Consider the following 144179-nt stretch of genomic DNA (forward strand, 5'->3'; position numbering starts at 1 on the left):
TTCCAGCTTGTGCTTCTTCCAGTCCAGCGTTTCTCATGATGTACTCTGCATATAAGTTAAATAAACAGGGTGACAATATACAGCCTTGATGAACTCCTTTTCCTATTTGGAACCAGTGTGTTGTTCCATGTCCAGTTTTAACTGTTGCTTCCTGACCTGCATACAGATTTCTCAGGAGGCAGGTCAGGTGGTCTGGTATTCCCAGCTCTTGAAGAATTTTCCACAGTTTATTGTGATCCACACAGTCAAAGGCTTTGATATAGTCAATAAAGCAGAAATAGATCTTTTTCTGGAACTCTCTTGCTTTTTCTATGATCCAGCAGATGTTGGCAATTTGATCTCTGGTTCCTCTGCCTTTTCTAAAACCAGCTTGAACATCTGGAAGTTCACGGTTCACATATTGCTGAAGCCTGGCTTGGAGAATTTTGAGCGTTACTTTACTAGCGTGTGAGATGAGTGCAATTGTGCGGTAGTTTGAGCATTCTTTGGAATTGCCTTTCTTTGGGATTGGAATGAAAACTGACCTTTTCCAGTCCTGTGGCCACTGCTGCGTTTTCCAAATTTGCTGGCATATTGAGTGCAGCACTTTCATAGCATCATCTTTCAGAATTTGGAATAGCTCAACTGGAATTCCATCACCTCCACTAGCTTTGTTCATAGTGATGCTTTCTAAGGCCTACTTGACTTCACATTCCAGGATGTCTGGCACTATTATAAATACAAGAAAATATAAGGTATACTTGACTGTCATAAGAGAGTCATAGTAAACGCATAATTATAGGTAGAAAATGTTTTCTTTAGAAAGGCAAAAAGTGAGGGAGAGTTAAGACATAGGGAGATCACAGACATATTAGGCAGAAGAAGTAAAGTGAGGAAAGGTGCAAAAGACAAAAAGCATGTATTAGGGGAAAATGGTAGAGAATGGTTTAAATTTTATGATTTAACTTGACTATTAGTAGCTCTGAATATGATGTTAAACAAAATATTTACAGTTAAAATCTGGCCACTGATGGAAACCATTTTCCTTCACTCACAATGCTGGGTGGCATGTTACTTTGTTTTGCATCACTAGAAGGGAAAATCAAGCATAATTTAATTAAATAAGTTTTTTTATGCAGGAGTTATAATGGGCAGGCTTAAATTGGGGTTACAGAACACATAAGCAGAAGGAATAAGATTGACACAGTGACATAACGCTAGCAGGTGAAAGGGAAAGAGGGTGTCGTCAGGAGGAACACCCTGGCTGTGCCTGGCAGAATGCTCACCCTCATCTAGTAAGTGTGAAAGTCAAAGCGTTAGTCTCTCAGTCATGTCTGACTCTTTGTGACCCCATGGCCTGTAGCCCATGAGGCTCTTCTGTCCATGGGATTCTCCAGGCAAGGATACTGGAGTGGATTACCATTCTCTTCTCCAGGATATCTTCTTGGCCCAGGGATCAAGGCCCAGGTCTCCTGTATTGCAGGCAGATTCTTTACCTTCTGAGCCAGGAGGGAAACAACATCTAGTCTAAATCACTGCTAATTAACATCAGACACAAATAGTTGTATCAATATATTATTTTAGTATTATACAAATGTATGTATTTGTTTTCCACTTAGCAAGCACACTTTGTTAAATTTTATCTCAGCTAATAGATATCTTCTTAAAGTTCTAAATGCAAAGAAGCTAATTTTCATTAGGGGCTTCCCTGGTGGCTCAGACAGTAAAGAATTTGGTTGCAATTTGGGAGATCCAGGTTGGATCCCTGGGTTGGGAAGATACACTGGAGAAGGGAATAGCTACCCACTCCATCCAGTATTCTTGCCTGGAGAATTTTATGGACAGAAGAGCCTGGCGGGCTACAGTCCATGGGGTTGCAAAGAGTCGGACACGACTGAGAGACTAACACTTTCAAACTTTCCAATATCATTAAGGAAAAGTAACCTCACCAGATCACTCCATCAGCATTTGCTGCTCATGGTTGGTAAGGTTACCCAGATGACCTGTGCTTATACTCTTGTGTTTCAAGCTTTGCTGTGTAACGGATGCAGGCAAGGGACTTGCTCAAAACACAACGTATTTGTCCCCTACCCTGGATTCTCATTCAGGATACCTTAGTAGAGAAATCTGGAGATTCAGGAGTGCAGCTGATTTTGCTCTAGGTGGTCAGAAGACCATCATTTGTGAAACACAACATTACAAATTGTTTAGGTAGATAATATCCCAAACTGTGTTGCCAGTGAACTAGTCATCCAGGAAATAAAAAGCAAAATTGCCTGTCACATCTTTGAAAATGAAAATGTTAACATGAGTTACCATGACTCTTGAATTTTTATGTATTATTTCCAAAATATAAAATAGGTTTCATCTCATGTATCAGTAATGATGGATGAGGGGTTCCTGGAGTACTGCCTCATGAGAACTCTGTTTCTGAACAAGTTTTTCTGGAGAGAAACATGATAATTACCAATGACTACAAAAATGGTGAAATGGACGAAGCAGAGCCAAATCCCCTGTGTCCTCACTTTCCAAATATTCTTTATGTTCTTTTCTTTGTTTTTGGCCCATTTCTTCTCTTGTCTTCTGAGATCTGGCAATTGTTTCTCCTTCTTTTTCTTCCTTTTAAGAGTTGATCCACCACTCAGCATGACTGTCCAGCTTCTCCCCAATACGGCCATGGCATTGTGTCCTGCCATGTCCCATAGTCCCCATTTCTCACGGTAACTCTCACACTATCCCTGTTCCTTTGTCTTTGAAAATGTTTCCCAAATCATAAAAGTCTTTTTTTCATTTTCCTCTCCACTTTCTATGATACTGCTAGTTCAGTTTAGCTCAGTTCAGTCGCTCAGTCCTGTTCAACTATTTGCAACCCCATAGACTGCAGCACGTCAGGCGTCCCTGTCCATCACCAACTCCTGGAATTTACTTGAACTCTTGTCCATTGAGCAGGTGATGCCATCCAACCAACTCATCCTCTGTTGTCCACTTCTCCTCCCACCTTCAATCTTTCCCAGCATTGGAGTATTTTCAGATAAGTCAGTTCTTCACATCAGGTGGCCAAAGTATTGGAGTTTCAGCTTCAGCATCAGTCCTTCCAATGTAGTTTCAGGACTGATTTCCTTTAGGATAGACTGGTTGGATCTCCTTGCAATCCAAGGGACTCTCAAGAGTCTTTTCCAACACCACAGTTCAAAAGCATCAATTCTTTGGTGCTCAGCTTCCTTTATAGTCCAACTCTCATATCCATACATGACTACTGGAAAAACAATAGCTTTGACTAGATGGACCTTGTTGGCAAAGTAATATCTCTGTTTTTTAATATGCTGTCCAGGTCGGTCATAACTTTTCTCTCGAGGTGCAAGCGTCTTTTAATTTCGCCACTGAAGTCACCATCTGCAGTGATTTTGGAGCCCAAGAAATAAAGTCTGTCACTGTGTCCACTATTTCCCCATCTATTCACCATGAAGTGATGGGACCAGATGCCATGATCTTAGTTTTCTGAATGTTAAGCTTTAAGCCAACTTTTTAACTCTCCTCTTTCACTTTCATCAAGAGGCTCTTTAGTTTTCTTCACTTTCTGCCATAAGGGTGGTGTCATCTGCATATCTGAGGTTATTGATATTTCTCCCAGCAATCTTTATTCCAGCTTGTGCTTCATCCAGCCCAGCATTTCTCATGATGTATTCTGCATATAAGTTAAATAAGCAGAGTGACGATATACAGCCTTGATATACTTCTTTCTCTATTTGGAACCAGTCTGTTGTTCCTTGTCTAGCTTGTGAGATGGGTGCCATTGCCTCAAAATCTAGATCAAGTGCTAGTCACTAACATACTTCCTCCAGATGAACAATAAATTATTTAAGTTCAAAACAGTGTAAAGATGCATCTTTTTTCCTCTACTGTGCCAGTACAGTGGCAAGCAAACAGCAATTTATATAAAATTATGAAACAGTATTGAGTAGCAATCTTTCTGTAGTAACAGATTAATAAAATGTGAAACCCATTACAATTTGGTAAGCATCAAGTTCAGCTTATAAAAATAATATCTTCAATCTGAGGCTACTTTTTGTTTAGTATATATTGCAACATAATATAAAATTATATACTATGTGTATGTGTGTACATATGTAGATATATATTTTTTTACACACGCATACATACATTACAAGAGTCAGACTCTTGGAGGGCATAAACAGAAATTTGTACACGTCAGGACCCAGGAGAAAGGAGCAGTGACCCCACAGGAGACTGACCCAGACTTGCCCATGAGTGTCCAGGAGCCTCTGTCTGAGGCATGGGTTGACGGTGGCCTGCTGCAGGGTCGGGGGCACTGAGTGAAGCAGTGCATGGGAAAACCACTAGACCATTCAGGTATGACCTAAATCAAATCCCTTGCAATTATACAGTGGAAGTGACAAATAGATTAAAGGGATTAGACCTGATACAGTGCCTGAAGAACTATGGACGGAGGTTTGTAACATTGTACAAGATGCAGTGATCAAGACCATCTCTGGGATGGCAGATTAGAAGTATGTGAGCTCATCTTCTCCTGTGAAAACTCCGAAATTACAACTTGCTGCTAAACAACTGTTGACAGGAGAATCTTGGATCCCAGGAGAGGCCCCAGAAAGATGGTAGAAGGGGTGAAACCACTTTTAAATTCAGACATCGTACCTGCCAGAGACACCTGGAGGTCTCAAACAAACCTTGTGCACACCAGGACCCAAAGATCCCAAAGAGACTGAGCAAGAACTGTGTTTGAGTGTCTCCTGTGGATGTACGGGTCAGCAGTGGCCTGCTGCAGGGATGGGGGCTCTGGGTGCAGCAGACCTGGGTATAGCATAAGCCTTCTTGGAGGAGGTCACCATTAAACCCATCATAGACCACCAGAACTTGCACAGGACTGGAAAAACAGACACTTGGAGGGCACAAACAAAACCTTATGCACACCAGGACCCAGACTTCCCCGTGAGTGTCCAGGAGTCTCCGGTAGAGGCAAGGCTCAGTGGCGGCCTGCTGCAGCTTTAGGGGCACTGAGTGCAGCAGTGAATGCGTGGGACCTTTTGAAGGAGGCCGCCATTACCTTCATTACCTCCACCATAGTTTGGCCTCAGGTCAAAAAGCAGGAAGGGAACACAGCCCTGACCATTAACAGAAAATTGAATTAAGATTTATTGAGCATGGACCCACCCATCAGAATAAGACACAGTTTCCCCCTCACTCAGTCTCTCCCATCAAGAAGCTTCCATAAGCCTCTTATCCTTCTCCATCAGAGGGCAGACAGAATGAAAACCACAATCACAGAAAACTAATAAAACTGATCACATGGACCACTGCCTTGTCTAACTCAATGAAACTATGAGCCATGCTGTGTAGGGTCACCCAAGATGGATGGGTCATGGTGGAGAGTTCTGACAAAATGTAGTCCACTGGAGAAGGGGATGGAAAACCACTTCAGTGTTCTTGCCTTGAGAACCCCATGCACAGTGTGAAAAGGCAAAAAGATAGGACATTGAAAGATGAACTCCCCAGGTCAGTAGGTGCCCAATATGCTACTGGAGATCAGTGGAGAAATAACTCCAGAAAGAATGAAGAGTTGGAGCCAAAACATAGGGGGTGGGGGGGGGCGGGAAACAGCTGTGGATGTGACTGCTGATGGAAGTAAACTCCCATGTTGTAAAGAGCAATATTCTACAGGAGACTGGAACGTTAGGTTAGTCCATAAATCAAGGCAAATTGGAAGTGGGCAAACAGGAGATGGCAAGAGTGAACACTGACATTTTAGGAATCAGTGAACTAAAATGGACTGGAATGGGTGAATTTAACTCAGTTCAATTCAGTTAAGTCACTCAGTCATGTCAGAATCTTTTCAACCCCACGGACTGCAGCATGCCAGGCCTCCCTATCCAGCACCAACTCCCGGGGTTTACTCAAACTCATGTTCATCGAATCAGTGATGCCATCCAATCATCTCATCCTCTGTCGTCCCCCTCTCCTCCCATCTTCAATCTTTCCCAGCATCAGGGTCTTTTCAAATGAGTCAGTTCTTCACATCAGGTGGTAAAAGTATTGGAGTTTCAGCTTCAGCATCAGTCCTTCCAATGAATATTCAGGACTGATTTACTTTAGGATGGAATAACTCAGATGACCACTATATCTACTACTGTGGGCAAGAATCCTTTAGAAGAAATGGAGTAGTCATCATAGTCAACAAAAGAGTCTGAAATGCAGTATTTGGGTGTAATCTCAAAAATGACAGAATGATCACTGTACATTTCCAAGCAAACCGTTCAATATCACAGAATTCCAAGTCTGTGCCCTGACCAGTAATGCTGAAGAAGCTGAAGTTGAACGCTTCAATGAATATCTACAAGATCTTCTAGAACTAACACCCAAAAAAGATGTCCTTTTCAATATAGGGGACTGGAATGCAAAAGTAGGAAGTCAAGAGATACCTTGGGTAATAGGCAAATTTGGCCTAGCAGTACAAAAAGAAGCAGGTCAAAGTCTAGCAGAGTTTTGCCAAGAGAACACACTGGTCATAGCAAATACCCTCTTCCAACAACACAAGAGAATACTCTACACATGGACATCACCATATGGTCAATACCAAAATCAGATTGGTTATATTCCTTGCAGCCAAAGATGGAGAAGTTATATAAAGTCAGCAAAAACAAGACTGGGAGCTGACTGTGGCTCAGATCATGAACTCCTAATTGCCAAATTCAGACTTAAATTGAAGAAAGTAGGGAAAACCACTAGACCATTCAGGTATGACCTAAATCAAATCCCTAAGTATTATATAGTGGAAGTGACAAATAGAGTTAAGGGACTAGATCTGATAGAGAGAGTGCCTGAAGAACTATGGATGCAGGTTTGAGACATTGTACAGGATGCAGTAATAGAGACCATCCCCAAGAAAAAGAAATGCAAAAAGGCAAAATGGTTGTCTAAGGAGGCCTTACAAATAGCTGAGAAAAGAAGGGAAGGTAAGGCAAAGGAGAAAAAGAATGATATACCCATTTGAATGCAGAATTCCAAAGAATAGCAAGGGGAGATAAGAAAGCCTTCCTCAGTGACCAGTGCAAGGAAATAGAGGAAAACAATAGAATGGAAAAGACTAGAAATCTCTTCAAGAAAATTAGAGACATCAAGGGAAAATTTCATGCAAAGATGAGCTCAATAAAGGACAGAAATGGTATGGACCTAACAGAAGCAAAGATATAAAGAAGAGGTGTAAGAATACACAGAAGAACTATACAAAAAAGATCTTCAAGACCCACTTAACCATGACGGTGCGATCATTCACCTAGAGCCAGACATCCTGGAATGCGAAGTCGAGTGAGCCTTAGGAAGAATCCCTGCAAACAAAGCTAGTTGGAGGTGATGGAATTCCAGTTGCACTATTTCAAATCTTAAAAGGTGATTCTATGAAAGTGCTGTCTGTACTCAATATGCCAGCAAATTTGGAAAACTCAGCAGTGGCCACAGAAGAGAAAAAGCAGTTTTCATTCCAAACCCAAAGAAGGGTAATGCCAAAGAATGTTCAAACTACCACGCAATTTTACTCATCTCACACACTAACAAAGTAATGCTCAAAATTCTCCAATCCAGGCTTCAACAGTATGTGAACCATGAACTTAAAGATGTTCAAGCTGGAATTAGAAAAGGCAGAAGAACAAGAGATAAAATCCCAACATCATCAAAAAAGTGAGAGAGTTCCAGAAAATCATCTACTTCTGCTTTATTGACAAAGCCTTTGGCTGTGTGGATCACAACAAACTGTGGAAAATTCTTCAAGAGATGGGAATACCAGACCACCTGACCTTCCGCTTGAAAAATCTGTATGCAGATCAAGAAGCAGCGGTTAGAACTAGACATCGAGCAACAGATTGGTTTCAAATAGGGAGAGGAGTGCATCAAGGCTATACATTGTCACCCTGCTTATTTAACTTATACGCAGAGTACATCATGAGAAATACCAGGCTGGCTGAAAAACAAGCTGGAATCAAGATTGCTGAGAGAAATATCAATAACCTCAGATATGCAGATGACACCACCCTTATGGCAGAAAGTGAAGAACTAAAGAGCCTCTTGATGAAAGTGAAAGAGGAGAGTGAAAAAGGTGGTTTAAAACTAAACATTCAGTAAACTAAGATCATAGCGTCCAGTCCCATCACTTCATGGCAAATAGATGGGCAAACAATGGAAAGTGTGAGAGAGTTTATTTTCTTGGTCTCCAAAATCTCTGTAGATGGTGACTGCAGCCATGAAATTAAAAGACGATTGCTCCATGGAAGAAAATCTATGACCAAACTAGATAGCATATTAAAAAGCAGAGACATTACTTTGCCAAAAAAGGTCCATCTAGTCAAAGGTATTATTTTTCCTATAGTTATGTATAGATGTGAGATTTGGAGTATAAAGAAAGCTGAGCACCAAAGAATTGCTGCTTTTGAACTGTGATATTGGAGAAGACTCTTGAGAGTCCCTTGGACTGCAAGGAGATCCAACCAGTCCATCCTAAAGGAAATCAGTCCTGAATATTCATTGGAAGATCTGATGCTGAAGCTGAAATTCCAATAACTTGGCCATCTATGCAAAGAACTGACTCATTGGAAAAGACCCTGATGCTGGGAAAGATTGAAGGCAGAAGGAGAAGTGGACAACATAGAATGGTATGGTTGGATGGCATGACCAACTCGATAGACATGAGCTTGAGTAAGCTCTGGGATGGACAGGGACGCCTTGCGTGCTGCAGTCCATGGAGTCTCCAAGAGTCAGACATGACTGAGCAACTGAAGTGAACATACACTGCAGTAGGGAATATTGGCTAGTACTGTAGATTTGAATAAATGGTAGCAATATCATCCCTAATCTTGCTAAATGCTACTACTTCTTTCAAGGAGGAAAGAGAACAAGAAAGAGAGAGAGATCTGGGGTGGGAGTGGGAGAAGAGAGAGAAAGAGAGAGGAAGGAAAAAAATGAAGGAAGGAAGAAAAGGAAAGAAAGGGAGACAAATGAAAAAAAAAAATCTACCTTGAACATTAGTTTAGCTTGTGCCTAGTCTTTCAATATTAAATTAGTTACATACTCTACTCAGACATTTGATATCTGTAAAATTTTTATTCTTTATTCCTTTGTAGCACTTGTTAACTAATACCACAAAAATGTTTATAAATTATATACTTAAAACATAGGGACAAAAAGTAAGTTCTTTGTATTCTCCCTACCTCCAGCTCAGGGATCCTTTGAGTGAGGATATGTTCTTATGATGTCCCTATTACATCACTTCCCTATTACAATATGAACTCCTTTTCATCCAAGATTCACTTTGGTACCTTTGATTCAATGAGACATTTTTACAGAGTTCTTTAATTGTATATGTTCACTCTTGGGTTTTGGTATTTCTGAACTTATCACTCAAAGACCTTTGTAATAGTCTTTCAAAATTAATGAATCAAATGCTTGTGAGCACATGGATTTCTGAAGCACATTTTTAAAAGGCCAGGCTTTAAAAGTCAAGGATGATAAGAAAGAGGATCAACTAAGCGCTCTAGCCAATAATCTAACTCACTCCTCAATGCTTCTGAATTTAAAATTAGAAGTGTTTCACTACACCTGAATTACTTGAATTACTTTGACTCAGATAAGTCATTCCAATAGATCAACTTTAGAGATAATCTTCTAACTTTAAATTTAGACTCACTGAAATGTCTGCTGTCCTCAAAATATCATTTTACAGGTTGAAGGTGTTGTCTTGCGAAGATCTAGGAGCCTTAAGATGAGAAACGGATGAGGTATGTTGCATCATATGCGTAATGTGAGCTTGACTCACTTTTCAAAATTCCGCATTTTTATTCATCATACAGTTAGAGTATAATTCAAGGGATGCTTTACTATACAGTGTCATCCTTAAGAGAAGTGGTAGAAATAACATTTATTGTGGTGTGCTAGTGGACAGCTAAATAGCTTAGGTCAGAAGGTGAAAAGCAGAATGGTAAGCAGTTACTTATGATTAAAAGAAAAGGGGAGATACATACCACAAAGCACAAGATCAGAGGAAGAAAATTCAGGCTGAAGTAAGTTCATTGCTAACACAATTCCTTGTAATGCAATAAAACAAATGAAAAATCAATTAACTAGAGAGGATTTCACTTTATGTCCAACGTACTCATTTCCACCCTCCAATGACTTGTCACATTTGCATAAGTAAAAGACATCATTAATGTAAAAATAGAGCACATGACCATAGTTTTCCTGCGGGATCATGGGATGTCAAAGACTGTTAGAGATGTTGGTGAACATTGCAAGACACCCTGGTAGTGCCCTAGGGAAAAACACAGTGGTGCTCTGTGTTGTCAGTAAGTGCATGGAAGAGCAAATCAGACAAAAACAGGAGTAAAAGGGTATGCACAGTCCGTCACAATTTACGAAATGCGTTATTAACCTACTTAGAAGGCTAAGTGTATATCTGAGAAATAGAATCCTATTGTCAAAATGGGTAAGGCTAGGAAATTATTACACAACCTCTTATGAGCAGGTTCCCAAATAAATGAGTCTGGTACAATATGAATGATATGCAAGGTTGATCATTTTTGTTTCTACATCAGTGAAGGAAAAGCAGAGAGTTTTTCTTTGATGCTCCACCTGTTTTAACTCCTTCATAGGCCCTTAGACATCCATTGTTCTCCAAGAGATCAGCAGCCATGTCACACCCTGGTACCCACCCCTCACCCCTGCAGCGTCAAAAACAGCTTCAGTTTGCCTTCATTAGGTAGCCTCCATGTGTTACTTTTTAGGACAATATTTTGCTTTCAAAATGGGACTCCTGCATTTGTCCCTTTCCTCAGTTGAAATCCCTCTTCTGAGCTAGTTCAAGTGCATTGGTATGAAAAATTCATTCATACCAATGACCAGTTGTGGGCTAATCGGTCACCTCATTTGAAAACAGACCTCCATTGTAAGATATGATGGATATAGCATTTTCTTAATCTTCAGATTATTGAATTAATTTTAAACACAATACTAGCTCACATATGCTAACATAAGAAGGGGATTAATGTTTTCCATGGACATTTCAAATCAAAGGTAAAATAAAGGGGATTAAAAACAGAATGGATTCAAACATCCTGCCTCAAAGGTCTAAAATATAAAAATATTCATAAGTATATCATTTTGGAATTTTGGGTAAAATATAAGGAACTTTGGATTTCCCAGCTAGTGCTAGTGGTGAAGAATCTGTCTGCCAATACAAGAGATGTAAGGGATGCAGATTTGATCCCTGGGTTGAAAGACCCCATGGACAGAGGAGTCTGGTCGGCTACCATTCACAGAGTTGCACAGAGTCGGACTTGACTGAAGTGATTCAGCACACACAAGGAACTTGGACGTGATAAGAAAATCTGAACAGATGGTTTCAGAAGATCTTAATGTACAGAAGTTAGTTTCCCAAGAAGCCACTTCTATACCCAACCATTCCATCTCTATAACTCACAAATACTTAATGAAAGTAACTTTAACTTTTAAAAGTTGTGTTTGTGTATATGGGATTCCTGAGGGTCACCATCCACTATAAAATGTATTCAGAAACCAGATACTTGAATATAAAGATTGCTACTAAAGAAAAATTATCACCAGAAATAATGTTATTGCCATAATTGATCTTTATTTTTATCTAAGAAATGAGAGAAAACTAAACATCACATTGAGATCTGAGATTCAGAATTTACTGCTACAGAGGGGAATAAAATGTATAAAGGCAAAGAAAAGTAATGATTAGAAAAACAAAGAGAATGCTAATGATGTGATGTATTTCCACTAGTCGCTAAAACCTGAAAAAAAATGAATATGTTATCAACTGGTAAATATTTTACCTAATATATGTTTTAGAATTGATATAATATATTTATAGACTTCTTTTTATTAGATTTTCTAAAACCATATCAAAAAAAGGTATTAGTAAGAAATTTGAAGCAAATGCATATGAAACAATAATTCTTCGAGGAAAACCAAAGAGATAGAAAGAAACATAAAATTACAGAAAGTTTTTATAACTTTAGTGTGAAGGTAAAGGCCATACTTCTATGCCTAAATTAGGCTTTTAAATTTGCTTTTACTGCAAGTTTGTTGTGCAAAGCCCTTTTCTTCACTAAATCTGTACATATTTTGGAAACCCATATTTAAAAGATAATATAATCGAAGTAACGTGAACTATACATTCTTACTTAATAATTGAAAATGTAGGGCATTTTTAAGTTGTACTTTACATGAATAAAAATACTTGTCTTGACTACATTTTTCCATTGTTTTTGTACATGTGTTTGAATAGCATGGGCTTCCCAGGTGGTGCTAGTGGTAAAGAACCCCCTGCCAATGCAGGAGACATAAGAGACAAGGGTTCCATCCCTGGGTCAGAAAGATCCCCTGGCGGAGGCCACAGAAACCCACTCTAGTACTCTTGCTTGGAGAATCCCCATGGACAGAGGAACCTGGCAGGTTACAGTCCATTGTGTCACAAAGGGTCAGAGATGACTGAAGCGACTGAGCACAGCACAGCACATTGAATAGTATATGTTTGCTACTCAATAAAATCTAATCTTTGATTTTTAAAAGAATGAATTAAAACAGATGACTCAACATAACTTTGTTGGCATAACACTTGCTCATGAGAAAATCAGATCAGATCAGATCAGTCACTCAGTCGTGTCCGACTCTTTGCGACCCCATGAATCGCAGCACGCCAGGCCTCCCTGTCCATCACCAACTCCCGGAGTTCACTCAGACTCACGTCCATCGAGTCAGTGATGCCATCCAGCCATTTCATCCTTTGTTGTCCCCTTCTCCTCCTGCCCCCAATCCCTCCCAGCATCAGAGTCTTTTCCAATGAGTCAACTCTTCACATGAGGTGGCCAAAGTACTGGAGTTTCAGCTTTAGCATCATTCCTTCCAAAGAAATCCCAGGGCCGATCTCCTTCAGAATGGAGTGGTTGGATCTCCTTGCAGTCCAAGGGACTCTCAAGAGTCTTCTCCAACACCACAGTTCAAAAGCATCAATTCTTCGGCGCTCAGCCTTCTTCACAGTCCAATTCTCACATCCATACATGACCACAGGAAAAACCATAGCCTTGACTAGATGAACCTTTGTTGGCAAATAGCCAGATCCTTTTAGAACTTCATAATAGCAGTAATCTCCTCCACAATGGTGGTCATTAAACTTATGAAAGTATATACAATAAATACCACTAACTGGGGAAGACTGCATCTTGAAACTCTTCATGATGAAATCAATAGTAGTAATAAAAATGTTTCTATGATTGAAAAATGTAATTGAAATTGTAACTGCTGCATGATTCGTAATGAAACATAAGTATATAGTTCAACCTAGAAGTATCACATAGTGAACATTTTTAAAATATGCCTCAAATTCAAATTAAAATTACAATTACCATTTTCAGAGTCAGGCAGGAAGGATGAGACAATATTAGCCACTGCTTTCTTCACCTATCACTAATAAGCATTATGCTTTTTATAATTTGAAGAGACCCAAGGAAAGTATAATATATTTTATTTCATTTGAAGAGAAAGTAAAACTGTCTCATTAAGAAAATCATGTTCTAATGACTTGAGAGTGACTGTGCCTACATAACTTTATTGGGAGCAAAGGCTATCCTTAACAGACACGAAGTAAGCGCATTACTGAAGTGATAGATTTTTCTGTCTTGTATTTTTAATTAAAGCCAATGTTGTCACTAATAAATATATTCTTCAAATCATTCACTAACAATGAATACCAGAAGTTCTTGGAATAAAGAATTATAGAAACAAATAAGGATGGTAATGATTACATGAGCATCATCATGGAATAATAAGCTTCATTCCAAGGGATATAAGAGCTGTTTTAGCATAATAATTTCACTACTGATCTTTTTTTTCCCCCAGGAAGGGACTCAAGTATTTTCAGATAAATTCCTTAAACAAAATTTAAAATTTCATTTTGAAATCTTTCACTGTAAATTGAAAAAAAATAGACAAAAATCTCTTGTCTTTTAGAAGGCATCTTGATATTTGCTAAAATGTCATTAAGGATAAGATAAGACTCTTAAGAAACCACTCCATTATCCATCTGCAAAATTAATAAAAGAGAATGATCTTCAACCTGATAAAATTTTTCATAAGGCCACAAGGAGAAAAGATGAATCTAATTTACTTTCAGCATTTAATTTTCACCTACTTCTACACAAATATTTTTCCCTCCCAGGTTTATTCAGATATAATTGGCAAACAAAATGATAAAATATTTAAAGTACACTGTGTGATGAATTTATATGGTATAAATTGCAAAAGGACTCCCTCCACTGAGTTAATTAGCACATCCATCATCTCACGTATGTATTTTTTATTTTGTATTTTTTTTGGAGGGGTACAATTTTAAGTTCTACTCTTTAAGAAAATTTCAAAGTATAGTGGTATAACTACAGTTATCATGTTTCACATTAGATCTTCAGATCTTACTCATCTTATGACTGAATTGTATCCTTGTACCAAACCCTCCCTATTCCCCTCAATCCCCCAGCCCTTGACCATCACTTTTCTACTCTTTGTTTTTATGTGTCTGCTTTTTTTTTTTTTTTTTTTTGAGTTTACAGAATAGGTGACATAGTATTTATCTTTCTTTGGAGAAGGAAATGACAATCCACTCCAGTCTTCTTGCCTGGGAAATCTCATGGAGAAAGAAGCCTGGTGAGTTACAGTCCATGATGTTGCAAAAAGTTGGACTCAGTTTAGGGAGTAAACCACCACCACCATCATTTATCTTCTATATCTGGCTTATGGTTTCTAAACTTGTACATTCAGCTTACATTCATCTTCCTTTTTTCTATCAAACTATCTCACATTTCAAGTCACCCACTTTTCTATTATCAAGACCCCTCCACTAGATATACAGACTACATAGAGCTGCAGGCGTGCATACTAAGTTGCTTCAGTTCACTTCAGTCCCTCAGTCATGTCCGACTCTTTGCGACCCCATGGACTGCAGCACACCAGGCCTCCCTGTCCATCCCTAACTCCCGGAGTTTACTCAAACTCATGTCCATTGAGTCGGTGATGCCATCCAACCATCTCACCCTCTGTCGTCCCCCTCTCCTCCCACCTTCAATCTTTCCCAGCATCAGGGTCTTTTCAAATGAGTCAGTTCTTCGCATCAGGTGGCCAAAGTATTGGAGATTCAGCTTCAGCATCAGTCCTTCCAAAGAACACCCAGGACTGATTTCGTTTAGGATGGACTGGTTGGATCTCCTTGCAGTCCAAGGGACTCTCAGGAGTCTTCTCCAACACCACAGTTCAAAAGCATCAATTCTTCGGTGCTCAGCTTTCTTTGTAGTCCAATTCTCACATTCATACATGAGTTGTGTTCTGTCCTTTGTGACTCTACTGACTGTAGCCCTCCAGGCTCCCCTGTCCGTGGGATTCTCCAGGCAAGAATACTGGAGTGGGTTGCCACTCCTTCCAGGATATCTTCTTCACCCAGGCGTCAAATCTTCATTTTACATCTCCTGTATTGGAAGCCAGATTCTTTACCACTAGCACTTCCTGGGAAACCCAAATTTCCTTATATTTTACCAAACATCCCCAAATGGTATACCTATAAACTGTTTCTCTCATGTCTCCTATGTTGGCAGGCAGGTTCTTTACCACTAGCACCACCTGGAGAGTATGTTACATTCATCAATTTTCTACCATCTTCTCACTTTACAGCTTGGTTTTCCCATTTCTGTTAAGGCAGTACCATTCTTTCATTTACTCATGCACATAAATGCAGAATTATTTTTTATATCTCTTCAGTTTAGTTCAGTTCAGTTCAATCACTCAGTCATGTCTGACACTTTGTGACCCCGTGGACTGCAGCACGCCAGGCCTCCCTGTCCATCACCAACTCCCGGAGATTACTCAAACTCATGTCCATTGAGTCAGTGATCCCATCCAACCATCTCATCCTCTGTCGTCCCCTTCTCCTCCTGCCTTCAATCTTTCCCAGCATGAGAGTCTTTTCAAATGAGTCACTTCTTCAAGTGGCCAAGTGTTGGAGTTTCAGCTTCAACATCAGTCCTTCCAGTGAATATTCAGGACTGATTTCCTTTAGGATGGACTGGTAGGATCTCCTTGCAGTCCAAGGGACTCTCAGGAGTCTTCTGCAACACCACAGTTCAAAAGCATCCATTCTTCAGCACTCAGCTTTCTTTATGGTCCAACTCTCACATCCTTACATGACTACAGGAAAAACAATGGCTTTGACTAGATGGACCTTTGTTGGCAAAGTAATGTCTCTGCTTTTTAATATGCTGTCTAGGTTGGTCATAACTTTTCTTCCAAGGAGCAAGTGTCTTTTAATTTCATGGCTACAGTCGCCAAATGCAGTGATTTTGGAGCCCTAAAATATAAAGTTTGTCACTGTTTCCACTGTTTCCCCATCTATTTGCCATGAAGTAATGGGAGCAGATGCCATGGTCTTAGTTTTCTGAATGTTGAGTTTTAAGCCAATTTTTCTCCTCTTTCACATTCATGAAGAGGTGCTTTACTTCTTCTTTACTTTCTGCCATAAGGGTGGTTCCATCTGCATTTCTTAGGTTACTGATATTTCTCCTGGCAATCTTGATTCCAGCTTGTGCTTCATCCAGCCCACGATTTCTCATGACATACTCTGCTAAATAAGCAGGATGACAATATATCTCCTATAAACAATTAATTGTCACAATTTCATTCTTTCATAGAATTTTCTCTCATTCATTTTCCTCTCTTCGTATTTTCATTGCCAACAACACAATTGTAATTGCATCACTGAACAATTATAGTAGTTTTTTAAGTAGGATCCTTGCTGCCATCTCCTGGTGCCTGTCTGACCCTCTCCAGTTCATTTTAGAGAACACTGTCAGACAAGTGGTCACAGCACTTCACTGTCACCCCATTACCTTCTGGCCAAAATGTGTCCATGATTTAGTCCTTTAGCCTACAGAATATCATATTCAATACTTTAAAAAGATTCAAGATTTTATAATATGATCCTTCTTTCTTCTGTTTTTTTTTTTTTGCATACAATTTTATTTTATTTTATTTTTTTTGATTTCAGTTATTTTTATTTTTTTTATTTTTTTTCTTACATGATATTTTATATGTTTCAATGCCATTCTCCAAATCTTCCCACCCTCTCCCTCTCCCACAGACAAAACCTAATGAATCTATTCAAATTCTCCCAACTATTTTTCTTGGTTGTTTGTTTTTACTGTTCTTTTTTAATTGGAGGATACTTGCTTTTCTTTTTTTTTTTTTATGAGATGTATGAGTCAAAACATTTTTTATTATTTGTGGTTACTCAATTCTAGTTCTCTTTTTTTTATTTTAAATGTCTTATTTTATATTGAGATATAGCCGATTAACAATGTCATGATAATTTCAGGTGGACAGAAAAGGGACTCAGGCATAGATATACATGTATTGCTGCTGCTGCTGCTGCTGCTAAGTCGCTTCAGTCGTGTCCAACTCTGTGTGATCCCATAGACAGCAGCCCAACAGGTTCCCCAATCCCTGGGATTCTCCAGGCAAGAATACTGGAGTGGGTTGCCATTTCCTTCTCCAATACTCTCTCTCAACTCCCCTCCCATCCAGGTTTCCACAGAACATTGATTAGAGCTCCCTGTGCTATACAGTAGATTCTTGTTGGTTATTCATTTTAAATATACCGAAGTATACATGTCGATCCGAAACTCCCTATCACTTCCTCCCATCCTCCCTTCCTGGCAACCATAAATTCATTCTCTAAGTCTGTGAGTCTGTTTTTGTTTTGTGAATAAGTTCACCAGCTGTAGTTCTTAACTATGACTGTGGCCTGCCAGGCTCCTCTGTCCATGGAATTTCACATGCAAGAGTTACAGGAGTGGGTTGCCATTTCCTTTCTCAGGGGATCTTCCTGACCCAGGGATAGAACCTACGTCTCTTTTATTTTTTTTTTCCTTCTTTTTTCTTTTTTTAATTTAATTTTATTTATTTTTTAATTTATTTTATATTTTATATTATATTTTATATTTATAATATATATTATATTATATAATATATTGATTATATTATATATTATATTATAGTATATTATATATTTAATATATTATATTATATTTATATTATATTTTATTTATTTTTTTAACTTTACAATATTGTATTGGTTTTGCCATATATCAAAATGAATCCACCACAGGTATACATGTGTTCCCCATCCTGAACCCTCCTCCCTCCTCCCTCCCCATACCATCTCTCTGGGTCGTCCCAGTGCACCAGCCCCAAGCATCCAGTATCGTGCATCGAACCTGGACTGGCGACTTGTTTCATATATGATATTATACATGTTTCAATTGTGTTGGCCTCTGCCACACATCAACATGAATCAGCCCCAGGCATACATATGGCCCCTCCTCCTGAACCCCCTCCTATCCCCTGCCCCATCTCACCCTTCTAGGTTGGGACAGAGCACTAGGTTGAGCTCCCTGTGTCATACAGCAAATTCCATCTGCCATCTCTTTGACATATGGGAATGTATGTGTTTCCATGTGATTCTCAATCCGTCCCACTCTCTCCTTCCCCTACTGTGTCCGCAAGTCTCTTCTACTGTTTTATCTTCATGAATGTAAATTGGTCCTTTCCTTTTCTTTATTCGGAGAAGGCAATGGCACCCCACTCCAGTACTCTTGCCTGGAAAATCCATGGACAGAGGAGCCTGGTAGGCTGCAGTCCATGGGGTCGCTGAGAGTTGGACATGACTGAGCGACTTCACTTTCACTTTCCACTTTCATGCATTGGAGAAGGAAATGGCAACCCACTCCACTGTTCTTGCCTGGAGAATCCCAGGGACTGCGGAGCCTGGTGGGCTGCTGTCTATGGTGTTGCACAGAGTCGGACACGACTGAAGTGACTTAGCATAGCATAGCATAGCATTTTCTTTATTATCAAACCATCCACAGCTTTTAAAACTTCTACAAATCTTTCCATATCCATTATGAATAACATTGATTATTTTCATTCTCAGTTACCATTTTTCTCTCTGTGTAGTGCCTGATTATTTTAGTATCCACATATACTAACTCAGAGTAAAGGGCTTTGAGTTCATATTTGCATGTGTTAACTTTCCGTCTCAATGATTAGCTTAAGATGGGCAGAATATATTATTTTTATTGCATTTTCCATAGCGTCTAGCAGAATGCTTTGGATATTGTAGACTAGTATTATTATTAGTTTAACTTTCTGCTTCTAGGCTTGTTGTAATTATTGATGATGAATATTCAGTTAAGGGATTTTGATATCATGAGAAGCTGTAGTTATTATTAGCTGTGTCTGAAGCTAAAGATAAAAAGTGAGGTTTTCAGTCAGTTCAGTTTAGTCACTCAGTTGTGTCTGACTTTTTGTGACCCCATGGACTGCAGCACACCAGGCTTCCCTGTTCATCACCAGCTCCTGGAGCTTGCTCAAACTCATGCCCATTGAGTTGGTGATGCCATCCCACCACTTAGTGAGGGTTTAGGTACTTTTTAATAATATGAAATCAAGACCCATGGATGTCTGAATCCTGTTTCACCAACCATAGCTTCCTTTCTATGTAATACTTCATGTTAGAATTAACCTACTGATTTGTTAAGAGCTACAGAAGTGTCTCAAATAGAGTCTTCTTATAAAAAGTTGTTAGACTTAAGGTATATGTGAAATTTTCTCTCCTTCCCTATTCCCACCTTTTATTATTTGTACCAGTACTTTTAGGCATTTCTGTAAAGAGAAAGACAAAGTAGAGCAAATTTACCATTCTAACTATATTGCATCAATGAGAGAGAGAGAGCCAATAGAACTCAAGAGTCCTCAACTCAATGTATCTGTCTTATGCTATGATAGGCAAACCATTTGATAAACTCACGCAGAACAGGCATGTGCTCACTAGGATCACAGTGCAGTAACTGTTCTTGCATCAGCCCCTTCTAATTAGCAACATATCCCTGGGTGGGGGTTGGGGACAGAGAGGAGAAAGGATACCCGAATGGCTGAGGCAAAAAGGGTTAGGGGAATAGCAGTGAATTCCCTTCTTCCTAATGCATATCCTAAGCATCTTTTTTTTTTTGTTTAATATATTCAATAAAAAGTTATTTATGGCCTACTACCAGATGGGATAGACTGTGTAAATATTATTTATATTGTCAAATCTAATATGTTCATTTTACTTCAAATTGTTACATTTCTAAGTCAAAGTGTGTCTCATTCTTTATGTTGGTTTTTAACAGGGGAGTGATTCTTATTTTTTTAAAATGCTTGCCTTTTAACTTTATGGTGTACCATAAGACTGTCAAAGTCTTAGAATGAAAAATACAGTGTTATACATAATGGTGTTATATACATATATGCATATATGTGTTTATGTGTGTGTGTGCCTAGTATACTTCTCATGAGAGTGAAGGAGAAAAGTTTCATTTGCTTCCATATATAATCTGTGGGAATCTTCATGAAACTTAACAATCAAAAATTATTCTCAGTATTGGATTTCCTTCTCTCTACTCTCAAAACTATAGAATGCCTTAATTTAAAAATTATGTCACAGCATCAGCTACAAATTATGGGAATTTTTAATTGAAATATATTTGATTTACAATGCTGTATTAGTTTCTTATAAAGCAAAGCAATTCAGTTATACATATATACTCATCGTATTCTTTTCCATTGTAGTTTATTATAGGAAACTGAATATAGTTCCCCATGCTATATATTAGGATCTTGTTGTTTATCTGTTTTATATATAGTAGTTTGTATCTCCTAATCCAAAGCTCCTAATTTATCCTCCCCCTTCTCCTTTGATCACCTTAAATTTGTGATGTGTGAGAGACTCATTCACACCATGTCTGTAAGCATCTTTCTGTTTTGTAAGTTCATTTGTATTATGTTTTAGATTTGGTGTATAAATGGTATCACAATATTTGTCCTTCTCTGTCTGACTTAGTATGATAATCTCTGCTGTTGCTAAGTCGCTTCAGTCGTGTCCAACTCTGTGCGACCCCATAGACGGCAGCCCGCCAGGCTCCCCCATCCCTGGGATTCTCCAGGCAAGAACACTGGAGTGGGTTGCCATTTCCTTCTCCAATGCATGAAAGTGAAGTTGCTCAGTCGTGTCTGACTCTTCGCGACCCCATGGACTGCAGCCTACCAGGCTCCTCCATCCACGGGATTTTCCAGGCAAGAGTACTGGAGTGGGTTGCCATTGCCTTCTCCGTGATAATCTCTAGGTTCATCCATATTGTTGCAAATGGCGTTATTTCATTCTGTTTTTATGACTGAGTAGAATACTATTGCATATATACCATGCTGGGCCATGCTAATTTCCTTCAGTGGTGTCCAACTGTGTGCAACCCAGGAACTGTAGCCCTCCAGGCTCCTCAGTCTCCGGGATTTCCCAGGAAAGAACACTGGAGTGGGTTGCCATTTCTTTCTCCAGGGGATCTTCCCCACCCAGGGACAGAACCTGTATCTCTTAAGTTTCCTGCATTGGCAGAGGGTTCATACCATTTTTTTTGTTTATTCATTCCTCTGTAGATGAACATTTAGAGATCGCTTTCATGTCTCACTTATTGTAAATAGTTCTTGTTTTCAACCAGCAAGGTTGAATGTGTGGATCATGGGAATATTCTTATGGAATCCTGTAAGAAAGAATATGGGTTAAAAAATAATTAACTGAAAATTACAATTCCTCAATTTATGCAATATGAGAGTTAAAAAGTTGCCATTATTTGGGAAGTTAAACACCTAAGTTTGTAAAAATCTGTGACATACAAGTTACTTAGAATAGTTAATAAACTTTAAAGTAGTTTTAAAAAGTAGTTCTTTAAAATAAAAAATAAAATAATGGCAACTAAGTTCAAACAAAAACATGTTTCAAAGCATCAATGACTTCATAGTCTTCAAATAAGGAATGGCCATCAACAACAAATGAGTTTTCAGATATAGCAAATAAAAATACAGGATGTCAGTTAAAGTTGAATTTCACATTTGGGATACACTGGAAAACATTATACTTTGGCTGGATATTCTGTAGTTTTTCTGGCAATACTGTACAAAGATATTTTTTCATTAGAAAACAAAAACAACACATCCCTGACTTTCTCAAACATTGCAAATAATTCTAAAAAACACTATGGACCTTATACATAACCTCTATTGGAGCTCTTTCATTTGCTCTGCATTGCAATTGTTATTAATACATTAGTCATTCCAATTAGATTCCAAGACCTTTAGAGCAGAATTTGCCTTTTAACTTAATCTATCCTTAGTTCAGTGCTCAGAACATTGCTCTCACTAAATAACTGTGTTTGCAAGGACTAGATGAGTTAATAACCTGTGTTCTAATTCTGGGTCAAATAGGAACTGAATATCACCCTGGTGAAAATATTCAACGTATCTGGGTCTTTGCTCCTGAACCATAAAACGAGACATAGAGCTGAGCGTGCTCAGTAAAGTCTTTTCGTCACCTAGAGTCTACATTTAAGTTTGCTACTCCTATATCTTGAAAAACACACTGAGTTTTTCTGAAATATAAATTTAATCGAGCAGAGTATTTATTGTACATTTGCTACCCCCATGGCAGTTCCAAGAGTACAACAGGAAGACATGAGTGACATAGTACTGCTCAGCTCGTATAATGATCAGAGACAAGGGCCATTCATCATGCTTCAACCAGGTCTTAAATTATGATGAAAATGCACTGAGACTCACTTCTGCTGATTTCATTACAATGTAGTTCCAGACGCATGTGGTAAGCATTTCAGCTCAGACTCCCCACTGGCAACTCTATAATATTAAAGGACAACAAAATGAATCTTGAAGGAGGAAAATAGTGTTACAAATAATAGAATATTTGTTGGTGAAATATCTCCATTATTCTGTTTGTTTTTAAGTAAACCAAAACAGTTGCAGAAATTGATTTAATTGATAAATGTTTAATGGGCATCTATATTTATGAAGCATTTACTATAACTTAAGTATCTTATGTCACAGGATAGATGTAGTCACAAAACAAATTATGTGGAGGCAACATGATTAGGGCTTGTATGGCAGCCAGTGCATCCTTGACAAGCAACACTGAACAGAAAAAGTAACTCATGTCTCTCACCCAAATCTTCTACATCTATGGAGGCCCAATTATGTGGCACATATTGTGTAAAATACCAGCTATATGGAAACAAACAGGATTTAATCTCAGACGTCAGCCATTGACAATCCATAGTAATTTACATGACATTGTGAAGGAGTTGTGCAGTGAGTCTCATGAGAGGTAACATTGCCTTTCTTGATATAAGAAAAAAAATTCTAAAATAATTCCTATTGCTTTCAAGACAACATGTGAGTAGAGTCTTTTCAAGTTTTCCAAAATTGGCAAATGCAAAAGGAAAGATTTTCAAGTGCTTTTGAGCCTTTATTGGGTCTTGGTCCCTCTGAGAGTCTGATGCAAGATCACGAACTCTGAAGAAAAATGCAGTTGCATAATTACACACAGCTTTGCAGGCAATTTACACTCTGCATCAGGGTTGTAAATACATCCAATGACATATTTGAACAGACTAAGTATTACTATAATGGGATTGGTTTCTATAGAGTTAAATTTTCCGAATGAAATGGAATAAAATACAATTATGACTGATGCTGCATCCATAGTCAGGAGTCATGAGTGTGTAAATTGACTTTGGGTTAAACTAATTCACAGCAATTAATGAAAGAATATAATAGAGAAGTTGCTTTGAAGGAGATTTTTAAAAAATAAAAATTACATGCATTTTACCAATTTATAGAAGAGGCAATTATTTTCGTGAGCAATATATTGACCACTCTAACTTTTATGTCACTTGATCAAAAGACTAAAATAGAGAAATAGCTTCACCTACAATCCCAATTATAAGGGAGTCACATTCCCATAGCAACTGTCACTACATTCTAGGCATTGACACATTTTACGTAATATTATGGTGTTCCTTAAATACTTAATGTTTGTTAAGGCTGGCTAATAATTCTGAAAAGTCAGTGAAGTTGTCTACCACAGGCCTTGATTCATTCTATGTTTCACTGAGAGTGTCCTGAAGACACACTTTACAAATCAGTTTCAGACTCAAGACCTAGACAACATGCAACTTTCCTTGCGAATTCTTCCAAAGCTTCCAATTCATAACATGTTTCACTTCTCTGTGCTCTTACAGACTCAAGCCACATTATCACAGTACAATTCATTCACTTGAGCTCTATAGTCAATATCTGCTGTTAGATTATAAGTCCTTTAGGGCAGAGACTGAATCTCATTCATCTATGTTACTTCCAGCCACAATGCTTTTCAAGGAGGTATGCACTGATGTTGGTTTGCTGAATCAAAACACATCACTTAAATCAGTGGCTGTCCTCTGCAAATGTAAGCATGTTATCAGTAGCTGTTAAAGATGTGTACCATTTTTATTATTAAATTCTAAAAAGCTTTATCAGCAAAAGAGCCATGTTTGTTTCCTTCACCACTGAAATCTCAACATTGGTCATGGTCCTGGAACATTGCAGATGATCAGTAAGTAACTGTTGAAAGAATATTGAATAAATTAGTTCAAGGCAGAATGAAGGGTACCAAAGGAATATCTACTCCAAGGAAACATTTTTTTAAACACTCTCAATAAGAGGAAAGCATTTCTTTCAAACCACGGGACTCTACCATCATTTATTTATCCTGTAGGCTGTGTCTGGAGACGCAGGAAGTCTGACACATTGTCCTTTACATCACAGCCCTTCCCAAGTTCTTTGGAAGAAAAGAAAATCATTTTAGGGAACTGTGCTGAAGGCGATGAAAGTGAAGGTCAAGGTCTTAAGCAAGGTCACAAACTGAGCAAGTGTCATAGGCTAAAAGCCTAGAAAGACATTCTAGAGGAACTGGTAATCAAAATAAGAACTGAAGTGTTGACAAATTAGGCTGAAAAGATGATGTGGGGTGAAGATGAAGAGTTTTTTGAGAGAGCAGTTTTCCTTAAGGACCAGAAGTGAACAGAGAATTTCCAAAAAGAAGTGTCTGTAAGGATTTACTCAATCCTTTCAAACCCTGCCACTGCCTTATCAATTAAGTTTTTGTAATATTCTAAATCCTTTGCTGTCGTTTTCACGGTCTTCTCAACATCTTCACCATGGGTAGATTTCATCGCAAGAAAACCAGTTTCTTTGCTAATTCATAAGAAGCAGCTCCTCATCTGTGAAAGCTTTATCCTGAAATTGCAGCAATTTATTCACATCGTTAGGCTCCATTTTAAATTCTAGTTGTCTTGCTATTTCTCCTATGTCTGTAGTTCCTTCCTCCAATGAAGTTTTGGATCCCTCAAAGTCATCCATAGTGTTGGAATCCACTTCTTTCAAACTTTTGTTGATGTTGATATTTTGATTTCTTCCTATGAATTACATATATTGTTATTGACATCTAGAATGGTGAATCCTTTCCAGAAGGTTTTTACCATATTTTAGCCAAATCCATTGGAGGAATTACTATCTATAGCAGCCATATCTTATGAAATGTGTCTTTTAAATAAAAAGAATTGAAAGTTGAAATTACAGCTGAACCCGTGGACTGAAGAATGAATGTTGTGTAGGAAGTCGTGAAAACAACATTAGTTTCATTGTCCATGTCCATTGGAGCTGTTGAGGGACCGGAAACATTGTCAGTGAGCAAAACTAGACTAATATTTTGAAAGGAATTTTTTTCTTAGCAGTAGTTCTCAGCAAACAAGCTTGAAATATGCAGAAAACCATGTTATAACCAGGTGCACTGTCATTCAAGCTGGTTGTTCCACTGATAGAGCACAAGCAAAGTAGATTTAGCATAATTTTTAAGGGCCTAGGACTTTTGGAATAACAAGTGAGGCATTAGCTTCAACTGTAAGTCACCAGCTGCATTAGCCTCTAACAAGGGGTTTAACCTGTCCTTTGAAGCTTTGATGGAGAAGGAAATGGCAACCCACTCCAATATTCTTGCCTGGAGAATCACATGGACAGATGAGCCTGGTGGGCTACAGTCCACAGGGTTGCAAAGAGTCGGATACGACTGAGTGACTTCACTTTGAAGCTTTGAAGTCAGGATTCAATTTCTCCTCTTTAGCTATACAATTCCTTCATGGCATCTGTTCCCAATAGAGTCATGTTTCATCCTCACTGAGAAATGTGTGCAGCCACTTCCATTCATTATCTTAATTATATCTTCTAGGTAATTGCTGCAGTTTCTATTATTGGCATTTACTGCTTCTCTTTATACTTTTGGGGCTTCCCTGGTAGCTCAGCTGGTAAAGAATCCACCTGCAATGCAGGAGACCCCAGTTCAATTCCTGGATGGGGAAGATCTGCTGGAGAAGGAATAGGCTATCCAGTCCAGTATTCTTAGGCTTCCCTGCTGACTTAGCTGGTAAAGAATCTGCCTACAATGTGGGAGACTTGAGTTCGATCCCTGGGTTGGGAAGATGCCCTGGAGAAGGGAATACCCACTCCAATATTCTGGCCTGGAAAATTCCATGGACTTTATCCTTTTATGTTGTGGAGACCACTTATTTCCCTAATCATCATGAATCAACCTCTGCTCATTTCAGACTTTTCTGATGCAGCTTCCTTATCTCTCTCAAGCTTCATAGACTTGAAGAGAATTAGTTAGGGCCTTGTTCTGTATTCAGCTTTGGCTTAAGGAAATGCTGTGGCTGTCTTGATCTTCTATCCAGGCCATTATAATTTTATCTACTTTAGCAGTAAGTCTATTTGCTTTTTTATCATTTATGGGTTCACTTGGATAATGCATTTGATTTCCTTCAATAATTTTTCCTTTGCATTACAATTTGCCTATTTGGTGCAAGAGATCTAGCTTTGAGACTATTTCAGCTTTTGGTCTCCTTTCTGACTAAACTTAATTATTTCTAGCTTTTCATTTCAAGTGCGAGATGAGACATGACTTTTCTTATCACTTGAACACTTACAGGCCATTGTAAGGATATTGACTAAGGAAAAAAAAATATATTAACTGTGCTAATTTCAATTTCATCTTTTTAGTGAATAAGAACACCCAAGAAGAGGGAACAATAGGTGGGAGAGAAGTCAGAACACACACAACATTTGTCAGTTAAGTTTGCATCTTATATGGGATCAATTTGTGGGACCAGAAAACAATTACAATAGTAACATCGAAGATAACTAATTGAAAACCATAATAAATAAAATAACAATGAAAATTTCGGACTATTGCCAAAATAGCAAAATGTGACACAGAGGCATAAAGTGAGCAAATGGTGTTGGAAAAATCATACTGGTAGATGGAGTGGAGATAGGATTGCCACAGACTTTCAACTCAAAAAAACGCATATCAGTGAAGAATAGCCAAAGTGAAGCATCATGAAACAAGGTATGCTGGTACTTAATTTTATTTTATTAATTACTATCGCTCAGTCACTCAGTTGTGCCCAATTCTTTGCAACCCCATGAACTGCAGCACGCCAGGCTTCCCTGACTTTCACTATCTCCAGGAGTATGCTCAAACTCATGCCCATTGAGAGAATGATACCATCCAACCATCTCATTCTCTGTTGCCTGCTTCTCCTCCTGCCTTCAATCTTTCCCAGCATCAGAGTTGTTACCAATGAATAGGCTCTTCGCATCAGAGGGCCAAAGGGTTGGAGCTTCAGCTTCAGCATCAGTAATTCCAATGAATATTCAGGGTTGATTTCCTTTAGGATTGACTGGTTTGATCTCGTTGTTGTCCAAGGGAACCTCAAAAGTCTCTTCCACTATCTTATTAATAGTGAAGTCTAATTTATTAATGGTTTTATGCTCTGTAATTTAAAATCCAGTGTCACAAAGATGTCCTGATTTGTTTTCTTCCAGAAGTCTATAATTTTATATTTAACATTTAGGTTAAATCCACTTTGTATTAACTTTCAGTGAAAAGTATGATTTTTTTGCATTCAGTGGTTTAGTCACCATTTGTAAAAAAGATTATTCTTTCTCCACCTTTATAAAAAATAATTTGACTCTATTTGTGTGTCTCTTTTTAGCTTCTTTATTTTGTTTCATTGATATATTTATTTAGAGGAAAATAGCTCACTTTGTAGACCATATTTCAATAAATACAATTGTCTTATATCTTAGTAGTAGAAAAATGCATAGCTCAGTGCACGTATAACATAATCAGAAATGCATGTTACTCTTCATCATTGATAGTTTAATATCCTAATAGTACAACCTAATGTCTACACAAATCTTTTAATTGTTATGAAGAAACTATTGATATCAATATGGCGTCATTTAGCAATTTTAGATAGCAATTTTATTTCCTTATAATATTAAAAAATATATATGAAACAGGTATGAGGAATTAGAATCTTAAAGATATTTTTATTACATTTTCAAAAGATTGGACTCTAAAACCTGTCATTTTACTATGTTTGTTTCAATTCAACTATCATTTACAGAATAATCACTGTGTTACAGTCACTGGATTAAGATTCCAGAGATACACACACACACACACACACACACACATATATATATATATATAAACACTGAATCTATCTTTGAGAAGTTCATAGTAAAGACATCATATACATCTGATAAATATACTATTAAAATAGATTTCTCACATGTTCAAATTTTTATTGTAAAATATGCAAAGTTTCTTAATTTGGCATTCATGTGATTAAAATATGTCAACAATTTTCTTCCCTTATGTTGTTGTAGCTATTTAGTCAGTAAGTATTGTCCAACTCCTTTGCTTCCCCATGGACTGTAGCCCACCAGGCCCCTCTGTACATGGGATTTTCCAGGTAGGAATATTGGAGTGGATTGACATTTCCTTCTCCAGGATATCTTCCCCACCCAGGCATTGAACCCACATCTCTTGCTTGGCAGGCAGATTCTTTACTGCTAAGCCACCAGGGAAGCCCTTCTCTTATAAGGTAATAGTATAGCTCCTTAACTATACTTTTATGCATGTGATTAGTGGCCATGAGAATATTTTCAGATCTGTGTGCCTCTCTGTCATCCTTTCTTTATCCTCTACATCTAGGCATTTTTTATTTTTCTGTTACTCCATATGATTTACTACAATTGAAAGTATTAGGTGGCATAAAATTATGAGCACTATATCTGATTTTAAATAAATCCGATTTTAAATAAACAATCAGATTTTTTTAAATAAACAATCTGATTTTAAATAAAACAGATTTTAAATAAACAATCCAGTATGTCTCAGAGAACTGTAACCATGAACTTAACAGGCTTTGAGCTTTTTAGTTGAGCTGTTTGAGTCAGTTGCTTTTATATAGGTTGTACTATGTGGCGAGATAAACACTATTGAAGACAGAATTAGTTTGAGTATATTGCAAATAATGCTGCATAAAAGAGACACTTGAAATATAAAAGAAAGGTTAAGAGAAATAAAGAATGGAATATTGCTCTGCCATAAAAAGGAATGAAATTGGGTCATTTGAAGAGATGTGAATGGACTTAGAGGCTGTCATACAGGGTGAAGTAATCCAGAAAGAGAAAAACAAACCATATATTAATGCATTTGTGCAGAATCTAGAAAAATGGTACAGATGAACCTATTTCCAGGGCAGGAATAGAGACATAGAGACATGACATAAAGGACATGTGGACATGGTGAGCGGGGAGAGATGTTGGGATGAACTGAGTAGATTTGACATATATACACTTCCATGTGTAAAACAGATAACTAGTGGGGACCTGTTATAAAGCACAGGAAGCTCAGCTAACTGTGATGACCTTGAGGGGTGGGATGTGAGGGATGGGAGGCAGGTCCAAGAGAGAGGGGATATATATATATATTTAGATGATTCATTGAATTGTACATCAGAAACTAACACAATATTGTAATTATACTCTTTTTTAAAACAAATAAAGGAAAAATTGAGGAAAATTATCTTTGATAATATTTGCATAACGAAAGGTGAGAACATGGGGCATATTTCCAGACCTTTATTTTGTTCTATGGATTTATATATCTTGATGGAAATACCATACCTTGTCGACTTTTTAAAAAATAAACAGTGGAGAGAGACAACATCTAAAGGGAAATTGATAGAAAAATTTTCCTGAATTGAAAAAAGATATACATTCTAAATATCAGGACACAAAGTGAACTCTATAAAGGTCAAATAGGCAAGACAATGCACATATTGGTAAATTCCTAAAAGCATAGAAAAGGAAAAGAATTTACCTACAATAATCAACAATCACACTGATACCTAGCTATTCACAAAAACAACAGAATCTGGATGACAGTGTAATACAAGAAAATAGCAACTGGTTAAAACTTGAAAGTTAATAGTGTAGGTTAAATATAGATATTTTTAGACAAGGATTGAATCTTTGTCTTTAACAGACCTTCATGTAGGAGTTAAAATAATATATGCTTTAGAACAAAGAAAATTAAACCTTGAGGGATGGAGTGGAATGTAAGAAGTAGTGATCAAAAGACTTGGGTAAATTTAAATCAGTTATGGCTAGAAATACAGTAACAATTATGATAGCAAATGTTTGGGGTATAAAACAAGTAAAAAATACATTCTAGAATTAAAATAGCATTGGAGAGAGATTGGAGTCTTACATTCTTATTGATTAAATTTTAGCTGCATAAAATTAAGTACAGTCATAGTTTATTTTATTTTGTGTTGCTTTCCTAGGCTCCCCACTGTGTTTAATGAACTGAAGGTGTGTGCTACCCCGCACCAGCTGCACGTTTCTCAAGCAGCGCTTGCTCATTTGTGTCTCTGTGCCACGTGTCGGTGATTTTCTCGCAACACTTTGCACTTTTTCAATATTATGATGTTTGTTATGGTGCTCTGTGATCAATGATCTTTGATTTTTATATCTCACTACTAAGGGAATGAAAAAATAAGTCACAAAGCTGAGATATATTTACCAATCAATATCTGATAAGATTTTTTTTAAAGATACTAATTAGTACTGATTTTATTTTATTTATTTATTTATTTTTGGCATGAGAGCTTCCACTCAGAAGGTGGAACTTCCTATTTTTTTTTTTTTATTTTATTTTTAAACTTTACAATATTGTATTGGTTCTGCCTTATATCAAAATGAATCCACCACAGGCATACACGTGTTTGATGCTTTTGAACTGTGGTGTTGGAGAGGACTCTTGAGAGTCCCCTGGACTGCAAGGAGATCCAACCAGTCCATCCTAAAGGAGATCAGTCCTGGGTGTTCATTGGAAGGACTAATGTTGAAGCTGAAACTCCACTACTTTGGCCACCTGATGCGAACAGCTGACTCATTTGAAGACCCTGATGCTGGAAAGATTAGGGGCAGGAGAAGAAGGGACAACGAGATGGTTAGACAGCATCACTGACCCAAAGGACATGGGTTTGAGCAAGCTCCATGAGATGGTGATGGGCAGGGAGGCCTGCGGAGCTGCAGTCCATGGGGTTTCAAAGAGTCAGACATGACTGAATGACTAAACTGAACTGAACTGATCTGATAAACGGCTTGTATCCAGAATATAAAAAGAATTCACAACACTCAATGAAAAGAAAACTCTTTAAAGAACACTACTTTAAAAATTCAAAAGCTGTATCAAAGAAGTGTTCAGCAGAAAAATAAACACAGGATACTCAACAGCATTAAGAAAACCCCAATTCAGTCGCAGTGAGATAACCCTGTACATGTATCAGAATGCTGAAAACCAAATAATAACAACATGTGAAGTATTGATGAGGAAGTGGATAAGCTGAAACACTCCCCTACTGTTACTAGAAATTAAAAATGACACCACTATCCTTTTTTTTTTTTTCCTTATTTGGCCATGCCACAGTTTGTGGGCTCTTGGTTCCCTGACCAGGGGTCAAACCTGTGCCCCCTGCAGTGAGAGTGTGGAGTCCTAATCACTGGACTGTCAGAGAACTCCCAGTACCAGCACTTTGAAGAATAATTCATTAGTTTCTTAAAAGTTAAACATAGTCCGGTCATATGAAGTAGGCATTCCCATGTTGGATATTAACCCATGAGAAATGTAGAAGACTACACAAATATTTAGAAGAGCTTTCTTTGTAAAAACCAAAACAGGGAAACTGCCCTAATGTCCACGAACAGGTAAATGGAGAAAAAAATTTAATGAGTATATAAATATATTATGTTTTATATATACTTTTATTACATATATTTTACACAAAATTAACAGTATATATAAGGGAATCTACTCAACAATGAAAGGGGATTAATTTATACATACAACACATGGATGAAACTCAAAATAATTATGTCAAGTGAAAGAAGTTATTGAAAAAAAAATACACTAAGCAGTCCAATTTTTAAAAGAAGGTTTAGAAAATTCATCACCATTTCTAGTGACAGGAAGCAGATTGGTATATGTCAATGGATGGGGAAGGAAAAGGGAGGAAAGGGCAAGAGTAGAGGAGAGACAACTTTGGTTTGTTCACTGTCTTGATTGTGGAGATGTTTTCCCAGCTGTATGCATATTTCACAGCTAAGCAAATTATAAATTTTAATTATGGACACTTTATATCAATTATATGCAATATCTCTGTGCTTTAAATGCCCACAGTATATAACATGTGGGGACATCAAATGTTAATTGATGGGGCGTCAACTATACAAAATGTGCCAGAAGCAGCTTGAAGTACTCAAAAAATCCCGCTGTGATGACAGGGTGCCAAAGGAATGCAGGAGCCAACCGAAGGACCATCGTGCCCTCCTCCCAGAGAGTCAAGTGTGGAGGTGGTGGGTGAGGAGAAGCAGCCACAGTGGAGAGACCTGAGGAACACTACCTCAGCCAGGTGAGCGAGAATGACCTCAGGTAACAGATCGTCCTGATTATATGCACTCCTGTTATGTAATGGAAATGGCATGCTAATTCTGTGATCTTTCTCCCGCAAGCCCATAACCCTAGTCTAATCATAAGTAAACCATAAGACACATCGCAATAGGGGGATTTTTACAAAATACCTGACCAGTACTCTCAGAACTGTCAATGTCGTCAAAACAAGGAAAGTCTTGGAAATTTTCACAGCCAAGAGGAGCCTAAACCACATGAGAACTATGTGCCACATGGTGTCCTGGTTGGGATCCTGGTACTGAGAAAGGGTATTAGGAAAGGAAATCTGAATAAGGAATGACCTTTAATTAATTGTGGAGCATTAATAGTGGTTCATTAATTGATTAATTGTGATAAATGCCATAGTTTTATGATTAATAATATTAACGTATTGATCATGTTGTCATTGTTCAGTTACTAAAGTCATGTATGATTCTTTGTGATCCCATGTACTGCAGCTTGCCAAACTCCTCTGTCCTCCACTCTCTCCTGGAGTGTGCTGAAATTCATGTCCACTGAGTCGGTGGTGCCATCCAACAAACTCATTCTCTCTCACCCCATTCTCTTCCTGCTTTCAATCTTTCCCAACATCAGGGGCTTTTTCAATGAATCAGCTCTTTGCATCAGGTGGCCCAAGTACTGGAACTTCAGCATCAGTCCTTCCAATGAATATTCAGGGTTGATTTTTCTTAGGACTGATTGGTTTGATCTCCTTGCAGTTTAAGGGGCTCTCAAGAGTCTTCTTCAGCATAGGGAACATTGAAGGTGAGGGATGTACCCTCTTCACAACTTTTATGTAAATCTAAAGCTATTCTTTTTTTGATGGTTTCAATGCAGTTTCATATCATTGGCATTGCCTTTATTTTCTTTTTTTAATAATTGGGGCCCTGCCTCATGGCATGCAGGATTTTAGTTCCCTGACCGGGGATCAAACCCATGCCCCCTATGCTGGAAGCACAGAGTCTTAATCACTGTATATCCAGGGAAGTCCCTCTAAAGCTATTCTAAAATTCAAATTGTAATTTAAAAAGCAATTAATGGGAGCACACCACAGGAAAGACAGCCTCCAACTCTGTTCTCTATAACTTCTATTCCATCGTCAGGTCTGACATCTGCATTTCATCTCATTTTCGCATTTCCTATGGCCTCCACCCAAAGAAGGATAAGGCAGCGTCACAGGAAGTGCTCATCTGAGTATTTTTTGGTCTTGTTTTTTACAAATATCTTTGCTAGTATCTTTTCATTGTTTTAGAGGACATATGCAGACACCAATCATGAATATTAAAAAATGATCCAGTTGCTAGAATGTGGGTGATGCTTAGCTATGTGTATTACAAGATCTATGTAAAAGGGATATTAAATTCAAACTCTATAGATTTCAATCTGACATGACTTTTACCAATGGCTTGGCTGTCTGTGGGTAAAAGAGTTCCTCATAGAACATGAGCTTTAAAAGGCTTAATGCACACAGAATATTTGCAATTCTATCAGGTGAGCACCTATTACCACTTCCACCTCTCTACACTTCTACGGTGTGGGAAGCTCCTTCTAATGCAGCCACAAGCTCTATATTTTTCGTCTTTAACATTTTTAATGCTAACCTTCTTTCTACAGTTACATCCCAATTATTTTTGCTTGGAAACAGAGTGGGAGGCATCTGGAGACTAAACTCAAGCCTCATGTTAATTATCTGAAATCCAATTGTTGTCTACATCCCTTTAGAAATGTGAGCTATGTAGTATGCAATATTCATATTATGGCTGGATACCTCATATGAGAGTAATTTAATTGTCAGTGCTGCTCAACCATTGTTTAATGAATTTCTAACAATTTGAAAGGGAAGCTGTTGGAAGGCCATTATTAAATTTCATATTTGCTCTGTAGTTTTCTTCACCATTGCTTCATCTATTTAGGATTATGATAACATTAACTTTGAGTTCCTTTAAAAAAAGAACTTTTTTGATTATGCAAAATTTGAACTTCTTAACCACTTGGAAAACAGAGTAAATACATTTTAAGACAGGCTTGCAATTAAATCAAAGGGTGATGATCACATCAGTCTGTACAATAAAATACAAATTTATCAAACAAAAGGAAACATTCACAAATGATCCAGTAGAAACAGTAAAGAATATTATGGTAGACACAGGAGGAAAAGGCAGGTAATTATAGCAAAACTTAATCTTATCTTATAAACAGCTTAATAAAGTATAACCACTAACATTTCAGAGAGCAAATTACATCAAGGCACACTTTATTTATATTATTGATTATGCCACAAAGCATAATAGACTAGTTATTACTGTGTTACTTTGTTGTAATATGTCAAGAGGCACTTGGGGAAAGAACATGGTTTTAGAGTTCATACGAAAACCAAATAACAAGGTCAAATGCTAGGGGGATAAAACTGATTAAATCAGTGACTTTAGGGGTCAAAAACAAAGCAAAACTGCAAAGAAGGAATGAATTGATACTCTCAGACTCTTTAATTTATGGACCTTGGGTCTTATAATCCAATGAATTAAACAGTTTTCTTTTGTGTGCACTTGGATATTTTAAGGATCTCCAAAACAGTTCCAAAGATAATTCGTACTTGTTATTTAATCATGTTCAAAAATGCTGAAAAAGCAGATAATAATGGTTCATCTATGTGTTAATATGTATATATACCCCTACTTATTGATTACACTAAAACCTTTGTGTGGATCACAATAAACTGTGGAAAATTCTTAAAGAGGTCGGAATACCAGACCATCTTATCTGCCTCTTGAGAAATCTGTATGCAGGTCAGGAAGCAACAGTTAGAACCGGACACGGTACAACAGATTTGTTCCAAATCAGGAAAGGAGTACATCAAGGCTGTATATTGTCACCCTGCTTATTTAACTTATATGCAGAGTACATCATGAGAAACGCTGGACTGGATGAAGCACAAGCTGGAATCAAGATTGCCAGGAGAAATATCAATAACCTCAGATGTGCAGATGACACCACCCTAATGGTAGAAAATAAAGAGGAACTATAAATATCTTCTTGATGAGGAAGAAAGAGGAGAGTGAAAAAGCTGGCTTAAAACTCAACATTCAGAAAACGAAGATCATGATATCTGGTCCCATCACTGCATGGCAAATAGATGGGGAAACAATGGAAAGAGTGACAAACTTTATTTTTTCAGGTTCCAAAATCACTGTGGATGGTTTTTGCAGCTGTGAAATTAAAAGACACTAGGAGAATCCCACTCCAGTACTGTTGCCTGGAAAATCCCATGGATGGAGGAGCCTGGTAGGCTGCAGTCCATGGGGTCGCACAGAGTCGGACATGACTGAAGCGACTTAGCAGCAGCAGCAGGAGAATCCCAGGGATGGGGGAGCCTGGTGGGCTGCCACCTATGGGGTCGCACAGAGTCAGACAGGACCGAAGCGACTTAGCAGCAGCAGCAGCAGCTCTTTATAAGAAAAGCCATGACAAACCAAACAGTGTATTAAAAAGCAGAGTCATTACCTTGCTGACAAAGGACTGTATAGTCGAAGCTACAGTTTTTCCAATAGTCATGTTCTGATGTGACAGCTGGACAATAAAGAAGGCTGAGCACCAAAGAACTGATGCCTTCAAACTATGGTGCTGAAGAAGACTCTTGAGAGTCCCTGGGACAGCAAGGATATCAAACCAGTCAGTCTTAGAGGAAATTAATCTTGAATATTCATTGGAAGGACTGAGACTGGGTTCTTCCAATACTTTGCTTAGATGTTGGGACTGAGCTTCCAACACACTGGCCACCTGATGCAAAGAGCTGACCCGCTGGAAAAGTCCCTGATTCTGGGAAAGATCAAAAGTAGCAGTGGAAGGGGACGACAGTGGACAAGATGGTTGAATGGCACCACTGACTCAATGGACATGAGCTTGAGCAAACTCCGGGAGATGGTGAAGGACAAGGAAGCCTGGTGTGCTGCAGTCCATGGGGTCACAAAGAGTCAGACACAACTTAGCAACTGAACAACAATACCCCCTGCTCAGGGGCTCCATGAGATCGTCTGGAAAATGGAATGAAAATGCAAACATTCTCTAGATTTGGGGGAGGCATTACTAATGTCAAAGTCCACTAAGCATGCTGTTGAAAACTGACCAACTGAAAGACAAACAGCAACTGGCTGCATGCTTAGTGAATATCATCTGGGATATTTAGAAAAACATGTCAGTTTTGTGTAAATTTAATGAAGCCTAGTAAAACTTTTTGTAGCATTAAATGAAGGTTTTCAATTATCAAGAGAATTGGGAATACTTAGTGCTTACATTGCTTAACCCAGTATGGATTCCCTAACCTGATATTCAGTGTCTATTTCTTGAATTCATTATATAAATATTACCTGTGGAAATATGAGAGCAGCATAAGACAGTAGACAGACTATATGTTTTGCAGAGAAAGAAACACAACTTTGAATTCCCATTATCACACTCAAGGTTATTATACGCACTCTCTCAGAACCTTAATTTCCCATCTATAAATGGAGAGCTCTGATTACATGCTACAGTGGCTGTCTTCCTTGGTGTCTTACAATCTTGATGCTACAGAGCCCATCCTGGACACAGGATGGTCATGACCATAAACGAGGCTAATCAACCCTCAAGCCTACGTCCAAAATCAACTCCCAACCCTACTTCCAATCTCCAAGAGCAATTATTGCCAAAGGGTGGGAGCGTTACCCAAGCTGAGCCAAGCAGATTTCCTCTGCTCCTGCACTTATACTAGACATGAAGGAGACCAGAGCCCTTTTCCCTGTGGTCAGGGATCTGCAAGGCATTGGACCTGAAGTGACTACAGACACTCCTCTGAGGACAGAACTACCTACGATAGCATAGAAGCTGGACATGGAATCCAGAGATATTCTGAGGTCACTTCCATCCCATGGCTTCAAGCATAAGATGAACAACCTCCCTTTTAAGATGAATCCAGTTACAGATGCCTTAGCCATTTATAACTCACGTTCCTCTAATATTCCTTTCTTGGGCTTTGTTTTGGAGTTAAGAGAGTCCATGTAATATATCAGTAATGGACTAAAGGCAATGTAAGTTGAGGCAATTTTTATTATGATTTGCTCTCCTTCCTCACCTCACATGCAAAGATTCTCATGCAAAAGTTGGCTCAGCCTGAGGTTCAAGAACAAGAGTTAAGTTACAAAATATTTTTGATCATTCAAGACAAGCATGAAAATACCATGGCTATGACTAGTAATCCTACTATTACTACTACTATTATTAACATTGTATTTATTTTTATTATAACTACTATCACTTATCATTTGCTGAATGACTGCTGTTTCTGGCATCATTCTCATGACTTTCTGTTTCTGGCATCATTCTCATGACTTTCTAAGCATCATCTCATTTAATCTTTATAGAAATTATTGTTATTATATGAACTTATTATCATATCAATTTTATTATCTCAGTGCATAAAGGAGAATAGAATATTAATGAATTTAAGTGACATAAATTAAATTCATGTTAAACTCCAAACTTGAGAACCAAATCATTAAGTCATGCTTATGGACATGTAATTCAGATGAAAACTGGGCATTTGCATAAATCATCCTATAAATTCTTTCATTTTCAAAGGTTTCTCTGTGTCTATGTGGCATAAAGCTCAACTTGCAGGATCACTGAAAATTTCAAAATAAAACTGAGAAAAAAATCTCCCAAGCTGTAACACAAATGCCAACCCTGTTTGATCACAAGTTTGTGAGGTGCAAAGGAAATCATACTTCATTTTACTATTCACCTTGAATACAATTTTATACAATATACAGCAAATATGGTAGGTAACATGCACATATTTAGGGTTTATAAAATGAAGCAGGAAAATGGCTCAAACTGGGTTTCAGCGTTGCTATTGTTTTCACTGTCTAAATCTTGAGAGAATTTGTCATAAGCAATATATCTAATAAATGCCTCTGCTAAGAAAAAATGGGAGTTGTCATAAACCCAGATCATGCTGGAAAAAATAAGATTATGGTTAAACTGAATGGAAAGGTAGAATATTGCTAGAGGGAGATAGAGTTTCTATAGGAGCCAGAAAATACCAAGTGAGTGAGTTGTTCCCTTCATCTATTCTGCATCCAGTTTTTAAATGTTCTTTATCTGGATATAGTCCTTTGGTCATATCTGCAACTAAATCTCTTAGTCATTTCTGGGTCAGCTTTGGTGTCCTTTTCTTTATATTATTTTCAAAAAAATGTTTAAACTATCTTTTGGGAAAACTATATCCTTCTTCCTTTTCAGCTGTCAAAATGATTTAAAGTGTGACCTCTCAATCAATGGACAATGGCCACTTGGTCTTTAAATGATTTTTTCTTTCTGCTTCTCTTTTGTCTTTTGTTCTCTAAATGTGCCATCAAAGGCAGTACTTTAAGTTGTTCAAATTGGTCCATTTCTTGAATTGCTTTCCCCTTTCAATGTTTCATTTAATGTTTCTCTAATAGTTAGTTACTGTCAGAAGCCCTGCAAAAAGGTATGTCTTTGAGTTGACGTCCTCCCTAATGTACGTAATCTTGAATATTTAATAATATAATCCTTTGAAAAGGATGCAGCTTTATCTAATTGCAGGTTCATTTTCTTGTCCTTCTTGTAGGATGTGTGCTGTGAAATTTCTGTTGGTATTTTTCTCTTAATTTTGCCTTCATAATATAAAAAAACATTAGAGGAAACACCTTTCCTGAATGTCAAGCATAATTTTAATTTCAATAAATACTGAATATGAATGATTAGGGGAAAGAATAGAAATGAACGTTTTCTGAGGGAAAAATTTTTTGCCAATTTTTTTTGTACTGTGCTAGCTTTTACCTCATTTGGTTCTTGCCACACCTTTTCACAATTTGAGGACTGTTCAACAAAAGTCAATGAAGAGTGGTATTTTTATTTATTGTGTTTTTGCTTCACTTTAAAGCTATAAACAAAGCCTTTGCAAATGTCTACATGGTAAACGAAGTACAGAAAGCACTTCATAAAATGGTAAAGTTAAAAAAGAGACACATAAATTTGATTATTTGTCAAATATATTGCTTAAAGTGAAATCTCCAGGATTGTTTTTTTTTCAGTCTTTTACTTATGTGAGCACTCCTCCACCCCTCGAATAGGCCACACAGGTGATGGGTTTTGAACGGCAAATTATCTTTTTGGTTCACTAGACATAGGGCTGGCCATTCCCTTGTAGCTTAGTTGGTAAAGAATCCACCTGCAATGCAGGAGACCCCTGTTTGATTCCTGGGTTGGGAAGATCCCCTGGAGAAGGGAAAGGCTACCCACTCCAATATCCTGGCCTGGAGAATTCCATGGACTGTATAGTCCATGGGGTCGCAAAGAGTCAGATATGACTGAGTGACTTTCATTTTCACTTTCACTTTAGGCATAGGGCTGATGCAGACCCCAAGCTGAAATGCATATTTGTACTTACTACTGTTTTGTCCAGACCCTCTTCAAATCATCCCTGGCTAATATTTCACTTTTTTTTTGGCAAAGATCCCCATTTCCCAGTCTCATTCTTTCTAGCTCTACTTTCTCTTTCCCATTGTGTGAATCATTTTTTTGCATAGGTCAGAATTTATATGCAAAATATTTTAAAATCTTGTTTTTGTTCAATCACTAAGTCATGTCCAACTCTTTGAACCCCACAGACTGCAGCACTCCAGGCTTCCCTGTCTTTCACCATCTCCTGGAGCTTGCTCAAAATCATGTCTATTGAGTGGTTGATGCCATTCAGCCTTCTCATCCTCTGTCGCTCTCAGTCTTGCCCCTTATCAGGGTATTTTTCAATGAGTCAGCTCTTTTTATCAAGTGGCCCAAGTATTGGAATTTCAGCTTCAGCATCAGTCCTTCCACTGAATATTCAGGGTTGATTTCCTTTAGGATTGACTGCATTGATCTCCTTGCTGTCCAAGGGACTTTTAAGAGTCTTCTCCAGCACCACAACTCAGAAGTATCCATTTTTCTGTGCTCTGCTTTCTTTTTGGTCCAACTCTCACATCTGTACAGAACTACTGGAAAAGTCATAGCTTTGACTATACAAACCTTTGTCGGCAAAGTGATGCCTCTGCCTTAATATGCTGTCTTTTACAATCTAAATCAGCATATTTTTCCAAATATACTCTCAAATCCCACACAAAAAGCCATAAATTCTTCCAATCATTTGCCTCCTGAATGATCAAACATCCCTTTTATAAGAATGCATGACTTTTGAAAATGAAATTAAGAAACACAGTTTCATTTAAAGTCGAACCAAAAAGAATAAAATACTTGAGAACGAATTTATCAAGAAGTTCAAGACCTTTTTCAAAACAACAAAACATTGCTGAAATAAAATTCAGAAGACCTAAAATAAATGAAAAATGTTTCATGTTCATTCATTGGAAAGACCAATGTTGTCAAGTTGGTAATTCTCCACACTTTCAGGTACAGATTCAACACAATCCCTATCAAAACACAGCTGATGTGTTTTTGCAAAAATTGATAAGCTTACCCTAACATTTAAATGGAATGAAAAAGACATCCAAAATAATTGTGAAAAAGAACAGTGAAAAAACTTACTATAAATCTATATGGATCAAGGCACCGTGGTACTGGTAGAAAGACAGATGTATAGATTGATAGATTACTAGAATAGTGTTCAGAAATAAACCTTTGAATTTATGTTCAGTTCATTCTCCAGAAAGGTGCTAAGACGATTCAGTGGATGAAAGGATATTTTCAACAAATAATACTGGGCACACTGGATGTTCTTCTGAAAAAAAAAAAACAACTCAGGTACTTCATATCATGTATAAACAACTCCCATGACTGAATCTGTGAGTTCAGTGTAACCATGGACACAGAGGGCTGATTATAAGTTATATGCAAATTTGTGACTACATGGAGGATCGGAGCTTCCAACTCCCCACATTGTTTAAGGGTTAACTCTTTGTGTACACAACCTTTGTGTTTTGGCATATGATTCATTTAAAATTATTTATCTCTGTTTGATATGTCTATAAAACCTTCATGAGAATATCCAATTTCCCACCACCATTATATCCAGAGAATATTAAAAAATCATCATTTAATAATAAAGAAAACAATCACATTAAAAATGGGCAAATAAACTGAATAGACATTACACCAAGAAAATATGAACGGCTTATAAGCACTTGAAAAGATACTTAGCATTAATGGTCACTGTGAAAGTCGCTCAGTAGTGTCTGACTCTTTAAGACTCCATGGACTATACAGTCCATAGAATTCTCCAGGCAAGAATACTGGAGTGGGTAGCCTTTCCCTTCTCTAGGAATGTTCCAAACCCAGGGATCAAACCCAGGTCTCCCACATTGCAGGCAGATTCTTTATCAGCTGAGCCACAAGGGAAGCCCAATTAATAGTCATTGCTGCTGCTAAGTCACTTCAGTCGTGTCCGACCCTGTGCGACCCCATAGACAGCAGCCCACCAGGCCCCGCCGTCCCTGGGATTCTCCAGGCAAGAACACTGGAGTGGGTTGCCATTTCCTCTTCCAATGCATGAAAGTGAAAAGTGAAAGTGAAGTCGCTCAGTCGTGTCCGACTCTTAGCGACCCCATGGACTGCAGCCTACAAGGCTCCTCCATCCATGGGATTTTCCAGGCAAGACTACTGGAATACAAATTTAAAAAACACGTGAAACATCACTTCACACCCTCTAGAACAGCTATAATTAAAAAGGCAATCATCAGTACAGGCAAAGACAACAAAGAAACCAGAACCTCCCTATATTGCTTATGAGGGTATAAATGCAATCACTTTGAGCTGTTTCTTAAAAAGCTGAATATAAACTTACATATGACCTGGCAATTTTGTTGCCAACCAGGGTTCTTGACCTCCTTAATCAATAGAAATTGATCAGAGGCCAGACAAGAAATTTGGGCGAGGTTTACTAGAGCCCCTGCTGCAGCAGGAGGGAGTGAACAAACAGCAGATTCCTTTGCTCACAAGATCCCCAAGGTGAGGGAAGGGAAACATGTTCCTTACATGGGGGGAGGGTAGGAGTGTGTTCAGGGCTCTGGCTGGAGGGATGGTTTCAGTGTTTTGCCCACTCCTTTGGTGATGTTGAGTGCAGGCGGCATGTGCAGTACCCTGCTTTAGCTCCCAACACCGATTTTGCTCCTGGCTCCTTAGAAGTGGCAGTAGTGGGTTTTGGTCTTTGTGTATCTTTTGTCCAGAATTTGCCCCAACTGTAAAGCCTGAAGTTATTTTCAGTCCCATGTAGTTTCTTTGTATTTTATTGCTAGAAGAGGGGAGTGTCTAGGTGCAAGCATTTTAGCATTGCCACAAAGAGGCCCAAGTCCCAGAACTATCTCAATTTCACTCTTACATACCCACCTGAAATAAAACATTGGTCCACCCTATGACCTGTGATCATAGCAACTTTATTCATAGTCGTAAAAATTCTGACTACATGTCACATGATTTAATTTATATGCAGTATCCAGAAAAACCAAGCATATCAGATAGAAAGCAGATAGTGGCTATCTGGAGCTGGGATGCAGAACTGGAGTTGACGGTAAATAGTCACATGGCATCTTTTCAGGGTGAGGAGAATGTTATAAGACTGGACTGTAGCTACGCAACTCTATAAATGTACTAAATGTAAGAAAAAAAGTGGGTGAATTTTATAATCTGCAGATTAATTTCTCTTGCTGCTGCAGCAAATGGCAAAAAGCCCTTTTGACTTAAAATAATACAAATTCCTTATTTTACAGTTTTGCAAATCTGAAGTCTGAAACTTCGTGCCATGCTTATCCAGTACTGACAGAGTTGAGTTCTGCTGTGAGACCGAGGTCTCTGTGTCCTTGCTGGCTGTGGTTAGGGTCACCTTTAGCTCTGAGAGTGCTGGAGGCCTCTCTCCAGCACTTGCACACAGCCCCCTGTGTCTCCAAACCAACTGGGCATGGAATCCTTCTCATCCTTCCAAGTCTCATACTCTTCCCCCATCAAGGCAATATCTCCTGATCCAGAAGACTCTCAGGTTTTAAAGACCCGTGTGATTAAATTTATCCCATTAATAATCTTATTGTCTCAAAGTCCTTGACTTTAACCACATCTTCAAAGTCTTTTTGCCATGTAAAACCATGTATTCACAGTTCAAGGTATTAATACATCTTAATAAGGGATTCCTTATTCACATACACACACACACACAAAAAGCCTCCTTTTATATGGCGGTTTTTAAAATTTTTTAAAAATCTATATCATGTGATAAAGTTTTGCTATTAGAACTCACCATATGCTATTATATGGAAACTCTCTAAATAGAAAATTGCATCATCTATGTATATTGAGAATTTAGTTGTTTTCTTTTTCTTTAGATTCTTATGTTTTTGTTTCTTTTTTATTTTCTGATGTCATGTAGCGCCATGGCCTTAAACAGCTAACAGCTTTCCTAGATTCTCAGACTGAAAATGTCAAAGCTGTGCATGATTCCACTTTTTTTTGGTCTCAAGCCCAATGAAAAATTTCTCAACAAGTCCTTACAATAATGCCTAGAACCAAATAATGAAAATGACTACTTCACTATCTCTACCTGTACCACTCTATTCCAAATCCCTATAAGATTTTTCTTGGCCTGCTCTGCTATCTGCCTTAATGATCTCTCTGCTTCCATCTTGCCCTTCTTTCCCTCACCCAGTCTAATTTTCATTTAGTAGTCAGATTGCATGAACTCATTATTAACCAAAGTCCCTAATAATAGCTAAACTTACTGAGCCCTTATTATTTGCCAGTACTTATGCACATAATTTAAAGGGATTAACCCATTTACTTTACACAATAACTCTATGAAGATAGGTATTATTATTTCCCCCATATCCACAAATTAGAAACTAAAGCCCTGAAGAATTTAGCTTACACAAGAGTGAATATCTAGTAAATACAGCAACCAGGATTAGAATATGTGTCAGTTACGACCAAACCTTTAATACTTCTACCACTCTGCTGGAGACTCATTGCATCATTTCCCAAGTGTTGTTGAAAGTTAAAATCATCTCTGTCTGTTGATTCTGAGTTTTACCAGCCATCAAATGGCAGAAGCTGTTTCCACTTCCTCAACCCTCCCCAATGGATGTACTTAGAAGGTTAAGGAAGACAAGATGGTCAGTATCGTCGGACTTAAAGATAGAGCCCTCCTGGCTGCGAGAGGCATCCATCTCCTCAAAGAGATGACAGAAAGACTGCAAAATGACCTCTGATGCTGTCGCTGTAAAGGGAGGTTGGCATTCTGTCTCTCAGCTGGGTATCTGCTTAGGCAGTCAGCTTGGTGACTTGCCTCTCTGCCTCTCTCAGCAGGGAAAATGAGCAGTCAGAGCAAGGCAGGCTGGCAGTCTAGGAATCTGCACTCCCATCTCGAGGCAGCTGGGCTACCAGTGTGGATGGAAAGGGACTGAATGTAAGGCAGAACTCTCAGATCAGAGACCTGATCGATGGGATCTCAAAATCCCCAGGTCTATCTCCCACACTCTGTAGTACCCAGCAGGTCAGTGCCCACCACCCAGAGGCTGAGAGCCAGCAGTGGCAACTGGAAACGTACTGAAAATTGGCACGGACGGGCCAAAACCCAAATGTGACTCCAAAGAGCCATTTTTCCTCTTCATGCACCACCTCCCCTACTCTGAACTCTGGGGGACTACACCCAGCCTCAGAAGGAGAAGACAGGTAGAACTTTGAAATGGAGCTTTCAGATATGAAACTGTTTGAATGAGGACTGGACAGATTTTTATAAACTCTAATCAGACAGATGCTTCTCAAGTGCAAAAGGGAATGAATTTTTTAGAACATGATTCAATACAGTGATGGATTTTAATAAGTGTTTATGTTTATTCACTATCCTTTGAGGGTTTTTATTTAACCAGTTATAATAGCCTCAAGGTCTCAAAGACCCAAGAGAGGGCTCTTCATTCCTGTGTTTTCCTTACTATACTCCAAACTTAAAGCCAACTATGAAAAAAAAAAAAAAATGCCAATTATGTGCAGCCTCAGGGCCTTTACACAGGCCATCTACAGGGCTCATCCCTACTCATTTTTCATGATTCACCTGTCACAATTTCAAATATGTTTTTCCAGAGCACTTTCTCTTAAGTTGCTCCTCCCCTGATTCCTCATCCATGCCTTTTATGTTATCCTGCCTTGTTTTATTTTATTCCTTGCACTTCCAGCTATAGAACGTTCAGAATGGAAGACAAAATGCTTATTTGTTAGCAGCTCCATCCAGGCATCCAAATTGACTCTAGTTTGGAAGATTGGTCTAGAAAGTTAAAAAGACAGAGCTGGAATTGGCAACATATTTTTAGAAAGTCTCCTACATGGAGACTACACTGTTGAAAGGATAGTCTCACTGTCAATATTCTTTCAAGGGGGACTAACTCCTTGATTCTCATAATTCAGCATCCCTGTGCCTAAGAGCCATGTAATATCTTTCCCACTTTTCTACCCCGTCCCAGTTCCCATTCCATTCCTCTGCAATTTATGAGACAGGAATAGATAGAAGACTTACTTCCAGACAAAGGACTTACAAATTTTGTTAGCTTTAAAAAAGGATTAAATTGTGATTATGTCTGATCTATTCAGTTACGAAAAATTGTGTCTTCCTGTGAGATTTGGTCTCACCTTTTGAAAATATCTACTTTGCTACCTCCTTTCCAATTGTTCCCAGTCAAAATTAGGAAAGGTAATTGAAAAATATTTTGCACAAACTAACTATAGCATAACAAGGGTCTTTCTTTCCATTAGATGTGTGTGAATGACCTAGGCAATTACTTCTACCGTCCAAGCCCTCTGCTTTCAGAAATGTGCTGTTTTTCTTCTAATCTGAAAACCATATGTGACTTTAAAGCACCTTCATTGCTCTGTTTTATTAAATAGGATGGGTGGTGAATGTGGCAGTAAGTCTCTGTAAAGATTCACTCCTGCACTGCAAGCTCCTGCCAACACTCTAAATGTGAGTTAACATTCTGGAGACCAAACTGTCTTTCACAGATAGTGGATAAGCGGAGTTAAACAGCATGAATCTGCCAGAGGCATAGCCATATTCATTTCAAACAAGAGAGAGAACCATTTTTCTGCTGGCCAAGTGAATACCTGGGAAAGGAGCCCTCGGCCACACACCCGATTCCCGGTAACTGTTCTTCATAAACTGATCACTTAACACATTTCTACCTAAAGACCGACCGTTCTCGTTAAAAACGAAAGAACCATGATTCTTTCCCTACTCTAGTTTAGTTAGAAAATTATATTACTTTCTACCTTAATTCTTTAATTGGCATTAGAGTTTCAAACCAGAAGTAAAAAATAAATAATAATACGGAAATGTGTATCTGCCACAGCATTTTTAATACCTGGTAGAAACAGTAAAGGTGACAATTGGGGCAAATATGTAATGATTGAAAATAATATTCCATATATTCCAAGGCAGGTCCTGCTCATTAAGACTTAACCATGTTTTACCGGGTGATACACAGGGCAGAATATGAACAGAAATGAAATAACCATGATGGTTTATATTTCATCATGTGATTTATAAACCATTTTTGAAATTACCTTTTTCATGTCTGGCACAATTGTGGAGAATACTATTTTTATTCTGGTAATAGATGTGGAAACTAACGTTCAGAGAGACTCTGTGACTTACCTGAAGTACCGTAGTTGATGGTGACAGTAATGACCTTAAATTGTCTTTGTCTAAGATCAGAAACGCCACCACTATAGATGATGTTGTTTGTAACATGAATAAGTCAAAGGTGAGATGCATAGGATATTAGCTATCATGCTAAAGAGGAAAAAAATAAAGCTTTCTTGAACTTCTGGGATGTACTCATAATGATACTCTCACAATACAGTGGGAAATTATCATTCATTTGTCACTCCAAATATGTGATGAGTACCTACTATATACCAGGGAAAAGCAGTGACTCCTGAGACCAGAAAGAATATCTGTGTCTGGGGGCTCATAATCTAATGGAGAGACAAACATTAAGTGATTAGAAATCAATGTGACATATACCAGGATGGTGCTAAACAGGTAGATATGGCTTGTACCTTCTAACCCTCCTAGAAAGGCCAAGGAAAACTCCTTTGAAGAAGGAGATAGAGTGAGTTGAACAGTTCAGTTTTATGTGAAAGTGAGGGAAAGTGCAAGGCTGAAGAGGGCTAATTTGGAAAATATGGATGTAGGCAAAAACATAAAATGGTAAGGTCTTTTAGAAATATTTTGCCTGAATAGCCCAAGCAATATAAGAGTATATACTTTGTATGTGCATTTATTTAAAATGTATTTGGTACTTAAAAAAGAATCATTTGTTCTTTGTTACTTGATTAACAACTTTTGGTAAAAAAGAAAAATTCGATGGTAAATTTCTATAATCCTTATACTGTAATTGCAAAGCCTCAAAGAACTCAAAGAGCAACTTAAATGATTAATGCTTAATTATAGAGCCTATGGAGAGTATTATGGGAAAAGAAAGTATATTCAAATTAGTGACATATTCATAAACTCACCAGTAATATATAGTTACCATGTACTCTCTATAGAGATGGCATTATCCAACTGTAACATTATCAAATTCTTAATGAAATTATCTCTACCCATGGGAATGGTGTGTGATAGTAATCTAGACCTTCTGAAGAAAGTTAATGTGCCTCACTGACATTCTCTTGATCTCTGAGAATTTTTCCTAAGGTTTTATTCTTCCCATCACTGTCCATTTTCAACCACCCTTAAGTACATACACCCTATTCTTCATTATTTTTCTTATTTTCATTCACCATCCAGTACAGAATTTTATGGCTGCCAACCAATATAAAATCCAGTCTTGAGGGATGGTATGGGGAGGGAGGAGGGAGGAGGGTTCAGGATGGGGAACACATGTATACCTGTGGCAGATTCATTTTGATATATGGCAAAACCAACACAATATTTTAAAGTTAAATAAAATAAAATTAAAAAAAATAAAACAGTCAGTCTGTGTTTGTCTGTTAAGTGCTTAAGAGATTTGGAAACCAAGTCTATTCCAGAGACCAAGCTCAAAACCAAAGGAAAAAATAAAGCCTCAGGTAGAAAGAGCTGGGCTAGAAAACATGGAATTAAACTTGATGTGTCTAGCAGAGTTTGGATCCAGATAATTGAATTCACATACTGTCAATTAGAATATATTGGTGGATTCTTTACTGCTGAGCCACCTGGAAAGCTCCAAGAAGATATATGCATGTGTGTGCTGGGTCACTTCAGTCGTGTCTGACTCTCTGCGCCCCCATGGACTGCAGTCTGCCAGGCTCCTCTGTCCATGGAATTCTCCAGGCAAGAAGACTGGAGTGGGTTGACATGCCCTCCTCCAGGGGCTCTTCCTGACCCAGGGATAAAACCCATGTCTCTTATATCTCCTGCATTGGCAGGAGGGTTCTTTACCACTAGCGCCACCTGGGAAGCCCAAGAAGATATACAGTACATTCTAATTATTTTGTTGAAATTCTGCAAATGCGGGTGTACCACTTTTTTTTCCAGTGTTTATTGTCCAGTGAACCTCCTTCCTCTCTGACTTCTCTTCTCCTATCCTTATGCAAATTATTTTCTGAGGCAGGAATTGACAAACTATTTACAACTTGTTGACCAAATCCTGCTCACTACCTGTTTGTGTGACTAAGATTTTACAGGAATAAAATCATATCCATTATATTGTTCGTTGTCTACGGCTCCTTTTGTGCTTTAATGGCAGAGTTGAATAATCATAAAAGAGACCCTTTGGCCCATAAAGCACAAAATATTTACCATCGGGCCCTTTGTAGAAAAAGTTTGTCTGCTCTGAAGAACTCTTTAGGTAATTGTTACACATTGTCTCATCTTATTTTCTTTTCAGGTGGTTCATACTTCTCCAGTGAAATTGTTGACCTTTTATTATGGGGTACATGTATTATGGGCTTCCCTGGTGGCTCAGCAGTAAAGAATCCACCTCTAAATGCAGGGGACATGGGTTCAGTCCCTGGGTCAAGAATATCCCCTGAAGAAGGAAATAGCAACTCAGTCCAGTATTCGTGCCTGGAGAATCTCGTTGACACAGGAGCTTGGCGGGCTACAGTCCATGGGGTTATAAAGAGTCTGATACAACCTGGTGACTAAACAACAGCATCAGGTATTGTATGATGTGGTATCACTGAACAGTAACAAGCAGAGTAAGCTTTAAACAATTAACATGCAAGTTCCAGGAGTTGAAGAATTATATTTTTCTTATCCATCATGTGTTCCTGCTCCCTTGCATTGTGTCAAATACAAGGTAGATGAGCAAATAAATGGATTAGGGCTATGATTGCAGGGTGTGGTGGCTAGTATTTGAAATATCTTGAATAAGGAAACCTCCAAATAAACAAACTGACTTAAATCTGGTCATACATACAAAGAAAGAAAGAAAGTGAAGTCGCTCAGTCGTGCCCGACTCTTTGCGACCCCATGGATAGTAGCCTGCACCAAGCTCCTCCATCCATGGGATTTTCAAGGCAAGAGTACTGGAGTGGGTTGCCATTTCCTTCTCCAGGGAATCTTCCCAACCCAGGGATCGAACCCAGGTCTCTCACATTGTAGACAGATGCTTTACTATCTGAGCCACCAGGGAAGTCCTCATATATACACACTGCACATTAATAAATAAGACAAAATCTTGCAGTCAGCCCTAAACTTGGAGTCAAGGAATGGGTCATGCTCTATGGTATTTGAGATGTGTGTGTGTGTGGGTGTGTGTACTCAATCTCTAAGTCATGTCTGACTCTTTTGCAACCCCATGGACTATAGCCCTCCAGGCTCCCCTTGCATAGGATTTCCCAGGCAAAAATACTGGAGTGGGTTGCCATTCCCTTCTCCAGTATTTGAGTTTATTTTTTCAGTTTATTTTTCTACCAACAAAATGCTTATTCTTTCAGACAACAACTTCAAGCCTTAGCACCAACTTAAGACTAATTTAATCTCCAAAAATACACAAAGCCCTCCAGGAGAGGACTTAATTGTCAGAAAAGTAGTGCAGATTTTTTTTTTTAACTTCTTAATTGTTCCTTCATTTTTATTACCTTGCCTTAGCTCATGCCATACTTTTGCTCATGCTGATTTACAGGATTTGAAAAAGAAGCTAAAAGAGCACATTCTGAAGGCTGAAACTGTGGAACCTGCTGATTTTATCAAAGAAAAATCAAAACATTTAGCTATCTGTCTATTGACTGCTTAAAGGAGTGCATGTCAAAGTAAGAGTCAGTCCAGCATTCTCAGGAAGAACTTCGTCTCTGTGGCTTTGTTTTCCTTTCCTTATTTTATTTTTTTTATTTTTTTATTTTTTTTAATTCTTCTAATTTTATTTTATTTTTAAACTTTACATAATTGTATTAGTTTTGCCAAATATCAAAATGAATCCGCCACAGGTATACATGTGTTCCCCATCCCGAACCCTCCTCCCTCCTCCCTCCCCATACCATCCCTCTGGGCCGTCCCAGTGCACCAGCCCCAAGCATCCAGCATCGTGCATCGTGCACCTCCCCCACTGCCAACCCTTGAAATTTATAGGCCGAGATGGATTCCTTGATGTTATTTGTTATAAGAGTCTACGAGGTGACAGCACCATGGTGCTGTGGTGTGGTTTGAGCAGCCCTTTAGCAAATGTCCTATCAGCCACACGCCTCCTTCCCAGCACAGTTCCATGTGGTCCACTTCAGCTGATCTCCCCCAGCAGCTGTTTCAGCATCCTGCAGCCATCCATCCTCCACGTGTATCCAGCCCAGTGGAGCTACATTAAAGTGAGCAGAGCTTCATGGCAGGGGCTTGGCTGCTCGCCAGGGTTTCACTGTTCCTCATCCTTCCTTGCTGCTTGTGTGTCACAGGCTCTTGGGAGACGCTGAATCAGGTTTGCAGGAAATCCCACAGAAAGCTGTGGTGGGTCCAGACTTCACTGCCTCCACTCAGTAAACCTCACGTGCCACTGGTGACCGGCACCTGCCTGGCACAGAGCAGCACAGGAAGATATCTTGTATTTCAAATCCTATACACTGAAATGACTTGGCAAAGATAACGATGGCAGTACCAACTTTTTTTTTTTTTTGGCCACACTGTGTGGCTTGCAGGATCTTAGTTTCCTGACCAAGGATTGAATCCCAAGCCTGGCAGTGAAATCTCAGAGGCTTAAACACTTGACTACCAGAGAATTCCTTTAGGGTACCTACTTAGAGAAGAAAAATATCTCTTCATAATCTTAAATAGCATTATGTTAAACTATTATAAGCACTGAGGATTACTTTCCCCCCAAAAAGCTAAAAATATTGGGACCTACCCTCTGCTTGTCAACCAAACATGTATTTTCCAATCCTTTATTTTCACAACCAAAAAATCTGCATCTTAGTAGAGCTTCACTTTCTATAAAAATTTAAACTCTTCAATCAAATTAGGGAAAAAAAGCTTGGCAGAATATAAAATTAAGCAGAAATATATTCTGAATTCATTTTCCATACAAATGAAAATGCAGCCCAAATAAGCAGAAAGAGAAGCTTTGAAGTGCCGTATTTCTCTGCATTTTAAAGCTGTAGGGAATAAAAATGCATAAATGGGAGATTATAATCTAGTCTGGTGATTCAGCTTGCCAAGTTGTCTCCTTCTAGGTTGCATTAAGTGATAGAATTCAAATAGTGTTAACTGTAAAAAATACTTTGGCACTATGTACTCTAACATTCTCACTCTTCAAATGAGGAAAATGGTAAGTACTATATTAAGGGCATGTAATTAGTCCCGGACTTGGGGCTACAAGTCTTTTCATTTCACGTTGCTACTGAAGGGACATTTATTATTGAGACACAAAAATTCTCATATCCATCTCTCATCATCCAAACTGCTTCCTCAAACAAACAAACATTCTGTTTTTTACCACAATGCTGCACTCACTGTACCCTGAGAAGCCTGATCTTATGAAAACTAGAGCTAAGGGCTCATGAATTTTACTTCTCCATTGCCCTTAAAGTGAAAGTGAAAGTCACTCAGTTGTGTCCGACTCTTTGTGACCCCATGGACTATACAATCCATGGAATTCTCCATTGCCCTTGGATAGAAACATAAATAGGATTTATCAACTGAGCCCCATTAGACTTAACCTGCCTTGGTACTTTCCTTCAAGAGTCACAGATGACAAATATAGTGAAAAGCACATGGTATAAGAAAAGAAAAAAAGCATAGCTTTAGAGTACATTTTAAAACCTGTATTATTATATATATGTACATATAAATATATAAGTATTGCTATTATTGATACAAACAAAGTAAAATCAAGTATAACTTTTAATGGAGAATTAGAAGCTTTATTTGTAAAGGCAAGAATGGCTTAGAGCAATTCTAATATCAAAAATATGTTTTTGGTTGTTACAAAGTCCCAGTTTGAGTTCTCTGTAACAACCTAGAGGGGTGGGATGAGAAGGGAGGTGGGAGGAAGGTTCAAGAGGGAGAGGATATATGTACACTGTGGCTAATTCATGTTGAGGTTTGGCAGAAACCAAAGCAATTCTGTAAAGCAATTATTCTTCAATTAAAAATAAATTCATTATGTATATGAAAATTAAAGAGGAGAGTGAAAAAGTTGGCTTAAAGCTCAACATTCAGAAAACTAAGATCATGGCATCTGGTCCCATCACTTCATGGGAAATAGATGGGGAAACAGTGTCAGACTTTATTTTGGGGGGCTCCAAAATCACTGAAGATGGTGACTGCAGCCATGAAATTAAAAGACGCTCACTCCTTGGAAGGAGAGTTATGACCAACCTACATAGCATATTGAAAAGCAGAGACATTACTTTGCCAACAAAGGTCCATCTAGTCAAGGCTATGGTTTTTCCAGTGGTTATGTATGGATGTGAGAGTTGGACTGTGAAGAAAGCTGAGCACCGAAGAATTGATGCTTTTGAACTGTGGTGTTGAAGAAGACTCTTGAGAGTCCCTTGGGCTGCAAGGAGATCCAACCAGTCCATTCTAAAGGAGATCAGTCCTGGGTGTTCATTGGAGGGAATGATGCTAAAGCTGAAACTCCAATACTTTGGCCACCTCACGCGAAGAGTTGACTCATTGGAAAAGACCCTGATGTTGGGAGGGATTGGGGGCAGGAGGAGAAGGGGATGACAGAGGATGAGATGGCTGGATGGCATCGCCGACTCGATGGATGTGAGTTTGGGTGAACTTTGGGAGTTGGTGATGGACAGGGAGGCCTGACGTGCTGCGATTCATGGGATTACAAAGAGTCGGACACGACTGAGTGACTGAACTGAACTGATACGTATTTTGGGGAGCAATTATTTGACGCATTTAGACTGGAGAAGAAAATCAACGGTTTAGATACATATTTGAAGTGTTGGAGCTATATCTTGAATAAATATGTGAATAACCTTAAAGACTATTATGGAATATAAAATAATGTTAGTTATAATTTTGCATATATTTATGTATTTCCTATATAAGAACAACCATCTAGAAAACATAATGGAAGAATCCCCCATTTTTAAAAAGTAAGAGTAACACGAACTTACTTTGGAAAGTCTTAACAGGAAAAGTAGATGATAAAAATGAAAAGAGGAACTTATAAGAATACTTGAATAGAAAGAGATGAACTTCCTGTGACCAGTTTTACATAAACGAATCACAAATTTAGTGCAGTATCAATGCAAAGCATCAAAGTGATTTCTCTTTGCAACTGAGCAAGCTAATTATAGGGTATGTTTGGAATCAAAGTCTTGCAAGAATTGCCAGGAAGTTTCTTTTAAAAAAGAATAACGTGTAGAAACAAACTGTAAGATATTTCAATATGTATATAGTTTTATAAAACAAAACATCAGGTACTTATGCATAAAAATACTGACATATCAATGGAATAGAAGAAAGGACTCCAAAATAGATGGAATAGCAGAAAGAACTCAAAAACAGATGCTTAAACAGAAATTTAGTTTTTCATAAAGGTAACCACCAATTCCTGAAGAAACAATTTATCCATGAATAAATAGATTTAGGAAACCTTGCCAAACTCCTGAAAAAACACAATAATAAATTTGAATTATATATCAGTCTTTAATACAAAATAAATAACAGGGCGATAAAATAATTAAATGGAAAATTAATTGATAAAACATTATTAAAAATGAAGCTATTTTCATAATATTAGATTGGCAATCATTTAAATATAATGCAAAATTAAAATGTCTTAAAGAATAGATAAATTTGACTACACACCTTTTTTTTTTTAATTTTATTTTATTTTTAAACTTTACAATATTGTATTGGTTTTGCCAAATATCGAAATGAATCCGCCACAGGTATACATGTGTTCCCCATCCTGAACCCTCCTCCGTCCTCCCTCCCCATACCATCCCTCTGGGTCGTCCCAGTGCACCAGCCCCAAGCATCCATTATCGTGCATCGAACCTGGACTGGCGACTCATTTCATATATGATATTATACGTATTTCAATGCCATTCTCCCAAATAATCCCACCCTCTCCCTCTCCCACAGAGTCCAAAAGACTGTTCTATACATTAGTGTCTCTTTTGCTGTCTCGTATACAGGGTTATTGTTACCATCTTTCTAAATTCCATACATATGCGTTAGTATACTGTATTGGTGTTTTTCCTTCTGGCTTACTTCACTCTGTATAATAGGCTCCAGTTTCATCCACCTCATTAGAACTGATTAAAACGTATTCTTTTTAATGGCTCAGTAATACTCAGTATTATTATCCAAATTAACAATGAGTGACTCATCAAATAAAGATACTTGGCCATCTGGATAGGCAAAAATAAATTCTTAATTTATAATGAGCAATTAAAAACCAATGAAAATCTGTGAAAATTCTATTAAAAAAGGGGAAAGAATACAGAAAGATAGTTCATAAAAAAATACAAAAACCTTTTAAGTATGTGAAAGATACCATGTAAAATTTCCATCATAATAACACTGATTCAAAATTGATGAGACTTGATGTTTCAACTATCACAGTTGCCAAAGTGTGAAAGGATGATTATATACTGATGTTGATACTGAAATAGAGGTAGGTGGACTCACTTATTAGAAACTGTTTGCAAGGAAACTTGTTTTTAAGTGCCAAATAAAAGTGATACATGACATTTGATACAGTCATTTCATTTTAGGAATGCATCCTGCAACTGTGTTTTCACACTTTAGCACCAGCCATTTGCATAAGCATCTTTATCTCAACGTTGTTTGTGGTAGCATAAGATTAAAATCAACAGAAATAATCACAAGATTATTGGTTTAAAATTACACATAAGCATATAATGGATTAATATGTTATTATGGCCACTAAAATGTGCAAAGATCTTTGTAAATTGATATTAGTAACAACCAAGATGTGTAATTCAGGGAAGAAGTAAGTTGCAAGAGAGCACGTGTATTATGATACCGTTTGGATATTCTGAGAGATACCTGAAATGATTCACAGATCATTGCTAACTGGATATTTCTGGAAAAGATTGGAGATACAGAGAGAATTGAAGGAAGACACATGCCCTGTGAACCATTTAAAGTATATGAAAAATTCATATAATATAAGATTCACTATATACACATGGGGTTTCCCTGGTGACTCAGATGGTAAAGAATCTGCCTACAATGCAAGAGACCAGGTTAGATCCCTGGATAGGGAAGATCCCCTGGAGAAGGGAATGAGAAGCCACCCCAGTATTCTTGCCTGGAGAATTCCATGAACAGAGGTGATTTGTGGGCTACAGTCCACAGGGTCACAAAGAGTCAGACACGACTGAATGACTAACACTTCCATTTTTCTTTCTCTCTCTCTATATACATACATATACATATATATTGGAGAAGGAAATGGCAACCCACTCCAGTATTCTTGCCTGGAGAATCCCGTGAACAGAGGAGCCTGGTGGGCTGCTGTCCATGGGGTCACACAGAGTCAGACATGACTGAAGCAACTTAGCATGCACAGCATACATATATATATGTATATGCACATAATGCTTACTAATAAAAATAATATAAGCAAATGTAGGATCTCAATGATGGGAAAAGAGCTTGTAAGGAAATGTGCTGCTTATTCCCTTGAACTTCACTGATTGTTTTTTAAGCCTTGAGGCATGAATGTGATCTGTATATAAATGAACTTTATGAAACAGCTAAGTCTACCAGCATTTGAACCACTGTTTTGGAAAAAGCCATGGACAGTTGACCACATTTTTCCACTTGTAGTCAGATCTTTTCAGTATTTTAGGGGAGAAATTCTTTCATTCATTCAGCAAGTACTTGCTGAAAGGCTAATAACTGTTTTAGGTGCTTGAAATTCCTCAGTGAATAAAACAGACCAAATCCTTGCCCCTTCTGGGAGCTGCAATCACATGCTACAAGTGATCACCATTCCTTGAGGCCAGAAGCCTGACTCAACACTCCAGCCTTGGAGGATGTCATGATAAACTTGGAATCTACACACTGGGAAATGTGGGTGCATAATTTATTGACAAACTCATGATGATAAGAGCAGATTAGCTAAAAGATACTCAGAAGTACATTTTGACTGACCACATTCCATGTATAATATGATGTCAATAACAGAAGTCAAGTCATTTTTCAAAATTCAACTTAATAGATTTCAAACAATTACATTTTATTTCTGCATTGACCTTTACAACTTTAAATGCTTTCATATATTACTTTCATTTGCTTCTAACAATTCAATCCTAGGAAGCAAGTGGGGACAAGTATTTCTTGCCCCAATTTATAGATGGAAATGGGAGCACCACTTCATTTTCTTGGGCTCCAAAATCACTGCAGATGGTGACAGCAGCCATGAAATTAAAAGACATTAGCCTTGGAAGAAAAGTTATGATCAACCTAGACAGCATATTAAAAAGCAGAGATATTAATTTACCGACAAAGGTCCATCTAGTCAAGGCTACAGTTTTTCCAGTCACAGCGTGTGGATGTGAGAGTTGGACTGTGAAGAAAGCTGAGCACCGAAGAACTGATGCTTTTGAACTGTGGTGTTGGAGAAGACTTGAGAGTCCCTTGGACTGCAAGGAGATCCAACCAGTCCATCCTAAAGGAGATCAGTCCTGAATATTCGTTGAAGCTGAAGCTCCAATACTTTGGCCACCTGATGTGAACATCTGATTCATTTGAAAAGACCCTGATGCTGGAAAAGAGTGAGGGCAGGAGGAGAAGTGGACGACAGAGGATGAGATGGTTGGATTCATCACCAACTCAATAGACATGAGTCTGGGTAAACTCTGGGAGGTGGCAATGCACAGGGAGGCCTGGCGTGCTGCAGTCCATGGGGTCGCAAAGAGTCGGACACAACTGAGCAACTGAAGTGACTGAAGTGACTGTGAGCATCATAAAAGTTATAAATGTTCAAGGTTTATTGACCTTTATTGGTAAGTAGCATATCTTAAATGAGGGCCCAGGTTTTTAAAATCTTAGTTCAATTTTCAGAGCATCTTAGGAAATACATAAAAAGTCCTACAGCCATTGAATACAGAGACAAGACATAAGGCCATAAAGTGCACTGACAGTGAAAAGATAGTAGATCTTTTTCTATAAGAATTGGATATCTAATTCTTGCACACACACAAAAGGGCAGTTTTAAAAAAATCTATCTATGTGATGCTATCCAGAATGCCAAAGAGGCAAATATTTTGCATTAACATAATAATAAAAGAGACTAGTCTCCCACATTTTCATGGTTTCAATCACTCTGCTGAGGTTGGAAGAATGTATAATGTTACCTTCCACCTCTTTTAGAGTTTGTTTTTATATGAAACATAACTCCAAGAATCTTAATGAATAGTGTAATCTTCACATAGAATAATATTTTAGGAGCTATACCAAGCATACTAAATTACTTATCAAGTATGCTAAATAACTTATGCACTTCTAGCAGATAGCATCCAAATTAAATTGATAAATAAAACCCTCTGGTCCTACTGAAGTATTTAGAGATGCTTGGCTAGTCAATAAGTATAAAGGCCTTCTAAAACACTCGGAAAAGTACAATGGAATGGGGACTGTGATTCAGAGTCTGTGTGACTATCATCACAAGTCTGTTCACAATCAGACTCATCGTTTACCTAACACTCTCCTAAAAGTGTGACAGTGAAAGCATCATCTCGTAAAAGGCGATAAAATGATGACATATTAGATGTATTCAATGTGAAATCAGAGAGAGTCAGTGTCAATAAATCTGAAAATGCATACACATATTCAAATCATAAACACCCTACTGACTGATGATCAAGGTAGGATCTAGACTGTGCAAAACCTTTATCAAAAGACCTTCTCCGTATGCACTTGTCGTATTCTGTCTTACAATTTCCTATGTGTTATTCCTCTATGTCAAAAACATCACTGAGGGACATGCCTGGGTATTGCCAAGTTAACCTCTGGTTAATCCACATGGTGGGAACCTTACTCCCTGTATGTTACTGCAAAGAGACACCTGACCAAAGCAAGACGTGGAGCCTTAAATCCAACCTGGGTCCAGGTACCAAGTCTTGGCTCCCACCTGACTGGACCTGGAGTTTGTCGACCTAGAAGGAAGAACTATTTTGTTTTTGTGTTTTTTCAACTTATCAGTGAAAGGATAGATTTATTTTTGGGGAATGTATACAGAAGTATACATTTAGTTGCTATTGTGACTGAAAGTGAAATTCTTAGTCATTTCGACTCTTTGCGACTCCATGGATTATATCCTGCCGGGCTCCTCTGTCCGTGGAATTCTCCAGGCAAGAAGACTGGAGTGGGTTGCTATTTCCTTCTCCAGGGGATCTTCCCAGCCCAGGGATCGAACCTGGGTCTTCTGCATTTCAGGGAGATTTTTCGCTGTCTGATGGCTGAGATAAGACTGTTCCTATTGGGAGTTCCCTTATTATGACTAGGATGTTAGTAAAACTGAGAGCCAATAAAATAATAGAGATGTTTTTTTTTTAAATCACAGTAAAAATTTTCAGAAGCAAAACTATCCCACAACACACACACACACACACACACACACACACACACACACACACACACAATTTCCTCTGAATTATGTCAAGAATGAACACACTCTCAGGCTGTTCTTGTAATCAGCCAGGGGCAACAGTGCTAAAAATGGAATTGAAACAATCTAGATTGTGCTAGAAGCATGATCCTACATCACTTTAGCTCTGTGAGGGCTAACTCATACCTGGTGTAAATGGGCACACTGGCCTAATTATAGAGAACAGACGGATCTTGTTTACCAAAATCATCATGGAGAAGCACCTACTAACATAAACAAGTGCTAAAAGGCAGAAGGATATGCTTACACTACTGTTATTTCTTTCATAGGGAAAAGTGCAGTCATCTAACGGACTGGTGACAAGGAAATGGAAGAGCACAGAGAATACATCTTAGGAAGAATGGCAGGAACAGAGGGAAAGGACATGTTCCCAGGAGTCTAGAGAATATATTCAGTCAGTTGCTGGTTCTGCCAACAGAGGTCTGACTGTGAAGTCTCCTTCACTAAGCTTGAGTGCTTTAAACTGCACAGGAAGGGACTTGTTTAGATAACTTGGATAGATAACTTGTTTAGATAATTAGGACCTTCCCAATGCTGAAGATCTGTGATTTGATGAATTTCGCAGTTCTCACAGGAAAGGAGGCATCGCTGGCTGCCTCAGAAGGTCAGGAGTGCAGAGGTAAGCAGCCATCCTCATGGAATTTGTCTTCTGTGGGAGAAGACTGGAAAGAAGGGAAGATGATTTACTGTATATCAAAGCCCTTGGGGACATAGAAGTATTGAAAGAACACAAGTTTGAAAGTCAGAACTGACTTTGAATTTGGTTCTTACACTCAACACTGGTGTATGCTAAGTTATCTAACATTTCCAAGTCCCAATTTTCTCCTAGGTAATTGGAGTATAAAACCCCACCTTGCAGCATCATTAGGCTTGGATGGACAGGGTTGGCTCTAAAAGGAAAAAAAAAAAAAAAAGCTTCTGGATTCCGTGTATATGTGTTAATGTATGATATCTGTTTTTCTCTTTCTGACTTACTTCATTCTGTATGACAAGCAAATATGGGATGAGCTATTTGCAGGACAGGAATAGAGATGCAGACATAGAGAATGGACGTATGGAAATGGGGGACGGAGGCATGAATCGGAAGAGTAGGTTGACACTATGCACTACCATGTGTGAAATAGGCAGCTCGGGGCACACGCGGTGTAGCACAGGGAGCTCAGCTCAGTGCTCCGCGCTGACCTAGATCAGCGGGATGCGCGGGTGGGAGGGAGGCCCCAGAGGGAGGGGATATATGGATACCTACGGCTCATTCACTCCACTGTACAGCAGAAAGTAACACGTATTGTAAGGCAACTATACCCACTCCACAAAAAAAGCAAGCTTGTTGAAGTCAGGGACCGATATTGTATCTCTGAAGCCCTAATACACTGAAAATGTAATGACCTGTTGTAGTTCTTTTGTGCTATATTCATTGTGTGGTCAATTATACAATTAACAGCAAAAGACTCAAAAGTAAATGGTCAAAAGTAAATTTTCAAGGACAATTGATGCAGTCACAATTTCTTTTGGATGGCGTGCAACATCACTAGCATAAGCTTCTACATAGTAATTAGAGCAATGGCCAAACTTTGAGGATGACTGTCATCCCCTTGAAAATAAAGTGATATTTAAATTATGTTCAGATTTCTGCTTCAGAGCTTAGGGAAAAGTCTCATACTTTAAAAATGTATCCTTTTAATGCACAAGGACACCAATAGTGATTAAAATGCTAACTATTTTCTATTTTGAACATTTGACTATCTGAATTTATCTTCAGAAAGTTCTAAATACAGAGGTTTATGCTTCTATAATATACACAATTGAGCACAATCTAATTGACAAGTAACAACCCTTCCCCCTCCAAAAAAAATAATTAAGCAGAGAATAGACATGGCATTCATAAATGTACTAATTATTTTTTTAATGCTTATATTGCCATTAAGTAAAATACTAAGTGGAGAATGCACTTATATAGTTTGATCAACTTATATAAGAATGATGAAATGTAGTAAGCTTAGTTCTTTACAGATATTTTGACCAACTAAAGTGCAAATATAAAATGAGTTTAAATATTAATTTAAAAGCTATATAATACAATGAATTCATTAGAAATTACTTGTGAGGTCTATATATTTTGAAAATAGTAAGATATTAATTTGGGAAAGTATTAAGTTTGTAGGTTTGAATGTTCACGTAGCTTTGACTTTTGTATTTATTCTTCTTATTTCAAAACAAAAATAATTTGAACACAATAATATAAACTTTATTTTTTAGGAAATTGACACCTTATCAATTTTAATTCCTCAAAATCATTCACCCAAGTCATTCAAAATGTGGGAGATTTTCAGTCATTGCTTGTACAAAAAGTAATAATTTTTGTATTTTCCACAATTTTCAAAGATCTTTTATTTATATTATTGATATTAAAGTTTAGTTATTTTCTTTATAGAGTTTTACATATAATATGTCAAGTTTCATTCTGTTTCTTAAATTTGGTGAATAATGTTACTTCATTTCCCTGAAGAGGAATGATCCTGTTTTATATGATTTTGAAATTGGTATGGCCCCTAGAATTTAAAAATTATTAATTCCTTGAGTAGTTGGTCTAAGAAATTTCTTATGAAATCCTTGCAAATTTGCATGTGAGCTAATTGTTCATAATCTAGCTCAATTGTGTCATTCTTTAGAGTGAATGAGGCAAAATATAGAATCGAAGGAAAAAGAGATAAATGTAAATCATATTTGAAGACGTGACAATTTTCATCAGTAATTTAAATTACTGTACCTTAAAGTACACAAAAAATTAGCAAGAATGAACACTATCCACTAACTTGAAACTGATATTTATAAAATACTGCACCCAAAAACTATAGAATTAGCATCATTTTCCTGGGTACATGGAACACTCTCCAAGATAGATTATATATTTATCCACAAAACAATTCTAAAAAATTCTTTAAAAATCAATCATACAAAATGTGTTTTGTAAAACTAGAAGGTTTATAACAGCAATTAAAAGCAGTAAGACATCTTAAAAAAATCCCCAAATATTTGAAAGTTATACAACATGCCTCCAAATAATACATATATCAAATGAATCATAATAGATATTACAAAATAATTTAAATTAAATTTTAGTGAGAACATATAACGTTGAGATCCAATTAAATTCTTAGAGAAAATTTAAAGACTATATTTTAAAATATATAAAATTAATGACCCAAGTTTCCTTTTTAAGAAATTATAAAATAAGAACAAATTGAAGTAAATTAAGCAGAAATTAGAAATAACATCATGAGTGAAAATCAAGGACATAGGAAATAGGTCAAATATAAAAAAATCATATTGTCAAAAATTCATATTTTTAATAAAGTGGATTATTCTTATAAACTTATAGTAAGATGTATAAAGAAAAAAAAAACAGAATGGGAAAACAGAAACTATTAGTCAGGGATGAAATAGAGGACAATAGTATAAATTCTGCAGATAGACAACAATTAGAGAATATTACGGGACATTTTCGGAGAAGACAATGGCACCTCACTCCAGTACTCTTGCCTGGAAAATTCCCACGGATGGAGGAGCCTGGTGGGCTACAGTCCATGGGGTCGATAAGAGTCGGACATGACTGAGGGACTTCACTTTCACTTTTCCCTTTCATGCATTGGAGAAGGAAATGGCAACCCACTCCAGTGTTCTTGCCTGGAGAATCCCACGGACCGGGGAGACTGGTGGGCTGCCGTCTATGGGGTCACACAGGGTCGGACACGACTGAAGTGACTTAACGTAACGTAAGGGAAATTTTATGCCAGTAAGTTAGACAACTAAGTACAATGGGAAAAGTTCTTGAAAAACAACAACAACAACAACAACAAATAAGTAGAAGTAAACACTCAAATATATCTATTTAACAAAACTGAATTCATATTCAAATACTTTTGCATAAAGACTAATCAAGGTCCAGATGTGTAACTGAATTTCATCAATCATATTTAAAAGAAATAATACAAATTATAAATAAAACTTTTACAAAGATAGAAAGGACTAATTTCTAACTCAATTGGTTTGTACAGAATAAATTTGATATTGAAGATATTACACACAAAAAATCAGATAAATTAAACTTTATGAGCATAGGTTCAAAATTCTTAACAAAAAGTCAGTATATTGATTCCAACAATATGTAAAAAGGTAGTATATCATGATCAAGTAGAGTTAATCTGGAAATATAATATTGGCTTAATATCTTCAATCATTATAATTTGTCACATTAAAAGGATAATGATAATTAAAATGCATACAGACAAAAGAATTGAAAAAAATCAATGCCTATTCATATTTATATATAGATAGATGAATAGATGGATAGATAGATATTTAATTCTCAGTAGCTGGAGTTAGAAGAGACTTTCTCAATCTAAAAAAAGGGCTCTACACAAATCTACAGCTAGCATCACAATTAATGGCAAACATCAAATATTTCCCTCTTAAACAAAGGGAATAAAAAAACAAGACTATCTGGTAGGTGCTTATCACTTCTATTCAACATAGTACTGAAAATTCTAACAAATACAATAAGGCAAGAAAACAAATATTTTAGTGTAAAGATTAAACTAAGAAAAAGCTAAAGTTGTATATTTTAAAATCATTTGGAACATGCAAAATAGCTATTAGAAATAAATGATATTGGAAAATTGCAGAATATGATTAATATAAGATGGATTTTATCTTATATACAATCAATAAACAAAGAAAATTAGCATAATAACACATGATAGCAACAAAATACTCAAAAATCTCAAAATAAATATAATGAAAATACATAATATCTCTGCTGAAACGTATAAAACATTTCTAAATCAAAGAAGATAGGAGTAAATGGCTTCCCAGGCGGTGCTAGTGTTAAAGAATCTGCCTGCCAATGCAGGAGACATAAGAAAGCTGGTTCAATTCCTGGGTCAGGAAGATCCCCTGAAGAAAGTCTTGGCAACCCACTCCAGTGTTCTTGCCTGGAAAATCACATGAACAGAGGGGCCTGGCGGGCTACAATCCATGGGGTCACAAAGAGTCAGACACGACTGAAGTGACTGACGATGGTAATGAGCAAATGGTGAGATAAACGATCTTCATGGATTACAATACTTTACATTTTTGAATATACATTCTCTATTAAGCTGACATACAGATTCAATACAATCACAATCAAAATCCCAGTAGACTTTTAAAAGGAAAATCTGTAAGCTCATTCTAATATTGATATATAAATACAAAGAATCTAAAAGAATCTGTTTTGCCATTTAAAAACATAAGCAAAGCTGGATGTTTTCTGCTTCCTGATTTCAAGACATACTATAAAATTATATCAAATAGTATTATATTAGTCTAAGGATAAACACACAGATCAATGGAACAGAATAGAAGTCTCAATCCAGACATATATTACACTTGACTTTTTACATAAAAGTACTAAATCAATTTAAAGAGAAAAGGAAGGACTTCGTGTGTGTGTGTGTTTAACGTTTAACAAATATTAAAACAGCAGGATATTCAAGTTTAAAAAATAGAAAATAGAGAAAAATAACCTTAACTTCTTCTTTGATCCAGTAAAATAAAATTGATTTGAAGTGGTATAGACTGGAACATGAAAACCAGAAAAACACAGGCTAGAAGAAATCTAATCATCTTCATGATTGATGAAGATGATTAGATAAAATATTGATAACTTGATAAAATATTTCTTAGAAAATACACATAGACACACATATACGAACACACATATCAATTGACCTTATCAAAACTGATAAATTCTGCTTGTAAAATACACCATTAAGAAAATAATCTGAAAAGTCACAAATTCAAAGAATGATGAATCCAGTATTTATATAGAACTTCAACAATGAAAAATAAACTCAGTTAAAAAATGGACAAATTAATTGAAAATAACTGAAAAAGAAGATATATAAATGTTCAATACATGTATGAAAGTACAATAGCATTAGTCACTAAAGAAATACAGATTAAACAAATACAAATAAAGCATCATTTTTCCCCTGCTAGAGTGTTTAATATCAAGAAAGATCACAACACTGACAAGATTGATGCAACTGAATCTTATTCATTGCTAAGAGTTTGATTGCATAAATGGTGCAATAGATTTAGAAAACTGGTGTTTTCTTTAAAACTACGCATATTTTTCACACAATGATGAAACAATTCCACTTTGACGTGCTTAACATATACCCACAAAAAAAGATTTATAGGTAACATTAATCACAGTCTCTTGCATAATTGTCTTAATAATCAATAGAAGTACGGGTAAATACACTGAAATATTCATATAGTGGGATACTTATTGAAAATAAATTAGAATAAAATAATGATATTTTGAATAACATGGGTAAATCTCTAAAAATTATATCACACAAAAGAAACCAAGTGCAAAAGAATATAATCTCTATGATTCTATTTATATACAGAACAAGAACAAGGAAAAGAAACATGTTACAGTGAGATGAGAGGTGGAAGGGGACATTTATTGGTGAGATATGAGGGGATTTTGTTTGCTGGTAGAAAAGTTCTGTATTTTAATTGGAGCAGTTGCTAAATGTGTGCTCAGTTGCTCAGTGGTGTTCAACTCTGTGACCCATGGACTGTAGCCCAGTAGGCTCCTCTGTCCATGAGACTTCCCAGGCAAGAATACTGGAGTGGGTTGCCATTTCTCCCTCAGGGGGATCTTCCCCACCCAGGTATCAAACCTGCATCTCTTGCATCTCCTGCATCGGCAGGTGGATCCTTTACCACTAGACCACCTGGGAATCTGCTATGTGAATAGACAGTTGTAAACCACATCAAACTGAGCATTAAAGAAATTACCTATGTAAATTATACATGAACAATTTAAAAGCTATATAACCAACAAAATACCTCGGTTAATTCTTTACTGCCGATAGGATACATTTCAAATACATTTAAACATGTACAAGATTCTATATAATTCAAATTTTGCATTCAATTTTCTTTTTCCCCTGTTTTCTTTGTTTTCTTACTCCTCCTAACCTCCCCTATACTGAACTGCTACACTTAAAAGTCCTCTTCAGTCTTCACACCATTGCACATACTGTTTCTTTTACCTGGATTTCCCAAAATCTCTAACTTCTGAATAAGATTTACTTATCTTTCAGAACTCAGAATGTATTTCGTTTTGTTTGAGAAGTACCTTCAAACTTGCAGGTCAGTGTACGTATCCTTACTGTGAGCTATCAGAACAGCATTCTTTTTATAACACTTGTTATCTACTTTGTAGTTTTCTATTTGACAGCCTAAACAGGAGCTCCAGTCCAATGAGTATGGAAAAAGTCCATCTTTTATTTTAATTTATTGCCTTCAAACATTTGATCAATCTCTAAATAATAATAAAGCCTTTCTATAATGACCCTAAGGAACTTATTTGAAATTATATAAATTACACACAACTAACTTTAATAAAATGATAATGATGGTGGTGCTAACAATAGCAAATATTAGCAAATATTGAGTGATTGCTCTATACCATATATTGATGCATTTATTTTGCCTCTAATTTCATATACGCAAGAGCCTATGCAGTAGTGACTGTTGGTAGCCCCACTATACAGATTAGCAAAATAGATCAAGAGTTTAACTTTTTAACATGTTCAAATACTGGGACTGGGTAATTTAAACATAACAATTTAAACAGAATTTATGTGAGAAGGCTTTCTCGTGTAAGCTTAAATTTGAAAATAAATTCAAATTGAAACATCTTAAAATCTAATATATGAGACTCCCCTGGTGGCGCAGTGGGTAAGAATCTGCCTGCCAATGCAGGGGACATGCGTTCAATCAATCCCTGGTCCGGGACAACTCCACGTGCCTCGGAGCAACTAAGTCCATGTGACACAGCTACTGAAGCCAATGCACCCCAGAGCCTGTGCCCACAGTAGAAGCTGCTGCAATAAGAAGCGTGCTCAGCGCAATGAAGAGTAGACCCCGCTCACTGCACCCAGAGAAAGCCGACCAAAGCAATGAAGACCCGGTGCAGCCAAAATCAAATGAATAAGCAAATATTTGAAAAATCTAACTGATGGAAGCATCCTCAAGTTTCAAAAGAGAATTAATATCTCAAAGCAAGGGTTTTCTATTCAATTCTCTCTATATATTATAAATATAGGTACATGAATAGTCAGTCAGCTAAATTTCTAATTTGAGCAGATTGTTCAAATACTGGGATTGGGTGATTCAGACAAAGTAATGTAAACAAATTTTGTATGAGAAGTTGTTTTTTCATGAAAACTTGAAACTAAATCTAGGCTAAACAACACAAAATTTAAATTAATTAATCTGGTTCTATTTCCAAAAGAGATTTATTAATTCAGAGTAAAGATTCTCTATTTGATCTATATATTACAATATATGTAAACAAATAATCAGTCTGCTTAATTTCAACTTTGAGGAGGTTGCTGAATTTAATGGGTCATTAGTTAAGTGAATTCAAAACTTTATTAGTGCTTGTGTTATTGTGTAAGACACCAATGAAGTAATGACTCATTACTATAAGGTAAAGCTATGCCAGCTTTGTTAGAAAACATGTTTGTCAGCAGAAAAGACAGAATGAGATTATGATGAGAAATCTCCCAAAATTTCCTGCCAGCACTTACCAACGTGAAAATCAAAACAGTAGTTTTCACTGCTAACATATCCCAACAATTTATTTAATCTCTGTCCAAGTGTGATCTCCCTCAAGGTTTAGAAACAGAACTCACAGTATCTCTTTGGTTTTAAATCTACACACAGGTAGGTGTGCACACGTATACACATACACACACATTTATTTGTCTTTTTTTTTTTTTTCTAAATCTCCAGTCACAATGTTTGTTTTTTTAAATATTCCTTGCAAATCAGTGGTCAAACATTATTCTTAATTCAAATAATTCTTTCAAAATGGAATCTCAGCTGACTTCACTCAAGATTCAAATCATATTTACTAATTTGAGTGCCTCTAGTGACTTCAGGTTTTCCAAAGTTGCTGGCATATCAAGTGCAGCATTTTCACAGCATCATCTTTTAGGATTTGAAATAGCTCAGCTGGAATTCCATCACCTCCACTAACTTTTTTCATAGTAATACTTCCTAATGCCACGTGACCTTGCACGGATGCCTGGCTGTTGGTGGGTAACCACACCATTGTGGTTCTCCAGGTCATTAAGACCTTTTTTGTACAGTTTTTCTGTGTATTCTTGCCACCTCTTCTTAACATCTTCTGCTTCTGTTAAGTTTTTTTTTTCCATTTCTGTCCTTTATTGTGCCCATCTTTCCATGAAATGTTCCCTTGGTATCTCTAATTTTCTTAAAGAGATCTCTAGTCATTCCCATTCTGTTGTTTTCCTCTATTTCTTTGTTTTCCTCTATCTCCTTGCTATTCTTTGGAACTCTGCATTCAGTGAGGTATATCTTTCACTTTCTCCTTTGCCTTTCACTTCTCTTCTTTTCTTAGCTATTTGTAAGACTTCTTGATACAGTCATTTAGCCTTCTTGCAGTTCTTTTTCTTTGGGATGGTTTTAGTCACTGTATCCTGTACAATGGCACACACCTCCATCCATAGTTCTTCAGGCACTCTGTCTGTCAGATCTAATCCCTTTAATCTATTTGTCACTTCCACTGTATAATCATAAGGGATTTCATTTAGGTCATACCTGAATGGCTTGGTGGTTTTACTGACTTTCTTAAATTTAAGTTTGAATTTTGCAATAAGGAGCTCATGATCTGAGCCACAGTCAGCTCCAGGTCTTGTTTTTTGTTTTTTTGTTTTTTGACATTATAGAGCTTCTCCATCTTTAGTTGCAAAGAATATAATCAATCTGATTTAGGTATTGACCATCTGGTGATGGTAACCTATGTGCAGAGTCATCTCTTTTATTGTTGGAGGAGGGTGCTTGCTATGACCAGTGTTCTCTTGGCAAAAGTCTATTTGCCTTTGCCCTGCTTCATTTTGTAACAATGAAGTTGTTACAGAGTAACAACTTTGTTACTCCAGGCATCTCCTGACTTCCTATTTTTTGCATTCCAATCTGCTATGATGAAAAGGACATCTCTTTTGTGTATTAGTGCTAGAAAGCCTTGTAGGTCTTCAAAGAACCATTTGACTTCAGCTCTTTGGCATTAGTAGTTGGGGCATAGACTTAGATTACTATAACGTTGAATGGTTTGCCTTGGAAAAGAACCGAGATCATTTTGTTGTGTTAGAGATTGCACCAAGGTAACAGCTCTTTGGACTCCTTTGCTGACTATGAGGACTATTCCATTTCCTCTAAGCGGTTCTTGCTCAGTGTAGTAAATATAATGGCCCTCTGAATTAAGTTCTCCCATTCTTATCCATTTTACTTTACTGGTTCCTAAAATTTTGATGTTCATTCTTGCCATCTCCTGCTTGACAACAACCAATTTGCCTTGATTCATGGACCTAACATTCCAGGTTCCTATGCATTATTGTTCTTTACACCATCGGACTTTACACTCAACAGCAGACACATCCCCAGTTGGAATCAAGATTGCAGGGGAAAATATCAGCGACCTCAGATATGTAAGTAACACCACTGTAATGGCAGAAAGCAAAGAGGAAGTAAAGAGCCTCTTGATGAAGGTGAAAGAGGAGAGTGAAAAAGCTGGCATAAAACTCAGCATTCAAAAATCTAAGATCATGGCATCTAATTCTACCATTTCATGAACAAATTGATGGGGAAAAAAATGGCAACAGTGACAGATTTTATTTTCCTGGGCTCCAAAATGACTGAAGATGGTGACTGCAGCCATGAAATTAAAAGATATTTGCTTCTTGGAAGAAAAGCTATGACAAACCTAGAGTGTATTAAAAAGCAGACACATCACTTTGCTGATAAAGGTCTGTATAATCAAAGGCATGTGTTTTTCCAGTAGTCATGTATGGATGTGAGAGTTGGACTATAAAGAAAACTGAAACTGAAAATGTTAATTGCTCAGTCAAGTTCAACTCTTCATGACCCCATGGACTGTAGCCCCTCAGGCTCCTCTGTCTATGGGATTCTCCAGGTAAGAATGCTGGAGTGGGTTGCCATACCCTTCTCCAGGGGATCTTCCTGACCCAGGGATGGAACCCTGGTCTCCTGCATTGCGGGGAGATTCTTTACCATCTGAACCACCAGCGAAACCCAAAGAATTGATGCTTTCAAACTGTGGTGCTAGCTAAGACTCTTGAGAGTCTCTTGGACAGCAAGTAGACCAAACCAGTCATTCCTAGAAGAAATTAACCCTGAATATTCATTGAAAGGACTGAAGCTGAAGCAGAAGCTCCAATACTTTGACCATCTGATTCAAGTGATGTCCAAGTCTCTCAATCCTGTTTGCCTCTTTGGGACCCCATGGACTATACAGTGTATGGGAGTCTCCAGACCAGAATAGTGGAGTGGGTAGCCTTTCCCTTCTCCAAGGGATCTTCCCAACCCAGGGAGAGAACCCATGTCTCCTACACTGAGCCACCAGGGAAGCCCAAGAATACTGGAGTGGGTAGCCTATCCTTTCTCCAGCGGATCTTCCCAACCCAGAAATTGAACTTGGGTTTCCTGCATTGCAGGCAGATTCTTTACCAACTGAGCTATCAGGGAAGCTGACTCATTGGAAAAGAGTCTGATGATGGGAAAGATTGAGGGCAGGAGGAGAAGCGGACAACGGAGATGAGACGGTTGGATGGTATCTCTGACTCAATGGACACGAGTTTGAACAAACTCTGGAAGACAGTAAAGGACAGGGAAACCTTGTGTGCTGTAGTTCATGGGGTCGCAAAGAATTGGACACAACTTTGTGACTGAACAACAAAAGTAGGTCTGGGCAATAAACATGAACAAGGGATGTTTCATAAAGTACACATATAATTAAGCTGTTAAATAAAATAATATATTTACTCAATAAATGCTAAATAATAGTGTTTAAAATAAGAAAGAAAAGAATTCAAAGGAGACTTAAATTTGCTTAGTGGGGAGGATAAATAATCTTATATAGAGACAGCCTCATAGTTCTAGTAAAATTTTCCTTTGCAATGTCAGCGAACAAAATATTTGTGCTATGAGATTTGGTCTTTCACAGTAATTGATATACTTCCTTGTAAAATTTTATTTTAAAAAGCTTATAATATTGTTTTGCTTAGGGGAACTCAAAGAACTAAGAAGAACATATTAAGTTAAAGGCAATTTCAACAAGACAAAAAAATATACAGTAAAGACCTGACATCATCCCAAAAGATCCTTAGCTTTCATCAGTGTATTACTTTGATGAAACTATTTAGAAGTCAAGTTGAACTCATAAAAGCCTCAGTTGATTCTCAATTTTAAGGGTAGGTTATCTCTAGTGTTTCCTTTCTTATTTCACAAATTTAATTTTTCTTTCCTGATATTTGAACTCAACATCAGAATATACTATCCACCTTTATAAATAATTGTAAAAACTTTAGATATAAAATTCTTCATCTTGTCCCTAAAAGGACTTTAAAGGATTGTGCCTCATTTATTTTTGATTTCTAAAAAAAGTGAATTATTGCTGGCACCTGCTATACATTTTTAAAATGTATAATTTTCTTAATTAAAATAGATATTTAAAAGAAGTCAGAGAAAGTATTCTCATTATTTTAATTAAAAATGTTGTATCTTACTTAATGAATAAAAATGTATATATACACACAAAATGAAATATTAATCAGTCATAAAAATAATGAAATAGTGTCATTTGAAGCAACATGGATGAACCTAGAGATTATCAAACTAAGTAAACTGAATCAGACAGAGAAAAACAAATATCATATGATGTCACTTAATATGTGAACTCTAAAAATTGATACAAATGAACTTTCTTATAAAACAGAACTAGAGTCAGATGTAGAAAACAATTTTATGGCTATCAAAGGGTATAGCGAGGGAGAGGAGAGACAAATTAGAAGTTTGGGATTAACGTTTACATGCTATATAAAATAAAATAGATAAATAACAAAGACTTGCTGTGTATCACAGGGAAATATACTCAATATCTTGTAATAGCCTTATAACTGAAAAGAATCTGAAAAAGAGTATATATACAAGTTTGTGTGTGTGTGTGTGTGTGTGTATAACTAAATCACTTTGCTGTGCACTTGAAACTAACAAAATACTGTAAATTAACCATACTTCAATAAAATGTTGTACCTTAAATTTATAAGAATATTGCAAAAAGGACAAAATATATTGCAGTAAGTATTAATAAAATCTTTTTTTCTAATTTTATTTTATTTTTAAACTTTACATAATTGTATTAGTTTTGCCAAATATCCTTTTTAAACCAATTTTGCAGTTTCCTTAAAAAAACTGTTTATTCCATCACTATTTGTTCCTTCTTGCCTTCAGTCACTAAATTGCTTCCATTCTTCCAAGAGAGTCAGATTTTCCTTTGTTGTTTGAGTGTGAATGAAATTAAAAGGAAGATTAAGGAATGTTTTCTGCCTTACTTATGCTAACTCTCTTCCTTGAAAGATTTGAGGCAGGACACCACCCTTATGACAGAAAGTGAAGAGGAACTAAAAAGCCTCTTGATGAAGGTGAAAGTGGAGAGTGAAAAAGTTGGCTTAAAGCTCAACATTCAGAAAACGAAGATCATGGCATCTGGTCCCATCACTTCATGGGAAATAGATGGGGAAACAGTGGAAACTGTCAGACTTTATTTTTATGGGCTCCAAAATCACTGCAGATGGTGACTGCAGCCATGAAATTAAAAGACGCTTACTCCTTGGAAGGAAAGTTACGACCAACCTAGATAGCATATTCAAAAGCAGAGACATTACTTTGCCAACAAAGGTTCATCTAGTCAAGGCTATGGTTTTTCCTGTGGTCATGTATGGATGTGAGAGTTGGACTGTGAAGAAGGCTGAGTGCCGAAGAATTGATGCTTTTGAACTGTGGTGTTGAAGAAGGCTCTTGAGAGTCCCTTGGACTGCAAGGAGATCCAACCAGTCCATTCTAAAGGAGATCAGCCCTGGGATTTCTTTGGAAGGACTGATGCTAAAGCTGAAACTCCAGTACTTTGGCCACCTCATGCGAAGAGTTGACTCATTGGAAAAGACCCTGATGCTGGGAGGGATTGGGGGCAGGAGGAGAAGGGGATGACAGAGGATGAGATGGCTGGATGGCATCACTGACTCGATGGACGTGAGTCTGAGTGAACTCCGGGAGTTGGTGATGGACAGGGAGGCCTGGCGTGCTGCGATTCATGGAGTCGCAAGGAGTCGGACACGACTGAGCGACTGACTTAATCTGATCTGATCTGATATATAAGTATCTGCAGAAGGAAATGACAACCCCTCCAGTATTCTTGCCTGGGAAATCCCATGGACAGAGACAACTGGTGGGCTACAGTCCCTGGAGTCACAAGAGAGTCAGAGATGACTTAGCAACTAAACAGCAACTATATATAAGCATCAACTAGCTTCCCTGGTACACGTGCAATGATCCTACCTCAATGGATGCAAAATCTCATCATGTGACACTATTTCAGTCCCATAGCCTTGATCAATCAGATTTGTAATCCTGAATTTATGGACATCTCTCAGGAAAATTTTGATGGTTAAGAGTTATGTTATCTCATCAGTTTCCTCCATACCAATTCTTATCATAAGAAGCATGTGTTTCACTAATCTCCTCTTAAGAAAATCTTTGCATCTGACTTGCCTTTGGGGGTAATACAGGCTTATTGCTTATAAAGTATGGCAAGATTCAAACAGTTCTTCATTCTTCCCAATTAAACATAAAAACAACCTTACTCTTAATACAGTGTATGTCCTAAGGGAAATGTATATTGTCTTAAGTTGAAGCATCATTTGAATGCTTGGATAGACATTAATGAAAACGACATGCAGTTCTGTATTATGAGCACTGCATTTTATGATTAATTTCCAGCTGTGTTATTTTTTCTTTTAAATCAGTTAAATATAGCTGTCTTTGTGTTTCTGACTTTTTGAATCTTCAAAGGCTATAATTTGGAGTTTCAGATAAGCTTTTAATGTGCTTAATTTAGTTAGCAATCTAAATTTCTGTTGGATCCTTCAATAACAATGCAATGATGGGGGTCATCAAACAAAGCTGCATTTAGCCTACATCTAAGAGTTTTGAAGAAATTGCTTGGAAATTAATACCTAGGTTAATAACGATGATGTTGCTACATTCACACTATCTATTAATGCAATCTGACAACTTTTTACTGTTTCTGTGATTACTTGTGACATATATCAATACATTCAAAGTACAAAAGATATTTCAAGGATAAAAGTGAAAGTCTGATAAATGCATATCTGGACTCCCTCATTTATTTTTAGTTGAAGTTAGGCAAACTACCACGGTTTCACCTTCTTTTGTTTATAAAACACATGTATTTCACTTATGTGAAATATTCAGCAGTTTTATATGCATTTATTTTCATACTATTTAAAGTTTACTACTGTAATAGTTTCTCCTGTACTATTAGTTTATATTCATAGATAAATATAGCATTACTGAAAATTCTTGTTAAGACCAGATGTATTGTTATTTCTCTAGAATCGTATAAGTGTGGTCTGTTTTACAAATCTTATTTGGGTCTAACAGATGCAAACTATTATATACAGAATGGATAAACAACAAGGTCTTCCTGTACAGTACAGAGAACTGTATTCAATACCCTGTGGTAAACCATGATAGAAAATAATGTGAAAAATAATATATATATAAATATAATATATAATACAATAAATATATAATATATATATTATTTTTATATATAAATAATATATATCTATATCTAACTTTGCTATACAGCAGAAATTAACACAATATTGTAAATCAATTATGAAAATGAAAGTGTTAGTCACCCAGTCATGTCCAACTCTTTGTGACCTCATGGACTGTAGCCCACCAGGCTCCTCTGTCCATGGGATTCTCCAGGGAAGAATACTGGAGTGGGTTGCCATGCCCTCCTCCAAGGGATCTTTCTGACCCAGGAATAGAACCTGGGTCTTCTACATTGCAGGGAGATTCTTTAACATCTGAGCCATATATATCAATAAAATTTTTAAAATTGAAAAAAGAATATCTTATTTATAGATAATGTTTTAGCTTCATAGGACACTTTAACACAATGGGAGGAAATGCCATCTTCAGATTCAAGAAGACAGAACATCAAATTTGGGGTCTGGCTCTTCCTAGCTAAGTGTTACTTAATCTCTCTAACCCTGAGAATGTTTCCTTTCTAAAGCTTTAAATCTTAGACAATGTATTCATATAATATCAAGTGACTATATTGTGTTTATAGTACACTAATAAATATAAGAGAAATGTTATTTACTTATTTTTAATCAGAAACCTACTTTCACCACTTATTAAGTGATCAATTTTGGCCTCAGGCTCTCAGAACCTTGATTTCCTCATACGTAAAATAAGAATGTAAATGTTTACCTTGAAGTGATTTAGAGACCATGAAAATAAAACAAACAGCTAGAACAGCAGAGCACATTAAATGTTCAGTAAGAGAAGATTGCTTTCATAAACAGTGCTTGTATTCTTTCCACAACAAAAATAATCTGTAGACTCCAGGAACTCCTCTAATTCACTCTATGTATGAAATAGTCATAACTCCTTGCATTGCAGATAATTTCACTGTCATAATTTTATCCCTCAGTTGGCCAATAAACTTGATGAAGGCCTTAGTCTAGGATTTCTCCCAATGTTTAGCACTAAATCTGTTTATAGTAGGATTTCAATAAACGGATTGAGTTGACTTCGATAAAAGCAATTTAAACTTTAAAATGTTTTCCTCTGATTTTTGGAATGAATATACAGAGTCCCCAAGATCATTCTGAGACACAGTGATATGCTACAAGTTTTCCTAGGACTCAGAAAAGTGATTTTCTCAGTGAAGGGATGCAGATTAAAACCAGCAAAAGGCAAATTCAGATGAGACAGAGATTACAAGAAGCCCTCTGCAAGCTCTTGGTGGTGTTTCCTCCCAGTAGAGTCAAAGGAGGACACACCCAGTTATCCCAGCAACATTATATGACAGTGTGTGTGAGGTGATGGCAGCCACAGAGGCTCAGCCCGGAGCTTGGTGTCCATTTATTTATTAAGTCTCAGTCACCAAGGCATGTAGTACCTGCGTGGTTGACCTTAACAACTCACATCCTAGTCTTCCCACACCACACTCCTTGAGATAAAGCAACTGATCAATGACATTGCTAGGAAAAACTGTATTTGATCAGGTTGTTATAGAGTGTGACTCAGCATCTTGTATACAAACACAGGTATTTAGCATAAATACAGTGTCATCTAAGGCATCAGTCACAAAAATCATTCTTCTCAGGAAGAATATACCAAAGACTAGGATGCTACCTCCCGGGAGTCCACCACAGGCCAGTCCTGAAGACAGATCTTTCCTTGAAATGTGCATATTTTGAGTAACTTAGGACAGCTGCACTAAACTTTCCTTGCCCAGTAATACATTCACAAAATGGAAAAAAAAATTAAAACTATAAGAACATTCATGGAAAGTTAGTCCTACTAGTGCTTTCTTATCTGTCCAACTAGTTTCCCAAAACATAGAAGAAAATGGCATTTGTTTCTAACGAAATTTTTTCAGCTATGTGTATATATCTTCCTCTCTAGGTACTATTCTATACAATGTTTGATATCTTAATAATTGATATATTTTCATTACTAGTATATATTAGACATGTTTCCATATCAGCACATAAATAAGCAACCTTGCTGTTTTCTATGACTGCGTAATGGTTAATTTTGTGATTTTACCCTAGTTAGCTTAACCCATCTTCTCTATGGGTTAAACTTTATTTAGTTTCCAGTGTTTTGCCTTAGAAAGAATGATTCAGTGACTGAACTTATACATAAAGTATTTTGAAAATATGTATCCATTGGATAAATTCTTAGAAGCAGAATTTCTTGGTCAATTTTTTGAAGAATTCAACTAATAAGCTTTATTAATAAACACACACAGACGTCTGGACCCCCAAATTAGTCTAAACTTCTGCCATGCAAGACCTATTGTATCACTGGCTGCTCACAAAGTTAAAACTACCATAAACGACAGCTGCCATGCCAACATTAGATGGGTACAGAGCAGAGCAGGTGAACACCAGAGCCTTAGAGAGGATGCTCTGAGTCTGCCATCAGTGCTCCCAGATGAGCTAAAAGCACTGGGAGACCTTTTCTGGGTAAATTTTGACATATATTTCCAAATGGAATTCCAGTAGAGTTTTGCTAATTTGCACTCAAACCAGGTTGTGATTATGATGACATTAACATAAAGGTTACAAGATAGATAATTACAAGTTTCTAAATATCAGCAACATGTAAAGGATAAATATAAAATATCATATTTCAACCAGAAGCAAGTAAACAGTAGAAGGGACAATTTAACACGGCATTAAGTATAGTATTAATATGAATAGACAGTCAAGTGACAGTGTCTGGGTGTGTTTTATTTTGTGTTGATTTGTTGAGCTCTATAAATTTGTATGTATCGAAAAACAAGAACACTACTATAAGATATATTTTTTGTGACAGTGTTACTGTTTTGATCCCTCACTAACCCCAGATATGAGTAAGTAAATAAAGTAACAGATGTAACCAGGTCGGATGACTAGACAAAACAGAATAAATTACTGTGAACTGTAGATTTGCCCATTACCTGGTTGTTGAGATTACAGTTTCATGAACTTGTATCAGTTCTTGCCAGGAGAATTTTTCTTTAGAAAAATAACTTTTTTCTCTAAATGAAGCTGAAAATGAAAAAAAGAACTGTTTTAAATAGAGTAGAATCACATTTCAACTAATTTTAGCTAGGGTGTGAACAAAGCATTTCAGGCAGATAAGCTCATACTGTCTTCATTTTGATGACATACTTGGCCGTTTCGTGTGGTCCTAGGGCTTTTGTCACAACAATGGATTCTTTCTCCCCCTGTCACCGTCATTTCTGACACAAGAACAAGATATCAGAATTTTAATATCATGTATATATTTTCTGTGATTTTGGCTAAGCTAAATTGCCAGCAGGCTACATTATTGTAATTCTCTCTTTGCAGGTCTAACAGCTGCAAGCTTTCTTATTCATGACAAGTTTCATGAACACATTTCTTCTTGTTGGAGCTTCTTCTAGACCGATGGCTACCAGTGGCACACCTTATAAGTTGCAATGGAAATCATTTAAAGGTTTTTATACCTTGAGATTTTTCCGCTCATGATTTGTAGAGTCAAGTCTTTTGTACTTTGCTTAAACTAAGCTTTTTGAATTCTAAATAGCTTATCAATAGCAAGCATTTTCTTTTTAGTATTTAATTATATGAGATAGAAGAAGTAACAAAATTTAATATCTCCAGAGCTAGATATTTAATCAAATTAATTATTGTGATTCTTTGCTTTTTATCTAAAGCATCTGGGAGTACATTATTGTCTTCACTTGCAGAGAGCCACTTGTTTTTGCTTAGTAGTAGAGGTAAGCGACTTTGAATATTTATTTCCCACCTACATACCAAATTATTTTCTTTTTTATTTTTTAATTAACATTTCTCTTAATATCTCTTGGAAAAGAAAATTGAGAGTGATGTCTTTTCCTTGATTCAGAGATGAGAAGAACATATTTTAAAACCATTCATTTAAACCCTAGTTGATAAGAGAAGTAAACAAAGATCTGTATCTTCTCTGAGCATAAGCAAATGGTTATGCTTATGCTTAAACCACAGAAGCTTATTTCTTACAGTTCCAGAGGCTGAGAAGTTCAAGATCAAGACACTGGTAGATTTGGTGACTAGTGAAGGCTTGCTTCCTGGTTCATGGATGGTCATGGTCTTGCTTTGTTCTCACACAGCAGAAGGCACGAAAGAGCTCTCTCTGGGGCTTCTTTTACAAGAGAACTAACCCCATTCATTAGGGACCCACCATCCTGACCTAATCATCTCCTAAAAGACTCACTTTCCAATATATGAATATATATTGGACGTATATATCAGGATTGGATCCACCATCCTGACCTAAGTATCTCCTAAAAGACTCACTTTCCAATATATGAAGGTTCAGATGTCAACCAGTGAATATGATGGGAATGTAAACATCTAGCCTACAGCCTATCTTTTCTCTTCAAGGATATCTTGTAGATACATCAAAAAGTACTGAGAACATAGGAGGCATTTAAAAAATAGTTATTTTCTTGCCCTGTTAAATTTTAAGTGAAACTAAGTTAAAACAGAATGAGTCACTGCATCCAGATCATATTTATACTGATGTTCTAGTTAATGTTTGGTTTCCAACAACTGAGCAAAAACGACAGCCTTGCTTTCTACACTGAGGCTATTTGACGTCTTTCCTGCCAAGGCAATTAGTAGTAGTGATACAGGAAGCTTGGCATTTAAGGAAAGCTGGAAACCCAGAAATTCTCTATTTGCAAAAAAAAAAAAAAAAGCCCATAGAGTGGCAGGGCTCTTGTTATAAAGAAAACCCTCCTTTGCTAGTGGCCTACAGAAGTTTGGGGATTTTTTTTTTTTTTAGAAATGAATCTAACTCTGTTGTACTGGTTTTCCCTTCTAAAGCCTTTCACGCTTACAAATAGCTTCTCTTAAGATTCAGAATGGTAAGGTAACAAGGATATAAAAAGCTTTGATGAAATCACTATTCAAATAACATTTTTTAAAGGCTAAAGAAATGAGAGTGTTCCAAAGAAATAAAAACCTGCTTTCTTGGAATAAGTTCCTTTAAGATCACTTCCACTTGTGATAATCAATTCATAAATTATATGTGAATGCAAAGTATAATTAATAACAATGATAAATATTAATAATTAAATTAACACATGAGCAAAGAGACTGTTGCATTTTTTCCCAAGAGCAGAGCTAAATATAAAGTGCTTATTTTGCTGGGTTTGAGACATAGAATGAGAATAATATTAGGCAGTAGGCTGATACCTCATTTAGGTACACATCAAGTGTATACCCTTTCTTGAGCATTCATCATGTGCCAAGAACTGTATGGAAAATGTCCCTTAGAAACATTTTCATTTAGTTCTTTCAATATACTTATGAGATAGGTATAATTATCTCTTCATAGTAGAAACATTAAGTAAAATTTCCAGATTTCACTGCAAATACATTTCAAGGACAGAATCTTAGTGAAAAATCAGCCTGACTCTATAACTAGAATTCTCAGCTACTTCAAAACAAAAGCTATCTATTTATTTGAATAAATAGGCAAGCCTCTGATCCATGAGCCATGAAAAAGACTACTACTTTAGCCCCGCCCTAACAGTAACATGTAGGGGCCTCGTTAAGCCCTCTCTCACCTTCCTGGAAAGTTGATGACTGCAGGAGTCTCTCCCCCTTTCAGAGTTTAATCGATTTGCCAACTTTCATGATCTCCACAAACAGTGGTGACCAAAATGGTCTTAAAATTCCCCTCAACTCACTTAAGATTATTCAAGGTCCTTCTCAACCACAGGCCCATAATGTCCCTTTTCTTAGAGCAATTGCTTTATTTATTTTTGGCCACTCCAGTGACTTATGGGATATTAGTTCCCCCTTTAGGGATTGAACCCAGGCCGTGATAGTAAAAGCACCAAATTGAAACCACTGGGTCCCCAGGGAATTCCCTTGGAGCATTTCCTTTAGAAAAATCACAACTGTAAATCCTTCCTCTGTTCCTTTGATGTGTATGTAAGTTTTTTCCCAGTCTCTTGCCAGTTTCCAACCCAGGGAATGTCTTTCTTGTCACTTCAATCATGTCTGACTCTTTGTGACCTACAGACTACAGCCTGCAGGTTCCTCTATCCATGGGATTCTCCAGGTCTTTCTTGAGGACCCAGGAACTCTGTCGTTACAATCTAAACTTCAAAGGAGATGATAACCTTATTTCTCTGTCTCTATGGGCAGGTAGGAGCCTAATATATGTAGGATGGGTACCGATTACCAAATACAGATGGCCTAATCGTAGAGTAAAAAAAAAAAAAAAATTGCAAATACAGGAATAACTCAATGTGCTCAACACACCCCACCAATCAACCCCCAGTTCTTACTCCCAAGTACTTTTCCACTGGCTCATGCCACTCCACTAGAGTGATGAAGTGTATGAGACTGCTTGCTTAATCAAAAGTGCCTGAAAATACATAAAACCATATAGAAATAGTAAATGGCCAAACTACCCAGAGAAAATATCATTATGATTTCAACTAGCTGAGATTTTGCTTAGACCCACTCATCAATTTTTATCCCCACCATTTACAATGTTCCTTTCACAAAGTGGTAGTTCAATACATCTGTTTTGTATAGCTCAGAAACTAAGAAACCAATGAAATAAATAAAATTATCTCCCAGCTGTAACAAGAGAATAACAAAGAGAAGTAATGACCTTAAGTGTTCTATTGGTTTGACAGCACTGAAATGATTGGTTTACTGGGGCTCAGCTATGCCTGAATCTGTCATCTGTGCAACTAGTGTGTCTTGGGTAGGCAGAAGTAGCTAACAACCACATGTATTGATATAGAAACAACAACAGGAGACAAATGGACAGTTTTCGAAAAGATTAGTATTAGCCTCTTCCTTGGGAGATGCTATGTCCTCAAAAAGCAATCATTGAAAGATAATCTTACAACAAAAATAGTAACTGATTCATCCAGCCTTCCTTTTAGGAGGAATGCATTCCCAGCTGAATTCTGGAAGATAGGTATATGTTTGTGTATGGAAGATATTTTGTGAGCTTTTGAACATACTGTTTTACTAACATATGCGTTTGGTGTCCTAAAAGGTAACCAATATATATAATGTTTTAGTGAATCAAGACAAGAAGCACATCCAAATCCCTCATTTCTTTTTTAAAACATTTTTATTGGCTCATCCAGTAAAACAATGTACCTTGAAGTCACATCTTTAATTCTGAATGTATCAGTTAAGAATGGCCATACTTCCAAGCACTGCTTGAGTTTGTTTTACATCTAGGAAGTAATACAGTAATGTTGTTCTATTGCACCAGGGTGCTGTAAGGAATAGCTAGTAAAAATGCCTGTAGCATACGTTTCTAAAAGTAGAAAATGAAAGTCTCTCAGTTGTGTCTGACTCTTTGCAACTCCTTGGACTGTAACATGCCAGGCTCTTCTATCCATGGAATTCTCCAGGCAAGAATATTGGCCTGGGTTCAGTTCAATTCAATTCACTTGCCTGGTCCTGTCCGACTCTTTGTGACCCCCATGGACTGCAGCACACCAGACTCCCCTGTCCATCACCAACTCCTAGAACTTGCTCAAATTCATGTCCAGTGAGTCAGTGACACCATCCAACCATATCATCCTCTGTCGTCACCTTCTCCTCCCACCCTCATTCTTTCCCAGCATCAGAGTCTTTCCCAATGAGTCAGTTCTTCGCGTCAGGTGGCCAAGGTATTGGAGTTTCAGCTTCAACATCAGTCCTTCCAATGCATATTCAGGTCTGATTTCCTTTAGGATTTGACAGGATGATCTCCTTGCAGTCCAAGGGACTCTCAAGAGTCTTCTCCAACACCACAGTTCAAAAGCATCAATTCTTCCATGCTCAGCTTTCTTCATAGTCCAACTCTCACATCCATAGGTGACTACTGGGAAAACCATATCTTTGACTAGATGGACCTTTGTTGGCAAAGTAATATCTCTGCTTTTTAATATGCTGTCTAGTTTGGTCATAACTTTTCTTCCAAGGAGCAAGTATCTTTAATTTCATGGCTCACTCCCCATCTGCAGTGATTTTGGAGCCCCCAAAAATAAAGTCTCTCACTGTTTCCATTGTTTCCCCATCTATTTGCCATGAAGTGATGGGACCAGATGCCATGATCTTAGTTTTTTGAATGCTGAGTTTTAAGCCAGCTTTTTCACTCTCCTCTTTCACTTTCACCAAGAGGCTCTTTAGTTCTTCACTCTCTGCCATAGGGGTGGTGTCATCTACATATCTGAGGTTATTGATATTTCTGCCTGCAATCTTGATTCCAGCTTGTGTTTCATCTAGTCTGGCATTTCGCATGATGTGGTCTGCATATAAGTTAAATAAGTAGGGAGACACTACAGCCTTGATGTATTCTTTCTGCAATTTGGAACCAGTCTGCTCTATGTCCAGTTCTAACTATTGCTCCTTGACCTGCATACAGATTTCTCAGGAGGCAGGTAAGGTGGTCTGGTATTCCCATCTCTTGAAGAATTTTCCAGAGTTTGGTATGATCCACACATGCTGTTCCTTTCTCCTGGGGATCTTCCCAACCCAGGGATCCAACACAGGCCTCCTGAATTGCTGCCAGATTCTTTACCATCTGAGCTTTCAGGGAAGCACCATGTAAATGCTAAATAAGGCTTAGGGTCCTAAATGCAGACCAGGGGTGTGTTCATAACAAAGAATAATGCATTTGAATAAATAAATTGCACATATGCCACACAGAATCAGAGAACCCTTACTTCTTAGGTAGTTTTTAATAATTTTCAAGAGAAATTCCTCTGAGGCTAAAAGATTGATGTGAACTCCTTTCAGAAGATTATTCTAATTGAAAAGGATTTCATCTCTTCTTGATTGCTAATCATGTACTAACTGTAGCCAGAATAAACACTCAGAACTATTAAATTTGGTTCTGAACACTAAGTATCAGATAAACTGTCTCGTGTGTCTTTACTCTCTCATGAATGATCACAAGATTTTGCTCTGCATCTATCCAGAGATAAAATGGAATTGTCCCATTTAATCATAAGCGTCAGTTACATGGAAAAGATGAGTGTTTTTCCAGGGCCAATGCAGTCTCTGTTGCAATAGCCTACTAAGTTAATCCCCTTAACTTCCTTTTCATTTTTGGATTTAATTTTAGAAAATAGAACTTCTCTATAATACAGTTATGAGCAGCATTACTCTACTTAAGGGAATTTGTATTCAGAAAAGATATGTACTGTAGAAGAGGAGTCTCTCTATGCAGACTGAGGACACAGTGACCTTTGCAAGTTCACTTATTAGAGGAAGGAGAACTGGATGGGAGTACCGTCTACACTGGGGGCACCCTCCACAGGTTCAGCTTGGTCCTTGGTACTGATACTCTATTACTTACTTCTGATAGACATTTACATGGACTCACATTGTGAGGAGACTTTGCACAAGTGGAGGTTGTGTGTTCCAGAAAGAGAAATTAGGAAGGAATATCCTTAGCAGTTACTCCCTTAGACAGGTTCTCTGAAGAAATCTTACAAGCAAGTACCTTTCATGCTGCTGCCAAATTGAGCTCAGTATTCCTGTATATTCCTGTATTTACCTTGTGTCTTTTGTCTGAGAATCTCAGGATTTTAAATGGCTTCACAAACTTCCACACTGTATTTCTGCTGTGACTACTAAGATATAAGGAGGTGACTCTTCTACCTTACCTCTAATAGTTTTTTTAAACAAGACAGAAATTTTTTTTAAAGAATCTTTACTAGGAAGGGCCAACCTGCTCAGAAATAGCTTCCCTGACAGCTTCATGCCTTTTCAGGATCGAACTTAAGCTGTATCTTCTCTTTTTCTCTTTTAAAGCCCTGAAATAATTGGAGGAATATTTTTATTATACCATCCATCTGGAAAAGGAAGGCTGGGATACTCTGAGAAGGGCTGTTCTTTTGTGTGGTATTTTTGGCGCTGTCTCAGGGTGGGGTATTTGATATGTTGTGAGGAAGATGGTCCTCATTAGATTTCCAGCCCATTTGCACAGGAACCAGAAGAGCTCAAAGGAGAAAGAGCAGCATTCACCAATAACCTATAAATATCTATCTTTTGACTTTTAGTTCTAACTAATTCTTATAACAGCATTTTTTTTCATTTTGTTAAAATTATTTCCCCCCCCCTTTTCTTGCTCTCTCTCTCTCTTTTTTTTTTTTTTTTTTTGCTGCTTTTTAACACCAAGTTTCATAGTAGGCTAACCACATGCCCAGGACCATTTGTTGCTTTATAATAATAGTAATAACTGATGATTATGCAGACTGGTTTCTTCAACTCTGAGCACTTCATAGATGCCAACCCACCGAACCCAGTAACTTCCCTAATATAATATTTTTCTATCATCCTGAATTTTTAGACGAGGAGTTTTTAGATGAGGGATTGAAAAGTTTAGAGACTTGTTCTGATTCATTCTCATCACTACAGCGTCTGCTTTACTGTGCAAAAATATAGTATTATAAACAAACTCAAAATTTAAACAGTATGACCTTATTATCTCTATTAGTTTCTTTGTAGAAAATAGGTCATTGATTGAGACAAAATTTCATGATACTTTGCTCGTTAATTAGAAGTACTGGTTTCTGTCCATTAATCATTATCTCAGACTAAAGTGTAAAAATTTTGTCTAAATCAGCCTCTTTTTGGAGTTTCCCAATAAACTCAGCTTTGTCTGCAGGACCCACTTACACAGGATGTTAATACACATGAATCAAAATTTAACAGATCATCAGCAAGTTCACATGTAAATATAAATTATGAACCTTTAGCATTTAGAAACAAAGAAATTCATACAACACTATGTATTTTAGGTTCTGGACCTACCTTGGTAGTGTTTCTGGGCAATTGTTTCTAGGGCTTAGACATGGTCATTGATAGAAAATTTGTACCTGAGAACATAAAAACAGATAAACCAGAATTGGTCAAAGATCATGTAACTCATTCAAGTAGAAAAGTGGCAATAAAGATGTATTGAGAACCAGAAGTTGACGTATGTTAACATTTCTACGCAGCATTATCTTTCTCTTACGATCCATCTTTTGGCCCTGTTAATGGCCACACTTCCTCTTTGGCCCAACACTTCACCATAGGAAATTAGTATAAAGATTAAGAGAGTGGGCCTTGCAGCCGCATAGTTTAGCATTAGAATCTATACCCCCTTTTTTCTTATTAAGGAGGATGGGTAAGTCATATAACATTTTTGAGCCTTGATTTTCTCCCTGGTAATAAGAGGTTAATAAAAAGCACCACCACAACATGTAGGACTGTAGGATGGATTAAACATATTTGAAAAAATTAACCATGTGTCAGGTATCAAGTCTGTGTTCAATAAATAACAATAATAGTAATGATTGCTTTCTTATTCTCTACTTACTATGTCCTGACTTGTGGTCCATTCCCCAGATAGCTTTTCAGTCTCTGTGCCAACACTGAATGCACCTAGCATTTGTTCCTCTGAATTTCAGTGAAATCTACTGTGACTTTGTATTATCCTCATGAGCCAAGATGTTTAGTGTATTTGATGGGACTATTAGCTAGATGGATAATCCTTGTAAAGACGATAGTAAGTAAAAAGCCAAGTAAAAGCTGCAGATATTTTCTTTTACCCAGTTTGGCAGTGAGCACATATTTTAAGAAAGAAATTCCAAAGGCCATACAAGCAATCATAGAACTTGCAGGTAATTGGTTTTTATCCAGCAGAAACATAGCTTTTTGATAATGATATAATTAAGTCTCAGAAACTTTTTGAGGTGGTAAATGTGGTATATCAGTTTGAGTTTAGTTAGGAGAGAGTAACTCTCTCTCTCTCTCTCTCTCTCTCTCTCTCTCTCTCTATCAGATCAGATCAGTCGCTCAGTCATGTCGACTCTTTGCGACCCCATGAATCGCAGCACGCCAGGCCTCCTTGTCCATCACCAACTCCTGGAGTTCACTCAGACTCACGTCCATCAAGTCAGTGATGCCATCCAGCCATCTCATCCTCTGTCGTCCCCTTCTCCTAATGCCCCAAATCCCTCCCAGCATCAGAGTCTTTTCCAATGAGTCAACTCTTCGCATGAGGTGGCCAAAGTACTGGAGTTTCAGCTTTAGCATCATTCCTTCCAAAGAAATCCCAGGGCTGATCTCCTTCAGAATGGACTGGTTGGATCTCCTTGCAGTCCAAGGGACTCTCAAGAGTCTTCTCCAACACTACAGTTCAAAAGCATCAATTCTTCAGCACTCAGCCTTCTTCACAGTCCAACTCTCACATCCATACATGACCACAGGAAAAATCATAGCCTTGACTAGACGGACCTTTGTTGGCAAAGTAATGTTTCTGCTTTTGAATATACTATCTAGGTTGGTCATAACTTTCCTTCCAAGGAGTAAGCATCTTTTAATTTCATGGCTGCAGTCACCATCTGCAGTGATTTTGGAGCCCCCAAAAATAAAGTCTGACACTGTTTCCACTGTTTCCCCATCTATTTCCCATGAAGTGGTGGGACCGGAAGCCATGATCTTCGTTTTCTGAATGTTGAGCTTTAAGCCAACTTTTTCACTCTCCACTTTCACTTTCATCAAGAGGCTTTTGAGTTCCTCTTCACTTTCTGCCATAAGGGTGGTGTCATCTGCATATCTGAGGTTATTGATATTTCTCCCGGCAATCTTGATTCCAGTTTGTGTTTTTTCCAGTCCAGCGTTTCTCATGATGTACTCTGCATATAAGTTAAATAAACAGGATGACAATATACAGCCTTGATGAACTCCTTTTGCTATTTGGAACCAGGCTGTTGTTCCATGTCCAGTTCTAACTGTTGCTTCTTGACCTGCATACAAATTTCTCAAGAGGCAGATCAGGTGGTCTGGTATTCCCATCTCTTGCAGAATTTTCCACAGTTTATTGTGATCCACACAGTCAAAGGCTTTGGCATAGTCAATAAAGCAGAAATAGATGTTTTTTCTGGAACCCTCTTGCTTTTTCTATGATCCAGCAGATGTTGGCAATTTGATATCTGGTTCCTCTGCCTTTTCTAAAACCAGCTTGAACATCAGGAATTTCACGGTTCACATATTGCTGAAGCCTGGCTTGGAGAATTTTGAGCATTACTTTACTATCGTGTGAGATGAGTACAAATATATATATATATCTCCAGAGGTAGTAATTGGGGCGAGGTGAGGTGGGGGGAGGTGGAAGCTTCAACCCCTGAGGCAGATAAGAGGCTGAAAGAGTCTGAAATTATTGAAATTTAGAAGACACGAGGAAGAATTTTGTGACTCTGAAGCACAAACTGCTACACAGAAGATGCCATTAAGTCTGTACTAATGTCTATAAATCCAGAACAGGAACCTCATGGAAACATTAGCTGGGATTGTTGGCTTGTGCTGGTATTAATATCTCCAAGGCAAGAGAGCAAGGACACGGTTTCTGCAAATGTTGGGAAAAACTTTAAACTGGATTCAGCTACTGCCAACTAAAATGAACTGCTATTTCCAAGTGAAGACACATTGCTAGAAGAATCCTGACAGGATAAAGGAACAAGTTGTTTTCTTCCATTCCCCTCCAGGGTCCCTCGCTGGCTGAGCACAAAAAGGAGCCAAGTGGGAAAACAAAAATGTGGTTGGCTGTTCCAGCGCCAGCATCACAGATTACTGAACAGTGGGTTAAATCTGATATTCTTTACTAACTGGCACAAACAGTTAGTGGAAAAGTTAGGTGTAGCACCAAATCAGGTAGAATAACTCTGATGGTAGGAGTTTGAATCAGTGGATGAAATGTGTATCTCCACCTTCAACTCATCTCTCTGTCTCACTACATGCGGAATGAGGCCTCACATGAGAAATCACACCAACTTTTCCTTTCCCCACATTCTGCTGCTCATGTTTATGAGCTTCTCTTCTTCCATATACTGTATAACAGTTCACACCTTGACTTCCTCTCATTTGGCCTATTTCATGGGATAGCAGATTTTGAAATCAGATTTTTATTCTCTAATCCATTGAACACTGGAAATTTGATAAGAGAATGGATTTCAGATTCTCACCACACATACATCCAAATGTAACTATGAGAGGCAATGGACAGGTTTATTAAATTGACTGCAGTCATATATATATATATATATATATATATATATATATATAAAATCATTATGTTATACATCTTCAATATGTGCTGTGCTTAGTCACTTAGTCATGTCCAACTCTTAATGATCCCACGGACTGTAGCCCAACAGGCTCCTCTGTCCATGGAGATTCTGTAGGCAAGATTACTACAGTGGGTTGCCAAGCCTTCCTACAGGGGATCTTCCCAACCCAGGGATTGAACCCAGGTCTTCCACATTGCAGGCAGATTCTTTACCATCCGAGCCACCAGGGAAGCCCTATCTTCAATATAAACAATTCTTACTTTTAAATTATCAAGAAGGAAATTCTGAGAAGCAAGAACTGAAGCTTGCAGTGGGTCCACACCCTAGTTGGAATAGATTAACTGTGACTGCATACTATCACCCAATATTTATACTCTCCAATATTCTACAGTCAGAAGAATTATTTTTGATAAGCTCTCTTTAGCTTTATCAGTTCACATCCTTCCCCAAGATTCTCTCAACCTAGTCTTGCTCCATTACCTTTCTTTGTTTCCCAGACTTCTGTGTATTCAGTTTAAGGGACTGGCGTTGACCTCCTCTCCACCTCCTAAGAAAGATTTTAACAATTCCATTCACCATTGCAACAAAAAGAATAAAATACTTAGGAATATATCTACCTAAAGAAACAAAAGACCTATATATAGAAAACTATAAAACACTGGTTAAAGAAATCAAAGAGGACACTAATAGATGGAGAAATATACCATGTTCATGGATTGGAAGAATAAATATAGTGAAAATGAGTATACTACCTATCAAGCTAGCAATGGTATTTTTCACAGAGCTAGAACAATTTCACAATTTGTATGGAAATACAAAAAACCTCGAATAGCCAAAGCAATCTTGAGAAAGAAGAATAGAACTGGAGGAATCAAGCTGCCTGACTTCAGGCTTTACTACAAAGCCACAATCATCAAGACAGTATAGTACTGGCACAAAGACAGAAATATAGATCAATGGAACAAAATAGAAAGCCCAGAGATAAACCCACACACCTATGGACACCTTATCTTTGACAAAGGAGGCAATAATATACAATGGATTAAAGACAATCTCTTTAACAAGTGGTGCTGGGAAAACTGGTCAACCACTTGTAAAAGAATGAAACTAGAACACTTTCTAACACCATACACAAAAATAAACTCAAAATGGATTAAAGATCTAAACATAAGACAGAAACTATAAAACTCCTAGAGGAGAACATAGGCAAATCACTCTATGACATAAATCACAGCAGGATCGTCTATGACCCATCTCCCAGAATATTGGAAATAAAAGCAAAAATAAACAAGTGGGACCTAATTAAACTTAAAAGCTTCTGCACAACAAAGTAAACTATAAGCAAGGTGAAAATACAGCCTTCAGAATGGGAGAAAAGAATAGCAAATGAAGCAACTGACAAAGAATTAATCTCAAAAATATACAGGCAACTCCTGCAGCTCAATTTCAGAAAAATAAATGACCCAATTAAAAAATGGGCCAAAGACCTAAACAGATATTTCTCCAAGGAAGACATATAGATGGCTAACAAACACATGAAAAGATGCTCAACATCACTCATTATCAGAGAAATGCAAATCAAAACCACAATGAGGTACCATTTCACACCAGTCAGAATGGCTGCGATCCAAAAGTTTACACGCAATAAATGCTGGAGAGGATGTGGAGGAAAGGGAACCCTCTTACACTGTTGGTGGGAATGCAAACTAGTACAGCCACTATGGAGAACAGTGTGGAGATTGCTTAAAAAACTGGAAATACCACTGCCATATGACCCAGCAATCCCAGTGCTGGGCATACACACCGAGGAACCCAGAATTGAAAGAGACACGTGTACCCCAATGTTCATTGCAGCACTGTTTGCAATAGCCAGGACATGGAAGCAACCTAGATGCCCATCAGGAGATGAATGGATAAGAAAGCTGTGGTACATATACACAATGGAATATTACTCAGCCATTAAAAAGAAAACATTTGAATCAGTTCTAATGAGGTGGATGAAACTGGAGCCTATTATACAGAGTGAAGTAAGCCAGAAAGAAAAACACCAATACAGTATACTAACGCATATATATGGAATTTAGAATGATGGTAATGATAACCTTGTATGCGAGACAGCAAAAGAGACAGGGATGTATAGAACAGTCTTTTGGATTCTGTGGGAGAGGGTGAGGGTGGGATGATTTGGGAGAATGGCATTGAAACATGTGTATTATCATATGTGAAACATATTGCCAGTCCAGGTTCGATGCATGATACAGGATGCTCGGGGCTGGTGCACTGGGATGACCCAGAGGGATGGTATGGGGAGGGAGAGGGGAGGGGGTTTCAGGATGGGGAACACGAGTACACCTGTGGCTGATTCATGTCGATGTATGGCAAAACCAATACAATATTGTAAAGTAATTAACCTCCAATTAAATAAATTTATATTTTAAAAAAGAAAGAAAAAGAAAAGATTTGCACAGTGGTCAAGTACCTGTAATCAGCTGATTCTTACCATAGTTGCCATCACCTAGTGCATTTTTTTAGGCTACATTTCAGTAATTATCTATTACCCTAATCTTGTATCTTTGTTCTCAGAGTACTCTAATATAGCTTTAATGAATTAGTGGTTAAAAATGTAGCTTTAGGGCCATGATGCCTGAGTTCAAATCTCAGTTCTTCTACTTACTTTCTATGTGACTTTGGAATGAATCTCTGTGTTTCAATGGCCTCTTCTATAAAACTCTTGGCTTGTTGTAAGGAATAAACTAGTTAGCATATCTCAAGTGTTTATAACACTGGCCTAGAGCAAATAAGAATACTAGTTATTATTTCACTGGTCCACAGTTATCTTCCAAATCCAAGTGGGTGGATTTGGCTTTATCCTTTTGGCTTGATCATCATATTAGCTCTCTGACTATGTAAAAGTTAATCAACCTTCTTGAGATTGCTTCATGAGTTGCTTTTTGTGCTCAAAATGTTGCTTGAAATGGAGATAATGTCTAACTTGTAAGGTGGTTGATAGGATAAATGACAGTTCATTCTTAACACATTCATATGTTTGAGTCAGAACTGAGACTTAGACAGACTAGTGCATGTCATCCACAATGACTAATTCTTAGAAGTCCCCTTAGTCCTCCGTATAGACCAACCACTTGAATGAAATACAAAGTTCTATTATTTCATTAAAATGTCATGGACTGTGTACTTTTACTAAAATATCACCCAGCCACACTTTCAGTTTTTACAGGGTCTAGGAGGACAGCGTAAAAAGAAGGTGAATTTGTCCTTTGTTCTGTTTTTTTTTTTTTAAACCTTCTTTTTAATAGACTTATCCAATGAACTATTGAAGGAAGTCAGATGAAGGAAAAGAATAAGGAGTGTTACTGAGTCCAAATTCATACTGCTCACTGAAAGGTAAGCCAATAGATTAGGAGACCACTTATTCAGTTCAGTTGCTCAGTCATGTCTGATTCTTTGCGACCCCATGGACTGAGGGTGCCAGGCTTCCTTGTCCATCACCAACTCCCAGAGCTTGCTCAAACTCATGACCATTGAGTTGGTGATGCCATCCAACCATCTCATACTATATCGTCCCCTTATCCTCCTGCTTTCAATCTTTCCCAGCATCAGGTTGTTTTCCAATGAGTCAGTTCTTTGCAATCAGGTGGCCACAGTATTGGAGTTTCAGCTTCACCATGAGTCCTTCCAATGAATATTCAGGTCTGATTTCATTTAGGCTGGATTGGTTGGATATCCTTGCAATCCAAGGGACTCTCAAGAGTCTTCTCCAAAACCACAGTTCAAAAGCATCAATTCTTTGATGCTCAGCTTTCTTTAGAGTCCAATTCTCACATCCATACATAACTACAGGAAAAACCACAGCTTTGAATAGATGGACATTTTTTGGCAAAGTATTGTCTCTGCTTTTTAATATGCCATCTAGGTTGGTCATAACTTTACTTCCAAGGAGTAAGCATATTTTAATTTCATGGCTGCAGTCACCATCTGCAGTGATTTGGGAACCCAAGAAAATAAAGTCTTTGACTGTTTCCATTGTTTTTCCATCTATTTGCCATGAAGTGATGGGACGAGAAGCCATGATCTTAGTTTTTTGAATGTTGAGCTTTAAGCCAACTTTTCACTCTCCTCTTTCACTTTAATCAAGAGGCAATCTAGTTCCTCTTCACTTTCTGCCATAAGGGTGGTGTCACATGTGTATCTGAGGTTATTTACATTTCTCCCAGAAATCTTGATTCTAGCTGGTGCATCAGCCAGCTTGGAATTTCACATAATGTACTGTGTATATAAGTTAAAAAGCAGGGTGACAATATACAGCCTTGATACACTCCTTTCCTGATTTGGAACCAGTCTGTTTTTCCATATCCAGTTCCAACTGTTGCTTTCTGACCTGCATACAGATTTCTCAGAGGCAGGTAAGGTGGTCTGGTATTCCCATCTCTTGAAGAATTTTCCACAGTTTAGTGTAATCTACATAGTCAAAGATTTTGGCATAATCAATAAAATGAAGTAGATGTTTTCCTGGAATTCTCTTGCTTTTTTGATGCTCCAACAGATGTTGGAAATTTGATTTCTTGTTCCTCTGCCTTTTCTAAATACAGCTTGAATATCTGGAAGTTCATGGTTCATGTACTGTTGAAGCCTGGCTTGGAGAATTTTGAGAATTACTTTGCTAGTGTGTGAGATAAATGCAATTGTGCGGTAGTCTGAACATTCTTTGGCATTGTCCTTCTTGGGATTGGAATGAAAACTTACCCTTTCCAGTCCTGTGGAAAACTGCTGAGTTGTCCAAATTTGCTGGCATATTCAGTTCAGTTCAGTTCAGTTGCTCAGTCACGTCTGACTCTTTGTGACCCCATGAATCGCAGCACGCCAGGCCTCCCTGTCCATCACCAACTCCCAGAGTTCACTCAGACTGAGGTCTGTCGAGTCAGTGATGCCATCCAGCCATCTCATCCTCTGTCATCCTTTCTCCTCCTGCCCCTAATCCCTCCCAGCATCAGAGTCTTTTCCAATGAGTCAACTCTTCCCATGAGGTGGCCAAAATACTGGAGTTTCAGTTTTAGCATCATTCCTTCCAAAGAAATCCCAGGGCTGATCTCCTTCAGAATGGACTGCTTGGATCTCCTTGCAGTCCAAGGGACTCTCAAGAGTCTTCTCCAACACCACAGTTCAAAAGCATCAATTCTTTGGTGCTCAGCTTTCTTCATGGTCCAACTCTCACATCCATACATGACCACTGGAAAAACCATAGCCTTGACTAGACGGACCTTTGTTGGCAAAGTAATGTCTCTGCTTTTGAATATGCTACCTAGGTTAGTCATAACTTTTCTTCCAAGGAGTAAGTGTCTTTTAGTTTCATGGCTGCAGTCACCATCTGCAGTGATTTTGGAGCCCAAAAAATAAAGTCTGACACGTTTCCCCATCTATTTCCCATGAAGTGGTGGGACCAGATGCCATGATCTTCATTTTCTGAATGTTGAGCTTTAAGCCAACTTTTTCACTCTTCACTTTCACTTTCATCAAGAGGCTTTTTAGTTCCTCTTCACTTTCTGCCATAAGAGTGGTGTCATCTGCATATCTGAGGTTATTGTATGAAGTAGAACAGTATGAAAAGACTGGCATATTGGGTGCAGCACTTTCACAGCATCATCTTTTAGGATTTGAAATAACTCAACTGGAATTCCATCACCTTCACTAGCTTTGTTCATAGTGATGCTTCCTAAGGTCCACTTGACTTTGCATTTCAGGATGTCTGGCTCTAGGTGAGTGATCACACCATCGTGGTTATCTGGATCATGAAGATCTTTTTTTGTACAGTTCTTCTGTGTATTCTTGCCACCTCTTCTTAATATCTTCTGCTTGTGTTAGGTCCATACCATTTCTGTCCTTTATTGAGCCCATCTTTTCATGAAATATTCCCTTGGTATCTCTAATTTTCTTGAAGAGATGAGATCTCTAGTCTTTCCCATTCTATTGCTTTCCTGTATTTCTTTGCATTGATCACTAAGGAAGGCTTTCTTATCTCTCTGTGCTATTCTTTGGAACTCTGCATTTAAATGGGTATATCTTTCCTTTTCTCCTTTGTCTTTACCTTCTCTTCTTTTCATGGCTCTTTGTAAAGACTCCTCAGAGAATCATTTTGCCTTTCTTTTTCTTGGGGATGGTCTTGATCACTGCCTACTGTACAATGTCAGGAACCTCCATCCATAGCTCTTCAGGCACTCTGCTTATCAGATCTAATCCCTTGAATTTATTTTTCACCTCCATTGTATAATGTAAGAGATTTGATTTAGGTCATACCTGAATGATCTAGTGGTTTTCCCTACTTTCTTCAATTTCAGTCTGCATTTGACAATAAGGAGTTCATGGTCTGTCTGACAGTCAGCTCCTGGTCTTGTTTTTGCTGACTCTGTAGAACTTCATCTTTGGCTGCAAAGAATATAATCAATCTGATTTCAGTATTGACCATCTGGTGATGTCCGTGTGTAGAGTCTTCGCTTGTGTTGTTGGAAGACGGTGTTTTCTATGAGCAGTCTGTTCTCTTGACAAAACTTTGTTAGCCTTTGCCATGCTTTGTTTTGTACTCCGAGGCCAAATTTGCCTATTACTCCATGTATCTCTTGACTTCCTACTTTTGCATTCCAGTCCTCTATGATGTAAAAGCCATCTTTTTTGGGGTGTTAGTTCTAGAAGGTCTTGTAGGTCTTCATAGAACCATTTACCTTCAGCTTCTTCAGCATTACTGGTCAGGGCACAGACTTGGATAACTGTGATATTGAATGGTTTGTCTTGGAAATGAACATAAATTATTTTGTCATTTTTGAGATTGCATCCAAGTACTGCATTTCAGACTCTTTTGTTGACTATGAGGGCTACTCCATTTCTTTTAAGGTATTCTTGCCCACATTAGTAGATATAATCATCATCTGAGTTAAATTCACTCATTCCAATCCAATTTAGCTCACTGATTCCTGAAATGTCAATATTCAGTCTTGCTATCTGTTGTTTGACCATTTCTAATTTACCTTTATTCATGAAGCTACATTCCAGATTCCTATGCAATATTGCTTTTTACATCATCGGACTTTACTTCCAATAAGTTGTTAGGGCAAGGAGTTCACTAATATTGCCATCACAAAAATGGCAACTTTATTCACAAAGCCAGCAGATCCAGGAAGTGGTGGACTAGTGTCCCTAAGAGTCTTCTCGTCCGTGTGATAATTCAGGTTTCTTTTTTACGAAAAGGGGAGGGCATGGGTCTGGTTGTTTGAAACTTCTTGGTGTTGGAATCCTTTGTTCTTGCAGCTGTCCAGGTAGATCTGGTCAGTGTCCCTATAAGCTTCCAACAAGAAAATTGCTATTTTGTGTGCTGCATCTTTTAGTCTCTATAACAAATGGAAAAGTTTTATACTTTAATTATCAGAACCCTGAGCATGGGCCATTCTGTATATTTCAGGCTGCTGACAACATTTTCTTACTGATTGACTAGACAAAGCTGCAGGGCCATCGTGACTAAGCACAGGCAACAGAGCACACGGATTAGAGCTAAAGGAATAGATGCAATAAGGAGTCAGGTGTGTTCTCTAGCATAGCTGTCCATAAGTGAGAAAATAATATGGGAATAACATGTGAGAGATGTCTAGAAGAAACGCCCAGTAGAGCAGCAGGACCTAGAATGATTACAGTTGACATATAAGGGATATGGGCTTCCCAGGTTGCACTAGTGGTAAAGAACCCGCCTGCCAATGCAGGAGATGCAAGAGAGGTAGTTTCAATCCCTGAGTCAGGAAGATTCCCTGATGGAGGACATGGCAATCCACTCCAGTGCCCTTGACTGGAGAATCCCATGGACAGAGAGCCTGGTGGACTACAGTCCATAGAGTCACAAAGAGCAGGAGATGACTGAAGTGACTTATTACTCATAAGGGATACACCTGACCATTCAAACTCAAGATCCACCTGCTCCTGTTCTCATCCCCAGGTTCTGTTTACTCTGAGAAATGAAATTTCACAGACTGAAGGTCCTAATATCTCTGCTCTGAAATACCTTTTGTTTGACTGACCACAGGAATTAGGGAATACTTGCCTTCCAGCCACAAGAAAAGAGGAAAGAGCTTATAGAACAAAAGAGACAGATGGTGATAATTACATTTTCAATACAACATCACAAAGTGATCTAGTAGTTACATATGAAAGTGTCTTTGGGGATTCTCAGGTGTACTAGGAAAAAGAACCCTGGAAAAAGATTCATTTTCCTGAGAAGACAGTGTTTCTGATTTTTTACTTTCAAAAAGAAACATTTTCACTAATGAGTAGTAAATATTGAAATGTAACCACTATATATAGTAAAATCTTGCACATGACTTGGCACATAACAGGTGACTAACACCCTTCACTTCAAAAAAGCCATCATAATGATCAATTTCCATCCAAAATAGTAAATTTTCTATTGTAAATTTCCACTCCTTTACTTACATGTTTTTCTTGTTTCTCGATTATCTCCAATCAGTATCTCACAAGTATTATAAGTGCAATTTTATGGTCAAGGGAAGGCTTGCTTTTTGAGACCCACTTCAGACAGTTATCTTTTATACCTTCACTCTTCAAAGTTTGGTCCATATAACAGCAAAAATCGGCATTACTTTGGAGTTTATTAGGAATGCAGATTCTAGATTCCACAGTAAATCTACGGAAACAGAAGCTGCATTGTACCATGACCTTCCAGAGATAACCATCATTAATCTTTGAGAAAACTGGATTTCTCCCCCAATTTGTGCAGGTCTTATATGTCCTAGTAAATTGAGACTTGAGAAAAGTCTGTACACCTTTGAAAAACTTCACTACCTAGTGTTTTCTCAATAGAAAATATGTAATAATGCTTATTAAATTGAATTTCAAATGTTGGTCTCATTCACATGAAACCTAACCATTTGTAGCACCTTTTTAAACTTGATCATTTAGATCTAAAATTAGTGATATTTCTGATCAAATGCTACAATCTGAAAAAAAAAAAAAAAAACACCAGAGTTTGTCATGTTCTCTACTTCCCTTTCTAATAGTGAAATGTTGCAGGTTTGCTTCACAGAAATATCTTCACCATAATTATCTAAAAAAGAGAGATCCCAGACTAATACACTTTGTCTGTGTTAATCTTCTTGCCCAGACTAGATCCAAAAATGGTATCCAGTATCATATTTGACACTTTGTTGCAACTTATATGTGAAAATTATATCTCAAATGGAAATCAGAGTGAACTTTTTTTTCCCCCCTTAGGACATTATTTTCTTGCAAGCTCAGTTCTTCACACATTCCCATTTAACTTCTATTCCTTCTTCACTGGATGGATGAATATTGCTGGAATATGAAGAAAAAAGAAGCATAGCACACCTCATACTATTTTTAATATGAAATCTGTTGACATTTCCATAGAAAAGATAGGTCTTACAAATTTCTCATCACTATCATAATTGCTCCAAAATGGAAGAAATTGGATATTTTCTCTCAAAGTGAAAATTTTCCCTCAAGGTGTTGTGCTCCTTCTCCTTCTAACTCAATAACCATTTCCATGAGAGTTTCTCTGAGTGTATTGTTCAGAAAAGAAAACCAAAGTTTTTCTGACTGATACAGCACACAGTAGTTCAAATGTATCATTCCACTGTCTATAGGAGTTCTTGGAATCTCGTGTTGATGAAAAACGGTTTACAGGTAGAGGAAAGATTTGTTAGGTTTCCCCTGATACCAGGAGTATTTTATAAGCTTCTTCTCTGGTGAGATTTTAGATCTCCTGCTTATACTATATTCATTTTAATCTCATTGCTGCTAAGTTGCTTCAGTTGTGTCCGACTCTGTGCGACCCCAGAGACGGCAGCCCGCCAGGCTCCGCTGTCACTGGGACTCTCCAGGCAAGAACACTGGAGTGGGTTGCCATTTCCTTCTCCAGTGCATGAAAGTGAAAAGTGAAAGTGAAGTCGCTCAGTCGTGTCCAAGTCTTAGCAACCCCATGGACTGCAGCCCACCGGGCTCCTCTGTCCATGGGATTTTCCAGGCAAGAACACTGGAGTGGGCTGCCATTGCCTTCTCCAATGCATGAAAGTGAAAAGTGAAAGTGAAGTCGCTCAGTCGTGTCCGACTCTTAGCGACCCCATGGGCTGCAGCCTACTAGGCTCCTCCGTCCATGGGATTTTCCAGGCAAGAGTACTGGAGTCTCATTACTGTTATACAAAACAAAGGAAATAGACATTAACAGTTCAAAATGCTATTCATTTTATATCCTATAAAAGACAAGCTTACATAAATGTGCGACATTTTCAAGCCCTGAAACGTGAAATTAAAACATAAAGCTATTTGATTTTAAGGAAAAGAGGATAATAAGCTGTGTTCTTACAAGAAAAGCAATTCAGTGTTAATGTACATAGAAAACATGCATTTATTTTTTCACAAAATATTTGAGAGGCCACAGTGGGCTCTATCCCACTGCGGATGCATTTGTGAATCAATTTGCCCTCAAAGATCTTACATTCCAGTGAATACACAAATAATAAACGAGTGACAAACACAAAGTATATACTTAAAAATATAAGACATCGAAGCAAGCAGCCAAGGGCAAGTAAGTAAAAAGAGATTGCTAGGGAAGAATTTTCTGAGGAGACAGTACTTAAGGTGAGAGATTGAGAAGCTGAGGTGGGGCACGGTTTTAAAATTGCTGAGATCCCAAAGAAAGTACAAGTGGCTCGTGAAACAGTATGATATGAGATGGAGTTTTACAGCGGGCCATTGACTGGATCATCCAGGGCCTTGCAAAGCATAGCAGTTTGGACTCTATGTGAAGCCTAATAGTCAGCTATCAAAGAAGTCTAACAGCAAAGTGAAATGATTGAATTTATGTTTCTAAAGTATTTCCTTGGGTGCTAGGTGGATGTTAGATTGGAGTAGAGCAAAAAGTGAAGAGCAAATAAAAACGGATGACATCTGGGCCAAAGAGAGAAGACACTGCCGTGGATAAAGGTGCTGGAAGTCACGATGGAAGCATTTGGGGGAGACTCGTTTGGGGAGTGTGGACCATGATTTTGCTGGCTGATTAGACAGGGGAAGTAAATTACCTTTAACATGGAGAGAGAGGAGGAGAGGGTGAGATGTACGGAGAGAGTAACATGGAAACTTACATTCAGTTCAGTTCAGTTCAGTTCAGTCTCTCAGTCATGTCTGACTCTTTGCAACCCCATGAATTGCAGCACACCAGGCCTCCCTGTCCATCACCAACTCTCGGAGTTCACCCAAACTCATGTCCATTGAGTCGGTGATGCCATCCCATCCTCTTTTGTCCCCTTCTCCTCCTGCCCCCAATCCCTCCCAGCATCAAAGTCTTTTCCAATGAGTCAACTCTTCGCATGAAACTTACATTACCATATGTGAAATAGATAGCCAACGAGAATTTGCTGTATGGCTCAGGAAACTCAAACAGGGGCTCTGTGTCAACCTAAGGGGTGGCATGGGGAGGGAGGGAGGTTCAGAAGGGAGAGGACATATATATATATATCTATGGCTGATTCATGATGAGGTTTGACAGAAAACAGTAAAATTTTGTAAAGCAATTATCCTTCAATAAAAAATAAATTAATTAAAAAAAAGATGATAATCAAATTAGCCTTTCTTCACCTTAACAGTATGTGATGGTTTGGCATGGAATTGTCTTTAACGAAACATAAATTCAGCTTACCAGTGAAATTAAGCTATTTATATTCAGCCTTTTGAATTTTATCCTTTTACTGTTCTGGATACAAGCAGTAGAAAGGGACCCTATTAAATGAGCACATAATTAATTGGAAAGATACAAGAGATATCACTATTACAGAGGTAATCTAAGTTTGGGAGAGTTCTGGAAGTTCCAGAAATTTTTAGAGCAGGATTCCCCCCTCCAGTTACTGGGGTACCATTAAAATAAAACTCTGTGATTTTTTCCATCTTTGCATTATTCACTCAAGATTTGGTGTCCCAAAAGGGGGTCTGATTATACATTCTTTCACAATAATGGAGCTGAAAAGAAAGGACTTGTTAAAGGAACTTTCAAGGACCTTTTCAACTGTATAGTGAGACCCAATATATGCCTTAGATTATAGTCCAACTATTACTGCATGACATGAGGAGATAATTCTCCCCAAGAAGATGGATGATGGGAAACCACAGAACTAAAAACATCCATGGAAATAACAGAAAAAGTCATCTGCTGACTTCTACTGGTAGGTTGTATAGCTTCAATTTTCAATATTGATCTTACAAATATTTATTTTATTTCATCCATAGAATAGGGTCTAGAAGATAATCCATAAAAGGTAATATGGAGTAATTTAAAGTACATTGGAGAGGGTGTTTATTTAGCTGATGAAGTTTATCTACAAGTCTTAGGAATACCTTCTTCCAGCTTTCACCTATAACAGTACTTACTACAGATTTGGTTAGCTATTGATGGTTTTTCAGTAATTCCCTTCTTTACTGAGGAGTTAAGTTCTTTGATTTTTTTTTTTATTCCATTTATCTTACCTCAGTCTGTTTAATCCAGTTCTTCTATTAAAAGCAATAATGGGACAACATATTTTGACCTTTCCCATAACAACTTAAATTACTTTTTACAAATACTAGGAAAATATTATATTGCTATGTGACAAAATAACAACAACAAAAAAGCAAGCTTCATTTCATTGCTATACTTGCCTTTAAATATATGTCCAGAATGACCAGTTGAAAATCAATATCAAGTAAATTTAAGCCACTTGAGTACTTGTCAAAGAATAAACCCAGTGATCAAACCTGGGTTTCCTGCATTGCAGACAGCTTCTTTACCATCTGAGCCACCAGGGAAGCCCCTTTGTTCTTATTACTTCATGTTAAATCATGAGATATTTTTCCATAAGCCTGATGTCCAAGAGGTGCTTTGTTAAGTAATGTATTTGTATCTCAAGGAGCTGTACCCAAGCCTGGCAACTTAACAACAGCACTTGATATTTGGGTACATTCCTGGAAGAAGTATGCTCGAAGAGTAATGATATTGGAACATCATTGTTGAGCCTCGTCTTTGGTTTCAAACATGGGTTTGGATCTTATTTCTTCCATCTATGACTTTATGATTTAGAAGAAGTTAATTACTCTAAGTGACTTTTTTTCATGTGAAATGAGCATAAAAATACACAGAAGCATTTTTGATGATGAAATTATATTGACATATGTTTTAAGTACTTAACTGGTGATGATGAAGATGAGGAGTGCAGGAGGTTGAGATGATGAGGATGGCGGTGGGGAGGATATGAAGGAGCACAAGAGGGCAAGAAGAAACCCCTCTGCTGTGAGGTAACGGCTGCTCAAAGCACCTTCCTGAATGAAAGCAAAGAGAAGCAACAGAAAGTCAGGGAGAATCACAGCACAGGAACATCCTTTCTCAGAAAACCCTTGGAATTGACAGCTACTGACTGAACTTTAATATTACTTGACAAAGTTCATTTTATTCCATCATATTAACCTTCTTCCTCCCACCAAAATTACTGAGGCAGGTGGTCGGATTGCTGGCCACGGGATGCTCTTGGTACAGCACAGGACTGTTAGTTCCCAAAGGTACCCGAGGAGAATGCACAAGTAGTGATTTTCTCCCCCTGGTGAATTTCACAGCATGAAATCTCTGATAGTCTTTCCTACCACATCCAACTTCTTTAAAAAATAAAATAAAATTGCAGACTGCCTTCTTTTTAATGAGAGCGCAGAATGCTGTCCACATCAGAGAGTAATCCTTTTCAGGCAGGAATACTGGATATAATTTTCTACATAAATGGAAAAAAGTAATCTTATCTCCAGTATATTTCTCTCCTGTGTTATGAAGGTTTAGCCAGACTAAAGCTGTTGACAGAAAATTCTCCGCTCGGATGAGAAGCAAAGATGAGAAGAGGTATTGGAACGGTGATAGAAAAGCTTTGTATAATGAGACAAATCCCAGCCCCTCTAGGGAACTCATTCCGTATGGAAACTATTTCATGTTTCTTTCATTATGGGAATGATATGCTGTCTATTAAAAGTACAGAAATGAGATTGTCCCGACAGTTAGTTTAATAGGGTGACTCACTTTGGATCGGCATTGGGTTTTGCACACCACAGCGTGTAAGTGTATTTGTCTACAGCACCATGCTTCAAATAAGTCCAATCTATCATAGGATGGTGGCGTTAGCACCTCTTATTATATAAACCTGTCAGGGCATTACAACACAAACAACACATTCTGCCCAGCTGCAAAACACTTATTCAAGGAGTCCATTTAGTTTCATAAACTTTTTCTTAGTCTCTGACACCTTAAACAAACTATGACAGGCATTTATATTGTATGCCAAACAGGAGGAATAGCTCACTATATAAAATGTATCTAGTGACTACCAACAAAAGAAAGAAGATATAAGATAAAATAAATCTCTAGTGAAAAAATCAGATATATTAATAATTCTGAAGAAAATATTCAATTTCCTTTTCCTATCTCCAAAGCAGGCCATGACAAAAGATAAAATTGAGCATTTTTTTCAGCTGTGTTTTACATGACTATTTTCCCACTGGTAGAACTAGTCTCCTTTTGGTGGTGGTATATAGACTCCTGTGCTAGTCCATTTGACATGATGTTATTTAAATACATATATTATAGGTGTGAATATGCATATATATTATATAATATATAGACATCTATTCTGTGACTGTAAGCATGTACATAGAGTTACCTGTTCTCCAGAAACCACACTCCCATGTGTGAGTGTGAATATATGTGTGTGTGTGTGTATATAGAACATATATGTGTGTGTGTATATATATAGCAGAAAATAAAATCATGAAGTAAGGTAAACTATTCTGGACTCGTATAATCTATTTTCTATAGGAAAATTACTCTTTAGTGAGCTTCCTAACTGAAATGCGTCCTCAGGCAATTCTGCATCATAGGCCTGTGATTTATAAAACTAGTCCCAATTTCCTCCAACTGTACCATTTAGGAGTCTCCCCAAGCATTGACAAGGTGAGTTACAGCCATTCACAGAGCTTATATGCAGAGCGACAAGTATATTTTCAAGGGACTGATTTGAAATATTGATAGAGTCACATTAATTGAATTTTTGCCTTGAGAAGTGATTACAAAAATGTTGCTCCAATATTAATTTGTATCTGCTTTGGATAAGATTAACATTCATTTCTTCTCCAGTCCCCATTACTCTTTTATTATTCATTAGCATCTCTCTTTGCATGTGTAAGAGACCTTGATGAAGCATGTTTATTCATAGACTAACCTTTTTAAATAATTCTAACAGCTCTCTAACAGTAACCTTCCTGGCATGCGGAATATCTTCTCTTTGTTTCATTATTCAAGGCTTGCACTCCATCCTCCACTTGAGATGCTGAACATGAATCATACCCCTCATCCTATTGCGCTCGTCCTCCCACTAAAATGTCCTCTGCAGCCCGATCCCACAAGAGAGCTGTGTTCACAAAATACTGCAGCAGAAGAGTCCCTTGGTTGGATCAGGGACAGTAAAATTTTGACAGATCTCAAGTGCAATTATCGATTTATTTTTTTTACAGCTCATTACATATTTGTTACCATGTTTTAGTTCATTGTTCCTTTACCTTTTGTTAGGATATCTAGTTTGAGTCTGCCTTTGATGAAAGCTCTGGAGGTGACATTTTATCTTTTCTTTGTGTATGTAAGCTCTTGGGCTTATTTTTCTGAGCAGATAAAATGGACAAAGCTGTGAAAAGGAGAGGGAGAGAAAACCAGAAGAAAAGCAGAATCAGTAATTATATTTTCCTACAAGCTGGGACATCATTAAGTCACATTGGCTGTATGAATACTTGAAAATGAGCAAATTTAATTTTTCATTAGAATTACAGGTTTAATGTTAAACATCTACCTTACAGTAAAACCTGGAACTACTTGTCACCTTAAAGTCACAGATTTTCTTTCTTTGAGTTAGAGTCATTTTTTTTTCTTTTCCTTTGTAACAGATCAAAACACATGTTTGGATAGTTCTGGGCTTAAGAATTCTGTTTATGGTACTGAAGGGGCAGTATGCATAAAATGTGTAAGGGAAACTTTTCTTATTGTTAGTAAAATAATGATTAGTTTACTCGTTTTAAGAAAGAAAATTATGTAATTTCCCTTAATCATTCAAAAATATATCTTTACTCATAGCTTCTTATACTGTGTCACAAAACAGAAAAAAAAAATCAGTAAACTGGCAAAACCCCTGAGTTGTCATTTGACAGATTACAGAAATCATGTAATATTATTTATTATGTTTTTAAATGCCCTGGATGTAAGTTGAATCTGAAAACACCCCACTTTTAATTTTTTTTAATACGTTGGGCTTATACTAGGTAATTTATTATAATTAAATGTTTGCTTTATAAGATTTTTTTCTTTTAACTTTGACAGCCCACACCTGTACTGTCAGGCTCCAGCAGCAAAGGCAATGAACAGCAAATGTGATTTCTCTCCACCAAACCCATCACAACACCAGGGGAGCCTCATGACAAAGACCCCAGAAGGCCCCAGTGAATCAAAGGTCCTGGTTTGCTATAACATCCAAAACAGTCTGGACACCTTTTATAGTTTGTTAGAGCAACATGTAATTCCATTCAATGAATTAGTTAAATTTACTGTTGACTTCGTCTCACCCAGTAAAATATTATAGACAGTTTCAGCCTGAGACCAAACCACCATACACAGACCACGCAAACCGAGTAAATGAACTTCCTCCAAGTGAACAGCTGTGGACCAGGCAGTGCACGAATGACAGAACAGAGCAAAATCAGAGCAGAAAAGATCACCCCTCCATTAGAGAGTAAAGAGAGGCTTCTGTCCAGTGACCCCAGTGAGATAGACGCTTCACTGGGAAGCTGATGTCTTCCTTGACAGAAACAAGATAATGGACTCTAGACATAGCAAGGACTTCAGCTGGGAAAGACAGGAGAAAACCCCAATAAAGCGAAGAGACTTGAAGAAGAGGGGTTAACTTCAAATTCTAAAATCGCATGGAACTTAATAACTGAATGGATACGTGAATGGCCACAAATCCCTACCGTATTTTCTCATCTCTCTCTCAAGAGACAGAGAAACAGAGACAAAGGCAGAGAAAGAAATACACACACACATACAGAGAGACAGTCCTGGCTTTAAATGGTCTCATCATAAACCTTGGCTCATGCAGTGTACCTATACAAGTATGTATTTTATATGTGCGTACATCTTTGTAAAATGTATACATATACATTTGTGTACTGTAAAAATTTTAGTACACACTGTGAACGGTTTTTCAAGTCTGGTACAGATTTATCCCCTCCATCTTCGTCCACCCCAAACTTAATAATAGTGATATTATCTGTCTGAAATACAACTATATTTTAACCAAACCTTTACTGTTGGATATTTAGATTCTTCCCTGTCATTTTCTTTTTCATTTTTTAAAATATATAATCTTAACCACACTGAGATGAACAGCTTAAGAGTATATCTTTGTGAAATTTGCAATCATCTCCAAATGAATTATTCGAAGTAAAAATTTTATATTGCTTCAAGGAGACTGAAAAGAAAGTTGGAGCCCAAAGGGCATACACAAATTGAACATTTTTGAAACCGACCGATGAACATTTCTCCAGAAAATGTATTCCAATTGACATTCTGCTTTGGCAGCATTATGAGATAAGCTTTCTCCCAAATCCCTAGTTGTCCTGGATTGGTCCCTGTTATCATTCACCACTGGTGGTACAATACTGACTTTTAAATGTGTTGTTGTTCAAGCACTAAGTCCTGGCCAACTGTTTGTGACCCCATGGGCGGTAGCCCTCCAGGCTCCTTCATCCATGGGATTTCCCAGGCAAGAATACTGGAGCGGGTTGCCATTTCCTTCTCCAGGGGATCTTCCCGACCCAGGGATCAAACCCACGTCTCTTACATCTCTTGCATTGCAGGCAGATTCTTACCTTGATCCAGTACTTGCACTACAGTCTTATTATACCTGGATGACTTTTCTGCATATTCTATTGTATTTCATTTACATGTATGGCCATTATTTTTATCACTGCGGCATAGTTATAATTATTAATCGTTAATGAATTTAAGTATCTGCTAGTACGAAAGCTACTTCCTTATCTCTTTTTCATGATTTCTTAGCCATTCTATTTAAATTTTTCTGCATAAGGTTTAGAATTACTTTTTCACATTTATTTGGACGATTTATTTGAACACTGGAAAGAAAATGGTATTTTGATTGAAGTAAGTGTAAATTTAAAAGTATATTTGAGAAAATTTATTTACAACATTAAGTTGACTCATCCAGGAAAATTATTTTACTCTATATACTTGTTATAACAGAGAACATAGTTCAGTACATTTTTTCACATAGTACTTCTTGTGTCGTTTTTGTACACCTTAAACACTTTTAAAAACATTTTCGTAGTTTAATCATTTTTTACGTGTAAGCACTATTTAGTTTTGTAAATGTATTTTCAGGGGTATTACTTGTTCTATTTTTGTTGAAAATGGCAACATTTATGTACTATAATTTTTAAACAGTCTTTTCCGGGAATGTAGAAAGATACTAATTTTATATATTGACTTTGTAACTGGCTATTTTAGTAAATGTCTTGGGTTCGAAAGTTTTCAATGGATGCATGCTTGGGTGCTTGGTTGCTCAGCCATGCCTGACTCTTTACAAACCATCAGACTGTAGCCTGCCAGGCTACTGCTACAACCCACGGACTGTAAGTGCCAGGCTCCTCTGTCCATGGGTTTTTCAGGCAAGAATACTGGAGTGGCTTGCCATTTCCTTCAACAAGGGATCATCTTAACCCAGAGATGGAACCCACATCTGTGTCTACTGCACTGCAGGCAGACTCTTTACTGGATGAGCCATCAGAGAAGCCCAATTGACACAATTAGGATTAAACCAATTCTCTAAATTTGAGAACAATAAAAATGTGTTTCTTCTTTATGAATACTTGCTATTTGGTTGTTTCCCCAGCTCGCTCTCACTTGTTTCCTTCCTTGCTTTCTTAACTGGATTTCCATGTAGTTTAAAAGAGAACTAAACAACTTTTCTCAACATGAGGATTTTGTCTTTTGCCTGACTTCAGTGGGTATTTCTGAAAATGGTAACACCTACCATGTTCTACAAGATTTTATTATGTATACTTCTCAAAAGGTGCCTTTTACATCATTTATATGAGGCATATTTAGAAAAAAGTCAAAGTGATCGAAATAGAGAGTAGTAAAGTATGGCCTTGAAGGGTGGAGTAAATATGGAGAGGCTAGTGAAAGGGTACAGACTTTCAGCTGCAGATGAACTAAGGTCAGAGGAGCTAATGGAAAACAGGATGACTATGGCTGGTAGCACTGCAAAACATTTCTGTGTCAATGTGTAGTCAAAGTTAAACATGTCATTTTACTGTAGAGTTTCTTAGGTCTTTTTACACAGGACCAAAAGCGCATGCTCTACGGATAAATGTGAGATATTTCTTACATGCATTTGAGCAGAGAGTATTCTTTTTCCCTGAGTTTGCTAAATATTATCAATAAGGAACAATAACCTTAATTAAACACCATGGGCTACAGTCCACGGAGTTGCAAAAGAGCCAAACGTGACTTAGACGCTAAACAATAACAACATAAGTTTTTTGCCTTCTAAGACTTAATAATTTATGAATTAAATTGATCGGCTTCCCAATTTTCAACTACTCTACCATCTATATAACATGTGTGTGTGTGCGGTAAGTCATTTCAGTTGTGTCCAACTGTTTGTGACCCTGTGGACTGCAGCCTGCTAGGCTTCTCTGTCCGTGGGATTTTCCAGTCAAGAATATTGGAGTGGGTTGCCATGCCCTCCTCCAAGGAATCTTCCTGACCTAGGGATTGAATCCATGTCTCTTATGTTTCCTGCATTGGCAGAAGGATTCTTTACCACTAGCACCACCTGGAAAGGCCATCTATATGTGAACTCATACAATAAACTCACATTCAAATCCAAGTCATGTGTAAATGAGATTTTGTTTGAAGGATTTATTTTTGTGCAAGTCATTTTTTCATGTTTTCTTACAACTGCAATGCTGACTTCTTTTTTTTTTTTTAGTTGAGGATTTCCAAAAATGCACATGGTTTTTGGGTTTCCTTGGTGGCTCTGTGGTTAAGAATCTGCCTGCAATTCAGGAGACTCAAGAGATGTGAGTTCAATTCCTGGGTTGGGAAAATCCCCTGGAGGAGGGCACGACAATCCACTGCAGTATTCTTGTTTACAGAATCCCATGGACAGAGGAGCCTGGAGGGTTACAGTCCACTGGGTCACACAGAGCTGAACACGACTGAAGTGACTGACCACACAGGCACGCATATGGTCTTTGCTTTGTGAATGTGCTTCACCTACCTGTTCATTGAAAAGTGTGTGTTTTTCTCCCATGAAACGAATAGAGGTGATTCTATTTAGAGGGTTTTTATGACGTTAATTTTCTTTTACTAAGCTTTTTGTGATTAATTGACTATTTTCATTTTCTACTTTTTAAATTAATTTTGCTAATTTATATTTTTCTAAGGAAATTGCTTATTTCAATGTGTCAGGACAGGTTTTCCTAATGTGATGGTTTCACAGTGTTTAAACTATCTGCATCCATAGCTATATGATCAGTTTCATTTTCAGTGTTAGAAATTTGCTCTCATATATTTCTCATCATATTAGCTAGAGGAGTTTATTGATCTTTGCAAAGAGGATCTCATTAAGTTACTGATTAACTATAATTAATTATTGCTTATTTTAGTTGCTTTAACTTACTAATATTTTACTCACACTTCCCTATAATTATGTTATTTTTTAATAAATGATCCTTGTGAGTCTATTTTGTTTATATCCTTTTATTTCTTATTTCTGGAGAAGGAATTCTAATTTATCAGTAACAGTTTTCAAAGAAATGTATTTCTTTGAATAGCAGTTTGGTTGCCTCTTACAAATTTTGATACATTTTGTTTTCAAATTAAAAGGTTCTCAGTTTTCAAACAAGTATCTAAACTAACCATTTGTTACACATTTTTTGTTTTAGTTTTGTTCAGAGAATGAGGTATGAACAATTTATTCATTTGAAATATTTATTGATCTGTCCCTACACAATCAACTTTTGTATATGTTCTTGGCTAGTAGTTAGGTAATAAGTCTAATTTTGTTCTAAATAAGTAAAACAGGTATAAATATATAAATATTTGCATGAGTGTGTGTTAAGTTGCTTCAGTTATATCTGATTTTTTGTGACCCCATGGACTATAACCCTCCAGGCTCCTCTGTCAATTGGATCCTCTAGGTAAGAATACTGAAGTGGGTTGCCATTTCCTTCTCCGGGAGATCTTCCTGACCCAGGGATCGAACCAGTTTCTCTTATTTCTTCTGCGTTGACAGGTGGGTTCTTTACCAGTAGAGCCACCTGGGAAGCTCCATCAATATTTAAATATTTATTAATATAACTCCTAACACCAAACATAGTACTTGGCACAAGGCTATTTCATGATGTCTACATAAATCTTTTAAGATACTATTCTGATATACTATATCTCTATTTGGGACTTCCCCCTTAGCTCAGTCGGTAAATAATCTACCTCAATGCAGGAGACCTGGGTACGATTCTTGGGTGAGGAAGATCCCCTGGCGAAGGAAACGGCAAACCACTCCAGTGTTCTTGCCTGGAGAATCCCATGGACAGAGGAGCCTGGCTGGCTGCAGTCCATGGGGTCGCAAGAGTCGGACACGATTTAGTGACTAAACCACCACCATATCTCTATTTACTTTTTGCCTAGATACTTCCTTAAGTATATTTACAGTTTATTTTTAATTTTAAACCAGCCTTGCTTCCTTGAAATACACCCACATTAATGATTAATAATATTAAATTTTAGAATATTGCTTTCTGTACCTTTCATTTTGTCTCCTTCTATGTTGCTATGGATTTATATTTTATATAATTTCTGAATGACATTTATTTCAAATACTCATGACAACTACATCTTTACTGTGATCTTTCCAATTATTGATATAAATGTCCTTTGGAAATCTAATTAATTTTTATCTAATATAAATATTATAGTTTTATTTGACTTTTTTGCTCTATATATCCTCTTTTGCTTTATGTGTCCTTTAACTTTTAATATTTTGGAAATTGAGTGTGCAATTTATTCATTATAAAAGCAGATGATGCAGAAGATGAAAATTACATTAATAACAGAACTAATTCAGATGGAACATCTAAGAAGCACTCAAGACCACCATTTTAACAGTAGCTTTTTAAAAATTTTAAAGACCACTTTTGAAAAACGATGACACACATAAATGGCAAAATTATTTTTCCAGTCTGCAGAAATACTTACTATCCACATATATTGATGAAATATCCAATTGGTGAAATTTGAACCATTTTTTACCTACAAAATAAATATGATTTTATATCGTTCATTCTTATCAATTTGTGACTGGTGGAAAATTTCAAAGTTACCTGGAGTAGAGGGTGATGGAGTGGGTAGAGACCATGGACCAAGAATTAGGATAACTATTTGTATCAAATTTTTTCCAGTAAACACCTGGACATTTTACACAAGCTACAAAACATATCAAGTAGTACTCTAGGAGTGCAAATGGAATAATCTGAACTTCCAAGGAAGATTAAGAAAACATAAGATACTGTTGAAGACATCAAATATAACATATTTTACCTGAGAGCACTGCCTTCAACTGCACTGATTGGAAAGAGCACTAAGCTTTTTCTCCAAATTCCACTACTCATATGTGCTGATAAAGAATTAGAGATAGAGAGTAGTGAATTTAGAATGTCCCTTGAGTACTTCTCAGGTAGAACTGTCCCTTCTCTCTCTCTGCTCACCTGTACTTGTTTCTAGACTGCCGGCTACCTTTACTTAGTGAGCCAGAACTATAAACTCCAATTGCTCTATACAAGAGCTTCTGCAATCCATGCTCAAAGAAGTATTTATTCTGAAGACTACAGTCCCTCACCTAAACAGTTCCTCCTCTCCCTCTGTTGATGGCTGCAGCTTAATCATTTCTGAATTCTCTTTGTAGCATTAGTGATTGGAAATCATTTTCCTCCAAATTCTATAAGTATGTCTACATTCTTTTCAAGTATCCAGAGTTGCTCTTGAAATGTCAAATTGCCATTGTGTTTTCCAATCCTGTAAAGTATGTATGTGTTAGCTGCTCAGTCGTGTCCAACTCTGTGACCCCATGGACTGTAGCCCACAAGGCCTCTCTGTCCATGGAATTCTCCAGGCAAGAATATTGGCGTGGGTTTACATTTCCTTCTCCAGGGAATCTTCCCGACCCAGGGATCAAACCCAAATCTCCCGCACTGTAGGCAGATTCTTTACTGTCTGAGTCACCAGATATGGTTTTTATTAGTTTGGTTGTCTGTTGGGTTATCCTTTTTCTTTTACCTTTGAGTGTTTCTGGTGTCATCTGTCCTTATGACCATGTCCTTCTGAAGTTTCACAATGACATATATTGGAGCAGGTCTCTTTTCACTCACACTTGGTGCTCAGTGGATGTCCTCAATCTAGGTGCTCATGGCCTTCAGTTCAAGCAAACTTGATTAAGTTGTTCAATAATTTTATCCTATAAACTTTAATAGTTATTTCAACCTCTTTTTATAAAAGTTTTTAACAGTTTTATTGAAGCTTAAATAACATATAATGAAACGTGTGGATTTGAGATACGTAATTTAAGAAGTTTTGAAATAGATACGCACGTGTGAAGCTACCATCACACTCAAGATAATGAATCACTCTCAAGAGTATTCTCATGACCTTCTGCTGCCTTTCTGATTTTTATTTCATCGATTTCTGCACTGATTCTTATTACTTTTCTTATTATTACTTTGGGTTTTATTTGCTCTTTTTATAGTTTCTGAAGTCAAGGTTTTTGCTTGGAGAACTTTTGTCTTTAATATAGGCATTTAGAACATTAACTTTCATCCACAGTACTGCTTTAGATTCAGCCTACAAATTATGATATATCGGGTCTGCATTTTACATAGATTTAATGTTCATGGATGTGCCATTAAAATTATGACTCTCTTATTCTTGATCAGCTAATTTTGTTTTTCTTCCATTTCCATGTTGTACATTTTATAGACCATTTCAGAATAATATTGCATAATATAATTTCTAGTTGTATCTGAGAAAATTATTTTCTTGCCTTCACACGTCAGTTACAATACTGGATTTTGGTTCTTAATTCACATCCATTGCTCCATTGTCTTCAGTAATTTAGTTTTGTAGATGTGAAACCACAGCCAGTTGGAATTTCCATTCTACTTTATAAACAGTGCATATTTATTTCTATTTTCTTTTCAGCCTTCATAGAGATATTTTTATGTTGGGGGTGGTTTTTTTGTAGTGTGATAGCTTAAATTTTTTGTTGGGACATGCCTATAAGTATTTCTGTTTGCAATTAATTTACATGGAATTTTTCATACACAGTTTAGTCTTAGTGCAATTTTGAGGATCCAATTTTTAGGTGCCATACTGTTAAAAGACATATTTGGAGTAAACTCATGAATTTATTTGGCCATAAAACGCACTCGAAGTCCAGATAGATTTGTTTCCAGTCAATTCCATGTGCCAATAAAGAAACTAAAACTTCTTTATGAGACACAGTGTTAAGGCCAAATTTATTTGTTTCATGGCTTACTCATCCTCAACTTCACAGTCAACTAGCAATTTTAGTACAGCTAAAACAATAGATGAGAAATTCTTACTGTTAATCAACGTTTTGCCACAGGTTCAGTAATTTTGAACATCTGAGCAACTGTATCTGGTCCTTGTCTCTCAAAGCTTTTTCAAATCTTCTCTCTTACTTTTGAGGAATCTAGAAATAATCAGTTTTCACCACCATTTTGGGCCCTAGATTCTGGATTCTCTCCATGCCTTTTCAATTCCGCTTGGAAAATGGGCAATTCTTTCCTGAGTTTATCTCTTTCTTAAAACAGCATCAAAAATCAAATGTGAAAACCAACATGTCGATTCTTTCCAACTCCTTCACCCTCGTTCTGCAGGATCAGTAGATATTTGATCTACTTCTCAAGTGCCACGGGTAACAACCATTTCACCAAATGTCACATCACATAAGTTGTCATCTTTTAGGCCTCTAATGTCAGTTTCCTTATCATCTACTCTTTGACCACTAAACAAATGAGATACAATCTAGTTTTTGTTTTGGCAACACCCCATTTCAACACACAACTCACAAATACTTTAGGCAAGGACAGCTGTTTAAAGATATAAACCCCAGATTTCAAAATGTTTATACTGTATAATTTTATGTCTCATTAATACGAAGTTTGCTATATGCTTTCTCTATTGGTTTTAAGTTCTTCTCCAAAAGATAATACAGGGATACAGTTTCCTTCCATGTGTATATTTCTCGTATCTAACTTGGTGGCTTCCAAGATTACCAGTGGTATTTTCCTCAAGATTGTGTTGGCAGGAAAGAAGATTTTGTGTAGGAGGATTTTTGTTATTATTTATTTATCTTCCTATTGTAGTGAGGACGCTTCCATGAGAGCTACACTCTTAACAAATCTTTAAGTGTATAATACAATATTAACTATAGGCACTATATTGTATAGAAAATATTTACAATCGATTTGTTTGACTGAAACTTTATATCTATTACACATGTCCCTGTTTTTCCACTCCTAGCCCTTGGAAAGCACCATTCGAATCCTTACTTTCACAAGTTTGACTCTCTTATGCATTTCATGCAAGTGAAATCACGTTATTTGTCCTTCCGTGATTGTTAACTAAGAGCGTAACTTCCTCCAGGTCCATCCATGTAGCATACGGCAGAATTCCCTTATTAAGACTGAATAGTATTTTACTGTATGTATAACAATATTTTCTTTTTTAATTTTATTTTTAATTAGACGATAATTGCTTTACAAATGTTGTGTAGGTTTTTGCTATACAATAACATGAATCAGCCATAAGTATACATATATCCCTTTCATCCTCTTTTCCAAAGTGGTTGCACCATTTTACATTCCCATCAATAGTGCAGAATTGTTCCAATTTCTGCATCTTCTCTCTAACACTTTAAAAAAAAAATCATACCCATCCTAGCAGGTGTTAGGTGATTTCATCTCATTGTAGTTTTGATTTGCATTTTCCCAATGATTAGTGTGGATCACAATAAACTGTGGGAAATTCTTCAAGAGATGGAAATACCAGAACACCTGATCTGCCTCCTGAGAAACATATATGCAGGTCAGGAAGCAACAGTTAGAACTGGACATGGAACAACAGACTGGTTCCAAATAGGAAAAGGAGTACGTTAAGGCTGTATATTGTCACCCTGCTTATTTAACTTATATGCAAAGTACATCATGAGAAACGCTGGGCTGGAAGAAGCATAAGCTGGAATCAAGATTACCAGGAGAAATATCAATAACCTCAGATATGCAGATGACACCACCCTTATGGCAGAAAGTGAAGAGGAACTAAAAAGCCTCTTGATGAAAGTGAAAGAGGAGAGTGAAAAAGTTGGCTTAAAGCTCAACATTCAGAAAACGAAGATCATGGCATCTGGTCCCATCACTTCATGGGAAATAGATGGGGAAACAGTGGAAACAGTGTCAGACTTTATTTTTGGGGGCTCCAAAATCACTGCAGATGGTGACTGCAGCCATGAAATTAAAAGACGCTTACTCCTTGGAAGCAAAGTTATGACCAACCTAGATAGCATATTCAAAAGCAGAGACATTCCTTTGCCAACAAAGATCCGTCTAGTCAAGGCTATGGTTTTTCCAGTAGTCATGTATGGATGTGAGAGTTGGACTGTGAAGAAGGCTGAGTGCCGAAGAATTGATGCTTTTGAACTGTGGTGTTGGAGAAGACTCTTGAGAGTCCCTTGGAGTGCAACCAGTCCATTCTGAAGGAGATCAGCCCTGGGATTTCTTTGGAAGGAATGATGCTAAAGCTGAAACTCCAGTACTTTGGCCACCTCATGCGAAGAGTTGACTCATTGGAAAAGACTCTGATGCTGGGAGGGATTGGGGGCAGGAGGAGAAGAGGACGACAGAGGATGAGATGGCTGGATGGCATCACTGACTCGATGGACGGGAGTCTGAGTGAACTCCGGGAGTTGGTTTGGACAGGGAGGCCTGGTGTGCAGTAATTCATGGGGTTGCAGAGTCGGACATGACTGAGCGACTGAACTGAACTGAATGATTAGTACCATCAAGCATCTTTATTCAAGTACTACTGATTGGCCATTTGTATGGATTAAAGACATAAGACTTGAAACTGTGAAACTCCTAGGAAAAAAAAAAAAAGCGTAGTTAAAATCTTGATATTGTTTTTAGCCGTGATTTTTTTTTTTTTTTTGGATGTGATATCAAGAGCACAGGCAATAAAACCAAAAATAGACAAGTGGGGTTACATCAAACTAAAAGTTTTCAGCACAACAAAGGATATAACCAGTAAATGAAAAGGCAACCTGTGGAGTAAGAGAAAATATTTGTGAACCCTATATCTGATAAGAAGTTAACATCCAAAACATACACGTATTGTCTACAATTCAATAGCAGAAAAAATATGTATGTATAAATGAGGGAAGGACTTTCATAGACATTTCTCCAATGATGATATACGAATGATCCACAGGTATATGAGAAGTGAAGTCACTCAGTCGTGTCCGACTCTTTGTGACCCCATAGACTGTAGCCTATCAGGCTCTTCCGTCCATGGGATTTTCCAGGCATGAGTATTAGAGTGGGTTGCCATTTCCTTCTCCCAGGTAAATGAGAAGGTGCTCAAAACTCACTAATCAGAGGGAATTTCATAGGAGGATTTTATAGGTGGCAATAGTCCACATTAACATCAGCTTAGAATTCATTGGGTTTAGAAGTCAGTCATATGGCCTCTTCTTTCTGAAAAAGAGACTTAGAAACGGGGACTGATGCGTAACTAGGAAGAAGAGATGGGTGTGGTCTCCACCTTGTGCGCATGCTCAGTTGTGGACCCCAGGGACTGTACCAGAATCCTCTGTCCATGGGATTATCCAAGCGACAATACTAGAGTGGATACATGTATATGTATGACTGAGTCCCTTCACTGTTCACCTGAAATTATCATAAATTGGTTCATTGGCTATACCCCAATACAAAATGTTCTTGGTGTTTAAAAAAAAAAAAAAAACAATAATAATGTTATAAAAAAAAGAATACTGGAGTGGGTTGCCATTTCCTCTGCCAGGGGATCATCCCAACCCAGGAACCGAACATTGGCTCCTGGGTCTCCTACATCGGCAGATGGATTCTTTACTACTGAGTCACCTATCACTAAAACCTATCCCAGCTCCCACTTCAGCTCCTTTACAGGAAGAACAGAATTGGAGTGCGGAGTCACCAAGATGAATCATTGTCTCCCCCTTGTGGCTCCTTGAAGCCATAATCGTTTCTGGGCCGACTATTCCATACCCTTAGGCAGGAATTAGACTTCCAGTTTCTGGCCCCCAGGAGCCAAACTTGTCAGGGGTAACAATAAGAGACCAGACCAGAAAGCGACACACATGCTTCCTTATCCTAAGGTTTTGCTTTGCAGTTTGCATTAAGCAGTGCTCTAAGACAGCATTTCAGACAGAGACAAAAACCCGATGAAAGCAACTGAAAAACAGGCTTTCTGCAGTCAAGGCAAAATCCCAAGGAGAACTTCTTAAGGCACACAAAGCAGCAGAGGGTAGAGACACAGACAAGCCAAATGGCGTGAGTCAAGTTGTCTTGACATGAATTTCAGGATCAGAGGCGTTTTCATGTTTAATCCAGTAACCAGGGACCTCCTAATCAACCCACTTACTCTCTGGGAGGTTCATGATCTGCAGGGTTCTGGAAATTATCAAAGATCTGTAAGAGTAAAACAGAAAGTACACAAGAGATAGGTGGCCACTTAAATGCTTAAGGCGTGTTTGTGTCATTTAGTTGTATCTGACTCTTTGTGACGCTTTGGCCTGTAGCCCACCAGGCTCCTCTATTCATGCAATTTCTCAGGCAAGAACACTGGAGAGGGTTGCCATTTCCTCCTCCTGGGGATCTTCCAGACCCAGGGATCAAACTCGTATCTCTTGCATCTTATGCATTGACAGGCAGATTCTTTACCTGCTGAGCCATCGGAGCTTCCCTAAGTATACAGAGTATGTCTTTATTCAGGGGAAAAGGGGAATATAAGTTCAAAGCCATGTTTGTGCTACTATGACCAGGGGCATCATCCTATTCTACTAAGGAACAAGCTTTCCAATGGCCTTTCAGCCAGAAGGACTTGGTCTACTTTCCTGATGAAGTGTATCTGCTGCAGCAAGACTGATTTCTGTGACCACTGTCCCTGTTTGCAAAAAAAAAAAAAAACAATTTCTTGTCTCTGAAGTTTGGTCTCATCCCGAGTTAAGATGTCACAGAATTAGCATAACCATCAATGCTGCTGAGCACTTATTCACAGAATAGTTTCAGATGTAAGTTACAGTGGATTTCTATGCTTTTGAGCCCCAGCCTTCCTCTTGAGTAAAATCATCTAATTTTGGAGGTTGAAAAGAACTGTTTGAATTTTTTATACACATTCTCTTTCAGCTACCACTGAATTATAGGCCTTTTGTGGCAATGAAAGCCACTCAGGTTTCTACCTATCACTTAAATATCCTCTGAAGATTTTTAATCAGTTTAAATGATTCTCTCAATCAAACACTAAAAATTCAGCTTTCCCCTGGATGGACTCAGTTGTGGTGTAATTGAGAACTGGTCCTCCCTAGATCTATCCTGATGACATATTCGACAGTATTTCCTCTCTAAAGGATTTAAAAGATCCTAGAGCCTGGATGTGAAGTTAAATTGCAGACAATTTTAAAGGACATGGCTAGAGGCAATTTGGTGATTTTTGCTGTTGAGTTTTCAGTTGTGCTTACTGCCTAGTCACCCCAATTGATCACTTTATAATTAATCATGAAGCCAGGCTAAAAGATCAAATCGATAGACCTTGACCAAATTGGGTACACTGAGGGAATTTAACTCTGCTTTAACTTTGTTCTTTTTTTTTTAATGTTTATTTTATATTGGAATAGTTTCAAGTGTACAGCCAAGTTATATTACACATATTATATTCAGTTATAAATATACATGTATCTATTCTTTTTAAAATTCTTTTCTCCTTTAGATTATCACAGAATATTGCTTTAACTTGTCCTGAGGACAACTTCACAGTACTATTCACCAAGTAGATACTAATAAAGATTTGATATGGATGATGCTGATGGAACTGACTCATTGGAAAAGACCCTGATGCTGGGAAAGATTGAAGGCAGAGGAGAAAGTGATGACAGAGGATGAGATGGTTCGATGGTATCATTGACTCGATGGACCTGAGTTTGAGCAAGCTTCGGGAATGGGTGATTGACAGGGAAGCCTGGTGTGCTGCAGTCCAGGGGGTTACAACTGAGCGACTGAACAGAACTGAACTTGTGTTCATGGCTATCATTGTAAAAGTAGAAAAATAACAAACAGCAAATGAATTTTCATACAGGCTAACATAGTCTGCCTTTCAAAATAAGAGGATAAATTTTCTTGTCTCTGAAGTTTGGATTCACCCCCAAAGTTAAGATGCCACCGAATTAGCATAACCATCAGCCCTGCTGAACACTTTCTCACAATATGATTTTAGATGTAAGTTGCAGTGGATTTCCAACATGGTGAGTCGTGTGATCTGTCACATTAATCTAGGAGCCAGGTGCCGAAACTTTCTCTGGGAGAAAGTATTTACAGAGTTTTTGCTGAAGAAGTCATAAAGAATATATGTGGGAGACGGTAGTCATTTAAGTTAGTGGATGATAGCTATTATGAGCTTTTTTTAAATATTAAAAACACCTACACTGATTGGTTCATATTTTGGGTGAAAGAAATTATTTTCAAACCTCATTTTCTCTAATCAAATAGTTGTTTGTTATGGAAACATGGCAAGCTGTCAAATAGTGGAACACCTTTTTCTAATCCTGACATATTAGTTTACTTTTCCCCTTCAAGATATGCAGCAAAAATATCCATAGAAGCTATAATTGGCTAAGGGATGAGACAGTCACCTCTGGCAAAAGAGGTGAAATAGGTTGACTGTTGAAATGGGAACCCCTGTTTTCCGTTGTTAGCTCATGTCCCTCCTGCTCACCCCTGTGCACGGGTGAGGTTAAGCAGCAGCTGCATAGTAAGAAGCACCATGGTCCTATGAGCTTATGTTTACTGTATAAACTTGGGAAAAGGACTTTATGTCTCTAAGTATCAGTTTCCTCATCTGCAGACTGAGAATAATACCACCTCCCTTGTTGAACTTTGTTAAAAAGAATTCAATATAGTATATGAAACTATACTGGCCCCTGGTGGAAAATAGACACTCAATAAATGGTAGTGATTGTTATGAGTTGCTATTTTCTGGGCAATAACAATTTACTTAATTTGAATTGCACAGCAAAAGAGCCCTACCCTCTCTCCCAGAATATGACTACATTTATTTCATGGTCAAAATATTAAATGTCAATTTTAAGCCCAGAGTAAAATTTTATAGCCAGTTATCAGCTCTAGAAAATGGAGGTAGATAATGAAAATGCTGACAGATCTTGTGATGTTTTCAGGAATGTAATGGCTTCTTAAGGAACCAGAGTTGCAAGGTAAGCTGTTTACTCTTTTCTGCTAAGGAGGCAATTATGCAGGCCAGTTGGAGAAGTTTATAATATGATTAAACAGTCCAACATTAAATCAAATGGTGACTGAATCCCCAAGAGACTGTTAATCTTCATAGTGCATTTGAGTTACTTAACTGTATTTTCAGATGTCTTTGCTCTGGACAATGGTAAAGAAAATGCCAATGTTTTTAAGACAGTGTTAAAATAAAAATGGATTGATGGGAAAATGACTTTAAAGAACATATCCTAATTTTAATATACAATAAATCAGAGAAGTTTCTTCTCTTTTCATTTTTAAAAGTTTTCAAAATAACTACAATCTAGATAACTGGTCTAGACAATCTATGAATATTTGTTCCTGTTAATTTGCATCAGATTTATGTTTAATACATTGCAAACCAATTTGTGCTAATACATGTAGCTAACAAAGGTTACACTTTAAATCTGTGTAATACTTCAATTTGCAATTTATTTCTAATAAACTAGTTAGTAGTAATTTTACAGACACTAAATTTTGTTAAATATATTGCAGAAGAAGATTCTGTGTATTAGCTGTAGAAGATAAAATGCTGGTAAATATTTACCAATTTGTAAATAATGTGAGTTTATATTTAACAATGGAATGATTTATTCACTCTCATTGTGTCTGCTCAAAATGAAAATCTACAGTCTTCCATCTACTGATGTGCATTAAAAATAAATAGTAACCTCTCAATCAGTGAATTGACACTGATTTTTTAAAAAATAAAATTATAAGGGAAAGCACATTCTACTCAAAAACAGATCAGTTCAAACAATATAAGAATTATTTGGAATTGAGCAAATCATGTAGCCTCACTAAGCCTCTTCGCGAGTGTAAACTGGAAGTTAAATAAGTTAAATAAAACAAAGTTGGGTGAGATTTCAAGTTTTACAATAATGTTCACTGGACATTTGATGACACAGTTGTATTTTTAAAAACAAAATAGCTCTAAGAAGAGTAAGAGGATGTTTATTTAATAGGTAACATAAAGAAGTGGTTAAAAGCATGGAGCACTCTATTACCAGGTACAAATCTCTGCTTTTTCCTAACTGGCTTTGTGATAACTGGTAAATTGTTAGACTCCTCTGGGCCTGGCTTATACCCATGTGTAAAATGGAAAATAAATAATACCACTTATTTGTTTTAAGACTTGAAGGGATTAATATATATCTTCAAACTGTGCCTGGAAAAAGTACTGAATTGCTAGATGTATATATATATTTGAAAGCCTGTTTCTCATGGGGCCATTTTCCAAAAATTTCAGATAGGTGTTCATAATGAAAACTCACATTCACTTTATTCTGTAGTAGGTATGATAAGAAGAGTATTATATATTTTTACATCAAATCTCACTGTATTATGAAAAATGAACTCATAATTGGTAGACATTAGATTAATGTTCCCCAAAATTTGATAGCATATATCAAAATTATGTGGATGACTTGTTAAAACACAGATGCTGGGCTTCACCACCACAGATTCCTATTCTAGATCTGGGGGAGGTCTAAGAGTTTGTATTTTTCACAAGCTCCCTAGTGATGTTGACGTGTTCCTTTGGGGACCACACTTTGAGAATCATTGCTCAAGTGGACAATTTGGAAAAGGAACCACTTGAACATGGAATGTGTATATATAATAGAATGTATATTTAGAATATGTGTGTGTGTGATCTACTTACAGAAAGAAAGAAATTCCACTAATGCAGTTTGTGCTAACACTTGACTAGTTAGTTGTCTAGGATGGCTGCTCACATATGCTAAAAAAAAAGTATTCAGATGACTTGGGTTCTACTTTTTAGGAAGTCCCTGTTGGTCTGGAAACATCTTTAAGCACATCCAGTTAGGGAAAATGTTCGGTCTTTCTGTAGCAGAAGATAACGAACAGAGAACAGGTGGGAAAATGATGAAGACAGTCATGATGTATTAGCAAGTTGCACTGACAAGCTAGTCATATTGCACCTCAAAGCTAAGCAGGGGCCAGCGAGTCTCCCCACCTCCAGGGCCTGGGACCAAGGCAGTGTCATCTAAGCCTTGTTTTAGGAAGATTAATTTTGTGGTAGAAGAGAAAACAATAGATATTAATGTAGGCTGGCAAGAGGCTATGATCATGGAACTCATGTGAATGCTGGCAGGAATAAAGAGAGGGAAAGAGAGGGAGGCATCTAAAGAAAGCATTTTATTAGTTTTATAACAATCTGACTCTAAACCAACATAGCATGGCTTCAAGGGTAGCCTTTTTTGTCATCCTGCATCAACCTGGAAGCAAAAACCCTCACTGGTCTTCATGTCTCAAATAAAAACTACTTTACCCGTGATTAGGTTCAACCAAGATTTCGTGTTTCACTCTCTGTCAGTTTCTCCCCTCTCTCTCAACCTTCCAAGACCTTTCTTCTTTTTTCTTCACTCTCTCAGCCACACCATCTCCTGTGAAACTTGTGGGTAAAAGGATACAGAGCCAAGGTAAATATTCTGGTACAGTTATATTTCATTGACTTGTTTTGTTTGCTCTTATCTGACCAGCAGAGAATAAGGATGTACTATAATATGGAACCAGGTTCCCAGATGGTGCTGGTGGTAAAGAACCTGCCTGCCAATGCAGGGGATATAAGAGATGCGGGTTTGATCCCTGGGTTGGGAAAATCGCCTGGAGGAGGACGTGGCAACCCACTCCAGTATTCTTGCCTGGAGAATCCCATGGACAGAGGAGCCTGGTGGGCTACTGTCCATAGGGTTGGGAAGACTTGGACTGAAGCAACTTGGCATGCACCCATAATGTGGAACAAGAGAGGATAGAAATGAAGAGAAAGAATGATATTTTAAGAGTGCCCTCTCCAGGCCATATTGCAATTGCTTATCCTTTATCATCTTATTTAGAAAGATGAAGGCAAAGGTCTGTGAGCAGAGGTGAAAGGATAAATTCTGGAGCTGGAGATGGAGAAGAGAAAAAAAAAACAAGTCTGGAATATAGTAAGGAGAGAGGTAAAGTGCCGACAGGGATACTTATAGTTACCAACCTCATCACTTAGTCAATCTGGCAGAGAATGTAGTGAAGTCAAGGAGAACGCAAGGTCACTAATCACTTTATCCAGCCATTCTGGCTGTTGCTAAAATGGTACACGCAGTTCCATTATGTAATATCATTGTATGCACATTATTTCTGTGGAACACAGCAAGTCAAATGTGAAACGACGCAGTTGCATTGATTCTTTCATTTATAAGAGCTAAGATGCATTGAGTAATGTATTACATGTTTGGCACTGAGCTGTTCTTGTTGCCAATAAACACTATGAAGACAAAGTGTAAAAACAAGCATTTAAAAGCAGAAAGATAGGAGGAAGTCACTAGATCACAAAGCTCTACATATTGGATTTCAAGAAACACCAAAGCTAGTGCATCCATGGATATTTAGCATCTCATTGGAGGATTCTAGTCCCCCTGAATTTCAGAAATCATTTTATAATGAGCACAGCACCTAGGATCCATCTATGTACCATGAGACAATGTCTAAATGACAAAGCTGTCTGCAAATGTCTCCTTCATTTTTGTGTGAGGTATTTTTCGGGGTGAATCTCCATGACACAGTAATGACAGCTGATATCTTGGTGGTTGCAGGAGCCTTCAGCCTGTTGATACCAAATCCATTTTAATGCTTCACGAAATACAGCATTTAAAGAAACGCAGTCCAACAAAATGTGTGCATTATTTTTGCCACATGTATTTTCAAAGAGAAAATAATGAGAAGTTGAAAAATATTATCTTACTCATTATTAAGAGGATATTCAGTTTTGACACTGTTATAGATACATCTGGGTTGCTACTTTTTTTTTTTTCCTTTTTAGTCTTAATTATAAACTGACATCCCAGAGATGCTTAGATCCATAGAGAAAAGAGTGATGAAATGAATCTTCTATTCAGATGGAACTTTTTAAATGTGATTTTTTTTTTTTTCTGAGTGGTAGAGAAAGAGATTTAAATAAGAGGGAGGGTAGTATTCTATCCGGAGAGGGGACTGATATGACAAATGTCACTGGAAGTTACAGAAATAGTAGCTAAAATTTTAACAGGCTTTGGAAGCTTAGAGAACACAGGCAAGGACAGTCATGAAAACACCATCATTGGTCTGGGGGGCCTTGCTTCTGCAGCACAACCCACCATACTCCTGGGCAGGACAGACTCCTTACTGGGCCTCTGCCTCTAGTTCAGAAGCACAGACAGTGAGAGAGAAGAATAAAAAGTTTAGTCCCTATATGATTTTGTGGACTAGAAGGAATGTAAACTCTATTCCAACTATGAGCTTTTGTTATTCAAATATCCTCTTCTGCAAAAGTGCAGAAATTAGGAGGAAAAGTATCTTATGCAGAAATGGGAATTTGAAAAATTAGTTATCGGCACTCTAGAACAACCAGGGTGCCTTTTCTGGTGTGGCAAATGAGCTGCTTATTGCAGACAGGGATATTCACTTCTGGCATATTAAACACAAATAAAATGCATGCTAAAAGTGGTAGTCAAATTTACCTGATGGGGTAGTATTCTTCAGTGAAAATCTGAATCCATTAGACTGGCCTAAGAACTGCCATTCAGAATATCATTCCTGTTGAAAAATATCTTTTGAATTTCAAACAGTTGATTTGCAGATGAGCTTCTGGTACAGTCACAAACTGGGGCCCAAATTTTCCAGAACTGTACAAAGGAGTGGTAAGATATCATTACTTGAATACATCAGAGTTTGATGAGACAGTAGCCATGCATCCAGAGATAACCTGAAAGAGTCCAGCACTTGCTTAGTCATTTACCTACATTCCGTATCAGCTCTCTTTAACTTTATCCATATCAAGGCCTCTCTCAAGTGCTTATTGATACTCTTATCTGGTCTGCTTAATTAAGCACACTATTGACAAAACCTGGATCTTTATTTAATCTAGCCTAGTAGAAGTCAGAACCACTCTTTCAATTACTGATGAAACTCAGCCAAAGTGAAAGATAAACCTCAGGGTGACAAGTCAGCTAAGTTAATATTTTGGCATATATTATATGGCAGATGCTGTCCTAAGCCCAGAACAAATATTGTCTATTTAATCCTTCAAAAAACCCTATGAGATGAGTATTACTTTTTTCCCCAGTTAACAGATGTGGAAACAGAGGCTAAAGTTTCCAAAGCTAAAAGCAGAACCAAGATTTAGATCCAGGAATTTTATTTCAAGAGCTTGCTCTTAATTACTCTCTTGTGTTGATAGCCACTTACATCTGTCTGAGAGGTGATGCATTCATTCTAATCAAATTGATTTTGCAGCAGAGTTGATTATCAGTAGGGAAAATCAAAAATTACTGTCTTTTCTCCCTTAAATGATGATAAATTTTTTTTCATGGATTGATGACTTTAACATGTTTTATTATTTCTCAATCCATTTAAGAGTTTGGCATTAGTTAGTCATTGATTCACTCAAAACTAATATATATATTATATAGAAATACTTATGTGTGTGTGTATCATATCAGCTTTTAGGAGAGATATTTCCTATCAAGATGATTAATGATAATAAAGCCATCTTTTTTTAGTTTTAATTTTTCTTATTGTATGTGCTTACTTATCAAAAATAATTCATTCCATGTAATTCACTGGCTTACTACCCAGAACATTCAACATGCATATGACCCAGGAACTGAACCTGCGTCTCTTGCACCTCCTGTATTGCAAGTAGATTCTTTACCACTGGGCCACCAGGGAAGCCCATTAGAAATATCCTCTACGATTAATTTTAGAATGACATATACTTCTGAAAACATGCACATTGCTAAAAGGCTAAAATATAATTCTAGTTCCATAACCACTAACTGAAAGGAAACTAACAACTTTTTGAGTCAAGTCTTGTTCTGCATTCTTTACATTCATCTTTTCATTTAACTTTTCTATGACAGCAAGAACTAGCAACATTCCATTTGACAGATGAGGAAACTGAGATTTGGGGAGGCTAATAAAGTAGTCTATTATCAGATGGCTGGCTGATGATGGAACTGGGATTTAAAACTAAGTATGTGGACTCTGGAGCCTTAGGTCTTAAACATTGCACAACGCTTGTTCTCTGCAGTCATAAATTATAAACTATATTTTCTTTGATATCTAATTTCTTTGAAGCTTTTCTTCCTTTGGGCCTGCATACTAACCAGTTGTACCTACATGATTTGTGACTACAAATTAGGAGAAATGTTCAGATTTTCATCAATAGTATCTTTTTTAAAAGCAAAGTTGGAAAAAAAATCTGATTTTTGTAATGTTTGCTGAGCACGTTTTTATCTCGAACATGTTATGCTGAAGAATGTAGGGTTTTCAAGGAGGTTCATCATGAATCCTTCCTGGATGATACTATTTTGTATGTCGATGTTTCTAAATGAGAATGGAGTGGAAGAGAGTGGCCTGAGAGAGATATAAACTTATAAGAAGCATTTTTTAACCTTGTATTGGACAGTCTTCCAAACTTCTTCCTGACAATATGATAGTTCTATTTCCAGTTCAAAAGTGAAACAAATATTTTTACTGGAAAGAACAGAGTGTTTAAAAGCTACCTCCATCTTTGTTGGATCTTTCCTCCTTAGATGTGAGTGAGCGAACGTAACATGAGGATTCCTCCCCCCTCCTTTAATAGGCTAACTGTGAATAGGGTGATATACAGGGGGGAAGAGGCTAAGAGCAATCTTATCAGGCCTGTTTGTGGTCTAGATGTAATCTATAGGCACAGCATGTGTTCCTGAGCTCATGGACTGTTCAGTCTACAACATCAAGGAAATAACACACATGGGATTTGAAATTACAAATCCAAGCAAAGCAGTCCTCCTGAGAGCATTCTGAATCAATTTCTTCTGGGAACTAGAAAAAGTTTACATGTATTCAGGGACCTAAAGTAAATCAGTCCTGAATATTCACTAGAAGGACTGATGCTGAAGCTAAAACTCCAATACTTTTGCCCCCTGATGTGAAGAACTGACTCACTGGAAAAGACTCTGATGGTGAAAAAGATTGAAGGCGGGAGGAGAAGAGGATGACAGAGGATGAGATGGTTGGATGGCATCATCAACTTGATGCACATGAGTTTGGGTAAACTCCAGAAGTTGGTGGTCGACAAGGATGCCTGGTGTGCTGCAGTCCATGGGTCGCAAAGAGTCAGATACAACTGAGCGACTGAACTAAACTGAATTGATTCAGGATCCATGACTATGTTGCTTTCTGTTTGAGCAGTAACTGAGTTATAATATTTCAAGTTTTTAAAGCCTTTAAAGTGAGTGGAACAAGGTTACTAAAATTTCCTCATTGGATCTTCATAATAATCCCTGCAAATAAAAGATTTTTTGTTTTACCAGTGGGAGAAAAAGTGACACTCTCTAGGAAACTGAAGATATTAATATAAAAACATAGTGTGTGCTAAACACAGATGTGTTAAATTAACAATAAAAGATGTTCAGGCTGACCTCTATGAGTGTGGTTGCTCTGAGGGGAGAGGAGAAATACAGGATGAAGTGTGACTAAGTAAGCAAGCTGGAAAATCACTTGATAGACCAGTCAAGGGGGTGTTATTCCAGTGTAGCAATTCATGCAGTTAATCAAAGATGCAAATGAAATATGAAAATATTATGTTACTATTGAATTAATAAAACTATATTGAAAATTAGTGAAATATACTTTCATCTATATGTTCCTGTCTATCAGGTTTTAGTTTGTTTCTGATTCAAAAGCAGGTGTTAGAAGTAGTTCTGGATACTGTTCAGAGTATTACAGTCTTCATGATCCCCAATCCTGCAAAATCACCCTGTGAAAGTTGTTCAGAAAATACCTAATTACCACTTGACATGTTCATAAGACCATGATAAAATCAATACATTTTCTTCACAGAAAGCAGGCTTTCACTGGAGTCTGAATTCCATTTCTTCTCTCATTTTTAATTTAAAAAGTGAACAGAGAACAGATTTTCTATTTGAATGTTGAGAGGAAATGCCTGAAAATTTACTACGTCTTCAGGGCTAACTTTTAAAAGTTCTTTATATTTAAAATGGCTTTGAATGAACAATTTTTAGTTGGTGGAATTTAATAACCGAAGCAATTGAACATTATCTAAAGTACCTGTGATTTTTACAAACAAAAGCCAAAAGGAAAGAAATAGGCTTTAATATAATTATACTTGCATGTGGAATCAACAGTATAATTAAGTATTTCAATTACTAGAGAAGTGATTTCAATTATGTACCATCGAACATTGGGTGTTGTATTAAAATACAAATAATTCTTACTTTAAAATATATGATGAATTCTACTTTCTTATGTTAATAAGAATAAATATCCAGTGTGGCAAATAGTGTAAGATAAAAATGTTTTACAGATTCTTTGGTGTCATGTTATGGTCTTAATGCAACATTATGAAACTTGTGCATTGATCAATACTGTAGTCTTTGAAACCTACCATGTCTGGATAAAATATGCTTCATTCTGAAACAGATTGGTATAAAAATGCATGCATACTATAAAAGAACAAAGACAAACTGTTTTCTAAAACATTAACTTTCTTATATTCACACATTTGGATATTGGTGAAAATAAACATTGACAGCAATCTAACAAGCTGCCCAGACCTGCACAGTCCTTTTGTGTTCTAGGGGAGTGACAGATGTCAGACTGAAGAGTGAGTAACCCCCTTTCGAAGACATATTTACAAAGCCAGTGTTGCCAGAATTTTTATGTACCCTCTCACTGATCAAACCAAAAGTAAAATAAAATTTAAAAACAAAATATGTAGCTGTTCTTACTTTTCTAATACATGCCATCTTGTCACGCAATATCTGTTTGCTTCTTCAATCTGTTAGTATGATTGAATCAATTCTCTTGAGCCTCAAAACACAAAACATATAATTTGGTTCAAATCTGTAAACTTATTCATTAGCATTTCCACAGTCTACCTATAAAGCCTCAAAGTAATCATGCTCTTAAAGTAAGTTATGTTTGTCTTGATTTTAGTAGATACAACTGACTTTCCCAATTAAATTTGCATGTAGATACCTCACGGGTATTTGATGCTCAAATTTAAATTACAATAAGTTTCATTTTCCTATCAACTCTGTGGTTCTGCATCCTCTCCTTCCAACACCACTTCCCCCAAGACCAGAAGAGGCAGCCCTTGGGGCTCATGATCAAACTCTTCTCTGAATTTAAAGAAGCTTTTACTCCTTCGTGTTTCTTAATACTCTGACTTTTGACTTCATTAATAATAAAAGTCCTATGAAGTTCACAGGATAAGAAATAAATCTAGAATGACTTGAATAGCTGCACTCAAGTACCAATTTGCAATCACTGAGTTCTCAGACGAGATAACTTACTATGAGTAATTTCTGAACAAAACCATGCAGTGTGGTAAGTGTTAGACTGTCATGCCTAATTCAGACAAAATGGATCATTTCTCCTCCATATCCTTCTCTTATCATTGATTTCAGTTCAGTTCAGTCACTCAGTTGTGTCCGACTCTTTGTGACCCCATGAATTGCAGCATCCCAGGCCTCCCTGTCCATCACTAGCTCCTGGAGTTCACCCAAACTCATGTCCATCGAGTTGGTGATGCCATCCAGCCATCTCATCCTCTGTCGTCCCCTTCTCCTCCTGCCCCCAATCCCTCCCAGCAACTTTTCCAATGAGTCTTTTCCAATGAGTCAACTCTTCGCATGAAGTGGCCAAAGTATTGGAGTTTCAGCTTTAGCATCAGTCCCTCCAGAGAATACCCAGGACTGATCTCCTTTAGAATGGACTGGTCAGATCTCCTTGCAGTCCAAAGGACTCTCGAGAGTCTTCTCCAACACCACAGTTCAAAAGCATCAATTCTTCGGTGCTCAGCTTTCTTCACAGTCCAACTTTCACATCTATACATGACCACTGGAAATTTTGCTGAGATATAAGTTAACATAGTAAAATCCACCCTACAAGGGTAGGTAGTTTTGTAAATCTTGAAAACTTATATAAAGTCTGGTGACCACCACCACATTCAAGATATAGAATATTTTCATCATCACAAAAAAGTCTGTCATACCGCTTTACATTCAGTTCCCTTCTCCCTGTTCCCATCTTTGGAAAGCAGTGATCTGCTTTCTGTCCCTATCAGTTCAATTCAGTTCAGTTCAGTCGCTCAGTCATGTCCGACTCTTTGCAACCCTATGAACCGCAGCACACCAGGCCTCCCTGTCCATCACCAACTCCCAGAGTCCACCCAAACCCATGTCTATTGAGTCGGTGATGCCATCCAACCATCTCATCCTCTGTCATCCCCTTCTCCTTCTGCCTTCAATCTTTCCCAGCATCAGGGTCTTTTCAAATGAGTCAGCTCTTTACATCAGGTGGCCAAAGTATTGGAGTTTCAGCTTCAACATCAGTCCTTCCAATGAATATTCAGGACTGATTTCCTTTAGGATGGACTGGTTGGATCTCTTTGCAAACCAAGGGACTCTCAAGAGTCTTCTTCAACACCACCGTTCAAAAGCATCAATTCTTCAGCACTTAGCTATCTTTACAGTCCAACTTTCACATCCATACATGACTACTGGAAAAACCATAGCCTTGACCAGGCAGACCTTTGTTGGCAAAGTAATGTCTCTGCTTTTTTTTATTATTATTATTTTTTTATACTTTATTTTTTTAATTTTATTTTATTTTTAAACTTTACATAATTGTATTAGTTTTGCCAAATATCAAAATGAATCCGCCACAGGTATACACATGCTCTTTAATATGTTGGTCATAACTTTTCTTCCAAGGAGCAAGTGTCTTTTAATTTCATGGCTGCAGTCATGGCTGCAGCGATATTGGAGCCCAAGAAAATAAAATCTGCCACGGTTTCCGCTGTTTCCCCATCTATTTGCCATGAAGTGATGGGACCAGGTGCCGTGATCTTCGTTTTCTGAATGTTGAGCTTTAAGCCAATGTTTTCACTCTCCTCTTCCACTTTAGGTTTATCTTTTCTAGAATGTCAAATAAATGGAATTATAAAGAATGTTGTCTTTTTTTTTTTCTGGGTCTTTCACTTAGCATAATGCTTTTTAAATGTTTCCATGCCATTGCAGGTATCAGTAGTTTGCTTCTTTTCTCCTGCTAAGTATCATTTCATTGTATGAATGAACTACGTTTCCTTTTTCCACTCCCCTATTGGTGTCCATTGATGTTGTGTACAGCTTTTGATGATTATGAATAAAGCTGTCTTTACATATTTACCTATTAGTTTTTATCTGAATCTATGTTTTCATTTCACTTGAGGAATAGCCTAAGAGTGCTGAGTCTTTCGTGGCAAGAATATTTTTAACTTTATAAGAAACTGGAAATCTGTTTTCCAAGTCACCATACCAATTTATATTTCCACCAGAAACACATAAGGATTTTGGTTAATTTGAATTCATGATTGCATTTGATATTGTTTGATTTTGTTTGTTGGTTTTTGATTGGAGTCATTCAAATATCTAGGTAGTATTTTCTCACTGTGATTTTAATTTCTGTTTTCCTAATGATTAATCATGTTGAATATCCTTATGTGCTTATTGACCATTAATATATATTTTTTGTTGTCTGATCAAATATTTTGCCCATTTTCAAAACCAGGTTGTATTATTACTGAGTTTTAAAAATGCTTTATGTATTCTGGTTTTTATATAACTCTTTGTATACTCTGGTAAGGAAGATTTTTTTTTTTCAATTTTCTACATCCTAAGTGGAAATGAATATTATTTATGTGAAGACAACAAATATATTATTTTCAGGTGACACCTATATAAAACTCAAGTGGTCATAAGCTACTTATGCCTATCTCGTTTACTGTACATATGGTTATACCTTCTGTGGTGTAGAAACACACAGCCTTTTCTGCTTTTGAAATTGAATACAAATATAAGAAATAATTATTTATCAAATAAGTAAAATAAATAATTTTTCTTGCTTTTACTCTTTTCTTTTTACACACTCGAGTGATCTTCTGCTTTAATTAGAAATTACTATGTGATAACTGGATAAAGAAAAATCAAACCTGGCAGTGAAGTAATTCTAAGGACATAACATGATTTCATCAAAGCTTCAACTCAATTACCGCAGGAGCCAGGTTGTCAAATATTCAGCCGTGAACCACCTCTATTTTCATTTTGACTGTTTTTTTACATTAATTTTACTTGCTGAATTTATTTCAATAGAAGGAGACCACTCTACAAAGTTCCTTTAAGAAGCTTCCTTTGCTTTTTCAAAAAGGAGTCTGAGTCAGACTAAATTGTTTGTAAAAGAAAGAGATTCTGGTTCACAGTTTACTTCTTCATATGAAGTTCTAGCAAGAAACAATTAGAGCTACTCTAATGCACTGCTCTAATGATGCCACACATAGAGCAACTCGAATGATACACCATTCTTTAGAACACTCATAGCCCGGGATATGAATGCACTTCGCTAAGCATTCCTACTTCCTCTTTGATTAAATTTCTCTTCTCTGATATATTACCTAAAAAGAGAGACACAGGACAAAAAATATGTAAAGACTGGGGAAGAAAAGTAAGAATGGAAATAAACCAATGCTGATATTTATATATTTTCCCCATTACTTGGTCAGAGATTAAAACTAGTCAAGGATATTCTCCACAAATATTTCGGACCTTCTACTTCAAACTCCTGCCAAACATCTGTTGAATAATCCAATATTTTCTAAATGGTCTGTGTTATAGGACAAAAAAAAAAATGAGAAATGAATCTTGGCAGGAATGGCAAGTCAGACAGTGCAATCAATCCACTGTGGTAACAAGTGTTTGGAACAAGGGGAGTGCCAGCTTTTGAATGTTATGTCTTCAAGTTGGAGGATAAGAGGACCTGGAAGTATAAGATATGACAGGAGTAAATGGTCTCCTGGATCTCATCTGATTATGGGAAAGATGCCCATGGCATCTGCAGGTGTATCTGAGATGTTCAGTTCAGTTCAGTCACTCCGTCATGTCTGACTCTTTGTGACCCCATGGACTGCAGCACGCCAGGCCTCCCTGTCCATCACCAACTCCCGGAGCTTACTCAAACTCATGTCCACTGAGTTGGTGATGCCATCCAACCACCTCATCCTCTGTTGTTCCCTTCTCCTCCTGCCTTCAATCTTTCCCAGCACCAGGGTCTTTTCCAATGAGTCAGCTCTTCACACCAGGTGGCCAAAGTACTGGAGTTTCAGCTTCAACATTAGTCCTTCCAATGAACACTCAAGGTTGATTTGCTTTAGGATGGACTGGTTGGATTTCCTTGCTGTCCAAGGGACTCTCAAGAGTCTTCTCCAACACCACAGTTCAAAAGCATCAATCCTTTGGTGCTCAGCTTTGTTTATAGATGTGTGTATGGGAGGAGGTAAATATTGGACCCACTGTTTCCCTCATGTCAGTCAAAGACTATTCCAAATGGGCTTAAAGGCGAGAAAGATGAAATAAAAGATCCACAGCCTTCTAACTCCCTTCTCATACTTTTAAAAATCCTGCTTCAAGAACTTTTCAAATATTGGATAGTATCAGAATGTTTATCAAACAGTGTTTCAGCCTGAAATTCAGTATAGCTGTGGAAGGATAATTTTCAGTGAATAGGATTTACATGCAACTGCAGATTTGGCATTGTATGGGGTCACTTTAAATAATGGACAACTAAAAAGGAGGCTAAGAATGTTCCATTTCATGCTGAATTCCCTTCCATGGTCTATCAATATAATGATTTCAGATTTTCAGGCAAACTTGGTACTTAGCAATAAAGGAGAGCTGTTTACCATACATTTTTTTAAATATACTCAACTCTTTCTTTGCTAAACCAAGACAAGGACAACAAATCAAAAATATCTCACAAAATGTTCAGTACATAAGCTCTGACAGTGAAAACACAACCATATGAATCTTGGACGTTTGGATCTCTTTCTGCCTGATTCCCTCCCCCATTTAGAGGTTTTGCATAAGAAGAGGTTTGCCTAACTGCTGAGAAGACATGCACATAGTTCCAGGGCTCTATCCTAGTGTGTGCAGATGGCATAGATGGGTCTTCTTCTCAGAAAGGTGTCCCCTCCATGTATAACCATATTCATAGTTTGGATCTTCAGACCCTAAACCCCTAAGACAGATAAGGGAAGGGTCTGGGAAGGTAGAACAGGGATTATTGTGCACTAATTTCTTTGTCTGGGCAATATTTGAAATATTCACTTCTGTCCCCACCTTATCATTTCTCTTTTCCTCCCTCAGACTGGAAAAAAAAATCAGATGTCATATTCCTTCATGAGGGAAGTATGCAATAGATTGAAAATCCAAATGAATTCTAGGAATCTAGATTAACATGTCAAAAATGCATATCCTTTGGTAGCCCTGAAAAGTCACAGAATTATTGAGAGGGCTCCAATTCCTGAGAAGCCATGCCAGCAGGAGCTGGGAACACTTTGAAAGAGAATTATGATTTTTGAGGTAATAGAATATGATGGATAATGATGGCATTAGCCAATGTGATGATTCAAGCAGCTCCCATCTCCAAAAAATCCTTGGCACTGTGTAACCCCCCTGGAAATCAGAGAACAACCCCTTGAAGATGGGAAACTCCAACAGAATGAAATTTAACTATTATCCTCAAGTTTTAGTGTTTTAAAAGAAAATTGAAGTGTAAAACCATATTATTTATACATTTTTGTTAATGGGCTGAGAGTCATACCTGATCACTAAGCTATATTTTGGACAACTAACCCAGTGTATATAATGGGAACTCCCTTTCTTCAGGGGTGACTACTAATAGCTTTGCTTACAGAGATAATTATATCTATGAATAGAATAATAATCTTTGAAAAAATCATTTAAATTAATGTTAACCTCTATACAAAATCACTTCAGATGGTAATTGCAGCCTTGAAATTAAAACACACTTACTCCTTGGAAGGAACGTTATGACCAACCTAGATAGCATATTAAAAAACAGAAACATTACTTTGCCAACAAAGGTCCATCTAGTCAAGGCTATGATTTTTCCAGTGGTCATGTATGGATGTGAGAGTTAGACTGTGAAGAAAGCTGAACGCTGAAGAATTGAAGCTTTTGAACTGTGGTGTTGGAGAAGACTCTTGAGAGTCCCTTGGACTGCAAGGAGATCCAACCAGTCCCTTCTGAAGGAGATCAGTCCTGGGTGTTCATTGAAAGGACTGATGTTGAAGCTGAAACTCCAATACTTTGGCCACCTCATGCAAAGAGTTGACTCATTGGAAAAGACTCTGATGCTGGGAATGATTGGGGGCAGGAGGAGAAGGGGACAACAGAGGATGAGATGGCTGGATGGCATCACCGACTCAATGAACATGTCTGAGTAAACTCCAGGAATTGGTGATGGACAGGGAGGCCTGGTGTGCTGCGATTCATGGGGTCACAAAGAGTCAGACACTACTGTGACTGAACTGACCTGAACTGGACCTCTACACTCACTTCTCCATTTTCTTGAAATATGATGCTTTAAACTTAAAAAACCTAAACAAAATACATGTTTTATAAACACAAAAATCAGGTATGTGTCACCTGGCACAATGGGTCATGAGGCATTAGATGGCACCACATATTAATTAGATACACAAAAAACCCAAGTGCAAATGTGATAGCCAAATTGGAGGGAAAAAAAATTGATTCTACATATTTCTCCCAAACTAATTCTTTTTGCTACTGTAATAAAATTAAAATGAGAATTATTAGGAGGGGTAATTGTAATGGTAGCAATAAGGAGCAACAGATAATTTTTAATTGCGTATTTACTATGTGCCAGGCACTGTGCTATGTAATTACAGACATTACTTTATTTAAACCTTAGTATCTCCAGATCCCATGAGCCTCATTACTCTTCCACATCGCTGTTTCAAACCACCAGCTAGCTTCAAAATAGGTTTTCTAAAGAGGAGGAATAAACAACTTCTAATACATGGAATACAATACAAAGTGAATTCAGTATTCACTTTGAAATGTTAGTGCTACCAGAAACAGATGTTATTTTCAGTCCAGCTTCTTTAAGTTTTTCTTGTTTTTTTTGTTTGTTTGTTTTTTGTTGTCAATGAAACACTTGTATAATTTTTTTAACTTTAATAACTGCACAAATGTATAATGAATTATCCAGAGGACGTACTCCTTCTTTCACAAGCTTTCAGGCTAATGAAACAGAATATCTACTTTCTGCATTTTACCTGGCACGTTGGTTAGCACTTATCTAAACTGAGTATGTTAAGGATAGAGAGTTAAGGGTTTCTACTACAGACTTGGCTGAATCATATCTGGGAAGGGACATCTCATCAAAACTCTTATTTTTATACTTGAAGAGCAGTTCTTCACATTATGAGAGTAAAATTCCATCTACAACTTTCTATAGATACAGACTTGGAGCAGAAGCCACAGACCTTTAAAAATGCTTATTTGTTACAAGAAAATACAATACATTTTCAGAATCCACAAATATTGAACCAGGAAAGTTTATAGAATATAAACACTATGCCAACAAGACCTAGTAGAGATTGCAAACATTCTACAGAGGGGGAGACAAAAGCGTCAGGAATATTCCTATTGAGTAAACTATCTTATTATTTAGTTTTGAAATACAACTTAGATTTTTTTTTTCTTTATTGTCTCAAACTCAGGGAGATAATTGGTGAGTGGGAGGGCAGAAAACACATAGTGTACATGGCAGGGGCACATAGAGCTGAAGAGACTGGGAGAAGGCAAGAACAAATTTAACTTTAGGTTCCTTATGCCAAATACATACATACATATATATATATATATATACATATATATATATATATGACAATTTGTTAAATGAGAGGCAGTTACATGCACCCCCAAAATCTCAAATTCTAAGCAGCTGAAATGGCATTTTAAGATATTGAATATGCATTGTAGGCTGTTTCTTCAGAAAGTCATTTTTAAACTCCTCAATCCATTGTCTGTCAAAATGAATGGTAAACCATTTCTAAATTTTTTTCAGGAACATTTTGGTCATTACAAATTCTCCAAAACATCTTTATGTATTTGCTTTCTAAATATGGAATAAAATGTATTTACAGACCAGTATACACTGTGGTTTCATGGGAAATATATGTTGATTGACTTTCCTTTTCAAATGTTCATGATACCTGATGTCAATATGGAGTAGAGATACATTTATGAAGATATGAGCTTAATTATTATTGATTTGTATTTGTATCTCCAAACTACATTGCTATTATTTTTATATTGATTCTCTTTTACCTGTACCTGTAAGGCTTATGAACTTGAAAAACCTTCCAGGAGGAAAAAGCTACTTTAGTATGTCCTTGCTTGTTTTGTTATTGTTCTTCTCTAAGAAGGTATTTTACTAGCCCCAAAGGTGTGTATTTTTCAAATAATTTAAGGGCTAGTCAACTTCAGCTTCTTCAGCATTACTGGTCAAGGAATAGACTTGGATTACTATGATATTGAATGGTTTGCCTTAGAAATGAATAGAGATCATTCTGTTGTTTTTGAGACTGCTACCAAGTACTGCATTTCAGACACTTTTGTTGACTATGATGGCTACTCCATTTCTTCTAAGGGATTCTTGCCCACAGTAGTAGATATAATGGTAATCTGAGTTAATTTCACCCATTCCAGCCCATTTTAGTTTGCTGATTTCTAAAATGTTGATGTTCACTCTTGCTGTCTCATTTGATCACTTCCAATTTGCCTTGATTCATGGGCCTAACATTCCAGGTTCCTATGCAATATTGCTCTTTACAGAATTGGACTTTGCTTTCATCACCAATCACATCCACAACTGGGTGTTGTTTTTGCTTTGGCTCTGTCTTTTCATTCTTTCTGGAGTTATTTCTCCACTGATCTCCAGTAGCATATTGGGTACCTACCAACCTGGGGAGTTCATCTTTCAGTGTCCTATCTTTTTGCTTTTTCATACTGTTCATGGGGTTCTCAAGGCAGGAATACTGAAGTGGTTTGCCATTCCCTACACAGTGGACCACATTTTGTCAGAACTCTCCACAATGACCCATCCGTCTTGGGTGGCCCTACACAGCATGGCTCATAGTTTCATTGAGTTAGACAAGGCTGTGGTCCATGTGATTAAATTGGTTAGTTTTCTGTGATTGTGGTTTCCAGTAGTCACGTATGCATGTGAGAGTTGGACTATAAAGAAATCTGAGCACCGAAGAATTGATGCTTTTGAATTGCGGTGTTGGAGAAGACTCTTGAGCATCCCTTGGACTGCAAGGAGTTCCAACCAGTCCATCCTAAAGGAAATCAGTCCTGAATGTTCATTGGAAGGACTGATGTTGAAGCTGAAACTCTAACACTTTGGCCACCTGATGAGAAGAGTTGACTCATTTGAAAAGACCCTGGTTCTGGGAAAGATTGAAGGTGGGAGGAGAAGGGGACAACAGAGGATGAGATGGTTGGATGGCATCACTGACTCAGTGGACATGAGTTTGAGTAAACTCCGGGAGTTGGTGATGGACAGGGAGGCCTGGTGTACTGCAGTCCATGGGGTCACAAAGAGTTAGACACGACTGAGAGCAGACACGTCTGCTGTATGGATAAAACTGATGAAAAACTGCAATTCAACATCTTAGAATATGAAAAAAAATTGACTGAAGATGTATTTAATAAGGTTATTCAATTCATTTTTTAAACCAATATTTCCCATTGGATTTTTTGAGAGTTAGAAAAGCATTAAATTCTGAATTAATATCATTCAAATGAGGTCAAAGATTAAAAATACTTTTCATAATATTTTAAAGGTAATTCTAGTCCTTGAAGAAGTCTAAAATCAACAATTGATCAAAGTTTACAGAGATGGCCATGCTTATTAGGGGAATAAACTATATTTGAGTTTTACGTCATTTCCCACATTGGAGTGACCACCAAAATATTCAAATGACTTATCTAAGAGTTGGCAAACTTTTTTTCTGTTAAAGACCAGATGTAAGTATTTTTGACTCTGTGGGCCAACTGTTGTAACTCCTGACTTCTCCATTACCATTACTCACAAACAGCCATAGACAATAAATCAATAGGCTTGGCCATGTTTCAATAAAACTTTATTTACAAAAACAGAAAGTGGCTACATTTGGCCTATGGACCAGAGTCTGACCTTGTTTTAAAAATAAATGATCAGAAATTAATCATTCACTTGAAAAAGTCAGATTTACGGCTAACTTTTTATGAAAACAACTGTTTTAATTCAGATGTTTGTGGAACATCACAACTAGTCTTTGCCACATTGTCAACACATACAATTTTCTGACTGAATTGGTGGCCTAAGATAAACATCTATTTCTGCTTTACTGACTATGCCAAAGCCTTTGACTGTGTGGATCACAATAAACTGTGGAAAATTTTGAAAGAGATGGGGATACCAGACCACCTGACCTGCCTCTTGAGAAACCTATATACAGGTCAGAAAGCAACAGTTAGAACTGGACATGGAACAACAGACTGGTTCCAAATAGGAAAAGGAGTACATCAAGGCTTTATATTGTCACCCTGCTTATTTAACTTATAAGCAGAGTACATCATGAGAAATGCTGAGCTGGAATAAGCACAAGCTGGAATCAAGATTACCAGGAGAAATATCAATAACCTCAGATATGCAGATGACACCACCCTTATGGCAGAAAGTGAAGAGGAACTAAAAAGCCTCTTGATGAAAGTGAAAGAAGAGAGTGAAAAAGTTGGCTTAAAGCTCAACATTCAGAAAACGAAGATCATGGCATCTGGTCCCATCACTTCATGGGAAATAGATGGGGAAACAGTGGAAACAGTGTCAGACTTTATTTTTGGGGGCTCCAAAATCACTGCAGATGGTGAATGCAGCCATGAAATTAAAACACACTTATTCCTTGGAAGCAAAGTTATGACCAACCTAGATAGCATATTAAAAAGCAGAGATATTACTTTGCCAACAAAGGACCATCTAGTCAAGGCTTGGTTTTTCCACTGGTTGTGTATGGGTATGAGAGCTGGACTAAAGAAAGCTGAGCACCGAAGAATTCATGCTTTTGAACTGTGGTGTTGGAGAAGACTCTTGAGAGTCCCTTGGACTGCAAGGAGATCAAACCAGTCCTTCCTAAAGGAGACCAGTCCTAGGTGTTCATTGGAAGGACTGATGCTGAGGTTGAAACTCCAGTACTTTGGTCTCCTCATGGGAAGAGTTGACTCATTGGAAAAGACCATGATGCTGGGAGGGATTGGGGGCAGGAGGAGAAGGGCACGCCAGAGGATGAGATGGCTGGATGGCATCACCAACTCGATGGATATGAGTTTGGGTGAAGTCCGGGAGTTGGTGATGGACAGGGAGGCCTGGCGTGCTGCGATTCATGGGGTCGCAAAGAGTCGGACATGACTGAGCGACTGAACTGAACTGAACTGACTGAAGATAGTCATAAAAAGTGGTTGTAAAAATAGAGATTTTAATTTCTTACATGCTTTCATGTCTTTATAATCATCATAATTACTGTTTCAGATTTCTAAGTTACTTACTGCTGTTTGACAGAACAGATCTCTTTTCTTTCGCTTTCTCGTGATTTGCTTCGTCAATCAACAGCTCAGTACAAAGCTCAGAGGGACAGAATCCACTCTCAGTGTTTAAAACCTTCCCAGAAAGAGTCTTTACTCACATGAATTATTAAAATACGGGTGCAAACAGAGAAAGCTACTCAAGCACACGTGCTCCATGGTGAAGGTATCATACTGAAGTTAATTTACAAAATAAACTATGAAGAACTATTTTGGAAAAAGAAAAGCTTTGTCCTTTATATACGGTTTTACGGTGTCGCATCATTTGATTCACAGCAGCATGCAGCCAACAATACATCAACTTTAATGCTTCTGCTTACCTCTTTTCTCCTCTCTTGATATTACTAGGAGGTGGAGGGCCCTTTATTTGCATGTTCAGCTGCATAAAGAGCCTGTTTAGGGCCTTTTACCAGAGTCAGTTGAGAGCTTTACTTGTTTCATTGGACGCCTAAATTACCACAGCTTGACGCTCTCCTCATGCAGACTGTGACAGAGTTTTCTTTACTTTATCATCTTGTTATCCCTTAAAGTGTACTTTGCCCACTTACAGTAGCAGAAACCAATTTCCTCCTTTCACTAACAATAGCAAAACAAATCCATTAAAACTTCTACAAGAGTAAGTAAGGAAGATCTACCAGGTAGCTTAAACTAAGAAAGGCTTACTTTTCACTGTTGATTTAAACTCTTCCTTTGTCTACATTTCATTTACCCTCTATGTTGCTGGCAAACAAAGAAATATTGGAGAGCACTTTCTGTGTTTCACTTGTGGTGCAACACATTCTGTATCCAACTCTAACCCACATCTCAGGATGTCAGATCTACCCAGCATCACGAGGTCCACGCTTTGGTCATTAGTTACAAGTCTAATAGAAAAGAGAAACAATCCATCGCAATGGCAGAACAGTAAGCACACATAGCTTTAATCATGGAGAAATGACTAAATCCTATTCACCACAGGTGTGTAGGTTTATGTTACCAGCATCTGCTGTGAATCACATTAAGTTATTATTTTCATTCTACAGCATCAATGGGTGTTTATGGAAATAACTGTACACTATAGAATTTTGATTGCACAGAGAGGAAAAATAGTTATTTGGAATGCAATTTGCAATATTTCTTTTTCATTGCCTCTCATTTGGCAGCTTATCCTACTCAGATATTATCATCAATATGCCATACATAAACTTACATTCATCACTGGTACTTAGGCTTATTAACGAAACAGCAATTATATTATTGTAGGAGGATTATGGGAATGAATACAACTGTGTTGCAATGTTTCCTTCTTTACAGCACAATGTGGGGTTTTTTTTGTTATTGTTGTTAACAACAAGCCATAATGTAAACAATCTGTCTGAAAATAAAAGAAGTGTCATTGAAGGCTAAAGAAGCATTTTTATGAATATGCCTATTTATAGACATTCTTTTATAAAACTTTGCAACACAGCATGTTCTAACATCAATTTATATTGAACACAAACTCAACAGAAGATTCAACTATAGTATATACTTCTGCAAATTAATTCTTTGATATAATGCAAAACCCCACCTTTATTTTCAAGGCAATTTTTAGAATTACCAGTACTTACTAAAATGGTATATCACTTCCCCTCAGACACTAACAGTAACTTGTTGCACAGCTTAGTAGTCCTTCCCCTCCCTGTTAAGGCTCCTCCAGAAGGGACCCAGACTCCTTGATTTCATATCAGCGGGGAGCAGAAGAAAAACAACCAACTTCTCAGCATTACACCACCACCACAGCAAGTTTGCCCATCCTATTGGTATTCTCTTGATGATGCTCAGTATCTGTAACAGGGGAAAGTCCATTTTTCCCTTATGACAAATTTCTGAAGAGAGTCCAGAGGGAATATGCCTGCCTGCCACCCAAATAACTGATGCCATGGGCTGGTTTTGGAGTCCAGGAGGAACATTTCTCACAGACTGTA

The 144179-nt window shown here is 37.4% G+C and overlaps 1 long non-coding RNA gene across 2 annotated transcripts; it reads right to left on the minus strand.

Annotated features, from left to right (window-relative positions):
- Positions 1-20937: 20937 nt before the first annotated feature.
- LOC133258067 (uncharacterized) lies at positions 20938-98545 on the minus strand. Of its 2 annotated transcripts, XR_009739789.1 has the most exons (6): positions 98378-98545; positions 90374-90440; positions 86592-86656; positions 78734-78824; positions 22765-22839; positions 20938-21692 (listed from the first exon to the last, which is right to left on the minus strand). It is a non-coding gene; the product is annotated as an uncharacterized LOC133258067 (long non-coding RNA). The 2 variants fall into 2 exon arrangements; XR_009739790.1 differs by lacking the exon at positions 90374-90440.
- Between the last annotated feature and the right edge of the window lie 45634 nt (positions 98546-144179).

Source organism: Bos javanicus, chromosome 12 (genome assembly GCF_032452875.1).
Source record: "Bos javanicus breed banteng chromosome 12, ARS-OSU_banteng_1.0, whole genome shotgun sequence".
Lineage (NCBI taxonomy): Eukaryota > Metazoa > Chordata > Mammalia > Artiodactyla > Bovidae > Bos > Bos javanicus.